This window comes from Grampus griseus (genome assembly GCF_964374135.1).
Source record: "Grampus griseus genome assembly, chromosome: 1".
NCBI classification, from domain to species: Eukaryota; Metazoa; Chordata; class Mammalia; order Artiodactyla; family Delphinidae; genus Grampus; species Grampus griseus.
The window spans coordinates 182,156,305-182,280,716 of NC_139017.1; the positions used below are offsets into that span (position 1 = coordinate 182,156,305).

Consider the following 124,412-nt stretch of genomic DNA (forward strand, 5'->3'; position numbering starts at 1 on the left):
CAGCCTGAGCTGGGGTGGGGGGGTCTCAGATTACGGGAGCGCGATTAAGCGGTCGGTCAGCGATTAAGCGGTCTGTCAATGCTTGGATGGCGAGGACTGGACAGTGACTTGGCGGGGAGCCTGACCCTGCTCACACCCAGCGGGGCGGAGTGGGCCGGGGCTTCGTGGTCTGAGGGGCACGTTCACTGCCTGTCTGCACGCGGCAGCCCGTGCGCCCGCAGGCCATGCTCCAAGGCTCTGTGTGCTGGACCCTCCTGAGTCTGCTCCTGGCTCCCAGGCGACCCTAGGCCCTGCCTGCCTTCTTCCTGAAAACCCACGCTGCACCTTCGCAGAGGGCCAAGGGGCCGGGCAGGGCGTGCAAAGACGTGGACCCCGACACGGTCGAGGGCCCCAGTGGCCATCGTGCTGTTTGGAGAGGAGCCCGCGCTCATTCGAGCCCTAGTTGTCCCCATGGAGCCCTGCCCTGGGAAGCTCATGCCCCGGAGCAGACAGACAGACAAGACGGGACCACGACTGAGAGCGAAGGGAGAGGCCGCTGGGAGAGGCCCGCGGAGCGCCACAGAGCTCGGCCCTCTTTGGCGGGAGCGCTCAGAGTCACGTGATGGAGAAGCTCGAACAGAGGCCGAGGCCGTGTCACGGGGTCGGGCGTGCGCGCGCACTGAGCTCCCACCACTTCCCTGTGGCTGGAAGCCCCGTCTCCCACCTGCCTCTGGGCGTCCTCCCCCGTCCACCCCGCAGGGGCGGTGACCCCAGCACCGCTGCCCAGGACAGGGGTGAGGCCTGCGCTTGTGCGGGCGGGCAGCACACTGGCCCCGGGCACAGAGCGGGCGCAGCTCCAGCTGGGGGCGGTGTGCGGGGGAGGCAGCCGGGCCCCACAGGGGGGTGTTTGTCTCTGGAGGCGACCACCCTTCCCCGGGGCCACCGGCCCACTGCCCAGGCACCACAGCACAGAGCCTCAGACGAGGGCATGAACCTCTACGTAAAAGGGCGGGGGTGGGGGGGGGGCGGAGTGATGAGTTGATTTGGCTCCTGAGAGGTGCGTTCGATTGGCCGTGAGACCTGCTTCCCGAGTTGAAACCGGTCACTTCTCCGGCCTGGGGACGGCGGCGTGAGGGAAGCGAAGGGTTCCGGCGACTCGTTCACCTCTGAGGAGCACCACTGACCCCAGCAAACCGACTACGGGGCTCGAGCTGGGAGAAGCTCTGACGTCAGTGTGCTCTACACAGCTGGGGGTGGGGGGCGGCTGCCTGCCCCCCAGGGCTGGCCCCACCCAGACTCAGAGACAATGGCCCAGCTCGGCCAGGACCCTCCCGCTCTGCTCCCCCCCAGGTCACCCTGCCCATCGCGATCACTGAGCATTGCTGCCTCCACCACACAGCAGACGCAGGTGCACACGCCCGCATGCATGCACAGCTGTGCACAGGACCCCTTCCTGGGACCAGGCAGCAAGCCCAGCAGATGCTGCTGCTTGGAGTCCGCACTGGCTCCAGGGATGGTCAGCTAGTGACTCTGGGGCTCCCCAGCCCCTCACAGGACGGCAGCACAGGGCCCCCGCTCTGGCGTGATACCTGCGGCCTCGCCCCCTCTTTGGCCTGGCACGCTGCCTGCAGACGTGAGCCACGTCTTAGGGGACGTCGATAGACCGTCTGCGATGTCAGCCGTGCTGGCACCGAGCTTTCCGGGAACGCAGCCCGAGTGTGGGCCCAGAGGGCTCAGCTCTCTGGGTCTGGGGGCTGGAGGGACGAGGCTGCCCTGCGGCTCCAGGCCTCCCGTGGGGGGCACAGCCACGCCTCTGCCCAACTGCCACCCCCAGCTGGCAGCCGGCCCCTCCTGCAGCCGCGAGCTGTTGCGTTGCCGCTGCTGCCATGCACCCACCAGGGCGCCGCAGTTGTCTGGTGCCCCGGCTGGAGGGGGAGCCGCGGCCAGGCCCCTTCCCTGTCACCTTGTAATGTGAACACAGCGACCGTGTGTTCCAAGTAGCCGTGGAACCTGTTCCCCCAGATCTTGGGGTGTCTGAGCTCTTCAGGGGCCGTTCCCACAGGCCCCACCTGCCAGACGGCCCCTCCCGAGGGCCTGAGGGGCTCCCGCCAACCGGAGTCCGGCCCCAGCTGCTGGGCGGCCTCGGGCCACTCGGAGGGCTGGGCAGGAAAGCAGGAGCCCAGTCACCTTCTGCCAGAGTGAATCGAACCAAAACGCGCCTGTGGCTAATGCTTCTTCCACTAGGAGTAATTCATAGCTGAATAAAACCCCATTAAGATCTCGAACTTTTCCAGGAAAGCAGTCTTCCTGCTCTTTGGCACCGTTCTTCCGCTCGGTCGTGCGTATCGTTTACAAAGCAGGCTTATTATGGGGTGGCAGAGTTGGGGTGTGCAGCGAGTTGGCACTGCCCCCAGGGTGCGGCTGTGCGGGTTCCCAGTGTGATTTTAATTGGCCTTTCTGTTATCAAGGAGCGTGTCGGAACGCTCAGCCCCTCGACCCCGCGAGCCTCCGCTCGCTCGCCTGCACAGTCGGCCCCCCGTGACTCTGCACAAATGCAGTATCTTTGTGTTAAAAAGGTTTCGTGCTAAAAAGTGTGCCCTTTGGAGCCATATTTTCTTTGCATTTTGTATTCGGGCCATTGTCTCCAAACTTCCTGGCTTCTTAAAGTTCAAAGGGCAGCGCCTTCTGCGGAGGTCCCCAGGGGCCTTCGGAGCCTGGTGGGCCGCCGGGCTGTGCGGCAGGGAGACCAGCCCGTCTGAGCCCATGGTTCTCTCCACGGGGACAGTGGCACGGTGACGTGTTCAGTGGAGAGGGCAGCGTGGCCCACTGCTCCGGGGGCGTCTACCGAGGGGTGTGGATCAATGGCCACCCCGTGAGTAGGTGCCCCGGCCTTGCCGCTGGCCCCGTGGGGTCCTCTTGTGGGGTCACGTCTGGGTCTGGCCGTGTCCTTTCTCAAGTGGCCCTGGGCAGTCTCGCGGGAGGTGTGGACCAAGCGGGGCTGGATGGAGTGGAACCTAGAATCCCCTTTTGGGAGAAACATGCTCTGCTGTGGTTTCACGGGGCTCGTGACACGCAGAGGCCCCCGTCAGACCCTGAACCCAAGTGGTCCTGCTTCAAGCAGGGCTCCCAGCCTCGGGGTCTCCCACCCACGGGGCTCTGGGCGTCTGGCCTCCCTGCACAGCCTCCATCCAGCCCCCCACCCTGAGCTCTCTGCTCTGCAGTGTGCGCACAGGTGGCCTGTGGCCTGCAGGGTCCTCTGCTGGCGCCTCACCCTCCCCGTGTTGCCTCCGGGCATGGGGGCTTCTGTTAGACTCCAGGGACTCGGGTCACCAATCAGAACCTTGGTGCCGGGTCCACGGGTGCAGCTGCTCACTCAGAGCTGCGGGTGGACCCTGCTCACCAGGCCAGCTCCCTGGCAGACAGCCACAGCCTCGTCCAGCACACATCAGGTCGCTGACTCAGACGCACGCAATGCACGGCCCGGGTCCGAGCAGTGGGCGGGAGGCCGTGCGGGAACATGCCCCGGGTGCACTGGGCACTGCTGGGCCGTCACCTCAGCTCTGCCGTCCCCCTACCGTGATCAGGTCAGTTCTGAGATGACCCACTTCAAATCACTGTAGCCGGCCCTCAGGACGAGGTTAAGGTCACGGCGTCAGTGATGGTCCCCCAGCCCTGACAGCTGTGCCATCCATGCGCCCCCCACCCCCGCTGGGACACGGTCAGGCCTGAGCAGCTGCACAGCGCATTCAGGATGCGGGATGCAGACCCGTGGCACTCACCGCCCTGACCCCACGACAGATGCGCTCTGCTCTCCCCAGCACAAGCCACAGGGATCGTGATTTTGGGTCCGGAGGGGATGGAAGTGGCCCAGGGATCTTCCTTCACATTGACCATCCAGCTGCAGCGGGACGGTGGGGAAGTTGCCACGAGTCAGTGTCTCCAGGAAGGCGGCCGGGTTATGTATTCTTTTCAGAAGGATAAGCAGCTGTCGGGTTCTGAAGTAGCAAAAACGCAGACAAGATGCCACAGGTGGCTTCTGGCCTCCCAGCTGCGCCCAGGTCACCCCGTTCCCAAGTCCTCGCTGCCGGAGCCTCGGCAGAAAGGGCAGTGGGCGTGCGAGCCCTCCAGCCGGTGGGAGGCCGCTGTGCGGTGCATGTGCGTGTGTGAGCACATGGGCTCTGTGTGTGCATCTGTGTGCATGTGCGTGAGCACACAGGCGGCCCTCCCGGCGGTCACACACTCAGAGTCAGAGGACAGAGGAGGCCACGTGGGCGCCGGGCCAGCCGCTCAGCCTGGCAAGGGGAGGGTTTCTCAAGCTCCTCGTGGGGTGACCAAGGTGGACAGACGCCCATCCGTCTGGGCTGCGTCTAGATGCTCAGTCAGCCCTGCGGCCAAGCAGAGGGACGACCGGGCTTCCCGCCCCATGAGCAGAGAAGACCCAGAGGGACGGGGCGGGACCGCCGGAGACAGGCGTTCCTGCACAGTGGTCCAGCTCGGTTCCACGGCTCCGCGTAGGAAGCATGACGTGCAGCATAAACCGAGTATATTTAGTCACGATTGGCTTTACTTTAACAACTTTATTGCAGCATAATTTACATACCATAAAATTCATCTATGTTCAGTGATTTAATGACTCTTAGCACACTTGCAGGGCTGGGCGACCATTGCTACACCAGTTTCATTTCAGAACATTTCCTCCACCCCAGAAAGACCCCTCATTCCTGCCCTGTTCCCACCCTCCATCCCAGGCACCACAAGTGCCTTTTCCTGGACACTGAGTGTGGATGGAATCTCACCTGTGGTCGCGCTCTGCTCCTCCCTCCCGCCCAGTGCGCGGTGCTGCTCTCCTCTTTGTGGACCACTAGCCTCCCATCCTGCCCGCCCAGCACTTTGCTCACCTGCGTCCGTGGGCGACAGTCCAGTCCTTGGCACTTGGCTGCTGTGAACATTCCTGTGCAGGTTTTTGTGCAAACCTGTTTCATTTCTCTCAGGTATATATTTATGAGTAGAATTGTTGGGTCAGTGGTTGGGTAGGTTCGTGTTTAAATTTTTCAAGCAATGGCCAAACTCTTTTCCAAAGTGGCTGCGCCATTTTACCATCCCGTTAGCAACGTACGAAGGTTCCGATTTCTCCACGTCCTTGCCAGGGCGTAGCCATCCTGAGGATGTCAGGGGGCATCTCCTCATGGATTTTTGTTTTCTTTGTTGTTTTCTTTTGGTTGTTTTTTGGGTTTTTAAAAAATTTTTTGGCCGCACCGCGCGGCATGCAGGATCCTAGTTCCCTGACCAGGGATCAAACCTGCACCCCCTGCAATGAAAGCACAGAGTCTTAACCACTGGACCGCCAGAGAAGTCCCTCCTCATGGTTTTGATTTGCGTTTCCCTAAAACTAACAACGTTGAGCAGCTTCTCATGTGCTCATTGGCCATTTGTACGTCTTCTACAGAGAAATGTTTATTCATATATTTCACCTTTTTTTTTTTTTGGATTGGGTTGCTTGTCTTAGTTTTTAGTTATACAAGTTATGTATTCTGGATACTAGTCCTTTAGCAAATATATATTTGCAGATATTTTCTTTCAGTTTGTGGCTTATCTTTTAATCTTAATGTTGTCTTTTGAAGGGCACAATTTTAAATTTTTTTTTTTTTTTTTGCGGTACGCGGGCCTCTCACTCTTGTGGCCTCTCCCGTTGCGGAGCACAGGCTCCGGACGCGCAGGCTCAGCGGCCATGGCTCACGGGCCCAGCCGCTCCGCGGCATGTGGGATCTTCCCGGTCCGGGGCACGAACCCGCATCCCCTGCATCTGCAGGCGGACTCGCAACCACTGCGCCACCAGGGAAGCCCATACGTTTAAGTGTTGATGAAGTCCCATTTACCTATTTTTTTCTTTTGTTGCTTGTGTTTTTGGTGCCTTATCTAAGAAGACTGCCTAGTCATGAAGACTTATTCCTCTGTTTCCTTCTAAGAATTTTATATTTTTAGCTCTGTTAGGCCTATTATCTGTCTGGAGTTAATCTCTGTATATGTTTGGTAGAATTCAGTGTGAAGCCCATCTGGGCCTGGAGTTTTCTCTGTGAGAGGATCTTTTTGTTTTGTTTTGTTTTACATCTTTACTGGGGTATACTTGCTTTACGATGTGTGTTAGTTTCTGCTGTATAGCAAAGTGAATCAGTTATACATGTACACATGTTCCCATCTCTCTTCCCTCCTGCGTCTCCCTCCCTCCCACCCTCCCTATCCCACCCCTCCAGGCGGGCACAAAGCACGGAGCCGATCTCCCTGTGCTGTGCGGCTGCGTCTGAGGGAGGATATTTAACTGCTAATTCCGTTTCCTTTGGACATAGAGCTGTTCAGTTTATCTATTTCTTCTTGAGTGAGTGTGGTGTTTTGTGTCTTCCAAGGTTTCAGACTTCTTGGCATAAGCTCGTTCATAACACTCCCTTGCTCCCCAGTTAATGAATTGATACCATCTCTCTTGTTCTTAATATTGATTATTGGGGTCTTCTTTCTTTTTTTCCTGACTAGTCTAGTGAGAGGTTATCAGTTTCATTGATAAACAACCAACTTTTGGTTTCATTGATTTCTCTGTTTTCTATTTCATTAATTCCTATTTTGTTTAAATTTATTTTTGGCTGCGTTGGGTCTTCGTTGCTGCGCGCGGGTTTTCTCTAGTTGCAGCGAGTGTGGGCTACTCTCCATTGCGGTGCGCAGGATCCTCATTGCGGTGGCTTCTCTTGCAGAGCGTGGGCTCTAGGCTCACGGGCTTCAGTAGTTGTGGCACGCAGGCTCAGTAGTTGTGGCTTGCAGGCTCTAGAGCACAGGCTCCATAGTCGTGGCACACAGGCTTAGTTGCTCCACGGCATGTGGGATCTTCCTGGACAAGGGCTCGAACCTGTGTCCCCTGCATTGGCAGGTGTATTCTTAACCGCTGCGCCACCAGGGAAGTCCCATTAATTCCTATTTTGATCTCATTATTTCCTTGCTTCTGCTTAGTTTGGGTTTAATTTGCTCTCCTTTTTTAGCTTCCTAAGGTGGAAAGTTTCTGACGTTATTTCAGACCTTTCTTTTCTAATATAAAAGTTCATTGCTAGAAATTTCCCCCTTCACACTGCTTTAGCTGCATCCTACAGATTCTGACATGGTGTGCTTTCATTTTCATTCAATTCAAAATACGTCCTGATTTTCCTTTTGAGTTCTTTTTGGACCCAAGAGTTATTTAGAAGTGTGTTGTTTCATTTCCAAGTGTTTGGGAATTTTCCAGAAATCTTTCTGTTATTGATTCTAACTTAATTCCATGTGGTTAGAGTCATACTTTGTGTGTCTTGAATTCTTTTAAGTTTTTTGAGACTTGTTTTATGGCTCAGAATATGGCTCAGAAGAGTGTGAATTCTGCTTCTGAGTGGAACTGGGTGGCATATTCTATAAATGTCAATCAGGTGAATTTTGTTGACCCTGCTGTCGAGTTTGCTGTATCCTTGCTGATTTTCTGTCTGCTTGTTCCATCAGTTATTGACAGTGGTATGTTGAAATCTCTGATTATACTTGTGTTTTTGTCTATTTCTGCTTTCATTTCTATCAGTTTTAGCTTCATGTATTTTGAAGCTCTATTATTAGAAGCATAAACATTTAGGATTTTTATGTCATTTAATTAACTGACTTCTGCAATCCCAATCTTTATGCTATTGTTTTAGTACATTTTACATCCACGTATCTAATAAACTTTATGATACATTGTTATTATTTTTGTTTAAACAGTCATTTATCTTTTAAAGAGTATTTAACAAACAGAAAAGGAAGTCTCACCTGTTCGTCTCATCTGCTGAGTTACCATTTCTGGTCCTCATTCCTTCCCATGGATCCAGATTTCCATCTGCTACCATTTTCCTTCTGCCCAAAGGACTTAACTTTTAACATTTCTTGTCATATGTGTCTGCTGGTGATGGATTCTCTCAGCTTTCGTACATCTTGATTTTGCTTTCCTTTTTGATAGACATTGTTACCGCATACAGGATTCTGGCTCATCTTCCAGGTGAGCTTTGTGGTGTCACCTTGTCTGCGTTGTTTTCTCTGAGAGATCTGCTTTCATGTCCCTGTACAAATGTCCTTTTGCTCTGGCTGTGTTTCAGGTTTTCTCTTTTTCACTGGTTTGAATAATTTGATTGTGATGCGACATGACGTAGTTGTCTTCGTGGTTCTTGTGCTTGGAATCTGTTGAGCTTCTTGGATCTGTGGGTTTATAATTTTCATCAAATTTGGGAATTTTCCAGCCATTATTTCTTCTGATAATTTTTCTGCCCCCATCTGGGGGACCCAAAGCAGTGGGTAGCCTCTGCTCCCACTTTGGGGACCCCAATTTTCCATGTATCAGGCTGCCCCCCCGTCCATGGATTCTCTTTCCCACCCTCCCTCCCTTCCTTTTTTTCTTTTTTCTCACAGTGTCTCATTCTGGATCATTTCCATAGCTGTGTTTTCAAGTTCATAACTCTTTTTTTCTGCAGTATCTAATCTATTGTTGATCACATCCGGTGTGTTTTTTCATCTCATGGTTTTCACCTCTAGAATCAACTTTGTTCTTTTTTATTTTTATTTATTTATTTATTCATTTTCTTGGCCGTGTGGCACGCAGGATGTTAGTTCCCCCACCAGGGATCGAACCCGCACCCCCCTGCAGTGGAAGCACGGAGTCCTAACCACTGGACCGCCAGGGAAGCCCCACCTTTGTTCTCTTTTATATCTTCTGTGTCTCTACTTAACTTTTGAACACACGAATACAGTTATAATAATAACTTTCAAAAACGTCCTTTTCGGGACTTCCCTGGTGGCGCGGTGGTTAAGAATCTGCCTGCTAATGCAGGGGACATGGGTTCGATCCCTGGTCCGGGAAGATCCCACATGCCGCAGAGCAACTAAGCCCATGTGCCACAACTACTGAGCCTGCGCTCTAGAGCCCACAAGCCACAACTACTGAGCTCACATGCCACAACTACTGAAGCCCACACGCCTAGAGCCCATGCTCCACAACAAGAGAAGCCACCGCAATGAGAAGCCCACGCACCACAACGAAGAGCAGCCCCCGCCTGCCGCAACAGAGAAACCTGCACAGCAACGAAGACGCAACGCAGCCAAAAATAAATAAATTAATTAATTCAAAAAAAACCCAAAAACCTACTTAAAAAAAAAATGATGTCCTTTTCCACTGTGTCAGTTCTGGGTCAGTTTGATTGAGTTTCCTCCTTGTTATGGGCCGTACTTTCCTGCCTTCTCTGCCTGGTAATCTTTGACTGGATGTCGGACCTTGTGAATTTTACCTTGGGGGCTAGAGACGCCTGTGTCCCTGTAAACATTCTTGACCTATGTTCTGGGGCGCAGTTAAGTTGCTTGGAGACAGTTTAATCCTCTCAGATCTTGGTTTTTGGATTTGTTGGGTCTGCAGGGGGCCTCAGTCTAAGACCAGTCACCCCCCCATTACTGAGAATTCTGCTCGACATGCCCTGACTTCTGAGTTCTCCAGCCTGGCTGACAGGACGAGCAGGCCTCCCATCCTGCTGGGGCCTCTCGTTCTCCCCTCACTCATGCTCTGATCTGTGCTGCACTGACCCTGAGGTGCCCCTCTGCTCCGCTCCTGCGTGGGCCTGTCTACCAGCCTCTACCCGACCCGCTCTGTACCAGCCCCGCACGTCCTCTCAGGGCAGGAACTGGGCAACTGTGGAATCCGTCGTGTGTTTCCCATCCTTCGGGAACTGCTGTCCTTGCCTGACGTCCAAGGTCTTGAAAACCACAGTCTCATTCAGTTTCATCTGCTCTTTGGTTGCTCCGAGTGGGAGGGTCCGTGGGTCCCAGTTACGCCCTCTGGACCAGAACCAGAAGCCGATCAAACCACAGTTGTCTCTACACTTGGCTCCTTGTCTCCCCAAGTCCACGACGTGCTGGTGTTTGCCCTGCGTGTCTCCTTTTACGATCTCAGCAACTCGAGGCTGCACAGGGCCCTCCCTGGCGCTGGTCAGCACTCGTTGTTGACCCCGAGCCCCCGAGTGTGTGTGACCTGGCCTGTGCTGGGTGCCTCGGGGATGTAGGCGAGTGGGTGGAGCCCATCCCCCAGGCTGAGGTGGGAGCTGGGTGGCCGTGTGCTCAGTCGGTCGCCCACGGCCCTGAGCCTGTAGCCGGTGAAGCCCTGAGGCCAGCCAGCAAGGAGAGGCCCTCCCAGAGTAGGGACCGGTCAGGGCCAGAGGCACAGAGGTGCCCTGCGGCCCAGAGCTGGACTCAGGTGGGGACTCCCAGGACGGGATGGAGCGGGTAGGCAGAGGGTGGACAGTCGGCTGAGGGCCAAGAGGAGTGGTGGGCCCAGGAAGGTGAGCGGAGGGCGAGGTGCCCGTGCTCTTGGCCCCTGGCAGCGCCCTGCTCCTCCTGGACACTCTGCCGCAGACATTCCTCACGGAGGCCGGAGTGGGGGGCTGGGGGACCCAGGTGCTGCCGCCCCGCCCCTGCAGCCCTCGGCAGCCCCTCTCTCTCCTTCGGGAAGGTGAGGACGGCCGGGTGGTGGAGATCTCCGCCGGCGTCCGATACACGCAGCTCCCAGCCGACTTGGAGGTCAGCTTTTTCAAAGTGGACGATGGTCACAGAGAGACACCCATCCAGACCCCGTTGTGAGTAAGGGTGACCCCGCGCGACACCCATGAGGGTGGGGAGGGGTCCCTCCTCGACTCTGCTCCCCCGAGCCCCTCCCGCACCCTTCCTGCTCCCACCAGGACACTGCGGGCACTGGGGTCACGACGCACTCTGTCTGGCGGAGGGGGAACCAAGGCGCCTTCTGACTGTGGGGTCCGGGCAGGGAGGGGGTTCCAGGCAGAGGGCAGGGAGGCAGGGAGGCCAGGGCTGTGGCGAGACACCCTGCCTGCCCCCCCTTCCTTCCCACCACCCTGGTCTCCGAGCGGCCACCTCAGCCCTTCCTCCTACCTGGACCGGCCCCTGGATCCCCGTGCCCCCGCAGCCAGGTGTCACCCAGCTCCATGTGGAGCGGAGCCCAGCCCTGTCCTTTCCTCCTCAGTGCATCCCCTACCCTCTGTCCGGCCCCAAGTCCAGAGACCTGGAGCCCAGAGCTGCCCTGGGAAGTGCGGATGCCAGCTCCCCACTCCCCGGGGGAGACCCCTGCGACCTGCCCGGTGCGTGGGGTTAACCAAGGGGTCAGCAGTGGGCAGCGCAAGCTCAGGGATGCATGGGGTGACAGCGGTGCCCCCGAACCTGGGCAGGAGGAAGTGTAGTCGATCCCTGAGAACAGGGGACCTGGGAGACACGGGGCGTCCCAGGAAGACAGCCCAGACAGCTCCGAGGGGCGTCACCGTGGCGATGGGTTAAAAGGCAGGCTGGGGGCTGCCAGCCTGGCGTCAGGGCTGCTGGACGTGCTCGCCGTGCAGACCCAGGGCCCCCGGTGGGGGAGGGGCAGGGTGGGCTGGGATGAGTGGTCCGGGCCACTGCACCGCTGTCCTGGCCTGTCCACGTGCACAGCCCTCGTTGCCATGAACGCAGAGTGAAGTCAGTTTGTTCGTCCCCTGTGAGCCTGGCAGCGGGTGAGGCCCCCGGGCCGCTGGTCTCAGGGCTGTTTCTGTTCAGGGCTATCCCTGGAGGGTGGCAAGCCCACCAAGGCCGCTGCCAGCAGGAGGCCTGTGTCGGCCCGGACAGGACACCGCGTAGGAGCCCTCCCCCTGGCCCCCCGGGTCACCCCCGGCTCTGTGGGGACCTTGCGGGCCCGATGGTCACACGTGTTCGCCTGGTTTTCCGACCGACTCCACCCTGCCTGGAGCACAGGGCCGGCAGCACCTCCGTGTGCGCTTGGCTCCAGGTTCTTCGTGGAGATGCGGCTCCGGTGTCGGGCAGAGCCCGCACACCCCAGGCCCGGGCAGGGGAGACCTGGCTCCGTGGAGTGTGGGCCTAGCTGCGCCACGGGTCTTTCTGGAATTACTCCCGGAAGCTGGTGCTGGAGCTCGGGCTGAGTTGGTTTAATCACTGCAGTTCATGCTCAGGGATCGAATCCTCCCGCAAACCCAGGGCTCGCGTCTTCGGGGAGAGTGGGCATGTGAGTTAACAGAGGGCGCGTCCCGGCCGAGCGTCAGCGATCAGCTGCTGGGGGTCCCACCTGGTCCCCAGGGCCCTCGACACTGTGAGGGCTGCCCAGTAACTGGGGCTGGGGTCCCTGACGGGCAGACTCATGCACACTTCGGTTTAGGGCCCTCATGCTCTCCTCAGCCTCTTTTTTTATTGTTAAATAAATTTTTATTTATTTACTCACTTTTGGCTGCTCTGGGTCTCCGTCGCGGTGCGTGGATTTCTCATTGCGGTGGCTTCGCTTGTTGTGGAGCACGGGGTCTAGGCACACAGGCTTCAGTAGTTGTGGCACGCAGGCTCAGTAGTTGTGGCTCACAGGCTCTAGAGCGCAGGCTCCGTAGTTGTGGTGCACGGGCTGAGTTGCTCCGCGGCATGTGGGATCTTCCTGGACCAGGGCTCAAACCCGTGTCCCCTGCATTGGCAGGCAGATTCTTAACCGCTGCGTCACCAGGGAAGTCCCTCTCCTCAGCCTCTTGAAGGGGCCCCCATCCCTCCAGTTAGGATTCCAGCCCTGGGCGCCGCCAGGTGGGTGCGGGGCACAGATTTGCCGTGTCCGGGGCCGAGCCAGACAGGGTGGCCGTGCGGTGCTGAGGTGAGGCACGTCCAGACTGAGCCCCGGGCGCCTCCCTCACGGGGCAGGCGGGGCCAGCCTGGCCAGAGACGCCATCTCTGCTTCCGCCTCAGTTTATGGAAGCAAATCTGGCTGCATTGTCGTCGGGGAATGTGCTTGTATTTCTGTGTAAAAGCCCTCACTGGGCGCCAGGCCCTCCGCTGGGAGGGCTTTCAGAGCCGCTGGGAGGGCTCAGTGCAATGCGGAATGCGAGCCCCGCGTCGCCGAGTGCGGGCCTGCGGGCTGGACTCAGCGCAGCTCAGCACAGGCATTGAGCTGTAGAAAGTGCCCCATAGGGAAGCCGAGGGGCACAGACCCGCTGGGTTCCGGCCGTCACCCTTCTGTGTTCGGCGCCAAGTCGGAGGGCCCTGGGCCCCCGGCAGGAGCATCTGGGGACCGGCCGGAGTCTCCATCATTTTCCAGCTGACCCTCCCTGGGCTTCAGTTTGCTCTTCTGCCAGATGAGGCGGTCACAGCGTCCACCTCCAGGACGGCTGACGGAGCCCCTGCGCCCCACTCCGTCCCCGTCTCGGGTCTGACCCGGAAAGTGCCCCCGAGAAGGGAGAGGGCCCGCCACCCAGAGCTCAGGGAGGTGGGCTCCCTTCTGCTTTTGCTCCTCCTATAGCACTGATGCTTCCCGTCGTGCGAGCGGGTTCACGCAGGACCGTTCCCGGTGAAAGTCTCCCCCCACGGACACAGCTGCAGCAGAGCATCTCCCCCACGATGACACTCGCCCTGCCCCCGAGCCCCTCGGACGTGTTGCGGGGAGCCCAGGTCGGCCCAGGGTGGTGAACACGCTGCGTCTGTCTGTCCTCCGTCTGTCCTGTGGTGCACGCTCCAGCCCTGCCGTGAGGAGGTGAGCGGTCAGCCGCCAGTGAGGAAACGGCTTCAACTCGGGTCCCCGCACCCCGTCAGCAGGAAGGCAGACCCTGGGCTGCAGGCCTGCGGGGCACCCAGTCGGACCTGGGACCCTGGTGGGCAGAGCAAAGCCTCGAAGTGGCCAGAGGGGGACACGGGGCTGCTGGGCTAGGGAGGGAGCAAGCGTTTTTTTTTTTTTTTTTTGCGGTACGCGGGCCTCTCACTCTTGTGGCCTCTCCCGTTGCGGAGCACAGGCTCCGGACACGGACACGCAGGCTCAGCGGCCATGGCTCACGGGCCCAGCCGCTCCGCGGCATGTGGGATCCTCCCGGACCGGGGCACGAACCCGCGTCCCCTGCATCGGCAGGCAGACCCCCAACCACTGCGCCACCAGGGAAGCCCTCTTTCTTCTTTTTTTAATATTTATGTATTTATTCGGCTGCACCGGGTCTTAGTTTTGGCACACAGGGTCTAGTTCTCTGACCAGGGATCGAACCCTGGCCCCCTGTACTGCGAGCACAGTCTTAACCACTGGAACACCAAGGAAGTCCCAAGCCTTTTCTAATTCTAATACAATGGCTTATTCTATGACTATATGGGGACAGATATCTTTTCTTTAAGTTTTATTTATCCCTCATCCTAAAGGAAAGCAGAGTGCGGAGTTCTGGGGCAGGCCCACATGTACCGGGATCAAAAACCAGAGGTCCTTTCCTCATAAGAGTGAACTTCTGTATTCTCAGAACCAGAGAGAGAAACCCGTCCCTCTCACGCTCACCCCGGCACGGCTGTGGCCCTTTCTCCAGCCAGCACGGGGCCTGAGGGGCTCGGGTGGCTGTCTCTGCCTGTGTGCTAACTTGCGCGAGGGCCGTGAGGTGCAGGACGCGGAGGCAGAAGGCGGCCCCTGCTGAGTCCAAGGGCGGGGGCATCGCCGTGGACCCTGGGAAGCCTGGGGAACGCGCCCTCGGGGCACCAGCCTCAGCCAGGATCCCCACGCGGACAGGTCTCGAAGAGACCCAGAGGGTTTCAGATCGAAAGATAATTCAGCACAAGTCCTGAGATAAACTTGGGCCAGAAAATCTCTGAGGTGACAGTTTCTACTGAAGCGAATTACAGGGACCCCCGCGCAGAGGAGTCCAGTGAAACGTCTGGCTTCCCTCTCGGCCCAGAGTCGCGGGCGCTATTGAATGCCTGCCATGACCGACGCGTGCCACAGAGCCAGACACAGGACGGCTCTCGCCGAGGCCTTGTCCCTGGGCCCCTTGCCTCACCGGGCAGCTCCACCGTGGTCGCCCGTCTCTCCAGCTGACTCAGGGCACGGAGCTCACCGCGTGCCTGCTGCGTTTGGCTCCTTCCTGGGCAGACCACACGCTAACAGCAAGGCTTCACTGCTTCTCTCAACACAGCCGTGGCTCCAACTCCATCGACGTTTGCTGCTCACGTAAGTTCAGAGGCAGGGGCGACATCCCTGATTGCCAGGGACTCCCACTTCTGTTTCCTGTTCTGCTACTCTGTGCACCCCCTCGTGGTCCTCGAGGGCTGCACAAGCACCGGGCATCATGCCCCTATTCCAGCTAGCAGGAAGGGGGGAGCATAAGGAGCGAGGGGCCCTTCGCTTCTAAGCAGCTTCCCGGGGGAATCACTCCCACTGCCGCTTACACCTCATTGGCCAGAGCTTGGTTACGTGCCCACACCAGGCCATACGGAGACAAGCAACGCGATTTGCCAGCTCGGACCCGGCTCTGCCATCAGAGGAGGGGAGGGTGGTCACCCAGCCGTCTGCCAAGCGGTTTGGAAGCCCGAGTCAGACACCGTGTCATCACGCTGCACTGCCGGCCCCTGCTGGGCACCAGCTGAGCGGGAAGCAGCCTGCGGGCAAGGATCCTGGCCTCCTGCCACCTCCGTGCCGGTGCCCCCCTCCCGTCTCCTTTTAGGAAGCAGGCCCCGTCCGTGACCCCTGCCCGCCCTGTGACCTCACCCTGCAGCCCCGCGACAGGACTGTGAGGTCGTGATTAACGGGTTTGGTAAAACAGGCTGGTAGCGAAGATGCTGATTCTTTTAGACCGACGGGCGCCGTGAGGGCGTCGCAGCCTCGGGAGCTAATGAGGCCCCCCAGGGGGTGGGCGGCCCGCCAGATGGGGCCGGCTGGCTGGGGCTGAGGGCTGGGGGTCCGGAGCTGCCCCCCGGCCCTGCCCTGCCCTCCTGCCATGGGGTTCACTCACTGACAGGAGGCAGTGCCCCGGGCCCTGAGCCGAGGCCCCGGTGGGTGAAGGCAGAGCTGGGGGCCCGGCCACGGGTCGGGCCAGCGGGACCTGGCACGTGGCGCCTGCAGGCCTGCTCCTAGAGGTAGCGCTGGGTGTGGCAGGTGGGGAGCCGCTGCGAGTGGGGGAGGCCACCCCACCCCCGCCGCTGGAGCACGAAGTCGGGTTCAAACCTCGGAGCAGTTAGGGGTCTCCCGGAGGTTGGAGGTCGGGCTGCCCCAGGACAGGAGGGAGGGAAGGAGGCCCGGAGCAGAAGCATCGCGGCTGAGGCCGACTTGAAGTTAGAGCAGAGCCCGAGTCGTCTTACATTTTGAAGCAATTTTCCAGTTCCAGCCTGTTCTGAGAATCGTGCCGACAGCCCGGGGTGCGTGAACACGGGCCCCAGCAGGCGGCAGCAGCTACAGGCGCCTGGCACCCCGTGCCCCACGCTCCGCCCCCAGACTTTCCTGGACAGAGGGGATGTGGCCTCTCAGTCGCAGGTTCAGAACCTTGGGCGCCTGGAGCCGAGGCCTGTGCACAAAGGACGGGCCCCTAGGAGTCACCCCCACTCAGGGCTCTCAGCCCCCCTCCGCCCGGCCTCACCCAGGCCTCCCGAGCACCTACCCGGGGGCTCGGCCCTCACCCCGCCCCCAGCCCGGGCCAGGTTCTCAAGGACGGCAGGTCGGCATCTTCCCTCCCGCATCTGGTGGGCAATTAAGAAAGTGGACCCTCTAAAAACTTGGCTTCTAATTATACAAATAAGTAGAAGGAGGAGAGAAAATGCCTTCTCTTTCCCAAGGCCTAATGTCAGTAACGTGTAATTCAAACTCTAGTTTATTATTTTGTTGATAGGAAATATCTCAGTTGTTCCATTGTTTTTAACTTTTGAATAGACGATTTGCTTTCCGTTGAGAAGAAAAGAGGATTTCATCGACATGGCTATCGCCTGATATTCTAAACCCTATTTTGGTTAAATTATAGCACCCAGATTTTAGTAACAAAGCACACTGATTTTATATTCAAAAAATTTTTTATATTTAGTCTCTTAACCTTTTGTAATTCCCACCCACAGCTTTAAACGATAGAACCCTTTTATGTTAATTGTTGTCAGTGGGGTGTCTGCCTTGCCCCCCCCCCACCCCGGTAATTTAAACCCATTGAATCCTAATGCAGGTGCTGGTAATTGCGAGTCGGACATTGTCAGCCTGGCTGAGCCTGTAAATTGGATTTGGGAACCTAAAAAAGCCATCGCAGTGAGGGAGAACCTCGGATTGCTTGCTTTTTTTTTTTTAATGCACAAAACCCTCCCAGGAAATGTTTCCAATTGGTCTGAGTGGTTCCTCTTTTTCACTGTTGAACAATGGTCTTGAGTATTCATCAGATGGGCTCTAGGAAGAATCATCATAATTATAAGATGATTTTAAAAATCAAGGTGCCCTTTGCTGCTGATCCAGTCTTGCCAGTAGAGGTGACAGAACGTGTCGCAGAACTTCCGGAAATTTCATTGCCTCTTGGGGTGATAACACGTTTTAATATTGTCTGCGGTTAATTATGGCGGAATAGTATGAAAGATCCGTACTTTTAAAGGAAAATTTGTGCTAAAAACTTCTTGTCTAGGAACCATCCCAGCTAGAGGAAACGTCCCAGAGAAATATAAAAAGATACCGCGTTGCTTCCAGGGCCAACGCCGTGGGTAATGATGGAGGTGAGCTCAGATGTGAGGGGGGATGTCTGCCCGGAACCAAGCGTCAGGAGGGTGAGGGGTCGGGATCCGCAGGACCCCGAGACCACAGCTCCTGGGAGCTGGGGCCTCAGGGGGTGCCCTCCCTGGTGGCTCTCCTGGACACTGGGCCCTCTGGCCCTGTGGTGGCCCTGTGGCCTGGGAGCCCCAGGGAGGAGGAGGGGCCGGTCAGCAGGGTGGTGGGGGCCTGACCCCCAGGGTGGTTCCAGTGGGAGCCCCCGCTGGCTCCTCCTTCCCATGGATGGCTGTGGGTCTGGGGCCGGGCAAGAGGACACCAGCCCCTCCCAGTGTCCCGCGACCCCCAGGGCACAACCAGCGGGAGAGCCCCTGCGCTGCCTCGGATGCCCCACGCCCTTTGGCCCGGCAGCGGATCTCTGGCGCCATTTGGTGGGACCCACAGGGTGGAGAGCAGAGGGAGGTGGGGTGGCACCCAGGCTCCCAGTGCAGCCGAGGTCTGGCATGGCGGCAGATCTGCACCCCCGTGGACGCTCGCACTGGGTGCACACGTGTCCTTAGGGGGGACCGCACGGCGGGCAACCGGCCTGGCCCACCCCCTTCAGCCCCCGTCGTGGCCTCGAGGTGAGGACATCCTGCCGGGCGGGCCAGGTGGGCTCTTTCCCTATGACCTTGGGGGTCCAGGCCATCTGCTGGCTGGGCCCCAGACCCCTTAGAGCCACCAGACCAGCCAGGGACGGTGGCTTATTGATTTTAACTTTACGTTCTGACAGGGGACCAAGAAGCAAACCCGACCAGTGGCTGCTGGCAGCTTCCAGCATCAGTGGGGGCAGCTCCTGCCTCGCCCCGCGCCCGGGACCCCGCGTCAGCCCTTCTGCCGCCCACGTGGGCGCCGCCCATGGGGCTCCCCGTCTTCTGTGGTCAGAGCCTGCGCCTGTCTGCAGCCTTGCCCCAGGGGCTCTCCTGGGCACAGTTTCTGCCCCCGTGTCACCTCACACGTCACCGAGCCTGTGGCCTTCCTGTGTCAGCCCCAACGCTGCCTGCGGGCTTCCGTCCAGGGGGACAGCCCAGGGCACCACGCTGGGGTCACGCTTCCGCAACGGCTGAGGCGCTGGTCGGTGCGGCCACGGCCCGGCTGGCAGGGCACTGGGGTCTCGCCTCTACGGGTCAGGAGCAGCTCTAGCCTGGAGACTGTTGAGGGCGGGAGGCGAGTCAGGCCCCCTGACTTGTCCAGGGTCCCTGGGCGAGGGGCCAGGACCCGGCCACCGTCAGGAAGCTCGTGCCGAAGGCACCGGGGAGGGGCTTGCTTGGGGGTCGCTGCTGTCCTGGAGGCCTGGCCTGGGGCCCCCACGGGCGGGGCAGAGTCAGGACAGCGTGATGCGGAGGAGGGGGCTGGACTGGCAGGGCGCCACCAGGAGGGGTCGCCCCGGGCCTGAGGGGCTACACTCGTGGGCCTGTGAATGCGCGTGTGAGTGCAGACCCCAGGTGAGCGTCTGCACACGGGTGTGAGTGTGCGTGTGCACCAGAGCGTGGAGGGCCTGTGCACGGGTGAGAGTGTTTCCCGTGTGGCTGAGTCCTGTGTGCGAATGAGGCCGTGTGAGTTGTGTGCACGCTCGTGTGTGTGCAAGTGTGTGCTCGCACCGCCCCGTCAGGGCCTGGTTCCCGGAGAGCAGTGCGGGGAAGAGGGCGCGTCACGCGGCCTCCCCGGATCCCGCCCCCCGGCCCACCTGCTCCCAGGTGCCTGGCAGCTGGAGCCCCCGCAAGCCGTTTCTCGAAGCCTCAGAATCAGCACGTTTTCTTTTTAAAGGCAGTTTTCAGCTGTGTTCCCTCCTTCCCGCCGGGCCTCGGGCCTCATGCCAGCCCTGCCCTGTGCGGTGTGACCTGGGCCGTGCCCCGCACGCCAGCCACAAGCTCCGCAGCCGGACAGTGTCCTAGACACAGTGACAAATACCCCTCCACCCTTTCCTGGAAGAACAGAAGCACATGAGTGCTTTGTTGTTGAGAAGCGCAAGCCCCCAGCCTGAGGCTGACCCCGTCCCCTCCAGAAGACAAGCTCCCGCCCCTGGAGACCCCGGACCTCCAGGGCCCAGCGAGGGCCCCGCGCCGCAGTCCAGGCCTCCTCTGCCTGCTGACCGCCCCCTGCAGGGGCCCTCACATTGGAAGGCAACCGCCGGCTGCCCCACTTCAGGCCACTTCATGGCCCCTGCGGCCTCTAACCAGGGCTGTCCGAGACCCCCAGGATGGATGTCGTCAAAGTGGCAGCTTTAGAAACTGCAACTTCCCAGCGAGTGAAAGGACACATCACCGCAGGAGAGACCTTGGACGCAGCGTCCTCGGGCCCCTCCCCACCCCCACTCCTCCACCCAGGACGAGGCCGCTGCTTAGTGAAGCAACGTGCAGGAGACAGAGCACACGGGGAGCACAGGGGCCGCCGGCTGCTTTCCAATCTCTGGCCAAGGACTGCGGGGACAGACGGGGACCCGTGGCTTAGTGGGCACCTCCAGGGGCCCCCGTGTGGGTGGCCGGCAGCTCACCTCGCCCTGCAGGGCTGGAGCCCCAGCGTAGCTCCCCCGGGCCCGTGGGGCCTGCCCAGCCTTGCTCTGCCAAGCTGCGTGCAAAAGGCTCGGCTGGGGGAGCCTCGTGGAGGCGGGGAGTGGGTGGGGGTGTCAGAAACAGGCTCGGAGAGAACCCCAGATTCGTTCCCCAGCCCTGCTGGCTTGCCAGCTGAAACATGGCCCCTCGTGTTCCTCAGAGTGCTAGCAGGCCGGTCTGAAACCAGCAGCGTGCCCTCAAGGGGGCAGGACACCCCAGTGCAACGTCTCTGAAAAGGGGGAGTTTTCAGCCGAGCTTCGATGCGTACAGAGTGTGCAGCTCCTTTCAGAGGGAAACACGACTGGCAGCAGGAACGTGGCAGACAGGAAGCTCAGGCTGTAGGAACGTGCATCCTGTCCCTCTGAGCGTCCAGTGGGGACGATGGCTTTGCTTCACAAAAGGACGGGCAACACCAGGGTCGGGCTTCCCCTCAGTAGCCGGTGCCGTGGCCCCAGAGGCAGGATCTGCTGAGCTCAGCCTGGGGTGGCTGCCGGGGCCCGGGACCTCGGTCTGCCGGGGGTCCTGATCCACAGCCGCCCACCACAGGGACTGGAGATTCCAAATGCCCACCATGCCCATCCCTCCCAGGCCAGGCCAGGCCAGGTCACGGTCCCCTTGCTCGCCTGGAAATTCTCAAGTTTGAAAATCTCTTAATAAAAAAAAAAGCAAAGCCTCGCCCCCGGGTGGGTAAGAGGGTCCAGTTACAGATGAGGCACTATGTTCCCCACACGGTGAATTTCTGCTTCTGGGGCTGATTCTCAGGCACGTGTCTCCACCCCAGGTGCAGGCAGCCTGGACAGACGAGGCTGAGGTGGAGGAGGGTGCCCTTGCAGGGGCTCCTGAGGGACCTGCGGGTCCAGCCCTGGGATCTCTTCAAAGACAAGATCCGTGCACCTGCCTCCACCACAGTGGTACCTGCAGAGCAGCAGGGCCCCTTGGCTGGAGCTGGCTGTCCTCAGTTTCCCCCTCCATAAATAGGGAGACAATGACTCCTCCTCTAGGGTGAGGTGAGGGTTCAATGTGTGTTAACCACATGGGAAGAGCTTATCTAAGGATCTGGCCCCTGGAGGGTGTAGAGTCACCATAATGTGGCTGTGAGTACAATCCTGGTGGTGACATCAGTGATGGTGATGATGATGGTGATGGTGTTGTTAGTGATGGTGGGGACAGTGGTGATGATGATGATGGTGGTGATGGTGAGAATGATGGTGGTGACAGTGATGATGATGATGGTGATGATGGTGGTGATGGTGATGATGGTGAGGATGGTGATGATGATGGTGATGGTGGTGATGGTGATGGTGGTGATGATGGTGATGATGGTGACGGTGATGATGGTGACGGTGGTGATGGTGATGATGGTGTGACGGTGATGATGGTGATGGTGGTGGTGGTGATGGTGGTGATGGTGGTGATGATGGTGGTGGTGATGATGATGGTGATGATGGTGATGATGGTGATGATGGTGACGGTGATGATGGTGATGATGGTGATGATGATGGTGGTGATGGAGGTGATGATGATGATGGTGATGATGGTGATGGTGATGATGGTGATGATGGTGATGGTGGTGGTGGTGATGGTGATGATGCTGGTGATGGTGGTGATGGTGATGATGGTGATGGTGATGGTGGTGATGGTGATGGTGATGATGGTGATGATGAGGATGGTGATGATGATGGTGATGATGGTGATGGTGATGATGGTGATGGTGATGATGGTGACGGTGGTGATGGTGATGATGGTGTGACAGTGATGATGGTGATGGTGATGATGGTGATGGTGATGATGATGGTGTTGATGGTGATGGTGATGATGGTGATGATGATGGTGATGATGGTGATGGTGATGGTGATGATGGTGATGGTGATGATGGTGATGGTGATGCTGGTGATGGTGATGGTGATGATGATGATGGTGATGATGATGGTGATGATGATGATGGTGATGATGGTGATGGTGATGGTGGTGATGATGGTGATGGTGGTGATGATGATGATGGTGATGGTGATGATGGTGATGATGGTGATGATGATAATGATGGTGATGGTGGTGATGATGATGATGGTGATGGGGATGATGGTGGTAGTCAGGGTGGTGAGGACAATACAGCAGGCAGACCTGGTCCTAAGGACACCTAAGGACTGAGGCCATAAGAGCCAGGAGGGACTGTCCAGGAGAAGCAGGCTTCAATCCTTGGGATGTCAGCAGCCAAACAAGCCATGGAATGAGGCCCAGGAGGAGTGTGTTTGGGGATGGAGGAGCCAGTGGAGGTGGGCAGCAGGAAAGCTGGAGAGAAGCACAGGCAGATGGGGCCCTGGGAGGTGGGGAGGAGCCAGGAGGAGATGGAAGAGGCCCCTGAGTCTGGCGCAGGTTGGGAGGGACTCTTGTGTGGCAGCGTGGATGAAAGGGGGAATGGGAACTGGGCAGGAAGGTGGGTGTGAGGGCCCTGAGCCCCTGGGGGCAGAGGCAGCATGAAGGGCTGGAGCAGGGAAGCCGGGGCATCACTCGGCTGCAGACCTAGCACTCGCTTCCTGTGTTCTTTCTCGAGGAGCCTGGCTTCATTTTTCTGTAACAGAAACAATCCCCACTTGGTGTAGGATGCTCGCAGCCGGATCTTAGATGGGTTGAGCTGTCCAGAGGGTGCCAGGTGGGGTGAGAAGGCAGGACTCCTGGAGGATGTCCGGCCACGCCTGGGGGACAGTAGCCCGTCCACTCTGGTCCCTGCGGGCTCCAAACGGACCCACCTGCAGGGTTTTGAACAGGCAGCCGTGGCCTTTCTTACCTCCTCCTGGCCTGGACCATCTCCTGGTACCAAATGGTTCACGGGCGCCAGACTTGATTCCCGGCTCCAGGGTCAGGAGGGCAGGAGTGGGAGGGTCAAGGGGTCCTTGCTCTGCCTCTGGTCACCTGTGGGGCTCAGGGTGCACTCGGGTCTCCCAGCCACACCGCTCACCCCATCGGCCAATAGGATAGGCTGACCCGTTAGATGTCAGCAGCTCGGAGCTGCACTTAGCCCGCTGCAGGCGTTTCTGTCACTCTCATCTCCCTGGGCAGGACACACGCATCCACTGCTGAGGGGAGCCCCTGCCCATGGGGTCCGCTGCGTGGGAAGTGCCGCTGGGACAGCTCCGCAGGACGCGGACGGCAGAACGAGTGTAGGGGGAGCCCGTCCAGACATGCAGAGCACGCCTTCTGGCTGGTTCGTCAAATGCATGTGGAGGAGCCCCAGACAGGATCCAGTGAGGGGGGAGGGGCACCTCCTCTTTTTCCTCCCGTCTCCAGCCTCCAGGAACCGTGGCAGGGCTGGGGAGCCGTCCCTCAGAGGTTTTTGCCAGACGTTAGGAAGCCCTCCGAGGCAGACACCACCAACGGGACCAAGGCCTGGTCCGTGAGGGGTGGTTCCGTCTGGGGTGCACGGGCAGTGGCCCTGGGGCTGGAGACCTCCCTGGGCAGGGGAGTGTGAGAGTCGGGACATGTGCGCACGTGTGCCTGTGTGTGCACACGCGTGCCACGTGGGGAGACAGCATCGGGGACTCTGGACAGAGGTCTGCAGGCCTGGTGGCAGGGGAGCCCAGTACAGATGCCCCCATGCCCTCTCTGCCCGTGCCCGGCTGATGAGACCCTCCAGGCCAGACCCCAGGCCACAGCAGAGCTGTGTGTACCCACTGGACAAACGGGGGTCGGGGGGCTGGCACGCAGCCCAGAGGGGGCCCTCGCCAGGGGCCTGGGCGGCTGGAGAAGGGGCCCGAGGGTGCCCGCCTGGCCGTGCACAGCCCTAAAGGATGCCTCCCCCGACCCCCGGTCATCGAGACCCAGGGCCCACGTGTCCTCCCTGCATGGCCTCCCTGCTTCACTGGCTGCCCCGGTGCTCGTGTGTCCCTGTGTCTGCAACCCGCCAGCCCCTCGCTGATGGAGGCTGCCCTGAAGGCTTGCGCGGTGTGTCTAGTCACCAGCAGACAGGACGGCTTGTCCGCTTCGGCCTGATAACCTCTTAGGGGTCTGAGTGTCGCAAACGGAGGAAACGTCCGGCCTAGAGCCGGCTCTCCCCCGGGGAACAGCCGGGCCTGCACGAGGTCTCTGCGCCTCTCGCCTCTGCGTCCTACACAGGTGATTAGGGAGTCTAATTGAGTTGGCTGTAAAAAGATAATTAATTGGCATTTCCCTCCCGGAGAGGTCAAGCTGCCTGATCTCCCTGGCCGGCAGTGACCTTTATCTTGCTGATAAAGCCATAATTGTTGTAATTAAAATCGACACAAAGGCTTCAGAAGTCACTCCCCAGATCTGGAGTCTCGCATCTGCTCACAGGGCCGCCTGGCTGGGGAGGACCCAGCAACGCGCCAGGAGCAGCGCCAAGGGCCCTGGAGGCCGAGGTGGGACCCCTCCCCCCAGGAACACTGTCCCCTTTGGAGCATAAGGGGGTGAGGGCGTTTCTTCCTCTTATGTGGCATCCTCAGGGCCCACGGAGTCCGTGCAAACTCGGCCAGGAGAACGGCTGGCTGACCTGTCCCCAGGGAGGCTCTGCAGGCTTGGACATCACACAGCAGAGCCAACAGAAGCTGAGTGACCCAGTGGACGGGCCAGGAAGCCACCATCCAGCCAATTCAGAGGAGGTGGCAGGGAGCATGTCCGAGACGGGGGTCAGCGAGCGGGGCTGAGCGGGGCCCGGCCGGACTGTGCTCTGGGGGCAGCTGGGGCAGCGGCCTGGCTCCATGGAGAGCAGGTCGAAGGGTGAGGAGGACCCTGGAGTCCCACCAAGGGCAGAGCTGGCAGCAGCCGGGCAGTGCTGGGGCCCGCGAGGTCGTGGTGGGCACGGAGAGCATGGTGGTTCAGAGTCGAAAGTATTTGCGGCAGAGCTGGCGTCGCTGGGGCTGCTGAGAGCAGACGAGGCGCGGAGAGGGTGCGGGGTGGGGGCACGGAGGCTGCTCCGGCTTCTGGCTCAAGCGCCTGGAGTGGTTGCCCATCCCCAGAAGGCGGTTCCCCCTGAGCAGATGAGGCCGGCGAGTGCAGGCGGCAGGAAGTGGCCTGGTGTCCAGCACGGGCAGCACGTGTTTGTGGGGATGGGCACCCCTCAGTCTCCTGTGTCCAGGATCCAATTCCAAAGGCTGCCCCGCCGCCTGCCCCTCCTTCCCTGTGGGGCCGTCCACTGGGGTCAGATGCACTTCGCAGCCCCCAGTCCCAGGCCAGGGTCCAAATGCACCTGAATCTGGGAAGATTCCCTCCCAGGACTGCAGACACAGCTGCCTCTGGGGTTTCAGCCATTTCGTGCCGGGTCTCGGAGCACCCTGCTCTTCTGTCCCTGGACGGCGCACGGCGCGTCCCGGGGGTCGGGAATGCCCGCCCTCGTGGCCGAGATGGAGGCGGTCCTGAGCCGCCATCGGGTTCACCATGCCCTCTCCCCGCCTTGTCCACCCCGTTGGTTTCCGAGACCTGGGCTCCGAGGCTGCCTGTGATGGTCGGGAGGACGGGCCTCTTCCAACAGCCCAGAGCCGGGGGGCGGCAGCTCAGGCTGGGTGTGGACCGGCCCCCAGCCCACCCCCCGGCCCCCGGCCCCCAGCCCCTGGCAGTGGCGTCTTGCGGGCCCAGGTCTGAGGTTACTTCTCCGGGAGGGACGGCGGCCCCGGCCAGCCCAGCTCCGCCTGGCGCCACTAGCACGGTCACCTTGTCAGAGCACAGCGCAGGGTCTCTATTGTCCAGAGGTGTTGATAAAAGAGGCAGGAGAAGTCAGCCCCTCGTGAAGTCACGTGGAAGCCGGTGGTGCGTTAAGAAATGGAAACAGTGCCGTCAGCAGCACAGTTCCTGTCGTTGCCCAGGACGTAAATAGTGTGAGGGCAGCAGAAACTGCTGAGGAGAGGACGTTAGCAGAGAACGTCCTTGTGGAGGGAGACTTTCCTTTTTATAATGTACCATAATGATGAGGTGAAGACGCCTCCGGGAGAAATAATTCCCCACCTGTAATTTGGAAATTCTTCTGGGACCCGTCTCCACCTCTCCCTGCAGAAGCTGGGGCTCCGGGGAAGGCGCGTTAATGCCTGCAGCCCCGGGACCCCATCCCGAGCATATGGATGAGAAACACCCCTCCACTCACCCGGAGGCCCCCCCACCAAGGGGGGCCGATGAGGGGTCCACCCTGCAGACTCCGCTGGCAGGAGCGTCCAGCCACCTCCCTGAGGCTCCTCCCCACTGGTGTGCATGGACAGAGGGTGGGCAGCAGAGTCCTGAGTCCAGCCCCCATAGGACAGCGGGCCTGATGGGCCTGTTTTGGGGACGGTCCTGGGGTGACCCTGCACCAACGCCACATCGCAGAGTCCCCTGGAAGCTCAGCTGTCGGCCTCTGTGCAGAAAAGGCCGAGTGCGGAGGTGCGGGGCTGGGGCTGCACCCCTGTCTGTGAGCCGCCGGAGCATGGGGGCGGGCCTGCTAGGGGAAACGCTCCCTGTCGCCCTCGCCCCTTGGGGCCCCAGGCGGAGGAGGGATGGAGGAAGCCGGGGGGAGCAGCAGTCCGGGGGGCACCCGCTGCAGGACAGGCAGGCCGAGCCCAGCTCGCTGACACTCCCCAGCACAGGAGGGCTCCAGGGTCTCCTGGGGGGGCGGCTGCAGCCCCACCCATGCCCCTCGCCGTCACGGGTGCAGTCTGACGTCACCCGCACTGGGCAGCCGTCAGCAAGCAGGAATGTCCTCTGGCCACACTGTTCAGAAGCGGGCGCTGGGCTCTGCCTGGCCAAGCACGAGGCCTCTGGCCTGTGGCCTGCCCAGTCCTGCCCCAGGCAGCCCGGGCCTCAGCCAGCAGGGGCCTCGCGACAGGAGACCCTCCCAGCCCCAGAGCACAGCCTGCCAGGCCTGGTAGCGGACCCCAGATGAAGGGGCGTCAAAGGGCTGTGGCCCCCAAAGCGTACCAGCCACGGAGCCTGCTCTGTCTCACTGGACCCGGCCTGGCCCTGCCTAGGGAGGGCCGCGTGGCCCCACGCCGGGCAGTAGGGCCAGGCCCCCAGGGCCCACGTGGCCACCGTGGCCCGACCACCGCAGCCACACAAGTCACGCTTCAAACTTTTGCTTTGTGGCACTTAAAAGGCCTTTTCGTTCTTCATTTTTCTGGAAAAGCTCTTTCCCCTCTGCTGGGGGACACAAGCCCCGCTGCCCTGAGGACCGCCGGCGAGCAGGGAGAAGCTGCACCCCGCTCTCCGGCGTCCGCCGCGGGCCCCCTCCCCCCGGGTACCACCCCATCCTGTTCCTGGACAGCCTCCGCGAGGCGAGGCGGGAGAGCCCCACGTGGCTCAGACACTGCGGCCAGCGCGGGGGGGCCCTCGGAGCCCCACCCGCTCCTTCTATAAGGCGGGCAGCAGGCCCTGAGGCCTGGGCTGCAGGAGAACGACGCCCACAGTGCGGGCCCCGCCAGGAGACAGCAGGTAGGAGAGGCTGACCCCACTCACGGGCGCCTGGGGGCTCGGTCTGGCCTCCCCGTCAGCTGGGCCACAGGCAGGGCCTCGCCGGCGTGTGCATTCGGGGACGGGGGGCCCTTCTCCACCCGCCTGCCCGGTGTCCCCAGGCCTGGGCATGGAGGCCGCGAGCGAGACCTCTGTCTGCCCTGGAATCACACATGCTTCCGTGGCCTGGGGCGAGGGGAGCCCGGGGCCTGGGCCAGGACGGCGATGTCCCTGCAGCACCGAAGGCCTCGCCTGGGATGGGGCAGTGGGGGTGGAGCAGAGCGGTCACAGGGGACACCTTCCTCACGGGGCCTGCGGGCCGCTCCAGCCAGTGGACAGAGGCCGGGGGCCACTGGGCGGGGAGCCAGGCCTCAGGCGGGCGGGCGCTTCGTCTCCCCACGTCCCCCCCCGCCCCGCACAGCCGCTCAGGCCGCCACACGCCCATCCTACGGGCCCAGAGACCGCGGTGCGCCCAGGCTAGTTGGGGTTTCTGTCTGACACAGTGGGCAGGGCTGTGTGGGGAGGCGAGGGGACACCCTCTGCTCTTCCTTCTCAGACACACGCTCCCTGCAGCGCTGACCCTGCCCCGCAGGCGGGAGGCTGGATTCCAGAGGAACTTCCTGGGAGCCCCTCACCCGCCCCCGCCAAGCCAAACAGACCAGCTCCAGAGGCTCGGGTGGGACTGACCCTCAGCCCCGCTCCAGACCCGAGTGCCTGGGAGTCCTGAGCACGGGGCGGCCCTCCACGGAGCCGCCAGCGCCCCGCCACCTGGGGTCCCCTTCACGGGTGGAACCTATGAGCTGTGGCCACGCGGAGCCCAGCCGGGCTGGCAACTGGGCCGTGAGACCCGGAGAATCCAATCACCGCTCCTGAAAGATAGGAGCCCTCCTTCCCGAGACAGGCAGCCGGGCCCTGGGTGGGCGGGGAGGGAGGACATGGCCCCTGAGGGGCCGGGGAGGGGTGCCAGGCCCTCCGAGACACTCGCCTGCCCCCAAGGCCCGGCCTCTGACCCGAGCGTGAGGCTTGCCAGCCACGGGAGCCAAGGTCGGAGGGCCGTGGAAGCCTCTCGCCGCCAGCCCGCGGCACACGTTGAAACAGCCACACAAGAGCAGAGGCCTGTGGGCACAGACGCAGCCACAAAACTCTAGGAAAAGGAGAAACGCAGGACAGATGGGCAGGGGGTCCGCAGCGCCGCCCTGAGATGCTGCAGCCGCCGACGCTCCCAGCGATCGGCTTGCTCATCCGTGACGCCAGCGGGAGGGGGACGGGCCGGGACACCTGGAGGCTGGCACGGGGTCGGCAGGCGGACAGGCCTTTGATCCCACTCGCCAGGGGGGAGCGGGGGTGCGCCGTTTCCAGCAGAAGGGGCCATCCTTCTGTGTCGTTCTGAGTCACGGTTTGTGAATTAGATATGAAGCTCACTGACGACCGGAGAAGCACAGACTCAAAACAGAGCAAAACAAACAGGCAAGACCCTGCGAGACACGGGGCCCACGGTGCCCAGCGTTGCGATCTCGGGAACACGCGTGCGAGCCAAAGGCTGAAACACCCCAGGAATAACCCACATAACTGTGCACACACCCAGACGCTCAGGGCAGAACTGCTGCTTGATTTGGTAACTGTGGCAACCCGGCAGCTGAGGTTGATGTGGAAACGTCTGATTTCAGCAAAAGAAGCTTCTCACCGTCCAATTCTTCTGAGAAGACGGGGGAGCAGCCACCTCCTCCCGCAGGCCGGCCCTGCTGAGGGCTTTCCAAGCTCTTGAAATGACATGTCCTCTGCTAGCGTGGGTACCACCCCAGGAGGGCACGTCTGCGTCTTATACTGCTCCGTGCCCACGTGTTGGCCCGAGTGTGAGGCCTGGCCCATTCTCCCTGGGGAGCCCCATCTGAGCTCGTTCTCCGAATATAGAAACCCCGGAGAGATATTTTTAATCCTGAATTCTCCCACAGCTCCTGGGCCACCCCCTCAGCCGGGCCAGCTGTGGAGGGGCAGGGCCCCGTATGCAGAGCTCCCCACGGGGCCTGGAGCTGCCGCGGTTAAGGACACGTGCCAGTGTGGACAGGCAAACCCCGACCTGGCCCCAGCGCCCCGGCCCGAGCCCACCTGCCTGGCCTGCATCCACCTCCCAGGCCCCGGGGCCAGTTCCTGCAGCCGTGAGGTCCTTTCCTCCCACAGATCCCAACACTCCCACTGCCCAGATGCCCTGTGCTGACGGGCATTGGCCTCAAGGCTTCCTCCAGGGCCCCAGCTCTGTGCCCCCGAGTCCCCGACCTGCTCTGGGTCTGTGTGGTCCCCGGCCCCATACAGGGAAGAGGCGGGGACCGGCCGGAGGTCCCCAGCACCTCCTGCTCTGCGTTATGGGGCGCGGGCCGTCCTGGTCCCGCCCACCACAACTTCCTCGCGCTTGTTCAAGCGTCAGTGCCCTGTGCCAGCCTCCACACCTGCCTCTGGACCCAAAAGCCCACCTTTGGGACTTCTAAGAAACCCATCCTCTCCAGCAGCCGGCTCTGGCAAGTCAGAAGCACCTGGGCCTCCGGGTTTGCACTGAGAATTCCCGCAGAGCCGTGGACATTCGGTTCCCGCTGGGCCCACTGTCCCCACCCCTGCCAGGAGGCACAGCGTTTGCACAGGGCTCCCCGCTACACGACCGGGGCAAAGTGACACCTCCTCCTGACGCCTTTCGAGGCCCCACCCGGCGGCCAGGTCCCAGGCTGGGGCTCTGGCTTGTGAATGACAGACCCACAGGGGCCGGGGGTGGGGGGAGAAGGGGCACGTGGGCCTCTGCAGCCGGCGGGGCCTCCTGAGTCCTTAGTGCCTCCTGCCCCGAACGGTCTCACCAGCAACACACGGCGGTTCCCTCCCCCACGGTCGGCTGGGGGACCCCTCTTTCTGTAATGGGCAGCTAGCCTGCAGGGCCTGACCCAGACGCCAAGACGGAGTGCAGGGCCAGTCGGGTCTCCCGCTGGCCCCCCACCCCCCCGGGCTGGCTCAGGCAAACGCAGAGGCCACAGGGCCGTCCCCGTCCAGCAAAGCCAAGCCCGTCCTGTGTCACCATCCGCATTTCCGCATTTGTTTCTTGACAGTCTGCCTCCCAGCCCTGGGGGCGGGGGGAGGGCTGGGGGGGGGGGCAGAAGGAGGCAAAGCCTGGGAGAGGCCAGCATGGGGGCCGCCCGCGGGTCTCACCCTGTGGCAACCCCGGGGGGCACAGACCATCGGTCACTCCTGGTACAGCCCAAGGCTGCCGAGGCCCTGCCAGGGCCACCCCAGACGAGGCTCTCCCGGCTCGCTCTTCCCCCCGGCAGCAAACCCCAGAGTCGCCGTACCCCCCCGCCGGGGTGGTTGCTCTCTCAGACGTGTCCGTCACTCTTGCTAAAGACGCAGATATTGACAGAAGCTGACTGCAAACCGCCACAACTGTCTCCTGCTTGTTCCGAATCTCGGGCCAACTGGCAAACACCTGCCTGCAGACGAGGTTCCTTGAGGTACCCACAGTCTTCACGGGAGCGAGACGGCGTACGTGGATGCCCGGCGGGTGCAGCCCAGCCCTCGCCCTCCCCTCTGGTTGGCAAGCGCGCAGCAGGCAACGCTGGAAACCCTTTCCGTTTCCCCCAAAACCCCGTCCACGGGGCCCTGAGTTTGGGGCCATCCGACACCTGGCCGTGACCGTGGAGCCTCCAGGCTGGCCTGTAGGCTTTGGCCTTGAGGTGTCGGACCCCAAGGTCCAGGAAGGGTGGAAGGAGCCGCTGAATTCAGGTGGCCGCCACCCCCCAACCCAGGGTGACCCAGGAGGAGACCAAGGGTAGGCCGGCGCTGCTCAGCTTCCGGGGCCCGCGGAAGTGGTCCAGGCGGCCGACTGTGGGGCTGGGCCCAGGGCGAGCTGACCTTGCGGCCCCAGGGCCACTTGACCCTCAGAGCAGCCCCGGCCATGCCCACAGCCCGCATGGCCCCCCACTCAGCCACCACCTGCCTGCCCTCCTGCCCCAGGGCCCCTGCGTGTCCTCCCCTGGTAACCCCTCAGAGCCGCAGGACACCTCACGTCGTCACTTGCTAGCTGCACCCATCGTCACCATCTAGAGGGTTCCAACAGTAGCCGGGGTTGCAAGGGTGCCTCTCCATCCCCACGAGGGCTGGGTGACGCGGGCCCTGCAGCCTCAGAGCCGAGCGGGTCTTTATTTCACGTAACACAGGGGCAAGTTCAAGGGGAACCACCTGCTGTTTGTCACAATGTTCAGGTTTAATTAAATTACCTTTGTGCCCCCTAAAGTAAGCCTTTCCGTGGAGGGAAGGGGTCCCGCTGGGGCAGACCGGCACCCTCGGCCTGGGGGTCACGGCCTCCCCAGAGCCTAGCCGGCAGCCCACCAGGCCCCGGCCCCGCCGCAGACACGCTCTGACCATTTGCTCCTGGAGGTGCACGCCCGCCCAGGGAAGGGGCGCCCAGCCCACCGGGGCCCCTCACCACACAGACCCCGCCCTGTGGAGGGAGCAGGCAGGGTTCCGGCCTGGAAGGGCCCTGCGTGTGGACGACAAGGGAGGGCCCGAGTCCTGGGGGCCGTACAGGGGGTGTGGCCGCCTTGAACTCCCCTTCCCCTGGGAATGAATGGCCTGCGTCCACGGGGCTCTGGCTCTTTCCGGCCATCGCATACGTGGCTTCTTTGCGTCTCAGAGTCTGGTTGCTGCCCCACCACGGTCAGGGGAGCCTGCCCTGGTCCCCAGTCCCCGCAGTGCCAGACCAGGGGAGACGGCGTGCGGACAGGGTGGCCCCTCCCTGCGGCCCCAGGACCCAGGGAGGCTGGAGGGCGGCCCTGTGCCGTGCTGCTTCCCGGGAGAGCGTGGTCTCCACCGCAGGCCTCGCTGCATTCCTGCGGAGACATTCCTGGCGTATTACGGAATTTCACAGCATGACACAGAGCCCTGTCAGTTCCTGAATGATGTGAGACTGTGTCAGCTGCACAAGACATTCTCCATTTCAGAACCGTGGCCGTGAGCCTGCCCGGCCACACGGGAGAATTCCACCGAATTGGGGAGCACGTGGCTCTGGTTGCATCTTCCCCAGAAATCCTGGATGCCGGCTCTGTGACAGGAAGACGCGCCCGCAGCCCCATCAGCCTGGTGGCTGCACTTGACCTTGCCCAAAACTGCTCAGCGGAGGACCAGCCGGAGCCTGACACACAGCGAGCGACACGCCCTGCTCGCTCAGAGAAAAACGGGCTTCATTAAGGCTTCCGTGATTAGTCATTTAATCAGTCATTAGGCCAACGCAGATGGAGACAATTTTCTACTTGAATAGACAGTTGAAGCCCGCGGTCCAAGAGCCCCCCACCTCCGCAGAGGGTCGCGGTGACCGCCGAGCCCCTAAGACAGGCTCGCGTCCTCCCTGAGCCTGCATCCTGGGCTCCCCTCCGCCCGCCGGCCCCCCGCCTCTGCCGAGTCCAGGACAGCCCTGGACTGGACTGGAGGGAGGTGGGGCGCAGTCCAGGAACCACCGGGGTCAGCAGTTCCTGTCTCGAGCGCTGGTCCCCGCACCCTGAATGTGCTGGGCCCAGTCAGGCAGGCCCGGCTTGGTGAGGCCACAGTAGGCAGACAAGAGGGAAGCACACCTGCAGCCGCAGGGCAGGGACGGGGCCCCCTCGGCCCCCGTGATGGAGTAAACGGGCAACTCCACGGCCACAGGCCAGGGGCTGCCTGCCTCTCCCGGGACCCCAGGCCTCCCACCGTACCCTCTGGCCTTTGGGGGCCAATTCTGGGAGCCCTCCCCCGACTCCGTGTCCTACATGGGGCTCAGCCCAGGGGCCCACAGGCAGATGCTTTAGAACTGAATCTCGAATGACCCGAAGGCTCCCCACGTGAGGACCGAGGCAAAGCCCACGGGCCCTCTGCCTTCCCGGCCCTCGGCAGGGAGCTCCTCAGGGTGGGCATTCATGGAGAACAAGAGAAACGGAAGGTTCTTTACTTCTTTAGAGACTTTCAAAGACTGAGAAGTGAGCCCGTCTTGTCCGCAGGAATAACAAGCCAGAGCAGGTGTGGGCCAGGCGGGAACAGCTGGCCGGGAAGCGCGGCTCTGGCACCCTGACCGCTCCGCCCCACAGCAGAGCGGGATGCTTCCCCCCTGACGCAGGGCTGGAAGAATCACCCCGACGGCAGATGCGGAGGCTGGAGGCCCGACAGAGCCCTTAACCCTTCACACGCCGACCCCCAGGGCACCACCCACGATCCCCCGGCCGAGGGACCCCCTCAGCAGGCACCCCCAAACACAAAACACCCTGCAGGCTTTCCAGGGCCTGGAGCTGACTGCCCAGCGGTGCCGTGCGGGGCACAGGAGGCTCTGGGAGAGGAGCCGCCCGGAGGCCCGCGCCAACCTGGGGCTGTTGCTCCAGAGCCCATGGCACTGCGTGAGACCCCCCGTCTCTCGGGGTCCTAGGGAGGCAGCGACAGTTCCCGGCTAGGCCCACGTCAGGGCCAGCCGCAGTGCTGCAACGAGCTGACTTTTAATTTTGGAACTTTCGTATGGGCTCTCCGCGGGGGCCAGAGAAGCCCCGGGGCCCACGCCCCACATGAGCAGCAGGTTGGGGGAGCCTGGGCGGGCTTCTCTGCAGGCTGCAGACCCTCAGGGCGACAGTTTTCCCGAACTGGGGCCTTGACTGGGCCCTGTCAGCCGGCACATCCCACGAGTGCTGGCGTGACGCTCCCGCCCACCCCCAGGATCCTGGGCCTCGACCCAGACTGCCCGGGGCTGTCCCCTGACCAGGCCGCGGGAAGGGGTCCCCACGCTCTCGCAGCGGGTCAGCCTCAAAGACTGGTCCCCATGCCCAGATAGGCCTCGGGGGATCCACACCCCACGCCACACTCCACAGACTGGAAAACAGATGGCCTCAAGGGTCAGGCGCAGGTCTGACCGCGCCCAGAGCCCGCACCCCAGCCCGTCCCCGGCGGGTCTGTGGGTGGACAGGGCCGGCTCACGTGGGCTGCTGGAGACGCCGGGCCCAGTAGGGAACCGGTCTCTCCAGAGCGTGAGCCCCTTTCTCCCGTGGTCACTGGGCACCTGGCCAGCGGCTCCCAATGCCCAGCGCCTCCTGCAGCCAGCTGCCTGCAGAAGAGCCGGCTGTGTGCAGGCGCTCTGCTCGCCGGGGTCTGGCCGACCAGCCTCAAGCTTCTCATCCAATCACGGCCCTTTTCTCACCTCTGCCCATTGGCTCTCCTGACCTGGGCCACGTGGAAAAGCAGTGAGAAGCCACGGGCCACGGAGCTCAGCTGTAGCCCCACACCCAGCCTAGGCTCCGTGGGCGTCGCCTTGGCAACAGCTCCGCTCAGGATCAGACGTGCTCCCGGTAATTTCAGCAGAGAAAGTCCAGGGCAGATTCCTAGGGCCTTTGTGACCCCAGTGCAGTGCTGCGACGCACCAGCTCTGGCAGGACACTCTCAGGGCCTCCGGAAAGGAGAGGCACAGCCGTGGGACCACCTGTGCCAAGAGGACAGCCAACGGACTGGCGGGTCCCTTGGGTAGCTGAGTGCCCGACAGGGACCCTCGCAGGAGGCCCAGCTGGACCACGTGTCCCACTGGAACAGGCAGAGGGTGAGGCCCCTGGGCCTCGTGGAGGACTCGGGGGGACCCACCAGGGAAGCTTCACTGCAGGCTTCGTGTCACAGGGACACATCTGTCAGGTCAAGACGCCTGACAAAGGCCCTGGACGGACAGCCCCACGCAGCAGGAGCTCGAGGTCGCCCTCCCCCTGAGGAGCCCCACCCTTCAGGCAGGGTCACTGGAAGACACGTTGGTGCTGTCTGGGCACCAGGCCTCGGTTTGGTCTGTAAATGCAGAAACGGACTTCTGCTTCCAGCCAAGATGGAATGCAAGGGGCTGGATTTGCCCTCCCGCAAGTAAGTAAGACACTGGACAAGATCCAGGACACAGTCCTCGAGACATTGTACATCTGATGTCGAGGAATGGGGAACCGTGACGCTGAACCGTCGGGGTGAGCCCTCGGGGTGAGCCATGGGGGTGAACCATCGGGGTGAGCCCTCGGGTCCCCCAGCGCGCTGCCTCCGGGGTCTCCAGCTGTGGCGCAGGCAGGGGACCCAGGCGGGCTCAGGGATGCCCCGGCGGGGAGACACGGAGCTGGGAGGCCCGGAAAGCCAAGGCGGCAAGAGTTCGCAGCACAGAGAGGAGAGAGCCCCAGAGTCTGCAGAGCACGGATCAGCCCGTGCGTGTGAGGATCGTGCCAGAGGCCAGGAGAGACCCACCAAGAAGGTTAAAGGGAGTCGGGTCCAGAGCTCACACGGGCTGTGAAAAGTGCGGGCTCGTTCCAACAGCCGGGCCAGAAGACCTCCAAATTCACGGGGCGTTGGTACTCACAAGGGTCCTACCTTAAACCCCACCGAATGAACCTGAAAAGCAAGACCCAAGAGGATGGCACTGTTTCTAAGTAACGTAACAGCACCAAGGATATTTACAAGAATACAAAAGTATCCGGCAGCCAAGAAGGTAAAACCCACAATGTCTAGCTTCTCATCGAAGATTACCGGGCACACAGAGAATGCAGGAAAGCAGAACCCGTAACGAGGAGAAAAATCAGTCCATCAGAACTGACCCTGGACGACACAAGTGGAAGAATTCATGGGCACGTACACTGGACCGGTGACAACTGATGGAACATGGAAGGTTGAGAAGACTGAATCAAACGTCTGGAGATTGAAACTGCGATGTCTGACAGAGGGGTAATGGCCACGCAGCGGGCGAGTGGGCTTGAAGACACGGCCATTCCAGATGAAACCCAAAGCAAGACAACACCGGACACGGTAAGCAGATCTTGCTTATTAAACCCTGAGACGACTTCAAGAGGCCAAACGCGTACACAGAATCGGAGCTTCCAAAGCGATAGGCAAGGAGGGGATGGAAAACATATTTGAAGAAATTATGGCCAAAATGTTTTCAAATCTGGGCTTCCCTGGTGGCACAGTGGTTGAGAGTCCGCCTGCCGATGAAGGGGACACGGGTTCGTGCCCCGGTCCGGGAGGATCCCACGTGCCGCGGAGCGGCTGGGCCCGTGAGCCACGGCCGCTGAGCCTGCGCGTCCGGAGCCTGTGCTCCGCAACGGGAGAGGCCACAACAGTGAGACGCCCGCGTATGGCAAAAAAAACAAAAACAAACAAACAAACAAAATGTTTTCAAATTTGATGACAACTACGAACCCACAGATCTCAGACACTCAAGAACCCTGAGCACGAGAAACATGAAGGCAAGGACACCAGCCACAGACAGAAGGAAGGTCTTGGATGGGGGACTGCAGGACCTCGGGTGCACTCGGCCCCTCCCACATCCTGCCCCATCCCCATCCCCCCCTAACCTGGGTCTCAGGTCTCCCCACTGACCCCCGCACGCTTTCCCACTGACCTGGAGTCCAGGTGGATTCCGAGAGGAAGTCCGTTAGCATCCCAGCTCTGAGCCCTCCTGATTCCAGCGCTGTGCACACAGTGGGCGCCCCGTCAGCGTTTCTGGGCTCAGACAGAACCTCCACCTCACACACCGCCCGGGCTGCAGCTGCACCGGTCTCCACCGGGCCAGCCCCCGAGCCCTCGGGTCTACCAGAACCGTCAGCTAATCCGCTGGCTCCCTCCCGGCTCTGCCTCTGTTTTCTCGAAGCCCTGAGGGCTCTGTAAAAACTCTCAGGGTTCTTGTAACCCCGTTTATTTCTCTTAAAGCTGGCAGCCTGACAGGCTCTGGTTATTCTTAGAGCTGAATACCCGCACTTCAGAATCTTTAACGCGGCTCCTGGGTCCGAGCCAAGGCCCATTTCCCCCACTAGAAACGAAGGAATTTAAAATCTTTTGTCTTTAATTTTTTATCACCCAAACCACGCTTGAGGTGTGGAAGCTTGGCAAGGGGTCAGAACCTGGTGGGTCACCAAGCCTGTGCCAGGCGCCCCCATGCTCTGATGACAGGAAACCACCAGCCACAGAGGGCAGGGGTGGGGGGAGCCCGCCCACTCCCCTAAGTCCCTCTGGGGGGTAAGTCAGGGCAAAGCCCAGCCTGTGGCACCTGGGACTCTGTAGCTCCAGCAGCCCAAGGATTCAGGGTTGCCGTCCACACGGCACCGGCTCCCTTGTCCCCGAGGATGCGTGGACGAGGCTGGGCAGAAACGGAGGGTGCAGTCAGGGCTCAGCTGGGGCACAGTGCCCTGCCCTTGCCTGGAGGTGAAGCCCAGGTGGTCCTCCTGGGCAGGTGACCCTCCCCTGCGGGCAGGCAGGGTGAGCCCGTCACTCACTGCAGAGCAGAAGCCCGCATGGTTGAGCCGGAAACGTTGGACTGGGCCCCGGGGCTGAACAGCTGGGCCCCTGGGAGCCCCGCGACCTCCTGTCTTCACCCGCTGCCTTTTCTCTCCTGCCTCACGAGGGGACACCCAGCGCCCATGGCCCCAGACCCCCTGAGTCCCAGCTGCCACTTGTCACTTCTCGCTGGGAAATAAACGCAGCTCCTGTGTCCTCCCCAAACAGACTCCGCATCTCCGTGAGGCCTCAGTGCAGCTCTGACGCCCACTTTTCAGAGCAGCCCCTGGATTCTACAGGGCAGCGCCCGCAGTGGGGCTGGGACTGGGTTTGTCTGGCTCCAGCTCTGGCTCCATCTGTCTGTGGGCACGTTTGGGATCGGACGGCAAGGTTCGGGGGCTGAGGGCCGGAGACCCAGGTCCCAGGGCTCGCAGGGACCCCCCTCCAGGTGCAGGCAGAGCGGAGAGGGGCTGGCGCACACTCCCCCTCAAAGGCAGCAATGCGCCTGGGAGGGCAGGATGGTCACACGAGGGCGGGCCTGAGGCTTCCGCTGTCCTCAGGCCCGGATGCGGGGGACCCGGGCAGTGCCTTCAAGGGCCTTTTCCTCTTCTCCCCGCAGGCCTGACAGGGTGGTCACGGCACAGCTGGCAGCAGCGGCCTTCCCAGGTAGGCGGGCAGCGGCGGACACGGCCAGGTGGGGCGTCTCCGGCTGTCACTCCACGATCCGAATGAGTCATTTGTGTCGACCTCCAAACGCCTCATCAGGAAGGGCAGCTCCCAGGGCTCCGGATGGGCCTCGGGTTGCACGAGGGTGCCCCCAACAAGGGTCTCTGGGCCCCCCCAAGGCCGCACCAAGAGGGGCCTGGGCAGGTGGAGGGGCAACCGGCCGAGGGTCCTCACCAAGCCCCTCCCAAGGCTCAGTCCCTTGCAAGGACTGGGCGTGCCAGCAGGGCGCCTCCCTGTCCCCTCGGCCAAGGCGAAAGTCCCTGGGTCCGTCTGGGGTCCTGGTCAGAAGGCAGGCAGGCCTCCGGGTGTGGCCCGCCCGACCCCTCGTGCAGCTGGGAGTGTTGGCGAGCCCTGCTGGTGGCCTCAGCCGGAAAGGCCCCCGTGCACGGGCAGCGCTGGGGCTCCAGGCAGTGCCCCCGCCTGGCTCTCTGAGCTGGCACTGGCCGTCCTAACAACAGCTACACACTCCTGCCAACTGGCCAACAGGACCAGCCCCGAGGTCACCCCCAACAGGACCCCAGAACCCTCGCGTGCGCCCGAGGAGGAGGTGGCGAGCCTAGGCAGAGAGCGTGCCCCCGTGTACCAGCTGGGAGAAGCCAGCAGGGGACCGAATGGACTGCCAGGCTGTGAGGGGCAAAGCCAGGTGGACGGTCGAGTCTCTGAGATGTGGGTCAAGCCAGGCCAGGCTCGGCCGGGCGCCGGGCCCACGGTGGGACCACGTGGCGGTTGGGCTGGGCCTTGGGTGGTTTCCGAGGCCGGCAAGGGGGCCCCTGGCCAGGCCCTCTCCCATCTGCTGGGAGAAGGGCCTCAGGAACAAGGTCAGATGAGGGCTGGGGCCCGGCTCTGCGGCCGCTGCCCACTGAGCTCTCGCCGGCTCCCCCGCCGGCGCCCTTGGCTGCGGCTGGTGTGGCTGCGTGTTCCCGGGAACACCTAGAAACCGGGCTGCTTGGAAACACTGCGGCGTTGCCATGCGCCGTTTTCCTCCAGGCCGGCCAGGGAGGCCCGGTGCCCGGCTGCGGAATGTGGGCCCCCTCCCAGCGGCCCAAGCCGGCCCCCAGGACCCCCAGAACCGTGGCTTCTTCTGAAGGAACTGACTCAAGGTCAAGCAAATTCCTGCCAGCCCCAGAGGCCCTTTCTCGTCCCGCCCCAGGAACGCGGGGCGTCCGCGGCCCCCAGGCTGGCCCGAGCCGGAGGGCAGAGCGCAGCCAGGGAGGTGGCCTGTTTTCCACCCCGGGTGCTGGAATGTTCCCTGACGGTGGGAGCCGACTCCCGCGCCCCCCTCAGCTGCGGCCGCATTCCTGGTGGGAGCCCCGGCCAGCCCTGCGAGCTTTTTCCACGCTCTGGTGCCAGCACTGGCGGGCTAGGGCGGGAGAGGACGGTTTCCATGGCAACCTCACTTTCTGTTATTTCTTATTTTCTTTTTTATGGTTTCTCCAACTTTGAAGCTCTCCAGACAGTTTACAGACTGCAAGGAAGAAAAGTGTTTCCTTCTCTCCCATGTCCCCCAGCGGGCAGCAATCCCACCCCCAGAGCCGCCCCTTCCCACAAGACAAGCCAGACAGCCGTGTCTTCAGAGGCTAATTATTTTTAAAAGCATCCTAGAGGAAGTGAATTATTTTTCTTCTAAAAAGATAGGAAAGTATTTTCAGAAGAACCCCTGCCCTCAGCCACGCAGCCCCATCGGCGGGGTGGGGAGGCCCTGAGCCCGGCCCACCTTGCAGAGCTGGCATGTGTCCTCAGGTCCGGCCCCAGCTCTGCCCCAGGACACGGGGTGGGAGGTGACTTCCCTCACCCCAAATGCACTTATTCACCTGCGTTGCACACCCAGCTCCCCAGGAGAAGGGCCTGGAGCCCTGGGCAGGGTACTGAGGCGGGGTCCCTGGGTGGGGGTTGGGGGGTGCGGGGGATCTGAGGGCGGCGGCAGCCTGGTCCAAGTGCCCGCCTCTCGCAGGGGGTGTGTCGTCATGATCCGTGACGTGGCCACCCCTCCGTTCCCGGGCCACACGCTGCCCGCTGCCTTCGAACACCTTCGGGTCTCGGCGCAGGGCTCGGGCCAGCAGCCCCACGCCCCTGGAGGCGGCCCTGCAGCGCCGAGCTAGGGGGCTGCCCAGGGAACCCACCACTGGCTTTAATAGAACGCGCAACACCGACTTCCGACGGGGGGCTCCTCCCCCGACCCCCGGACACACGTGGCGGCTCATCTGGGCGTCCCAAGGCGGGGCGGCCGGTGCCCTTCTCGGCTGGCACGTCTGCACCATCCGCGCTCTCCCCGGGGTGAGCCCAGGCCTGGCGGTCCCAGTCCCCTGGCCACAGAGCCCTGCAGCAAAGCCGGCCCGGCAGACCCCTCGCCCAGCACCGCCCGGAGGCCGGCCGGCCAGCGCCTGCCTCCCCGCCGTCCCTGCCCTGGAGGGTGGCTCCGGGGCCCCGCTGGCAGCCTGAGGGTCAGGACGGCTCCCAAACGAGAATCAAGAGGCCGTAGGCAGGTGATCGGTTTTCCAGAAACCAGAGGCCGTGTCTGCAGGGACCGCTTGTCAGATTTCACAGCTGCCTCTGAAATGCACCCCCAACCAATCAGCCAGGTCTGGGGCTCGGGGGATAGAGCAGGGGACACGCCGGGAGGCCTGGGGGCAGCCGGACGAGCAGCCACGTGGAGGAGCCGGCGGAGGGGCCCGCACCTGCCAACCTCCTACTCGGGGTGCGACCACACTCCAGACCCCGGATCCAAAGCCTCCGCCCAGGGCCCCCAGATCTCCCCACATCCACACAGGGCTGGGCTCACCCCCTGCCTCGAAGCCCACGACCTCCTCCTCTCCCTGGCCACCTGCTGCCCTCGCAGAGTGGGAGGAAGGGGGAGGGGACGCCCAGAGCCCTCAGCCGCTCCCTCACCGGCACAGTCACCCCTGGACCCGAGTGGACGGGCCCCTGAGCCCCCAGCCATGAGGATGAAGCTGCTGCTTCCCATCCGAAACGCCCTGCTGACCCCCCGCCCCTCATCCCGCACCCATTTTCCTCCTACGCTCGCCATCTGCACCCCCCCGTCCCCGTGAGCACCCCACCCCCACTTCAGCGCTCAGAGCAGGGCCACCTGCCCCAAGGGGCTCCAGGCACCAGACGTGGCCCTGGCAAGGGCCCCCATCCCCTTGACTCAGCCCTGGGGCCTGGGGCTTGGGCCGCCCCCCCACCTCCCGGGGAGCTCGCTGTCTCCTGGTCTCCCCTGGCTTCAGCAGCGGTGGTGCGGCAGCCCCCTCGGGCGTCCAGGGCACCGTAGACCTGACGTGCCCCACACCCGCTCCTCCTGCTGGGCTGACAGCTACGCAGTCTTCTGTCGTTAAGGCCCAAATCCTCCACGTCCGCCTTTGTTCTCTCTTGCTCTGTGGTCCACGCCCCCACCTCAACCCCAGCAATCCTGCAGGTCTTCAAGGTGCATCCCCAGCTGACCCCATCTCACTCCACCCAGCACTCGCCCTGCCCCGACGTCTCTCCTCCACCAGGTGACCCCACGGCTCGCTGCTCCTTCAGCTAAGCTGGGCATGCTTCTGCCTCAGGGCCTTTGCACTCGCTCTTTACCTCCTCACGAGGCCTTCCCCACCCCAGCTCCAGCAACACGGGCCTCCAGCTCCCTGCTTCCTCTTCCGTCTTCTGCATGTGTCACGGGCTAGGACGCCGTGCGTTTCACAAACGAATCTCCCAGAGGGTGGGCATTTCTTCAGTTCTGTACACCAGCACACCTCGGCACCTGGAGCAGCATGTGGCCTACACAAGGCACCCAGCGGGTATTTGTAAGGAATGGGTGAATGCGGAGAACCCAGTTGGTGCAGCCGCTACTCCAAGCCGGGCAGCGTGCAGGCACTGGAGACAAACAGGCAGAGGAGGTGTGCAGAGCAGGGCTTTGGTGGGGGGATAGCTGGAAGGACAGACGGACGGATGGTGGGTGGGTAGGTGGACAGACTGATGGAAGTATGAATAAACAGAGGGATGGATAGATGGATGGTGGGTGGGTGGATGGGGATGGATGTAATGAGGGATGGAGGAAGCAGAGGTCCACGTGTCTTTAGGACGTAGGTCGATGTGGAATAATTATGTTCTAACGTGAAAGGCAGGAGGAGGTTAACGACCAAAACCAATCCAGAGCACGAGAGCCCTGCACCCTTCCTGCTTTTCTCTCAGTAGGTTTCCTACCCAATTTCCCTCAACACACCTGCCCCAATACACGGTCGACAGCTGGCAGATGGGGCAGCGGGGTGGAGCTGATCCCCTGCAGGACGGGGGAGCTGAGCCCCGGCCCCAGGCGACCCTCCACCTCTGCTCGGTCCGGCTCCCAGGGCAGGGGGAGCGGCTGGGCCGTGAGCCCCGCCAAGGGCCAGCTTCAGCATGAGGAACAGAGAGGAATGACAGCCAGTGAGGGAAAGGGGGTTCCAGGACCTCCACGATGAGGGAGCTGATGGAGTTCTGAGCCCGAGACGTGGGGTGGCACCTGGGGAGCCTGGAGCAAGCGGCATCTGTCAGCCTCCTTCTGGTTCGACGAGCTCCAGGAGCCACAGACGCTGCCAGCCTGGTCTAGCAGGGCCTCCGCCTCTGAATGTCTGTCAGGAGAGGACAGGCTGCAGGTGTCCCAGCAGTGAGTTCCCAGAAGGGGCCCGTCCTCGGGAACCCCTGACTCCTGCATCATGCCTGGGCTCCTGGGGGCTCTACCCCACCCAAAGTGGTGGAGGCGGACAGAGGGGGTGCAGGACAGCACCCCCTCCGGAGGCTGTGGCAGGTGAGCTGCAGGGGGCGGTGTCCACACGGGGCTGCGTGAATCCCGGGGGCAGAGCCCTGGCCAGGACCCCATGCCCTTGAAAATCCCCTAAGACAGCTTCCTCCAGGCCCCGTCATCCACCGGCTCCACCCCAAGACTCGGCAAGTCGCTCTGCAGCTCCTTCTTTGCTTAAAGATAAAACCACACTTCTGTCAAAAGAAAAACAATGAAAATGATGTTTCAATTTAAAAAACAAAAATGCTGGAAACAGAAGGAGCTGCTGTGTTTCCCACATGCCCGGGTCAGGAGGCATCTTCTGGGGTTGAATTCCAAATCAGAATCACGATTTTCAGTCCCCAAACCCAGGGCAGCAAGTCCAAGGTCGCCGCCCCGCAAGGACGATGCGGGCCTCCCGGGACGTGGGGCGGGGGCTGCCCACCGTGGGTGCCCCCGCAGACTTGGAGCGAAGCTGGCTGTTCAGTCGGCAGCCTCTGCAAACACAGGGCCCACGAAACCTCCTACTTTCCGAAGGCCCGAGGGCAGGGGCTGCTTGGAACCCAGGAGGTGGGGTGGGGGCAGGACGGTCCCAGGTGAAAGGCGCTGTCCCCTGCCCCTCCCCTCGTGCCCACCCGCTGCCAGGAGTCCTGGGTGGGGGGCAGGCACCGCTCCTGGCCGCGCGCCTGAGCCACGGCCCCAGGGACCCACCAGGACTTCAGCTGAAGGTCAGGGGGTGCTGGGGGGGGTTCAGACACCAGAGGCACCGCCCCCAGCCCGTTAGGACCCCCAGTCCTCACACTGTGTCCCACAGACAAATCTGTAGAAAATCTGAATTCTCAACAAAAAAAAAAAAAAAAAAGAGGGAGGGTCAGCAGAAGCCAGAGGTGCTGGCCCGGCCATTACACCAGCTCTGGAGAAGGAGCTGGGAGGGAAGAGGGGGTCCTGGGAGGGGCAGCATCCAGCCTGGACCACGAAAGGCCAGAGCGGCAAGGCGGCCGCAGGCAGGGCCCTACCGGCAGACGGTGCCCCCCAGGCAGGCGGGGGCTCCGGCGGGCCTGCCTCTCGGGGGCGGCTATGCGTCTGCCTCTGGCCTGGAGAGCCCCCCGCCTGGGGCCTTCTCCTCAGAGGCAGGCAGGCCTCTTGGGAGTCTCCCAGGAGAGCAGCACCAGTGGGCCAGGTGGGGCCTCCAAGCCACCCTCCTCCACACCGGGGTGGGGCGGGCAGATGGACAGAGGCTGATGGGGGGCTGCCTTGAGGCTGCCTTACACCCCAGGAGGCTACACGGGCTCCAGCAGGCTCTGGGAGGGGGCTCCTTTCTCCCCCGGGCCTCGGCGCCCCCGGTGGACCCTCCTCCTGCCTCTGACTTCTGGGGCTGGGGACTGACTCCAGATGGTCCACTCACGGAAGGGCCATTTACCGAGTGACAGCCACGCGCCTGAGTCCTGGCAACTTCGTTCCCCGACTGGAGTCTGAGCCAGAGACAAGGGACGCACACAGAGATGGGAAGAGCCGGGAGAGCTGGGGGCGCCTGCCCTCTGCCCAGCCCACTTCCCAGCAGGGCCTCGGCAGGCACAGCCCCTCAGAGCACTCCAGGCCGCTCCCCCCAGCCTCCCCTCCTGCTGGCCGGCGGGTCGCCCAGGATGCCCCCGGCGGAGGCCTCCCTTCTCCGCAGCCCGGGCAGGCCGCCTGGTCTCGGTGCCAGTCGGGTGGCAAGGCCAGCTGTGCAGAGCACCCCCCCGCCACCCCCAGGGAGGGCTTCCTGGAGGGCGCAGGGGGGCCAGCCTGCCAGCCAGGCTCCGGGGCAGCCTGGCCCGCTCGGTGAGCTCACTGCTAGCCCGAGGTGCCCTGGGAGCCCTCGGTCCTGGCGGAGTCGGCGAGGGTCTCCAGGCCTGTTTCAGCACCACCAGGGCACACAGACAGCTGCCCGCGGCGCCCCCCTTCCTGCCCCCTCCCTTCAGGGCAGGGACAGCCACTGAGGGCCAGCCCGGGGCCTCTCTGATGGAAAAGCCGGGCTGGGGTGGGCACAGGGGACCTTGGGAGGCAGGTGGGGAGCGGCTGCCGCGGGCCCCCCTCCTCAGGCCCGGGACCGCCTCTGGCCCTCAGCAAGCCTGGGGGCGTCCCGGGAGCAAGCAAGCCAGGCGGTGACCCACACTGGCCACAGCTGCCCCAGCCCGGGCTCCTCTTGGCGCGAGGCCCTGGGTCTTGAGGCGCGGGCGGGCGCCCCACTGCCACAGCCGGGGACGTTCTCCGATGGAGACTATAAATAGGACTGTCATGGGGACACCAGATGTGCGGGCTCAGCCGGCAGGCCAGCCCTCCCGCCCCACACGGTCCCTGAGCGGGACTGCTCCCCCGAACACGGACACCCGTCCTCCTGGTAACCCTCCCGTCCACAGGGGCTCAGAGCACTGTCAGCCGCCCCCGACCCTGCCCCCTGGACACCCGGCAACAGGAACCAGAACAGCTCCCTCCCACAGATGCGGCTCCAGAGCCCAGTGGGTGGGACCACCTGGGGAGGGGCCCGGGAGGAGTGCTGTCCACCCCCCGCACCCCCAAGCCCTCAACACTCCTTGGCCCTCCACGCAGCACAGATGCCAGCCTGGCCGCGTCAGCCACCGGGGGCCTCTGCACCAGATCGAGGCCGGGCTGGCCCTCCAGGGGTTCTCATCCTGTGGGCTAATCCTTGGTGAGCCCCTCTCGAGGACCCCACTAGAAAAGAGGGCAAACGTGGAGCAGAGATGAAGGGGAGCCTTCAGGCAGATGCCTGGGTCAGGGCTGGGGGTGCACCTGGAGCACCACAAAGGCCCCGATCTGGAAAGAACCTGCTGGCCAGCGGGTGCACTGGAGAGCTGGCCAGTGGACAGTCCAGACCTGCTGTGAGCTGGTGGGGGTGGGGGGGTGGGGAGGTGAGGTCCCAGAGGCAAGGCAGGGCCTGGGGAGGGGGCCCCAAGTACCAGCCAGTGCCAGGGAGAAGAAGGGTGTGTAGACGAGGGGGTTATCATCCTGATGACAGTGAGGGCTGGGGACAGAGGAGGCGAGGCCTAGAGAAGACAGGGACAGAGAGAGAGGCGGGGAGAGCACTTCTACAGGGGAGCAGGTCATGCGAAGCCGTCTCTGGTCACATCCTTCAAGGCCCATCCCACCTCCCACCCTGGGGGCTGGGGTGCCCTGAGGCTTCCCCACCCCCACCCCACCCCCAGCAGTGACTAGACTCAAGTCTGCGCCTGCATGGAGGGCAGTGGGGAGGGACGGGGCCCAAGGCCTCCAGGGAGCCCGCGCAGGGTTCTCACAGGGATGCTTTTCCACATCGGTGGGAACGCGCTGCCCAAAGTTCGAGGGGTCTTAAAGGATCCGTTTTGCTTCGGATCTGGCATAAAAGGCAGGCGGCCCCCCAAAGATAAGGACACCCAAGCAGGCTGAGCGGAAACCTCCTGGGGAGGGCGGGCTCGTGTGCCGACCCCGGAGCAAGCCCCTCCCCGCGCTCGGCCCGAAGGTGCAGTTCCCGCCTCCGCCGCCGGGGGTCGCGCCGACACCCCGGCCCCCCTAGGCCGCGCGGCGCTCGGATGCGTGGACACGTCAGCGCCCGCCCGCCCCTGCAGGGGAGACGCTCGGAGCGCGTGGGGAGCCCCTATCTTACCCCGGAGCGAGGGCGCGGGGGCTCCAGCCCAACGTGCCCCCAAGGCCCCTCCCCCCACAGGGTACACCTCTGTCTCCCCCCCATCCCGCCTCTCCCCAGCGCGCAGGGCGGGAGGGGGGGCACTTCCTGCCGCCCGCTCCCTCCTTCCCGAGCGCGCGCCACCCCCGGGCCCCGGGCCCGAGTGCCCGGGCTGCGGCGTGTGGGTTGCCCCGGCCCGCTCCGCCCCCACCCCCACCCCGGGCCTGAACCTGATCCCGCCCCTCGCGGTGGGTGGAGGGGTCGACCTCGCGGCGGCGGGGCAACGCGCGGCCCCACCCCCGCGCCCGGCGCAGGCGTGGAGAGGAGGGGCCTAGGCGGGGGCGGGCCGCCCCGTCGTAACCCCGTCTCCGACCCCGCCCCACGGCCGGAAGCGCCGCCGTGCCCACCCCCGTCGGAATCGGAGGCGGACAGAGCCCCGCGCCCCCCGCCGGGAAGGGGGAGGGGAAGTGAAACCGAGCGGCGGGGCCCGGGGGCCGCGTCGGGGTTTCTGTAGACGCGTAATCGGAAACTGAGGCCACGGGGCGGGGGCGCGGCAGCTGCGCGGCCATTCCCGACCCCGGCCGCCTGCGTTCCCGCCGCCCCGGCTCTGCTGGGGAAGCCCCCTCGACTGCGGAGATGGGGCGCAGCAGCCTCCCCTCTCCAGCCTCGCTGAATCTCAGGAGGCAGCTCCGGGGAAGGAAGTGGGGGGATCTGCCCTGTCCCGACTGGATCAGGGCCTTCCTGGGCAGGGCGTAACCCACCGCCCCTGTCCCCGCAGCCCGCCCCCCAGGCTCCTAGCACCGCCCACGAGGGGCGCACACCCTCCGGGTGACTCACTCCGGCGGAGACACCTACTCGCTGCCTGATTCACTGGGTGCCGGGCCCCACACGGACACCCCGTGCTGGGGGTGCATCTCGGGTTCGCGCTCTGCACCCCCATAGGCACGTTTGCTGGGCGTCCGAGACCCGCGTGACTTGGGAGAGGCCTCCTGGGGTGGCGCGCAGCCTTGGCCCAGCAGGGCGTGGCCCCCGACCACGGAGTCTGCACCCCTAGACTCCGGACCGGGAACCCGGAGCCGCATGCAAAGCAGGCGGCAAAGGGGCTTAGGTTCACCCCAAAAGGGCCTACCACAGGCCTCCGCACCCAGCCCGCGCGCCAACGCCTCCCCCCACCCCAGCCCGGCTTCCGGCCAAGCCGGAAGGAGCAGGAATTTGGAATGTTGGGAACTAGCATTATAATTCTCCAGGGGCTTCTCCGCCCCCGCCCTTCCCCCCAGGGTGGGCGGGGCAAGGGGAGGAGCCTAGTCTGCCTCCGACAAGGCGGGGTGGTACCTCCAGGGCCGGGGTCCACCCTGGCGTCTGGCCGAGACGCGGTCTCGCGGGTGCCGCGTAAACCGGGGCTGGGGGAAGGCCCGGGCACCCGGCCCAGCGCCAACCTCAGGCACGGGGGCGCAGGAAGGCGGGGGCGAGGCCCGTGTCCTGGCAGGGGTGCCTGCAGGGAGGCCGCACTGGGCGGAGGAGCCCCGACCAGCTGGGCCTCCCAACACCGGGCGTGTTGGAGCAGCCGCTGCCTTCCCGCCGGGGAAGCAGTTGTGGGGAACGGCAGACGCCCCAGTGACGCGGCCAGTGACACCTGCCTGGCTGCGCCGGCTGCAGCCCTCTGGACGCAACACCACCCTTCCCCGGCCCGGCCTTGGCAGGGAACCTCCTCCACAAACCACCAGAGCCTTTTCTGGGACTGTTTTTTCTTAGAAACAGGAAGTTGGGGTGTGGGCCACACGTCCCCCAGGTCAAGGCCCCGCCGAGGGCAGAGCAGGGTGGGGGTTTGGACTCATGGGAACTCGCCATCCTGCCCGGCTCTTGCAGCCCTCTGGCGCCCGATGGAACCCCAGGTGTACGCAGAACAGAGGAGAGGGGAGGGAAACAGGATGACCCGGCCTGGCTGCCTGGGCTCTGCTGCCCACTCGGCGCCAGCCGCAGCACTGGGTCACTTGGGCCTCTCGGTGGCGCTTCCACGAGTCCGGCCCCGGGCGTGTAGAGCAGGCGCACCGGTGCTCTCCTCCCGGCCCCAGCCCCGCAGCCGCTCGCCCGAGCAGAACCTGCCCCCCAAGGCCAGGAGACCCCTGCCCCAGACGAGGTGCCGCAGCCGTCCTGGGCCTGAGGACCTGGGTCTCTGACCCCAGCCCTGGTGGCTCAGCCCCTTCCTCTTCTCCAGCGGAGCTCCTGGGCCCTGTGTCCTGCTCACTGGGCAGGGTGGGGGGGTCTTCTCCACCGCTGCCCCGTGTCTGACGCTTTCTCGTGCTCACAGGTGAGCATCTGTCCGGTGGTCCCACTGCCAGCCGCTCTGGCTGGGAGCCCCGCGGAGGGCACCGTGAGCACAGCCCTGGATGCCTGACGCAGCGCGCCCAGCCTGGCCGTGCACTAGGCCCGGCCAGGGTCACCAGCTGGCCCCGCCCCACCCGCCCGGCCAGAACAGGGAGGTTTGGTTTTGGAGGGTTTCAGGATGCAGGGCTTCCTTCCAGGCAGGCCCCCACCCGCACCCTCGCCGTGGGCCTGGGGACCCCAGGGCCGCAGAGGATGGAGCCCAGGAAGGCCTGTGGGGTGGGCCCTGATGCAAGTCGGTGCGCACTTGCCGCCCAGCGGCACCTGCTTCTCCTGACTCGGTGGAGGGACCAGAGGGTTCTGAGCGTGGGGGAGGGGTGGGGGGAGGAAACCTGAGGGGCTGAGGAGGGGGAGGGTGGGCACCCCGACACCAAGCGCGCGCTGCCAGGGCTCTCCCTACACGCCAGGTTGTAGACCGCAGAGCCGCGCCCACGGCCTGCCTGGGTGCAGGGGGTACCCGATGCCACCTGCCTCTCTGGGGCTGCAGGGGGCACCGGTGACGGGGCGCTGCCAGGTATCTGCCTCCCCTCTCTGCTTGGGTTTTGCAGGACTCAGGTGGCCTTGGACATGAGTGCTGTGATGGGGGCCTTGCAGAGAAGGCAACCTCAGGCTCCCTCCCACACAAGGTGCCCTATCCCTGGAGGTTTCCGGAACAGGCCTCCACGGCAGCAGGAGTGACCTGGGAGAGAGCTTGGGCCGAGCTTCCTGCCTGCAGGGGCTGCCAGGCCGGGCACAGAGCAGGAAGGCCCGACCCCAGCCCGGCCGGACACCTGCCTGTCACAGGACGCTCCACGACAAGCCAGGTTGGGCTGACTCCACCTGCCTGCCCACCCCCCTGCTGTGCGGCCACCTGCTCCAGGGCTAGGAGCCCCAGCGGCCCTGGCCTCTGGCACAGGCCTGGGCACAGATGGCCCTGCAGGCGCACGTCCTCAATCCTTGGGGGCAGGGGCCGGCAGGCATCCAGGTCCCCAAAGTTCTGTCCCCGTACCCTTCCCAGGGTCGCCCGTCAGTGGGTGGGCAGACAGGAGGGTGCAGGGCTGCTGCCCCCCAGAGCACAGCGGGTTTCTGTGGGGAGGGGTCCAGGGTCACTTCCGAGGCCCTGGTTTCACATTCTGCTGACAGCCCCACCCTTTCCTGAGGGCACACAGACTTTCCTGGGGGATGAGCCAGCGTCCCTGTTCCCTAGGGGATTCCACCTCCCTGCGGGCAGAGGGGGGACTACCCAGGTCACCCAGAGTGCGGCCAGGGCTCCTGGCCAGCCCCGGTGGGCCACCAGCTGCCCAGCGGCCTGGTGAGCACAGTGTGGGAAGGAGGCCTCAGGGGTCTCGTGAACCGCCCTAATCTTAGACCGGCTCGTGGAGCCCTCCCACAGTTCTCTTCCTGGCCAGCAAGAAGGGGTGACCCTGCGACAGGACAGGCAGAGACGAGGGGGCAGGGGCAGGTTGGGGTCTGGGGCCAGGTGGGCCAGGGAGGCGGCTGCTGGCCACAGCTGCGCTCTGCTGGAGGTGTGGGTGGGGTGGAAGCTGGGTGGGGGCCACACCGAGGGCCAGGGGCTCGGGGAAGGGAGGATGGGCTGTGCCAGCTGTTGCTGTAAAGGGCAGGCGGCTTCCTCTTTCCACAAGGGCGCGCCTGGCATCCGCCTCCCCGGATAAGGGCCCAGCGCTCGGCCTGCGGTTGGCCCCTTTGACCACAGGACGCTGGGTAGGGGCTGGGGGGGCCAGACTGTGGCTCTGGGACCGGCAGACTAGAGGGGTGAGGACCCCAAGACACAGGCAGGCACAGCTGAGAGCCCAGGGGGCCGGGGTGGGGCCCGCAGCTGCCAGTGACGGAGCAGAAGTGAAAGCCGGGGGGTGGGAGCCACAGGGCAGGGACAGAAGCTGGGGAGCCGAGGAGGTTCTCAGGAGCACCCCGCCCTGGGCTCACGTCACCCCAGGCCTCGGGGGGACTTGGGAACTGGCTCCAACGTGGGCGGGGGGCCCGCCGAGAGCTGCCAGTGCAGGGACACTTTCTCCAGCCCAGGGCCCTGGGCAAAGGCCAGGCTGGGGGATGGCCCCGTGGGTCCCTACAGAGGCCCTTGCTGGTGTGACAGTCCCGAGCCTGGGGACTCAGAGGTGGGGGGTGGGGGGTGGGGCATAGGGCTGCCAGGAATTCCCGAGGAGGGGTCCCTCCCTCCCCGAGGGTCTGATCTCCTCTCTCTGAGCCCTCGGGGTGCCCTGACCCCTTCAGCATGGGCTCGGGAAGGGGGTTCTGAGCTCAGACGGCTCCCATCCTGTCTTCTCTGGGCCGGGGGTGCCCAGAGCCCTTTAATGCCATCAGGTCCCACCCAGAGGTGAACCCAGAGGGAAGCCCAGGGCAGCGCAGGAAGACGGCTGAGCCCGGAGCCCCCGGGAGCTGCCACCGGCCCAGCTCCAGGCCCCCGACGGGCTGAGCACCACGCTGGCCGTGAGGACACCCCCAGACTGCACACCCACTGCACTCCCCCAGCCCCAGAGGGCCCCCAGTCTCCCTCGGGAACACCTCCCCCCACCCATTTCCCTGGCCGTCAGGACCATGGGTGTTACGTGGACCGCCCGAGCGGGGAGCCGGGGTAGAGCCAGGGGCCGAGGGGCTGGGCGCTGGCGGTCAGAGATGCTCTGGGGGAGGGTGAGGAGAGGCCGTCGCCAGGCGGAGCCCAGAATGAGGCCTCACGTCAGCTCTGGGGACAAGTGCAGACTGTGAAGCACATGGCGCCCACTCAGTGGTGACAGTGCCCCGCAGGGGCGGCAGATCTGGACACCGGACATCACCCCCAGTCACACCACCCAACCCTGCTGGGCTCAGTGGAGGTCGTGAGGACGACGTCCGTGTCCAGCATTGGGAGTGGCAGGGCCTCAGCTGCCCTCAACTGGCGTCCATGCCTGCAGGACCCCCGACGGGCCGCAGCGGACGGCTGACCACTCAGGAGACCCCAGAAGATAGTGCTGCGCGGCACCCTGGATGTCCAGGCAGAGGCAGCGGTCAGGTGGACGAGGGACCGCACGGCCCAGTAACGTGGACACAGTGTCTGGCCACCGGCCTTTCTCCCTCTCTCCTCCCCGCTCCGGGTGCGTGGGCCAGGAGCGCTCCCTGGGGGCCGTGCCTGCCTCATCTCTTGCAGGGCAGTGCCCCAGGGTCCAGCCCTGCCCGGGGAAGGGGGCCCTCAGATTCTGACTGATGGCCCTACAGCTCAGTGGAAGGCCACTCCTGAGAGGGACAGGAGTCAAGCCCAGGTGACACCTGCAGCGAGGGGGGCAGAGGGCATCGGGCCCAGGGCCCCAGGCAGCGCTCTCGGGTCCAATGCGCGGGCGGGAGGGGCGGGGCTACAGCTTAGGGCCCCGCCCACCTCCCTTCCCCTGACCTGTCCCCGCCCCTAGGTGGCACCCCATGACCCTGGACCTCGGGGCTGCTTTCTCCTGGGCCCAGCTGTCCCCGCCCCAGCCTGGCCTGGGCGGAGTGGGCTTCTGCTTCCACACTGCAGCCCTTCGTGTCCCCCCTCCCTGGGGGCTCCAGGGGAGCACTTCTGGGCCCAGGTCTGGGGGGCTTCCCAAGGCTGGGGGGAGGAGTAGGGACCCGGGAGCCCTCCCAGGCTGCGGTGCGTTTTCTCCAGGTGACCTGGGAGGCCCCACGGCCTGGGCTGGGAGGCCGGACCTGGGTGGCCAAAGGAAGCCTTAGTGAGGTGGCACTCTGGGGCCCAGAACCGGGGGCGCGGCGGTCCTGGGGAAGCCCCTAGGTAGTCGGACAGGCGGGTGGTGGCCCTCTGCTCATCTTTCAGGGCAGCACATTGGGGTCTGCGGTTCTGATGCCACCTGGCCCCCTCCCCGTTAAAGACATGGGGCAACTCTGCAGGGAGCTGGCCGTCTACCCCGGGGTGGGGGGGGCAGGCCTCCAGGCCCCATGGGGGACAGGCCAGGAAGGGCCCCCAGCCGACGCCCACAGTACAAGGAGGAGCCGCAGCTTGGCGTGACCTGGAGGGAGAGGGATGGAGGGCGCCCCAGCTGGGAGCTGCCCGCTTGTGCCCCGTGTCCACTTGGGTTCAGTGGAGACTGAAAGGCCCCAGGGTCTGATCGACCGGAAGACAGGCGCCCCTTCCTGGGCTCAGGCCTAGATGGTGGCTGGAGAGGAGGGGTTCTGGGGTGGCCAGGCGAGCGAGCCCTTTATCTTACGATGTCATCTGTTTGGGGAGGGGCGCCAAAGGACTAACGGGTACACAGAGAAATAGAGAAATATGCCAAGCTGTTTTTTTCTTTTTAAATCAGGCATTTATAAACAAGAAAGCATACATTAATTACATAAAAATAGTTTTCGAATAGTGAGTAAGTCATCATATTGTCATTAGCAGCAGCAAAGGAGAGAAGGGGACGGTGATGCAGACGCTCCTGGCGGGTACGAGGGTGGAGCTGTGGTTTTTTTCCTTAATTGAAAAAAAAAGTGTCATTTGTGACTCCTGACTTAAAGCAAGAACAAGATGGCCTCCCCGAGCCTGGTGGGCGCGGCGGGCGGTGTCGCCCAGAAAACCGGCTCGAGCCGGTGGGCATGTTCTGCCTCAGGTAGAAATAACCCAGAAAACAAGACAGCTACCAGGTAAGAAGAGAGATCCGGCAAAGGACCTACCACGTTTACGTATGATACACGAGTATCAGAGGAAAAAGTATTTACATGGTCGCTTTGTACATCGGCGAGTTCTGTACGAAAAGCAAGATATCATGTGAGTGAGTTAGCTGCTCCATAGATATGAATGTTATTGCTGTTGTTTTTTCCCTTCGTTAAAAGTCTTCTTTCAGCATAGAAATAATGAGTGATTAAACTGAATACACGATCATTTCGATAATGGGTATTACACACGGGGAGAGTCAACAGCCTACGGGAGAGTGCCTCTTCAGCAAAGAAACTCCAACTGCAGCCGCACGGCAGGAGCCCGGGGACCCTGCCCCCGAGGACAAGCGTGGACAGCCCCATGGCCGGCCTCGCCCAGGGACCGCCAACGGCGCTGGCAGGCCAAGGGACCTCGGGGCGGGCCTGAGTCCACCACCCCACCTCCAGCTCTTCCCGACATCTGGGGACCAAGCCGGACAGTGGCGGCGTAGACCCGATGGCCGAGACGTGCGGGTGACCGGAGGGGACAGAGCGCGGGCAAGGAGGCGCAGCGGCCCCCACTCGCAACTTGGAAAAATGTATCTCCCTCTGGAGCCTAAAAACTCAGAAAGTAAACGGAGCAAAGCAGGTGGCCTCGGGCGGGTCCCGGGGGCCCTGCGGTCTCACTACGGATTTTCAGACTTGGCAACAGAGCACAGCCGCACAGAAGCACACTGACACACGCTTCACGCTTTGCTCCAACTACATCATTTACTTTCCCTTGAAGAAATGACCGCAAAAACACAACTCTGGAAAAACAAAGCTAAACACAGCATTCTGAGTGTTGCGTGACACAACCGACCCTCTACACGACACGGTAATAATGCCCATCGGTGGATATACGTATGGCAGAGGTTTTAAATTCCATGCATACAGATTTAATAACTGCAAAGAAAAACAGAAGCAAAAAAATTAAAAAACAAAAAAGAAACAAAAAACAAACAACAACAACCAAACAAACGCTGCATATACACGATGTCCCTTTTGCATTGCACTTTAGAAGGGAGGCCGGCAGCACCCGGCCCCCACCCAGTAAACCAAGGGCAAAACCCCACCGACGATGCCGTCACCCGGTCTCCGCTCCACTCGGCGGTTGCGGCACCACCCCCGGCCACGCTCGCAGCTGCCGGGGTGCTGGAACGGAGTCGGGCAGAGGGTTCTAGTAAGATCTCTCCATGTAAATAAATACCATGATTTTAGGACGGGCAGCCACCTCGTCTACTGGGAAATCATTTTTCAAGCTTGGGCATAAGAAACCTTACACAATTCGCATACAGTTGAGAGTAAACGAGATTATTTGGAATAAATGCAAGTAACTCATTGTGATAGTGGCAGATTCAATAGCTACTGAAGACATATTTTGGGGGTAAAAAGACAAGTCAGGGTTTGCTGTACAAGATGCTGGAAGGCACAGAACTACCCCCCGAAGTTCAGTTTTTGCATTTTCGTTTTCGTGTGATTCCCTTGTTCAACCAAGCACCAGAGGGGTTTCTAAACACTTGAGCACTTAGGATGTGAATGCTCTATAAATCGGTTTGCAGTATTTGAAAGTAAAAACCTCAGTTAACTGGGGAATAAAAAGAGAAGGGAAGATTTTTGACAAAGTGCAGTTCTAAATATACGTTTAAATGAACGAACAAACAAGAAGTGAAATAATGCTGTGTTTTGTTCCAATGCTGCAGCCTCAGTCCCCAAACAGAAGGAGCAACGTTTGCCGAATTGAGAGGGTTGCCTGGTCGAGGGCGCGTGTGCCCAGCCAGCGCGGACCCATCTCCCGTCGCCTCCAAGCACACCTGCGGACACACCTGTGGAAGGCGGGCCGGAGCGGCGGGCGGGTAAGGCGGCAGTGTTCCAGCTCATCGTGCCTGCGCGGTGCTCTCCGTGCCCTTCCCGGTGGCAGCACAGGAGACGGGGTTCCTTGTGGCTGAAAAAATAGACTCTGGAGAAAAACCCTTTGTGTTGTCACGCGGCCGCGGGCGCGGGATGAGCTGTGATGGCTTCGAGGGGCAGGGCGGCTGCCACCCTGGCTCCCTTGCGGGTCCTCAGGTGGCGTCACGTGTGGGTGGGGCTTTTAAAAGTTAGTCATTAAAAAACATGTTGATTTCTTTGAATATCAAGTCTCCTTATGGGTTTTAAATAGCTTATCACAAAAGTGTAAATGTTAGAACGATCCGGCAAGCGGAGCGCCAGCTGCAGCTACCGAGCTGGCCTCGACGCCGGCTGCAGGTGGGGACCGGCGTGCTTGCTTGACCTTGGCCAGTAGAAAATTTTGCAGTGGATTCCAAAAGTATGTGGTTCCAAACACTTGCTTGGTTCTAGGCACAGTAAGACGTTGTGCTATATGGACCGGGGCTGGGGGGGCCGGGGTGGGGGGTGGGGAGCGGCCCCGCCGGCACGGAGCCCCCAGCCCCGCCGCCCACCTGCCCGCCCGCCCGCCCACCCTGCGGCGTCCGCCCCGCGCAGCAGACAGTGGGTCCGGCTAGGGCTCCAGCTCGGCCGTGCTCTCGCCGCCCGTGGCCTCAGAGCGGGGCCGTGGCCACAGCTGCTCCTGCAGCCCCTTCACCACCTTCTCCAGGTGCTCCCGGGCCTCCCGCTCCCGCAGGAGGTCAGCCCGCAGCTGCTCGCGATCGGCCTCCGCGTGCTGCAGCTTCACCTGCAGGTCCTCGATCTGGAAGGGGACGCCCCGCGTTAGCCGGGCCCGCTCCCCACCTGGCCGCCGCCCCGGCCCCGGCCTGACCCTCCGGCCCATCACAGGCTCGCCCCGCCCGCCGCCCACTGGACCCGGGCTGGTGAGCCTGGCAGGGCCTGGGGGAGCTTCCCGGGCAACACCAACCCTGCCCGCGGAGACCCCGAGTTGGGGAACTACCCGAGCCCCGAGTGCGGAGGCCTCGGGGCACCTCTCAGCCTCCTGGGCCCCGGCCCGGGCCCCGGAGATGGCCGTGAGACGGGACCCCGTCTCCCGACCCCAGGCCAGGCAGGGTGGCCAACTGGGACAGGCTGAGACTTTTTAACAGTGCGTGAGGGTGAGGGTGCGGGTATGGGTGCGGCCCTCCCCCCAGGACAGGAGGTGAGGAGAGCCTGGGGCCAGGACACCCCCGTGGAAGGAGGACTCCAAAGCCCAGCAGGGCCAGGTCGGCCTGCAGGCTCCCCACGCCCGGGGCGGCCCCGCGAGGAGGGGAGGGACCCTGAGATGCTGATGGACGGTGCACGTGTCCTCCCCGGCCGGACAGCCCACATACCTGGGCCGAGTACTTGGCCCGCAGGCGGCCGGCCTCACAGCCCTTGTCGCACACGCGCGCCTGCCGCGCCTGCTCCAGTTCCCGCTTCAGGCGGAGCCGCGCCTCGTTGGCCTCCTTCATCTTCTTCTCATTCTCAGCCCGGAGCCGCTCGATCTCCTTCCGAAGGCTGCGCTTGGCCTCCGTGGCCTCCCGCAGCTTCTCCTTCTTGGCCACGCGCAGGAACTCCAGCTCCTGGGGCGAGGGCGCCGGCTCAGGGGCGCCCTCACGCCAGGCCTCTCCGGCCCCGGCCCTCCGGTGCCCACCGTGCACAGCCCGGGGGGAGTCCCTGCGGCCGGGGGAGGGGGCTCCCCCAGGCACGGTGCCATCTGGGGGCCCCGGGGACCCTACGCAGCCAGAAGGAGAGGCGGCGGCCCTTTTCGGGGTCTCAGCCCCGGCCCCCAACACGCTCATGAAGATGCATGTGGGGAGCCACACCTCCAACCAGAACCAGGGAACTGGTGCGGGTTTCTGAGAGAGTGGTGGAAATGGGGCTCTCGGGGCTGGCAGGGCTGTGCTGTGCTGGGGCCACGTGTCAGACGCCGGCTGAGGTGTGAATGCAGCTGAGCCCTGGGGTGACAGCCCCGCCCCCCACAAGGTGGCGCACAAGGCGACCAGGGGGCCGATGGCACAACCGCAGGGCCTCCAGCCCCCGCCGGGAAAGGAAGCAGTCCCGGGTGGAGCGGCCCGGAACCGGCGCGCAAGGGGCCGGCGGGGCAGCGCCCGCTCCTTCCCCGCACACTCGTGCCCCCGCCGGCCCCCGCCCGCCCCACCTGGTGGAGGCTGCGCTTGGCCTGCAGCGCGGCGCTCAGCTTCTCCTCCTGCTTCACGCGCATCTTCACCACCTCGTGCAGGAACTTCTCTTTGGCTTCCTTGGTGTCCAGGCCGCCCTCCAGGGCCTGCCGCAGATGCTCCAGCTCGGCCTCCAGCCCGCTGCTCGGGGCGTCGGCGGGGGCCGCGGCATCGGGGGCGCCGGGCGCCGCAGGCAGGGCGAGCAGGCCCGGGGAGCTCAGGTCCTTGGCGGAGCCGGATGAGGTAAAGGACGGGGAGGACAGCGAGGACAGCGAGGAGGTGACTGCAAGGCAGGCGGCGGGGGCGCGGGTCAGCAGGGGCCGCCCCCGGAAGAACGGGCGGGCGCCCCCGCCGCCCCAGGGCAGGTTTGCGGCCGCACTCACACTCCTCTCTTCCCTCCACCTCCACCTCGGCCTCCGAGTCCTTCTCCTCCTCGGGGGCAGGCCCGGGTGCCGGCGTCTCCGGGGCTCCAGGGGTGTCCACTGTCAGCTTCCGCTTCCGAGGCTGGACGCAGCTGGTGACGGGCTCGGGGGCCCGGGAGACGACCGTGGCGCAGGGCGGGCTGCTCGCCACCTTGTGCTGGGCTGGCGGTGCTAGGGCCACGTTGGGGGCCACGCCCGTCTCAAAACTCTTGTAGGAGTAAAAGCTGCAGGGGTGTGGCGGGCATCGGGGCCTCGGCATCTGCCCCTCGCAGCCCCTCGCCCCGCCCCTGTGCCCCTGCACGTCTCCGCACCTCCGCTGCACACCACCCCCCATCGCGGCCCCGGCTCCCATGGACCGTGCAAGGGAGCAGACACTACAGCCCGGGGCCCTGGGGGAGCTGCAACACGGCGACCAGCCACCATACGTGGGACAGGCCACAGCCAACGTAGAGCGCGCGGCCAACTCCAGACGCCACAGAAAATCCTAGCGTCCCCCCCCACCCCCCATGCCATCAAAGAACCAGCACTTCTGCAGCTGCCTCAACCGGGGGGCTGGGGATCTGACACACAGCCTCCAGACCATGTGCCCGTCGAGCTCAGTGATGATTAAAGCGGGAACCTGCTTCCCCGACTGGTTCGGGGCCCCACAGCAGGGTCAGGCTGAGCTGGGACGCAGACATGCCCATCAGAGTTGGCGGGTACTCACCTGTCTCGAATCAGGGCTGGGAGGTGTGGGGAGAGCTCTTTGTCACTCGCAGAAACCGCAGGGGACCAGGGTCGGAAGGCAGAGAGGCGCTGGCGAGGGTGGATGCAGCCCAGGCTCTGTCGGGAGAGAGGCGCCGTCAGAGGCTGGGCCCCAGGCCGCCCCGCGCGCCCGCCCCGCACGCCCGGGCCACACGGCACCTTGCTGGAGGAGCCGGCCAGAGTCCGCAGCCAGCCAGACTGCTTGTCCTTCTCGGAGGGTGTGGGGTGCTGGGAGGGGGCGTCGTCTGCTTTTCTTACGGAGGCCGGGGGCTCGGAGACCTGTGAGCAACACAGAAGTTCCCGTTGGCAGGTTGCGAGGGGTCCCCCAGGGCCCAGTCTCAGACGCAGCTGAGTACGAGTCGTGTCCAGGGACGCGTACACCCTGCCCGACTCATCACCCAGGGCAGGCCCGGCCCCACAGCAGTGCTGCACACACGCCCACCGGGCACTGGTGCAAGACAGCAGGAGGGACCCCTGCCCCTACCCTCAGGCCACCGCCGGTCTGGAAGAGGCAGCCCGGCAGGCAGGCTCGCTGGCCGAGTATAGGGCCCTGTCGGCACCACGCAGAGCTTTCCAGGGGCGCCACGCAGCACCCCCAGAGTTCTGGACTTCACCACATGGGGCCTGGGGCAGCTGCACGCTAGGCTGGCAGGGCAGCCCTGGGCCGTGCCCCCTCCCCGCCTGAAAGAACATTCCCAAAATGAACTGTGTTCAGTTTGGCAAGGAAGCCCCCTCGACTTTCCCAAGTCTTGCTGTCAGGGAAGGAAGCTTGGGACAGCGACCCCGGGCCCAGCAGCCGAGCGTTGTGTCTGCTGGATGCTGTGGCCCAAGTGGCCTCCTGGGCTGGTGTCAAACTTCCCCCCAGTCTGCTGGCACCAGAGTCCTGAGGACACAGGGTCCCTCCCCAAGAAAACAGAACAGTCTTTGGAGGACGGACGGTGCCTCCCCCACCCCGCCCCGGCCGGAGCCTGGGCGTATCCGGGAGGCCACTGAGGGCGAGGGGCTGGGGGACAGTGCCCATCACCCCCAGGCCAGACCTCAAGAGGGGTGGGGTGGATGGGGGAGGGGCTCCTTCTGCCCCAGGGGGCACTTGGAGAAAATACTGAACCCCAGAACTGACCCGAGGGTCAGCAGAGCCATCACCACAGAACTCAAGAGACAGGGGGCCAGGCTGGGCCAGGCCCCCCAGGGTGAAGGAGCCGGCACACGTGGGTGTGTGCGCAGGGAGCCAGGCTCCCTAACTCTGCTCCAGGCAACGTGTAGCCCTCGGGCCCCAGACCTGTGGGTCGGTCCCCGCACAGGGCAGCTGTCCCAACTAACAGCCTGCCCACCCAGCCCCAGGAGACGGTTCGGGGGTCCCACAGACAGCAGGGACCGTCTGCTCAGACCTGAAAACACTCAGGAAAGAGAGACCCACTTGGTGCTGCTTTTCAGGGGAAAGGAGTCGTGGTGATGCCTAGACCGGGCGACACCCACAAGGGTGGGGTTTCCTGTCTGAGCCCAGTTCTCAAGGGAGAGAAGCCACAGCGGCCCCGCCGGCTCCTCCGATTCCGAGAAACCTCAGGGAGCCTCGTGGCGGGTGTCAGATGAGCCGCGCGGCAGAGGCGGCTTCCCACTTCGGAGAAGGGCCGGAGCCTCCTGCCCCCGCCTCACCCCGAGCCCTGGTCCACCCAGGACGCGGGGAGGCAACTCGGGAAGCCGAGCAGCCCGAGACTCCGGACCCCGGTGCGCCCTCCAGGAAGCGCAGCCGACCGGTTACGAAAACGAGGAAGCAGCGGAAGAGGGGCTTGTGGAGCGAGGCTGGGCGGGCACGGGGCTGCCAGGGCCCCGAGGGAGTGCGGCCTCCTCAAAGCCCTGGGAAGGACGGGCCAGCGACAGCAGGCAGTCGGGGACAGAGCTGTGCGCGGCCATGGCCGCACGTCCCCCCGTGTGAGGAGGTGAGCCTGTGGCCTCCGGCTCCTGACCCCGCTGGGCGCCTCGAAGCCCAGGACGCTCCCCGGCAGTGGGGCTGGGCGCCCATGGCCACTTCCCCACAAACGAGGACCCGGGTGGGAGCACGTGCCCCGTGCACATGCCCCAGCGCGGGGGGTGGGGGTGCTGCCTGCCTGAGAAGCCTGTAGGGACAGCGCCAAGACGTGGGTCCCAGGAGACACCCCACCGCCACAGGGTGCCGCCACGCAGGACTGCTCAGCGGCCATGCGCGTCCGTCACCACGGAGGACAGGACACGCGTCTGCCCGTAGGGCGCTCCCCACTGTGGGGTCTGTGTGTCACCCAGAGACCTGTGTACGTCTGCAAGGACTTGGGGGTACGATTTGGGAGTGCTGTCACTCCTGTGACTTTCATGCCCGGCCAGGCCAGGAGCGTCAGCCAAGTCAGAGGCACAAACCGTGGGGCCCGCTGGATATGGGTGGAGTGGCGTGTGGACGGCTGCTGGGGCTGTGGCCACCGCCAGGGACCAGTGCAACAGCAGCAGGCAGCCCGGGCCGGGGGGCTTCCAGCGTCCCCCACCTCGTGCCCCCACGGGCCATACTTAGTGCCTGAGCCCCAAAGGCCCTGCAGGCCAGCCCAGCCAGGCAAACCTGGGGGGCTCCTCCCTGCAGGCAGCAGGCCCTGGACCCACTGGCGGAGCAGCCTACGCCCTGTGCTAAGGCCCAGAGGTGGGGAAGGGGCGGAAGGAGGGCTTTGGGCCATCGAAGACGAAGCTCACCCTGGGTTTCTGAGTCCCCACCCCCGGTGCTGCACTGAGAGCCCCAGGGCCTGGCAGCACGGGGGCCTGGACGCTGGGCCCTGGCCTGCACATCTGGGGACCTCAGGAGCCCCCGGATGCTGGCAGTCCCCACCCCATGGGCCTGCCCTGCCGGGCCGCGCTCTGTTTCTTATGCCCTACACCTTGGACATCTTAAAACAGAAAGCGACAACGTACGTGGGGGAGGAAAGAACGGAGCAAGAACGTTCCAGATGCAGCTCGTGGCACCGGGCTGAGGCCTGAGCGCACGGCGTGATGTCCGCACACACAGAGCGCTGGGGCATACCACCCCCCACGTTCCCAGCTCTGGGGCGACCCTAGCAGTACAGAAGGGCGGATCCCACTAACCGCAATGCAGAGCCGGGGACCAGCAGGGCACAGAGCCGCCCAGCGCTAACCTGCACGGGACACAGCAAGAGAAGCCCAGCAGCAAGGGCAGGACCAGCCCCAAAGGGCCCGGGGCTCAGAGAGGAAGGCTCAGACTCAGGCCTCGAACACAGACACGCAGGCAGGGCTGAGGGAGATGCCGCCTGAACACGGCGCAGCGGGGCTGCCCGGGCTGGGCCCAGCATGGAGCACGTGGGAGTGCATGCCACCCAGGCGGCTGCCCGGCTGGAGCAAGCGGCCACTCAGTCACCTCCCTGCTCAGGTCCACGACTGCATCCGTGAGCCCTTGTGGGATGTGCAGGTGACAGGGCTCCACCCGCCCAGACAGGCGCCGCGCTGCCCTGAGATCCGCCACCTGCATGGAGGCAGGCGTCTGTCCAGGGCGCCCCGGGCCGTCAGGATGAGGGGCCTCCCTGCACCCCCAGGGGGCACACACACCTGCTCAGGGTCGTGCACATGCGAAGCTCAGCTGTGCAGGCCACGCACTGGCAGCCAGAGGAGAGCGGTAACCACCCCCCTCCCCGGGCTGGATCGGGCTGTTTTCTCGCAGCACAGAGGCGGCCCCTCTGGCCTCGGGGCCTAAGGCCAGGATGCCCGCTGCCCTGGGCGCTCTGCAGGGCTGAGGGCGGCTGGTCCCCACACGCCCTCTGGTCCAACAGCACTAGACAATGTGTCTGGGGGGCCAGGTGGGCGCGTCCACCCAGTGAGACCTGCGCCGCTGGCCAAGGAGCACGGCCTGGACAGAAGACCTGCCCCACGGAGGAAACGACACTTGGCTCCCCCAACTCTTTGCTGGGGGCGGGAGTTCTGCCACCTCGGGGACCAGGCCCAGATGAGGGTCCGGCCAGGCACTGTGCTCGGCCAGGAGGCGACACGCACTGTCCAGCCGCCAGACCCTGGTCGTCAACTTGTTAGAAGGACATCAGCCTCGGTGTCACCCCCTGCCCCCCGGACCCCAGGCTGACCCAGCCCAGCCAGCAGATACAGGAAGAGCGCCAGCCTCTCCCCGGAGGCAGCGAGCAGCCCCCACAGATCAACACGAGGGGCCACGTCCCCACCTCTCGGCTGTGAGCGCACACCTTCCAGGTGAGCGGGAAGCCCCACGGGAAGCTCGCACAGAGCTGGGGGTGTCCTCCAGAGGCACGTGCCCTGCTGTGCAACACACCTGCCTGCACCCCCTATATCATCCCCTCCCCACCCACCCCCCCTCCACCTCTTCACCAGGCGGCGGCGAGTGTGCTGGGAGAGCAGCCAGCCTCAGAGCCGACCTGCAGGCAGCGGCTCCCCTTTGCCAGCTCACAGTCCGACAGATTCTGCACCAAAGGCCCAGGCAGGCTGTGCTAGGGGCCGCGAGAGCGCCTCACCCACCGTCCAAGGCGGCTCTCACTTCAGGGATTTCAGGGAAGGGCTTTGGGACGCGCCGGGAGGACCGGGTGGGCGTGGGGAGAGTAACTGCTGCCGGTCCCGTGCAGAAGGCAGAAGCGGAGGGGCGAGACCACTGGCCGCCAACCTGCAACACCAACTGCTCCAGGAAGCTGTAACGATGGTCCAGAGCCCGCGGCACCTCCCCCCAGGCCAGTGGGGAGGGGGGGGCGGCGGGGGAGCAGCAGGATCACCCAAACGCCCAGGAGACCGAGATCGGGAGAGAGCCGCCGCGGCGAGGCCCCGCCCACGGGCCACCGGTCAGGACGAAGGCGGCCGAGCGCAGCCCGGCCTGGGCGTCAGGGGCTGCTGGACCTGCGCTGCCACCGTTATGAGCTCATTTTCCACACGGCTGGAAAGCGGGTCCTTGAAAGGACACAAGCCAAACCTCCCCTCTGCTCCTCACGTCCTCACCGGGCTCTCGGGGCTCTCGGGGTGAGGGCGGCCAGGGGAGGGCCCTCCCGGCTCCCTAAGGCCGAGACTGTTTCTGTGCAGCTCCCCTACGATAAACTGCTTCCTCAAACCATCTCAGAGAAAACCTGAAGGTGAAGCGTCTGGAGGAACCATGAGGGCTCCGACGGTGTGAGCCCCACCCCCAGTGAGCCGCTTAGATGACACCAAAGCACAAGGAACCAAAGATGAAACAGCGGAGGGGGAATTCAGCAGCCTCAGACATTTGTGCTTCAAAGGACGCCATCGAGAAGGCGAGAAGACAGCACGCACAACGGAAAAAAACCTCTGCAATCACCTCTGATAAGGGACCTGGATCCAGAACACATGAGAACGGAAACTCGAGACAAAAACAAGCCATCTCCAGGGCGAAGGCCCTGGACAGGCATTGCTCCCAAGGCGGCACACACACGGCCAGCAAGCGCAAGCACGCGAAGACATGCTCAGTGTCACTGACCATCAGGGAAACGCACCTCACACCCGTCAGGACGGCGACGATCACAACCAGGAAGCAAGTGTCGTGAGGATTCAGGGAAATCGGGAGCCTGCGCGCCGCTGGCAGGGATGTGACCCGGGGCAGCTGCCAGGAAAGCTGGTGTACAACCACCCTGTGACCCCCAGTAAACACCCGAGAGGACTAGAAAGAGGGACTCACACCTGGTACCAGAATCTAGACCAAGTGCACGGGAATACCTGTCACCTCGTACGCCTGCAGGTGAACCTACAACCACCTCAAAAAAAACGTAGAATTTAAAAAAACACCGTGAGGTGCCCCTTCACACTCACTAGGACGGCTGTAATTGTTGAAAGGATGGACGCTACAAAGCGTCGGTGAGAGGGGGCTTCCCTGGTGGTGCAGTGGTCGAGAGTCCGCCTGCCGATGCAGGGGACGCGGGTTCGTGCCCCGGTCCGGGAAGATCCCACATGCCGCGGAGCGGCTGGGCCCGTGAGCCGTGGCCGCTAAGCCTGCGCGTCCGGAGCCTGTGCTCCGCAACGGGAGAGGCCACAACAGTGAGAGGCCCGCGTACCGCAAAAAAAAAAAAAAAAAAAAAAAAAAAAGCGGCGGTGAGGATGTGGAGAAACCGGAACACTGTGTGCTGCTGGGGGAGGAACAGAGCTGCCGTCGCCGTGGAACAGTGTACAGAACTGCCGTACAGTCCAGCAACTCCACTCCTGGGCCTGTACTCAAGATTACTGAAAACACACCCGCAAAAGCATCAGACACGAGTACTCAAAGCAGCATCATTCGTAACAGCCAAATGTCCGTCAGTGGGTGAATGAAAAAACAAAACGTGGTCCCGTCCATCCACACACCGAGTATCGCTCGGCCTTGACGAGGAGTGAGGCACAGACACGCGACACGGTGGAGCCGTGAGGACACAGCACCTGGTGAGAGGAGCAGACGTGAGAGGCCACATGGTCCCATTCCCGTGAAACGTCCAGAACGGGAAATTCCGCAGACAGGAAGTGCATCGGTGGGTGCTGGGTGATGGGGGGCCCACGGGGCACGGGTTTCTTTCAGGGTGATGGAAACGTCCTAAAATTAGACGACGGTGATGGGTGGCATATACTAAAACTCACTGGGTCATACTCTTAGAAAGGGCGCATTTTCTGGCACGCGAATTACATCTCAACAAAACTATTACTAAAAATATCTATTAGAAAAATAAGAGGAACTGTTGGTTGAAAAACCCAACCATTGAGGATCGAGGGTTCCTGACTGAGGAGCCCGGGGAGCCGCTCAAGGTCCATGGCACCGAGACGGCGTCAGGGGTCAGGCAAGGTCCCGGCGGGGCTGACATCCACTGGGCACCTGGCCGGGCAGCCAGGGCATGTCCAGGGTGACAACGTGGCCCTGGCCAGGGTCCCATGGCGGGTGGGTGTGGGGCTGCACACAAATGCAGAGGCTCGACATGGAGGGCGGCCCCGAGGTCCTGAGGCCCACCCCGGCCCCCGCCTCCCAAACCCTGTGGCCTGGCGTCCTGGCAGTGGGCGCCCCGGAAGCCCCACCCCAGCTGGCTCTCTCAAGCCTGGTGCCACTTCACAGGTAGGGCCAGAGGGCGCTGCTCAGGCCACCACCTCACACAGCAGGGGGCAGGAGAACCTTCAGCGCGCTGGCCGGCATCCACCCGCTCCCCCCACCAGCACCCGCCCTCTGGCCCTCCCCGCTCTGTGCCCCGACCCTCAGCAGCTGAAGACCTAGGTCCCCTGGCAAGACATGGGCACGTGGGCACGCCCAGGTCGGCACCCAGGGGCAGCACCCTCTGGGGGATCAACTCGGCATCACCTGTGGCCCCATCACCATCTTACAAGCCACTCGGAAGGCAAAGCAGTCCCCCCACCCCGGCCCCCAACCTCAGGGGCCTTCCACCCGCAAGAACGAGCCTGCACCCCCCAGACTGAGGCCTCAGAAAAGCGGTGAGAGACGTTCTTACAAATGTACAAATCGGCAAAAACGTGTCTAAGGGAGCATTTTTTAAAAGTTACAGACGGCATACGAAAACCACGTTTAAAAAAAAAAACATAGCAATCTTACAAAAAAAAGAAAAGAAAAAGTCTAGGAATCTTAATACAACACATCTATTTCTAACTGAATCTTAACACGGAATTCCACTCCTAACTGATATTTCTGAATTAGAAAGTCACTGCTGGTCTGGAGTTGAGGCAGCACTGAGGGTCTGTCACCCGGATTCTAGGTGAGGAGCAAGAAACACACTGGAAGCATTCCTGAGACTTCCAAGCCCCAGGACAGGACCCAAAGTGATTTGTCCCCCAGAGCAGGGACAGGTGAGTGTAAATGACCGCAGCCCGGCGGGGGTCCCGGGGAGACCCCCGTGGGGCAGGGGCCGGCCAGGGAGCCTGGGGTCTCTCCGTGACATTCAGAGCGCCCCACGGTCCAGCTGCTCCTTCTGCAATTTTCCTGTCATTTAGCGGATCAGCAGAAAAACAGCCAGGACCACAGACAGAGATGAAAAGTTCCTGCTGGGCAGCATGGGGCCTTCAAAGCAACCCACCCCACCTCTCTGAACCCCGGTGGAGGTGGAGCTGTCACAGCCGTCAGGCTGGGATTCCCGGAGATCGGTGGGGGCAGCAGCCTCCAGCCCCGCTTCTCAGCCCTGGAACCCCGGTCCGCACACTCTGACACCGGAGAAGACAAGCGAGCGTCCCCGTGGCAGTGTGGAGCTGAGCCCAGGAGGACACGCCCACGTCACGTGCTGGCCCAGGAGGCCCACCACGACCAACAAGGGCCTGGGGCCCCCGCCCACCACGCAGGGGAAAGTTCCTCAAGAACCCATAACCATGGACCTGCACGGACCCCTAAGAGGGGCAGACACCCACAGACCCTACACATGAGGAGCACAGGGTGGGAACACCCAAAGAGACGCAGCCGGAGCGGAGCAGACACAGAGAGAAGCTGTGCATGTGGGTGGGCACCAGCGCCGGGCAGGCACATGGCACCCCGCAGAGCGACCCCCCCCCCCCCGCTCTGCTGGACTCTCCCGCCCGGGGTGAGCCTGTTGCCCACAGGGACCGCAGCAGCTCGAGGGGCGGGCAGTCAGCCCCGCTCCTGCAGCCACGTGGACCCACCGCCAAGACCGGGGCCAGCCCTGCTGGGCCCCTGAACCCCTGCCCGGGGTGGGCGCAGCAGGGAATCGCAGGCTCCTTCCTGCAGGGATGCCCGCCTCGCCTCAGAGGGAGGCCGCAGAGGAGAGAGTGTGGCTCCCCGGGGCGATGGTGGGGCTCCGGGCCACCGTATCCCACCTAGGCTTTGTGACAAAGTCCTGCCAACAGCACCCACGTCTCCTACAGCGCAGCTCTCAGCCCCCACGCTTGGGACCACTACCTCTAAATCAGCCCAAGGGCTGCGTCATGGACGGTCCTGCAGATTTCACAGTTCTAGAAACTGCAGAGCTATTTTTGTAAGTACCATTAATATTTTCCACGTGATAATTCATGTTTCATATTATGCTTAAATTAACCTATTTTCTGATTACTGTGGTACAGAGGAAGCGGATTAACTTTGCAAGACAACCCCAAACCCCAAAATGAAGTGAAAATAGCAGTTTTACAGATTTGCTTTGATTTTTTTTAAACTTAAATGGGTCACCTTTTCTGTTATTTCCACACCGTCGACAAGAATAAGTTAAGACTTTTCTAAGGAAACAGTCGCTGCCCCTCCCCTGGGAACCAGACCTCAGCGGCTCTCAATGGAGGGGTCCGCATTCCCTCCGCAAGGAGGGACCTTTGGCCTGGCTCCCAGAGGGAGGTCCTCCCACCCACCCCCCACCAACCCTCCTGTGGAGGAGAATGCAGGGAGGGGACGGGAGGGGCGGGGCAGGGCTCTGGGAAGGGGTGTCCCTGAAGACCCTGGACATCAGCCCCGACACGGGGAGGCCTCCGGTGGCCCTACAGTCCTCGCCACGTCACGGACCCGCCACCAGCCCTGCTGCACAAGGCCTCCCACACCCCTGCAAAACCTCCCTTTTAGCATCAGAAAATCAGGGGAAGTCCCCCGCTGGACCAGGCAGGGTGGAACGGAACCTTTTCTTTTCCTTAGCGGTCACTGGAAAGTAACTGTTAAAAGGACTTTACAAAAAAAACCCCAAACACCAGAACCCCAGGAACAATGAAGCTGTTCTGGGGCTCATTCTACTCTTAGGACAATGTCCTTGAGGGGTGGTGAGGGACAGCGTCTTTCCCAGCGCCCTGACCGGCCGGGGGGGTGGGGGGGGGGGCATAGTGGTCGCCAGGCCTCCAGGCCTCCAGGCAGAGAGGGAGGAGGGCCAACAGGCCTCGCCATCCAGAACAAGAGAGAAAGCCAGCAGGCAACACAGGGCACTGGGGCCGCCCTTCTGGAGGGTGACTAAGAACCAGCCTGAGAGGAAGAGGACAGTTTACGGGGCAGCGGGAGGGGCGGGGCTGGACACCACCATGCCCCATGTGGCCCTCACCCCACCAAGGCCCCTCGGGAAGGTCGGCCTCACCCTCGACCCCCACCAAGCCTCTGACGCAGGAACCACCAGGACGCATGGGCGCTGTCCCCAGACAAGGGCCCTGATGCAGCAGCGGGTACACGGGCCGGGCAGCAGCTCTGCCGGGTCACCAGCCGCCCCGCCGCCCCTACCTTCTCCTGTTCTGCCCCCCGCCCCACGTCCGTGCCCAGATGCCAGCCTGTCCCTGGCCCCTCTGCTCACACCCACAACTGCCGCCAGGGGTTCCGTGGGCGCCTCACCACACCCACGGCGTCTCCCTCACCGCCCCTGGGGACACAGCCCCCGTGCCTTGCGGGCCCCAGGTCCCCTCCACTGGCCTCCTCCTCCGAGCTGCACGCCATGCCGGGTGGGGGCCAGGGCCACCCTCTGCTGCTTAAACCTCCAGGGCACCCCCCCACACGCCCCTGGACTCACAGCTGACACCTGCCGTGCTCGGACCAGGACAAGATCGGGGCACACGCGAGCGGACGGGCGTGTAGGGGCGTGTAGCCTGCACACACGCATAACACGGCACTCTCGTGTGTGATCTGTCACCTGCTCCAGGTGAGAGCCTCAGAGAGAAGCCCGGGCCCGGGGCAGCCGGGAGTCAGCGGGGACCTGGCAGGCCTTTCACTGAGCAGAGCCCTAGACCTGGCAGGCTGGTGGGGTGGCTCCCAGGTGGCCCTGGGACAGGCCCTGGGGAGAGAGCCCCCAGCCCCGCCTGGTCCCATCAGTCAGGGCACCGATGCGGACGCTGGCCGGGGGCGCTGAGCCAGGATCAGAGGCTGCCGGGACACAGCAGCCTCCCACGTCCTTCCAGTGAAGGGCCTTCCGCTCCTCCAAACGCCGACGTGATGCCGGCCGAGGGTCTCCTGAGGTCTCGGGACCCTAGGCCTCGGCTGCGAGCGGAGGGGGCGGCAGATGGCGGAGCACCTGGGGGCCCAGGGCAGCTGAGGCCCTGGGCTGCTCAGTGTCCCACCCTGGAGGACACACTACAGGAGGCCGAGGCGGGAACGCGTCCCCAGACTTGGCTCCGCCATCTCACCCGCCCCCCACTCCCGCGGGAGGAGCCGCCGGGCCTGGGGCTGGGAGCCCGAGACCCCAGGTCTCTGTGCACAGAAAGTCTGCTTGCCACGCGCCAGGCCCTGTCGCGAGCTACGCATCCCAGCTCGCCTGAGCGGGAGCCTCGGGGGTGGGTGCGTGAGCCAGGACGGAAGGAGGACCGGGAACCTGGGGGCCGGGGTCCTGGAGAAGGTGACACAGGTGCTGCGGGCTGGTCAGTTCTGTGGAGGGACTCGAAGGCCCAGGAGCTCCATGCCCAGAAGAAAGGCCCGGATCCCGGCCACCATCAGCGTCCCGAGGGCACTGCCATGACACCCACGGGTCAACCACAGACCAACCTCAGAGTTGACTTCACTGACACACAGACACGACGCCAGTAAAGAGGCCCAGCCCCAGGCGAGGGCACGTGATGGACCCCGAGCGCCCCCAACCCGTGCATCCTGAGAGGCAGGAGGGCATCGGTGCTGCTCTCAGCACTCCGCCCACCAGACCCAAATTCCAGTGCTGACTGCGCCGGATGGGGGGCTTCCAAAGAGGCAGCCGGCGGGGAGAGACGAGGACTCTCTGCTCTCAAACGACCCCTCCCCCTGGCTGGCACCCAGCTCCCTGGGCCCCGGGAGGCCCTCGGAGGACGAGGTCCACCGCCCACACGCCCCATCCCACTTAGGGGAGCCCCGTGCTCAGTCCACGGGAGCAGACCCTCCCAGCAGCCCACCTCGCAGGGACCACAGAGCCTGAACCACCCTCGGGGGTAGAGGAGGCCGCTCACGACGTTCTTGGGGTCCAAACTGCCCATGTCAGGAGCTCCCCGTTTCTCTCCACATCAGGATTTTTCCTGTCCAGGGAGCACTGTCCCCGTCTTCAGAATCTAAGTAAAAACATCCCCAAGATGTACCCACCCAAAGGGGACAGGCGGCCAATCTCTGCACAGCATGGGGGTCTCCCGGCCCTCCAGAGCCTGACACCAACTCCCACACACCCCCGGGGGCAGGAGGAGGGCCGGGAAGGGGGTCCTAGGAGGCCCCTCCCACGAGGGCTTTTTAACCTGAAGGTAAGACACCAGGGCTGGCTTTGCAGGCACACGACCGCACACTGGGGTCAAGGCTCTGCTGGGGTCACCTCTTCACCTTCGATCAAATGTTATTTTGTAAATGAAATCCAACGGGACAGGGGTGTGTGCAGAGCCAGAGAGATGGCGTGTGACCCCCAACGGGCCAGGGCTTCCCTTCAGACAGAGGGGGCCATCCGCCTCCCACCCCAGCCCAGGAGGCCGTCCTGGCCTCTCGGTACCCACGCTAGAGTCAGAGACGCGGCCAGAACGGGAGCTGGGGACCCGGGTTCTCGTCTCTCCCGCCTTCCACACCTCAGAGGGAGGCAGAGGCAGCTGGGGGTGGGGGGCAGCGCCGTCAGCCAGACAAGGACGAAACACACACGCAGGCTGCAGCGACCCTGCACACACCTCAGACGCTCTCATCTTTGCATTTAAAAGTGGCATCACACGACGGCAGGAGAAACAGTAAAACTCAGGGTGATAGCTTAAATTTTTAATTTTTTCTTTATCGGAAATGGCATTAAAAAACAATAACCCCCCCCCGACTGCGACAAGTTGAGAGACCTCAAAAGAGAGATGAAGTGTAGGCATTTCAGGCCCTTTCCTCCTGCTTCCCAGACAGAAGCCGGGTTACGAAGCCAGCCCAGACCCTCAACGCGCTCGGTCACCGTGGACCCGCAAGGTGCCCAGCTGCACAGGCTCAGCAGCGGCCACTCGCCGTCCTTGGGGACGCAAAGGGCTGCCCACAGAAGCCGGCCCTGCGGTCCAGTGTCACCCACGTGGAGCCCCAGGGCGCGTGTGAGCGCCACCCGGAGCTGAGCCTCGGCTCACGCCAGAGCGAGGGAACTTGGAAACCACTCTCTAACCCGTTAAGGATAAGATCCTCCAAAAGAAGACTTTTAAGCCCATTTGTCAACACCTCCCAAGTGCACACGGAGCTGGTGATGGCGGGGAAGACAAATTCACTGGGGAGGCTGCCGTGAGCTGCCGCCCAGCTCCCCACAGCTCCGCGAAAACCACCATGCATCTGAACCAGAGCTCAAGGCAGCACACAGGCTGCCCACTGGGGTCCAAACACACTTCAAAGCCAAAGGGTTTTCTGTGCTCCCAATTCTAATTACAGGAAAAGGTCGCTTCTTTTTATCGTTGGGGGTGCATCTGTCCAGGAAGCACACACGTGGGCCCCTAAACTCCCCTGTCCACACCAGCCACTGACGGGAATGTGATAGAGATGGAGCCGCAGGACCGTGCGTGGAGCGCCCACCCCGCCCTCCAGCCACGGGGGCCACAGCAGAACCCCGGGTGGGTGCGGCCGGGTGGGCAGGTGACCCAGAGGAGGGTGGCTGAAAGCCCATCTGCCTCCACCTCTCCTCCTCCAGGTGCAGGCCTCCTGGGGGGGAAGGGAAGGGAGCCCGACCCAGGGCGCTCTCGCAGCGGCACTGGCAACGGCTCCCCGGTCAGCTGGAGACCTTGGGTTCCCCTGGAGGGGCTCTCAGGAGGGGCGCAGCAGCAGGGGGAGGCAGCCTGGCCCCTCACCCAGACCTGCAAGCAGCCCCGAGAGAAATCAGGGTGACCCGGGGCCAAAAGGAGGCTGCGGCGAGCCAGGCGTGGGCGGCAGGACCAGCGGGCGGCGCAGGCCGAAGGCAAGACACACCGGACCTGGCCACCGCCGCGGCACCGCTGGGCCAGACCCCGTGCAGCCTCCTCCGCCAGCAGGCGGGGTCCCAGGGGAGCTGCCCTCCACTCCTCAGCAACCTAAAGATCCTCCCCAGGCAGGTCCCCTCCCCCAGGCACTGCGCGTGCCGACAGCCGACAAGGCCCAGCCCCGCTCTTGCAGGCACCCCGGCCTCAGCGGGCAGCTGGAGGGACGGCACTTTCGCCCGCTTCCCCGCCAGGAAGTAGCCCCGGCCGGCCCCGCCCACGCCGCCGGTCTGTTCGGCTTCCTCAGCGCCTGCACCTCCTCCCTCCCTTCCTCTCCCCCTCCCGGCAGCCGCCCTGCTTGTTTTCTCGCCATAGAAACCGACACAACACTGAGCCCAGCGCTTGAGCCGGCGCGGGTGGACGGTGGCGCTGCCCGGCCGCGGGGCTACTCAGAGCTGGCGCGGTGGCCGCCTCTGCTTCCAGGCGGAGGCACCGCGGCCGGCAAGGGGCCAGCGAAGTCACCGCTGGTGTATCCCCGGTGAGTCCCCAAGCCCAGGCTGAAAGACAGCTGCTCGTTGGTCCCAAAGACGTGACCCTGGAGACACAGAGCCGAGAGTCCACGGGCCTGTCGCCAGCACTGACCAGGGCACAAGGCGGCAGGGCCACCAGAGTGGGTTCCTAGTAAAATGAACACACGGCGTGAAGCGCACCGCGTCACCCTCACACTCGGATGAGGGTCTCCAAGGGGGCCCAGCCCCTCCCGTCTGAGGCTCATCCCTGCCAGTGGGGTGGGCTGGGGTGGGGAGGGGGACGAGGGTGACCAGCACCGGGGAGGAGGCTATGCGGGCCACACTGGGCCCAGGAGAGCCAGGACGCGGGCAACGGGTGAGCGGGGGACGCGGCTGAAGAATCCACACCAGTTTTTCATCTGAAAAATGGGGCGACACAGGCTCTGCTACCTCAGAGCAGAGGACATGGCGTTTCTCGAACGTCTAGCCCTAACACGTCTCGCCTACAGCAGGAACCACGCCGGTCACATGACAGCCCCGTAGCTGCAGAATCCCCACCACTGGTGAGCCGGGCAACGGGCCCTGAGACCCCTGAAGCTCCCCTCCGGCGGAGCATCCCAGGACACCCCCCCATCAAGAGGCAGGTGGGGGCAGGGCCTGGCAGGGGCAGGAGGCCAGGGGCCCAGGCACCAAGGCTCTCCCAGTGCTGCCAGGCCAGACTCTGGGTGACATGGCTGCACCAGGGGACCTGCCCAGCCCAGGACCTGACCCCACCCCCACCCCCACCCATACCAGCCCCCGGGCCCCCTTCTCTCACTGCACAAAGCCAAGGACCCCACAGGGAAGGGAAGGGTGTCTCAGCAGCCATGGGGGAGGGAGCAGAGACAGGGGCTTCCTGTGCCTTCTCCTTGGGGGGAGGAGGGCTGGGGCCACCATTACAATCAGCGGCCGGCCCCTCGCCCCAGGTCTGGGCCTGCTCTGCCCACTGTGGCCAAGGCCACAGCAGGGACCGGAGCCCACGGCCCACCCGCGCTCTCTCTGACCCTCACTGAGACCCTAAGACCCGAGTTCACATGATCTAATAGGAAGACTGGGGTCTCCGGTTTCATTTTTTAATACCCACACTATAGCCTGTGTTCGCTGCTGTTTTCTAGGCCAGGTGTACATTCTTAAAAGGTGCACGTGTGAGGTGTCAGGTGACACGGCCTCCTCTCTGCAGGCCAGGAGACTGGGTGTCATGTCGGGGTTGTTCAGGGGTTCAATCACATGCGGTTACAGCAGGCCGGGCTCTGGCAGTGACATTGGGAACACCGGGCCCTCCCTCTGCAATGGTGACCCAGGCGGCCTCCTGGAGAAGGGGCCGCCATCTGCCCACACAGGAACGGGTTCCACCCCAATGGCTAACGTGTCTCCTAAACGCTAATGACACAGATGGCGGGAGAGGGGGTGTCACCACTGAATCTGCTTTTTGAAAGATCCCACTTGAAACAACTAAAGGAGAAACACCTCACTTCTCTCAAGGAGCCCGCCGACCTCCGGCCTCGGTCTCCCCCTAGCAGGGTGTGCACATGGGGCCAGAGTGAGGCAGACAGCGCCTCTATCTGCAGGGCTGGGGCGTGGGGTGGCCTTGGCCGGGGACAGCTTTCCACGTCCGTGACCCTCCCCCAGCCCCCTGCACTTGCAGCTGGAGCAGTCCTTAGAGGGAAGGAGGCATTTCCTGTGCCCCCCCCCCCAATTTCCCGACATTCTTGGCAAGCCCAGAGGAGAGGAGGTGACAAGGACGGGAAGGGGCTTGGAAGTGGCGGGGCGGGAGGACGCGGCGCCCGGAGAAGGCCGGCGGGCAGGAAGGGGCTCTCCATCAGGGCATCCCCCGTGGGGTGTCCGCCAGGCCTGCAGCACCCACAGGGACGCAGGGGGCCAGGGACCCGGGCCTTCAGGACACGGAGATGCCCGGCGGCTGGGAGTTGGGGTGACTGTCCAGTCCTTGGCCACTAAGCCCCAGAAGTGCTCTGCGGCCCCACCTGGCATTCAGCCGCCCCTGCTGGACTGGGAGGGAAAGCCCTGCACTGCTCACCGGCGCAGCCTGGGGCCTCCAGACACCAGGCCCATGACAACTGGGCCAGAAACGCCAGCGCTGCGTGCGGGGCCAGAGCGACCGGAGCCCAGGAGCCCAGGAGCCCAGGAGCCGGGGCGGCTGCTTCTCCCACAGGCTGTGGAAACGCCCTCCCCACACGCCCAGCAGGACAGGACTTCAGAGTCTAAGGCTGCAGTCAAGGGCTAAGGGAGGGACCCGGATGGGGGAGCGGTGCCCCCGGGGCCAAGTCACAAGGACCAGCGTGGGGTCACCCTGGGGTCCACACACGCCATGCAGCCCTGTGGGTGCACGGAAGCCCAGGGGATCCACGGCCGTCCCAAGGCCCTGGGTGTCTCGGGGACACAAGGTGTCGGAGCTTCCTGGGGGTTGAGGCAATGGCTGGGATGGAGACCCTGGGCCCGCAGTCCCGCATGCTGGGAGCTCTGGAGTCTGGCCAGCACCGGCCCTCCAGCAGGTGGTCTCTTCCTCCTGCAGGGTTAGGGACGCTTCTGGCCGGAACAAGGAAGCCCGGACGCTCGGGGTCCCCACCCAAGGCCAGGACTGATCTCCACAGACGCCCTGGGGCTCAGTGGCGCTCCTGGCCTTCCGCCCAACCCTGGCAGCAGGCACAGGAAAGGGCAAAGCCCTGCAGGTCCGCATGGGACCCGGCTGCGCACCTATCAGAAATGAGAACGCCACGGTGGTGGCTGACAGCCCGGGCCTCAGGGCCGCGTGCCCGCTAACCGTGCACAGCCCCGACAGACACCCCATCTGTATTCAGCCTCGGAGCAGCCCCATCTCCCCGCAACATTCCAGGACCCACGGAGAGGCCTCTGTCTTCAGAACAGGAAGGTCAGGCCCCTGCTCTAAGGGGCTGAGGGAGAGGGACACGTGAGGACCACGTGATTCTGCCTGGGGAGTGAGTGACCAGGTGGGGACTTCCCCACTGGGAGTCGTCTTCAAAGCAAGTTTAGGAATCTGCATGTTGCAAGAATGGCCCCAGAAAAGCCGCTCGTCTGGCCCCAGGGCCCATCTTAGCTGCTGCCCCACACGGCCTCCCAGCAAGGACAGAGGAGGTGAGGCTGGGGCCAGGCCTGAGCCCACGTGGCCAGACCTGCAGCCAGCACGCCCTGCTCAGCTGAAAGGACTCTCTGCAACGACGCGAGGCCACGTGACTCCATCCGGCCCAGGGTGCCGGCCTCTCCTGTGCATGGATGTGAAGGCTCGGCCTGAGCAGCCACTTTGGGCCAGGAGGCAGCAAGCAAGAGTGACTCAGAGCCAGCGAGGACGGGGCTCCTGCCTCCAGGCTGCACTCGCCACGGGGGGTGTGCGGCTGTGTGTCCTCTGCACGCTGGCCAGGCCCCACCCCGGCTGGGGGCGACCACGAAGCAGGGCTGCCAAGGGTGGAGCGAGCCCTTGCTGACCTGCACCCAGAAAGCAAAAAGTCACAAGCCTCAAGTTTTGTTTGGAAGGTTTACAGTAAACAGCACAAGCTCTCTGTCAATCACCAAACCAAAGCTTGAGTTGTTCTTGACTTCACTTCCTCAGACAAGGCATCTAATCAGAAAATCTAGTTGACCCTACCTTTAAATCAGTCTTTCTTTTTAAACAGAACGAGCGTCCGCGGTCAGCCAGAGACCTTCCCCCAGAGCCAGGCTTGGCAGTTGTGAACACCCACTTCCTCGCCCCCCGGGCGGAGCCCGGCTGCGTCAACAGCCCCACACCCGCCCTTGCCGGGAGCAGCCGGAGGCCAGGACACGCACACAACACTCACTGCAAACGCACACGTGGACACAGGGGCCCAAGAACCCCCCACGTTTTGGAACAAAAGGCAAACACCTCAAGGCTAGGGGTTCTGCATACATCAGGACCGAGGCACTGGGGAGGCTGTTCACCTTTCCCAGGGAGAAGCCACAGCGCTAACGAGGGAGCGTCACCGGAGAGCAGCCAACCCTCCGACAGGCGAGGCTGTAGCATCGAGGGGGGAGCACAACCCCAGGGGTGGGCCAGGGGGACCCCGGGAAGCACAGGGACGCTGAGGGCCCACCCTTCGTGCCCAGCGGGGGGAGCAGCAGAGCCAGGCAGGCCGACCTCCGCCCGGGGGCCCAGCGCCCAGGCAGCTCCTCTCACCGCAGGGCCTCACCCTTCTTTTGGAGACAAATACTGAGCACCAAGAAAATAACTTCTGAGCGTAGAAAGTGACCTGAGAGCTCGAAGAACGGGTCCTGGTGCCCCTGGGGGTGTGCCCTGCCCACCGCCCCCAGAGAGGCAGACGCAGGGCCAGGACCACCTCCCTCCAGGATGCTGGGCGGCGTGGACTGGAACCGGGCCGGCTGCGGGCACAGCGGGCGAAGGAGGCTCGAGCCGCAGCAACGCCGACACCAGTTCTTCCACACACAGCAATCTCCACCCCGGAGGGTAAAGGCCAGAGAGCAAAGGCACGCATGACCCCAGCGTCTCCGCAGCAGAGAAGAGGCCCCAGTCCCCCACGCCTGGGCAGCAAGGGCTGAGACTGTGATCGGGGCTCTCCCACCCGGCCAGACCCCTCTAGAGGCCCCTCAGCTGCCGGCAAACACTGAAGGATGCGGTAGAGTGCTCGTGGAAAAACCAAAGCCCCGGAGAGTGGGAGGCCCCGGGTGGGAGGGACCTTGAAGGACCAGTGGGCAAAGGACAGCAAAGCCCAGACACGACCGCGGCGCCTGTCCCCGGAAGAGCAGAGAGGCCGCAGACGCCGCCCCGTGCTGGCCACAGGGAGCGACGACAGATGATGGGGGGGGTGCGCATCTGCAGTCCCTGTCACCGCCGCTGTCCTCCCGGGACCAGCACGGGGCTGGCACAGCGTCCACCTCGCCGTCCCTCGCGCCCCAGGCCCCAACCTGACTCCCGCTTCTAGAAACAGTGCGGGGACGCACGTGGACAGGGTGTGGACGTGGAGCCCCAGGCAGGCCTGAGCGTGTGGAGGGTGCCGTCCACCGAAGCGCGGGGAAGACGCACAGGATTCACAGCACAAGTGTTCTGGAAAGTCACAGAAGGAACCAGAACAACGTGTGAGGGAGGTTCCCCCAAATACGTGAGCCCTTCCAGCCTGTGAACCACTCACCTACTCCCAGTGACACAGAAAACGGAAGGACAGAGCTGGGAGCCGGGCGGGGCAGCGGGAGGGGAGGAGGGGAGAGGGCCCCGCGCCACGCCCATCTCCAGAGCCACCTGCCCCTGCAGCTCCAGCTCCTGCAGCCCTGTCGTTGGAGCCTGAGTGGCCTGGCACACTCTGGGCCACTGGCCGCAGGCACGGGCAGCAGCAACATAACCCGTGTTTCCCTGGACCTAAGAGCCGGGCTCCTGCCGCCTGCCGCCCTCGGGAAGGAGCACATCTGAGGCCGGCTACAAGCAGAGCACCTCAGAGCCTCGAGAGGGACGGCTTTGTTTAAAAAGGTACCAGGGTCATCCTGGGAGCAGAAACACCTCACCTGCTCCAGGGTCCAGAGAAGCAGGGCCGGTGCGGGCCAGAGGAGGTGGGGGGGAATGAGGTCCCAACACTGCAGACAGACACAAGCCAGGGCAGCGACAGGGAGACTCGGGTTTGGGGCAACACAGACAACACCAAGGACGATGTGGACGAGACGGCAGCGCCGAAGGGTCAGCAAACAGGGACACCGACTCGTCGACCCCCGTCATTGCCAGGAAGGTCCCGAAGGCCCTCCCCACGCCGGGCCGGCCACCAACAGGGGGCTCCTGGTGCGGCCTCCCACCGGGGCTTCCCACCTCACTTTGCTTTAGCAGGTGGTGTCGTCCCAACCAGTCCTGGTTTCTCTTTGTCCTAAACCGAGACGTGTGTGTGTGTGTATGTGTGTGCGCGCGCGCGCGCGCTTTAACACCATTTTTCAGCTACTGAAACATGTCACCTCAGGGCTGCAATTCAGACCTTTCAGCCTGTTTCATCCCCTGAAAGGCCGTGTCAAGCCCCAGCCCTGCCCGTCTGTGCGGAGGGCGAGGGGTCGTGAGAACACACGACGTGGCGTAAAGATCAGGGCAGTGACCTTTCGACCCAGCCTCTCTGCAGGGCCCAGGCCTGCCGCGCCAGTGAGGGGCCGGGGGCGGGGCGTCTCTCCCCAGGCCCCTCGGCCAGGCTGGCCCTGCACCTGCCCACAGGGGCCAGTGCCCCCTGGGGAAAAGGAAACGAGCAAAGAGGGCGGACACATCCTCCCTGTCCTGAGGATGCTGCCTGTTTTGGGGATCAGGTTCCCTTTCCAAGAAGCCACTTCTGTCAACTGGGTAACTCTTCCCCGGGCATCATCCTCTCAGGCCATCTGCACAAAGGTCATCAGCACCTCCTGGCCTTCAGCAGTGGTCCGGATGGGAGGAGGGGGCACCCCAGGGGCCCCCCAAGTCCCCGTGAGTCGGGCAGCCACACAGGAGACCCTCAGGGACGAGGGCCGAATCTCAGCCCTGGAGGTCCTGCGGGGGCGGAGAGGGGTCTGGGTGCTGGCAGGCCCAGACAGACAAAGGCTTCCGTGGGGCGGGGGCAGCTCGGCATAAAGGAGCGTTTGGGTCGGCGCAGGGCAGCATCGAGCCTTTGTGCCGAGGGTCCCGCTGCTGCAAGTCCCCGGCTGGCCCTTCATCCCCGGTGGGAACTGGGCGACAGGACGCCGGACAGGGCCCTCCTAATTAAGCTCCAAAGGGACGAGCCGCACCGCCCCCGGCGTGGCCGTCGGGCAGAAGCCACAGCACCTTCGGGGGCAGGTGCCCTCCACCTGGGGCTGCCGGGGCAGCCTGAGGGCCTGACCACAGGCGAGGGCGCATCCCGGGGTGCCCATGCTCCCGCCACCCACGGTGAACCGTGCCAGTCCCTGGGATGCCACAGGCGGGACCGCGTCCGTCTGTCTGGAGCCCAGCCCCGCCCCGCGAGGAACAGGCCGGTTTGCTGAATCCAGGGCCCTTTGCTGAATCCAGGGCCCGGGAGGAAAGCACGCAGTGGCTCCGCCCCACCCCCAGCTCCCTCTGGGGCTGGTGGCCTGAACTTTTCACCCTCGGCACAGACACCAGGAAAGGAGGGCGCAGGGGTGTCTGCCCGCGGGCGGGGGAGGGGAGGGCGGCCAACACCCACCGCCCCCCTCCAGAAACGTGTATGGCCCCTTTTACAATGGCCAGATGGCGGCCCAGGGCCTGCAGGCCTCCTCACCCTCTGTGACCGCCTGACCTCTCGTTAACAGGGACAGAACTGGGACCTGCGGCCACACCCCCACACCCTGGAGGGGCCGGCGAAGGTCACCAGGGCTGCGTCCATCCCCCGGCCTCGCGAGGTGAGCCAATGCCTACACCTCTCAGACGCTCCTGTGTGAGAACCAAAGAGGACCCAACCCGCCAGTGGGGATGGGGCAGAAGCGGTGGAGGGATCGCGGCACAGGACACCGCAGGCGCTGCCCAGAACCTGCCCGACGGTGCAGGGCACGGCCACGACGAGCAGGGGACACGCGGGGATGGCTGAGACTCTGGGCGCAGAGACCGACCCGCACGCCCCATCCCCCCCAACACGCGTCACGACGACAGGCCGGGAGAAGCAGGGACCTGCCGGCCACGGCCATCGACCAGGCTGCACCCGGGGCCAGGCTCCATCAGCAAGTGACCCCGGTCTCTCCTAGGCTTTGACAGCAGCGCATCGTCACACCCCGAGACCAGACACTACCGAGGCTCGCCGTCCCTAAGGACCAGCCAGAGCCACCGCACGACGCAGCGCACAGCCCGCCCGCCTGCCCGCCTGCTGACCTCCCTCCAGGTCATCGCCTGTCCCCGTGAGGCCTATCGTCCTAAACTGCCACGCCGGGCGTGATGAGCAGAGCCAGAGGAAGAAAGACCCGCTAGGACGCGGCCCCGCCGCTCTGCGGCCTCCGCAGAACCTGCTGGCAGCGCCTCTCACAGGACGTGCTGCCCAGGGGTACACGACGGACGTCACGGCAGGACGTGCTGCCCAGGGGTACACGACGGACGTCACAGCAGGTCCCAGACAGGGCCGCGAGGAGCCAGGTGTGGGCTCGTCCAGAATCCCCAGCAGCATGGCCACACCGAGGGCCCAGCGTGGCAGGGACGCCTGAGCCAGAGCCCAGTGGGTCCCGAGTGGCGGGTGGACCCCCAGTACCACTGAACGTAGGCTGGCACCCCACAAGCGCCCGGGGACCTGGCCAGGCGACCCGCAGCTTCCTCAGCAGGAGCGCCAGGCCTCACCACACCGTGCGCGCCCACTGCCCCTCAGCCCCTTTGCTCTGCAGCCCTCCACCAGCAAGTCAGGTCAGTCACCCCCTCGGCCAGGGAAAGGACTGTGCTCTAACGCCGGGCAGGGAAACTCTGCCGCACCGCCAGAAACCAAATCAAATATGGTTCCGGACAGTCCTCTGGAGTGACTCAGAGGCCCGCGGTGACGACCGGGCCGGAGGACACCGGGCAGGGGTCTGGGCCGGCCCTGCCCGCCTTCCCCGTCACCCAGCATTCACAGCCTCCTGGCCCGTCGCTGCCCTGTGGTCAGCTCGGCACCACTGGGGGGGCCAGACGAGGCCCTGTGCCCCGGATGCAACTTCCCAGGCGGCCATGTGCCCCCGAGGGCCCCTCCCGACTCAGGCAGCCAAGCCGTGGCCGGCACCTCCTCCGCCCCACGTGCTGGCACTCCGCCCCGTGGCTCAGCCACCGCAACCCCCGGCAGGAGCCCGGCCCCTCGCCCAACACCCGCGTGTGCTTACTCGAGGCTACGCCTGTCCAGAAGCTGGGACGGAGGAATCGGGGTGAGGGGCACACACGGGGGCATCTGCCAGCCGCCAGAAAGGCCCAGAACAACAGCAAAGACAACGTGGATCAGCTCCCCGGGGCTGAGGTCCTGCCACGCGACTAGTTCCCTGAGCTGGAGCCCTGCGTCCGGGAGGCCGCCAGTCCAGGGCTGGGGCCAGTCAGGCACCCCTGGGGCAGGGGCTTCCAGGGTGAGTGACGCCCACCGAGGGGCTCCCCGCCCGGCGCCCAGGCCTGTTCCACGGCAGCCCTATCCCCCTGACTCCAGGGCTCGGGCCACCCGGCCACTCAGGAAGATCTCCGGCCACCTGGTGAAACCGTTCTGATGCAGCTCCGGGCAGACACCGGGGTGGCACTGCAACCTGTGACCAGGGACGATCTGGAAGTAGGAGGCCCACGGCCCCACCTGTGCCCTGGTGCCCAGGCTCACCGTGGCACAGACGTGCGCGCCCCTCCTGGGCGGGACCACAGCACAGCCCTGACCTGCTGGGCCCTGAGCTCCTCCTCACAGTGTCTAGGAGAATGCAGCCCCACCCTCGGCCTGGCCGAGCCCCAAAGCCACTGACCATACCTCCAGACCTAAAGGAAGGCTCTAGGCGGATGTGGTATTTAAGCGTGAGGACACGAGGGCGTACAGGCCACTGTCACCACTCTGCTACACCCCGACGGCATAACTGATGTGCCACCTCCTCACTCTGAAAGGCATCACACTGCCTGGAAATTTCTGAAAAGCAAAACACACAACTCTGTCCCTGCTCAACCTGAAATGAGTGGCACCTGGTAATCCCCCTTCCCCGACAGCCGAGTCCTCAACTCGGAGCACTGTCCGTTCTCGCAGGTGCCACGAAGAGCGCGTGGACACAAGCCCATTCTCGCAGGTGCCACGTAGAGCGCGTGGACACCAAGCCTGTCGCTAGACTGGTTAAGCGCTGGCTCGACGCAGCTGCTACTCTGAATAGTCAAAATCACAGCACTTTGTTCATAATCAATTCTGACTAAAATTGAAAAGGCAGTAATGAAGATGTTAACAAAAACGAATTTAATGTAGCCAAGATTACTGCAAAAAGGAAAACATATCTGCTCACGACTGCCGTGCCAGTCAGCACAACGCAGAGGTGTTTTTGAAGCCTTCCACCTCGGGGTCTGACTCGCTCACCTTCCTTCCTAGGGCCGACAGCACCCCTGGGGTCTGCCACTCAAGTCTCCAGCTATTTTTGCTTTTCATGGGATTCCAGCAGCGCAGAGCACCCCCCACACGCCCCCGTGCAGAGAAGCCTCCCCAGATGTCTGCATCCCGCAAGATGACAGCAATTTTTTAACTTTTGATCTCGTTTTTCTAATGTTGTTTATGAAAAGAGTGCCTGATTAGACAAGCTGGAAGCCGATTTGGGGGCAGTAACCACACCGCGGGGAGAGGACCCGCCTGCAGCCCAGATGGCGTCACAGGGACCGATCACCCCCTCCCCCAGCCAGTTAAAACCCAGACAAGATCCAGGAGACGACCGCCCTCAAGGCACTGGACATAGTGGCCAAGGACAGTGACCCCCCCCCACAGATGCGGAAGCTCTCGGCCACCCAGCTCACTGCCTTGAGCTCTCAGATGGCAGCGCCCAGGGCACCCCGAGTTGAGGAGACAGAGCTGATGGTCCAGAGGGGCCAGTGCGGCTGGAGTGCCCAGGACATATCCACAGGGTGTGGGCAGGGTGGGCAGAGCGCAGGCTGGCACACGCGTGTGAGGACGCTGCCAGAGGCCGGGAAAGACCCAGCAAGAGGACTCAAGGGAATGGCGCCCGGGGCCCACGCGGGGCTGGGAGCAGCCCCCGCTCCACCCAAGAGGCTGGAGCACCCGAGTCCTTGCAGTCCTGGCTACTCAGGATGGTTTTGCCACAGTGTGGGGGATAATTACCCCTAGAAGGAGCATTCCTCTGGACCCACCCAAGAAATCGTAAAAGCAAGACCTGTGAGGGTCAGACTGTCTGCAAGTAACCTAACTGTGCCCCAGGACAAAGCTTGAGAAGATTTACAGGAATTCAGAACGTTCAGCATCAAACCGTGTACAGCCCAGGAAGCAGGGGGACACGAAGCACAGTGCAGTCACAAACCCACTGAAACGGACCAAAACCTGGAATTCACGTAGAACGTTAAAACCATTACTAAGGCCAGACTCTACGTGCTCAAGAAGTTAAACAGAGACACGGAAGGTCTGTGAAGTCACACGTCCGCAAGAGGAAGACGACGCTGGATGGGCTGGCAGAGCGTATGTGCAGCGCAGATGCTTGTGACAGACTGATCACAATGGAACAGAGAGAAAGAACCCAAGAGAAGGGGAAGAGCATCTGGGGGGGGGCAACTTCAAACGGTGAATCAACAGGTAACTGGAGCTCCCGCACGAGGCACGGGGAGCAGGAAAAGCCTTCAGAACACCAGCCAAAAACTCTCCAAACTTGAAAAACACTGTGAACTCCAAAAGCTCAATAACCCCAAACACACGCAATCTAAAGAAAGCCACAGGGCTTCCCTGGTGGCGCAGCAGTTAAGAGTCCGCCTGCCAACGCAGGGGACACGGGTTCGAGCCCTGGTCCAGGAAGATCCCACAGGCCGCAGAGCAACTAAATCCGTGCGCCACAGCTACTGAGTCTGCGCTCTAGAGCCCGCGAGCCACAACTACTGAGACCGCGTGCCACAACTACTGAATCTCACGTGCCTAGAGCCCGGGCTCTGCAGCAAGAGAAGCCACCGCAATGAGAAGCCCGCGCGCCGCAACGAAGAGTAGCGCCCACTCGCCCCAACTAGAGAAAGCCCGCATGCAGCAACGAAGACCCAACGCGGCCTAAAATAAATAAATAAAATAAAAATAAATAAATTCTTAAAAATAAAAATAAAGAAAGCTACAGGGACTTCCCTGGTGGCGCAGTGGATAAGACTCCACACTCCCAATGCAGGGGGTCTGGGTTTGATCCCTGGTCAGGGAACTAGATCCCACATGCATGCTGCAACTAAGAGTTCGCCTGCCACAACTAATGAGCCCACGTGCCATAACTAAGGAGCTGGTGAGCCACAACTAAGGAGCCCATGAGCTGCAACTAAGGAGACCGCCTGCCACAACTAAGGTGCCTGCCTGCCGCAACTAAGACCTGGTGCAACCAAATAAATTAATTAGTTAATTTAAAAAAAATTTTTTAAAAAACATAAAGGAAGCTACAGCAAAGTACGTCAAAATCAAGATGCTCAAAACCAGTGATAAAATGAAAATCAGAAAGAGGAACAAAGGACCACATCAGATCAGCATCTTTAAAGTGCTGAAAGGAAAAAAAAAACTATCAACCTGGAATTCTATACCCACTGCAAATACCTTTCAAAAACAAAGGGGAAGTAAATACGCTTTGACACCAAAAAACTCACCACCAGTGGACCGATACTAATAAGGAATATTAAAGGACATGCTTCAGGCAGAAGAAAAACAACACCAGATGGAAACCTGTAGCTTTACAAAAGAATAAGCAGTGCTAGAAACGATTACTACATAAGTAAATGCATCAATTTCTCTCTTTTTATTTAAGCGCCTTTAAAAAGCAATTGTTTAGGGGCTTCCCTGGTGACGCAGTAGTTAAGAAACTGCCTGCCAATGCACGGGACACAGGTTCGGGCCCTGGTCCAGGAAGATCCCACATGCCGCGGAGCAACTAAGCCCGTGTGCCACAGCTACTGAGCCTGGGCTCTAGAGCCCGCGAGCCACCACTACTGAGCCCGTGAGCCACAACTACGGAAACCCACATGCCTAGACTGTGCTCCGCAATGAGAAACCACTGCCATGAGAAGCCCGCACACTGTAACGAAGAGTAGCCCCCGCTCACCTCAACTAGTGAAAGCCCGCGCAGCAGCGAAGACCCAACGCAGCCGAAAAGAAATAAAAGAAAGGGATTTATTACAAAAAGAAATTGTTTAATCATAAGCTGTAATGACGTACTGCAGGGATTATGACACGTGTAAAAGTGCAGTGCGTGAAACAAAAAGCCAGGAGCGGAACGATGGGCAGGCTGCAGGGAAGTTCTCGCGCTGCAGGTGCTGTGCTGGGTGCCGCTGAACGGTGACAGGTCCAAGGTGACGAGGATAAAGGCTGAAGCCCCGGGCAGATCCTTAAAATCCCAAAATGAGCACAGCAAAGGAGGCAACAAGGAAATACTATGGAATCATAAACAGTATTTGATTAAACCAAAGGAATGCAGAAACCCACAAAAAATGAAACAAATAGATGGAAAAACAGAAAACGAACAAGATGAAAGACTCAAACCTGATCCTGTCAATAATGAAAGTAAACCTCAGTGGGTTGAACACCCTCAACTAAAAGGCAGAGATTGTAAGACTGGATAAGAAAGCCATATGCAGCCTACTAGAAACACATTTCAAACGTAAAGATAGGTTAAAGCAAAGGCGTGGGAAGGGAGACGCAAATTCACAGGAGTAAAAAAAGTAAACAAAAGCTGAAACGACTACATTAACATCAGGCAAAGTATGTTTCAGGGCAAAGAGTATTCACCAGGGACGAGGGAAATTTCATAACTGATAAAAAGGGTCAAGTGATCTTTAAAAAAAATCATAAACACGGATGCCCCTAATAACAAAGCTACAACATACGTGAAGCCCAAACCCGACCTGACTGCAGAGACGGATCTACAGTCACGATAGAAAATCCCAGTCCGCTTCTCGCAATGACAGAGACCAGGACACAGAGGACCAGCCAGGACGGCAGCTGTGAACAAGGCTGCCAACACTGGACCTGAGGGTTCGGAGCAGCCCCCAGCTCAGCTCCCCCAACGTGCACAGAGGGTTTACCGAGATGGACCGTACTCTGGGCTGGAACCAGCCTCGGTACCTTCAAAAGGAGCCACGTCACACAGGTGGGTGCTCTTACCAGGTGGGATTCGATGCGCAATCAGTAACAGAAAGACCTCTGGAGAATTCCCAAATGTTTGGAAACTAATTCACTTCTAAATAAACCGTGCATCAAAGAGAAAATCAAATGGTAATTAAAGTTTTAAAGTGAATGGAAATGGAAACAATGCACCAGGATATGTGCAATACCCCTGATTGCAGGGAAGATTTCTCAGCTAAAACATCAAAAGCCCCGTCCAAAAGAATCAACTGGTACACTGGAGTTGATCAAAATGTTAAAATTCTACTCTTGAGACGAAAAAAAGGAAGAAAAAAGAAAGCCACACTATGAAGAAAAAAGAAAGCCACAGACAGGGAGAAAGCTTTGCAAAGCATAAACGTGAAAAGGGACTTGCACTCGGAATACATAAAGAACTCTCAAAATTCACCAATAAGACAACAACTCCACTGAAATAACCAACAAATCTTGAACAGACACTTCACCATAGAAGACACACAGACGGCAAATAAGCCCACAAAAAGATGCCCAACGTCATTAGGGAAACGCAAATTAAAACCACAATGAGATACCCCTCCACACCTGTTAGAAGGGCTGAAACGAGAGCAACCACAGCAAGTGCTGGCGGGGATGCTGGCGGGAATGCTGGCGGGGATGCTGGCGGGGATGCTGGCAGGGATGCTGGCGGGGATGGGGAGTGGTGTGGGTGCTCTGGACCAGCTCGGCGTTTCTAGAAGGGCAAACCTGCACACAAATACACGACCCAGCCATTCACACCTAGGTGTCTACACTGTGAACGTCCCGGCACAACTTGTAAAGGAACGTTCCCGGCAGCTTTATAAGTAACGGCCAGGAACTGGAAAGGATCCCGAGCGTCCGCAGGTGAGGGAAGAAACAAACTGCGGCAAATCCGTACAATGGAGCAAAAACAAACAAAAAACCCAACTACCGACACGACCACACAGAAGAATCGCGAGACAATTATGCTGAGTGGAAGAAACCAGACCGAAAAAGAGGCAAATCCATCTAGAGTGAAGGAAGCTGCTCGGTGCTGCCCGGGGTGCGGATGGGGGGACAGGCCGGAGGGACCGCCAAGGGGCACGGGACACTTCGCGGTAAGGGACGGTTTCTTCACCTTGACTGGAGCAATGGTTTCCCGTGTGTACACATTTGTCAACGTTATCAAACTGCACGTTTTAAATATGCAGAGCTTATCGTGTTAATTATACCTTTAAAAAGCTGCCTTTAAAAAACTGTACAGCAATTATCCCAACTGGAGCTTTTACATTCCAGGACTCATTTGTTCCACGGCTTGAGACAATCCCCAGAGGTCAACGACAAGTGTAACTGAGCAGCAGAGGCCACCATTTCGTCTGCGGTCGATCCCAAGCACGTCCTTTTCCATCCCCAAAAGACTCGCAGAACTGCTGTGGCCATGCATTCAAGTCATTTCTTTGTCCAGATCAGGAACCTGCAAGCACTTCCTATAAAGGACACACCGTATTTTTGGTTTTTTGTTTTGTTTTTTTTTTTGGCTTTTTGGGGCCTGCGTTCTCACTCCAGCTGCTCCAGGCTCCCACAAAAGCAGCCACAGGCCAAGTGGATGCCACGGGCAAGGCCGTGAGCAGATACAGCTTTATTTACATAGACGAGTGGGCTCTGGCCTCAGCCCAGGGCTTCTCCCAGGGGGGCCCAGGGGCAGCGTCACCTGGGAACTTGTAAGAAATGCAAATTCTCAGGGCCCACCTCAGATCTAGGAATCTGAAACTCCGGGGGTGGGACTCACAAGCTAGTCACTGAAGAATTCTGAAGCCCAAGCTCTAGAACCACTGGTCTGGAAAACCGGCAAGAACGATGGACTGAACCAGAGGCAAGAGTGAGCACTAACAGAAAGCTGCAGCCCACACTCCGCAGGAGGCCCTGGGCCTTGGGTGGCCGGTGATGAAACGTGTCTGCTGACTTCGCCACAGGAGAAGATCTCAAAAAAGGAGAAAGGAAAGCGAGACGTGTCCTGACAAACCTCTATTACTGAACAGCTCCTGCTGGTTCTTTTCACTTCTTGACAAGGAGTTTTCAACCCACTTTTAAAAGGCAATTCCAAAATTGTCTTGGTTCACATTCTCCCTTGACTGCCTCCACTCGACACTCGGGGATGATTAAACCTCAGAACGAGGGGTCTGAGTCATTCCTCCAAACATCAGTCAAGACCACACTCAGCCGGAGACGCTGAATGCAAGACCTTCAAGGGCGGTGAACCCTGTGTAGACACGTGTGCACACACATGCACACACACACTAGCAAGAAACAAAACACTGCGAGAAAACAAACACTGGTTATCCGAGGGTTGCTCTGGTTAAGTCACAGATCACTGGCAGTACCGCATCGTCCTTTTTAAAGCAGCTCTTTATGCTCTTCCTTCCCGAATGCTTAAAATGCCAAAACCTTTTGCAAATTCAGTGAAACTCATCAAGAAGATGGAATAATTAAAATGCGGAACGAAAGAAAACCAGTTTCAAGATGGAAGAACAAAGACGCTTCAACTCCGCCCTCCTCTCAAAACCCGCCAAAGCCCCCACCCTCCAGCGAAGGAGCACCTGCGCGGGCGGGAGGAGGCTGGGCCGGCAGCGGCGGCCAAGGGCCACGGGCCACGTGGACAAGCGCGGGGTGCGAAGACGCCAGCGACCACGGCGGGCAGAGAGGACGTTTCTCGGGAGCAACATCAGGGGCTCATCTGCAAGTGTGTCCGCGGGACAGTTTGGCGGACCCTGAGTGCCCAGCCATGCCACCCCACCGCTGCCCATCATGCTTCCCCACGACGTGAGCAGACGACGAAGAACCACCAGCGTGGGGAAAGCCGAGGCCCCAAAACCAAAGGGTTTCGAAGGAAACCGCCGTTAACATTCCTGGGGATAACAGACAAGATACTGCATCCATGAAACGAGAACAGGCGAGCGCTTTCACAAAAGAAACGAAGAACAGAAAAAGACATATTAAAAATTAAAATCACAAAACCCAAAAGTCGACAGGCAAAAAAAAAAGTATTAGATGAGAAAGTGGAAGAAATCCCCAGAAATGACACGGAGAGAGGCCGACGTCCAGCCGGAAGGTGCTCCAGAGGACAGGAGAGCAACGGACCAACAGCCGGGACTCGCCACTAGGAACCTGCAACCGGGCAGACGGCCCGCGCCAGGCCTGCCACAGTCACCTGCCTGATGCCGGGCTCAGAGGGAAGAGGTAGGGCACACGCCAGGTCCGGCACCTCAGTCTCAAGGAGGGGGACAGCACCTCACAGGGGAGCAGGAAACAATGACCAAGCCCAGGACACAGAACGGACAGGAAGTGAGGTCAGGACGCAGGAGCTACTGCAGACAGGAAGTGAGGTCAGGATACAAGACCCAGAGCAGACAGGAAGTGAGATCAGGACGCAGGACCCAGAGCAGACAGGAAGTGAGATCAGGACGCAGGACCCAGAGCAGACAGGAAGTGAGGTCAGGACGCGGGACCCAGAGCAGACAGGAAGTGAGGTCAGGATGCAGAACCCAGAGCAGACAGGAAGTGAGGTCAGGACGCAGAACAGGACGTGAGATCAGGATGCAGGACGCAGAGCAGACAGGACGTGAGATCAGGACGCGGGACCCAGAGCAGACAGGAAGTGAAGTCAGGACTCAGGACCCAGAGCAGACAGGAAGTGAGGTCAGGATGCAGAACCCAGAGCAGACAGGAAGTGAGGTCAGGACGCGGGACGCAGAACAGACAGGACATGAGATCAGGACGCAGGACGTAGAGCAGACAGGAAGTGAGATCAGGACGCGGGACCCAGAGCAGACAGGAAGTGAGATCAGGACGCGGGACCCAGAGCAGACAGGAAGTGAGATCAGGACTCAGGACCCAGAGCAGACAGGAAGTGAGGTCAGGATGCAGGACCTAGAGCAGACAGAAAATGAGGTCCGAACACATCCGCTGGCTCAGGGTAAACACGTCCCACAGTCACAACAGTCAGCACGAAGGGTGGATTTATCCAGACCTGAGATGCAACGGCATGGGCAGGCCTGGACGGGTGGCAGGCACAGGTGACTGAGAAACACAGGTCAACAGAGGATAAGCCGTGAACCAAAGGAAGCCCCTGCCCAAAGCCAAGTGGAGAGTATAGGACAGGGTCACTGGGTTTGTGCCTTCGGCTCTTTAGCCATGACCCCAAGTGACAGTAAAGGTAAGAGGATGCCCACATCGTGATAAGAACTAACATCAAACCCTCAAACCCCAGAAAGACGGAGAAGTGACGTCCGCGTACCTGGGGAGCAGGGGCACAAGCCCGCATCTTCCACCACATTACAAAGTGGGCCTTGCTGGGCAGCATGTGGCTAAAGGTCACCTGTGCCCCGCAGCGGGAACGGGCATCTGGAGGAAAAAGAGCCCCCACGGCCGTGTCCACCCACGACATCCCGATCCTGCCTGCGAAGGCCGAGCCACAGCCAGCGTCAGCCGGCCTGGACCTTGAGGACGTCGGAAGCAAACAGAAGATCCCGACTCAGCTGCCCCACCCAGGGCGGCAGTGACAACCAGAAGTGCACACAGGACTGTCCGGCAGCCAGAGGGTGCGCGTCAGCACGTCTACGCTGAGCACCAAGGAAATCAAAATGGACAACAGGCAGACAAAGACCCCGAGCTTTCCACGTGGCGGCTCCTGGGGGAGGCAGCCCCGCTTCAGGGCTACTCAAGGGACAGGGAGCAAGGAGAAGGACCCCCGGCGGGTGGGGCTTCCCAGCCCCCTGTGTGCTCCAGGATGGGCTGGAGGGCCTGGGCCAGCTAGCTCCTTCCGTCAGCACCAATCCTGGAGACAACTCCATCCATCGCTGGGCCCACAGCCTGATGCTGCCTCGTCTAAGGGCAGAGGGGCCGGCAAGGGGCCGGGGGGAGGGACACAGGCCCGCCGGCCAGCACTCCGAGCAGGTGCATCACGCTGGTCGATGGCCCAGGCTATACGGCGGACCTTCCCGACACTTCAGAATCAACAGCTCAAGATAAACAAGAAGCTCCCACGTGGAGCAGAAAGTCTCGGAAGAACTTTCGAGAGAGGTCCCCCTGGACCCACCTAGAGACCACCTAGCAATGCACCTGGGGCACCTGAAACAACGCAGCACAGCTCAGGACGGCGCCAGGCCCGGCAGCGCACACACACTACAGGACCGCAGCCCACAGAGGACTGGCTGCCTCCACTTGTGGCACCTGCGGCCCTTCCCTGACTGCAGAGCGGGGGGACCAGCGAGCGCAGTCACCTCCTGTGGCAAGGGCAAGCTGCGCGGCCAGGCAGTCGCGGCGGGGCATGCACGGGGCCCGGACGGTTCCCCCCCGTCACAGCAAGCCCTGACGTGGATCAGCGGGGCGGGCGTGAGGCTTCCAGGAGAACGGAGCACCTCCCGCCCCGGCAGCGAGCGCTCCGCCCGCAGGGTCCACCTCTGCCCACGACGGACAGGCGCCACCAGCGCTAAGCCCGGCCAAGGCCTTTGCCGACGGGTCGCCCCCGCCCCTCACACCCCTCACGCCACCTGGCAGCTGTGGCGCTCCTTCCCACTCTGGCTGGGCTCCCCGGGGCCACATGCCCTCCAGCATCCAAATGAGGGCACCTTGGTTCCCTGTGCGCCACACAGAATCCGACACCCAGGCGGGGCGCGGAAGGGGCCTCAACTAACGACACCAGGGCCTTGAGCAGCAGAAAGCACTGGTGCGGCCCGGCCAACGGCACCACGCTGCTCAGGCACACGCCATCCCCCTGGGCCCGGCGGCCAGCGGGACGCACAGCAGGGCCACCTGCTCCTGCTCTCACGCGGCCCATTTCTGCCTCCGCCTCTGCCTCACCGTCGGGCTTGGAGCGTGTGGCTTGTTTACTGAGAAACGCACACGTGTGGGAACGCGTCCCCAGGGATAAAAGCGAGGCCCCTGGCGGGACAAGATGTGAATGCAGGAGGGCTTGAGGGAATTGAGGTTCACAGGCTGTCTCCTCAAATCGCCGTCTGAGGACAGAGCCGCGATGGGTCCTTCTCCCCTCACCGGAGGCCCGGCCCCAGGGATACACAAAGGATACGTCAAGAGCAAGCACACACACTGACTCGGGGGCCTCACGGGGGAACGCGAGGGCCCCGGCCCCGGGACGCCCACGCTGGCTGACTGCGGGGGCCGGAAAGGGTGGCAGGGCTCGGCCCATACCCACGCGCTGCAGGTCGGGACGGGCGAGGCTGTGCGCCACGGTGCACGGTGCCCCACGGCACAGCCAAAGCAACTTGCACCAAGTCGGACCCTGAACATCCATTCCAGTCAGGCCCTCCTTGTTCTCCTGTGAGGCTCAGTACTTACAACCTTCTGCTGATAGGCTGGACCCACTGGAAGGCTCTTCTGGCAGAGCTGGGCATCGGCCCGACACTGGCCTCAACCAAGGACCCTGTCCCGAGCTCGGAGGGGCTGTGGGAACACGGGCCTCATCCTCTCTGGAGGCACGCGGACCATGCCGGAAAGCCGGGGGCAAGGTGCCCGTGGCCAGGGGCCAGGCGTGTCTTTAAGCTCCGTCTTCTTTTTGGGCACAAAGCACTGACGTGCCTGCCCTTGGATTAACATTCTGGCAACTCTCTGTGGTCAGGAGCTCACACGGACGGAGGCCCTCGGCAGGTACAAAGCACTGTAGCCCTAAGGGACCCTGCAAACTGCTCCCTGGGAGGCTGTATCCCCAGCACAGGGCCTGGAACCTGGGGGCCTCCCCAGCCGCACAGCCACGGGGCACCTGTCTGGAGCCTGGCCGCCCCTACACAGCCCAGAAGAGCTTCAGAACGTCGGGCCACGCCACGGGCGCGAGCTCATCCTCGATCAGCCACTACTGCTCTCAAAACACTCTCATCCTTCTTAGGGTAGCTAAAATGAGTCAACCCCCTTTTTTTTAATCTTACAGGGCTTTCAGAGATTTGAGGTAGGATAAAGGTTTGCTTTCCAAATGGGGAAGAAAGGGACGTTTTTCAATTCTCTCCATCCCACCTCAAACCGAAGTGACGGGCACCTGGAGGCCGCGCTGCGCACCAGGCGCCCTGCCCTCCTGACCCCACTCGCCCAGAGAAGGACACAGATCCAGGCGCAGGAACGAGAGGACGTTCTGGGCAGGGAAGAGTGTGAGCGAGCCCAGCGCACGGCGCACCTGGGCACAGCCCAGGGTGGAGTGGACACAGGCACAGAGACGGCCTGTGGGCTCAGGGACAGTGAAATGTCAACAGACGCAGCCCCATGGGAGGCCCCCGAGACACGAGCCACTGGGGAGGAAGCGGCTGGGTTCCATCCATGACCCCTAACAATGAGAAATGGAAGACGGCCCTACGTTCACGTGCAGAAAGATCATCTGCCGTTAGCAGTCACCTTACCGCTGCCCGACGTGAGGCAACCCCTACCGAGACTGGTACCCACCCCCCCGGGCTCTGGCTTGGGGGCAGGCGCGTCCACATCAAGGGGCCGCATCTCAGACTAAACCACCTGGTGACCCGGCTCCCTGTAAGGGAGCCGTCAGGAGAGGATGGGCCACACGCTGCCATGAGGTGTGGGGCATGGCGGTGGGGGGTGGGAGAAAAGCCATCAGGAGGGACCGAGTCCCGGTAGGTGGCCAAAAGAGGGACAGTTTAGGCATCAGATAATGGCAGAACGATTGGGACACTGAAATGGGCTGAATTTGGTGACACCAAGCAGCAGGAGGGGGAGGGAGGGCAGAGCTCCGTGAGAAGCAGACCGGCCACTGTCGCGGGTCAGGCAGCATCGCAGAGGGACAATGAACCCACCAGGAGAAAGTTCACGGGGACAGGATGCTGGCAGGGTCTAAAGTCTGCCCACAGATTACTTATTAACCATGGAGGGAAAAGGCAGACCCCACTCACGACAGTGATCAAAAGCTGCCATCCCCAAGGGGAGGCAGACTCTGAGCCTCCTGCAGCTTCACGATCCCGCCCCAAACGCCACCTGACACCGACCAGGAGACACGCCAAGGCACCCCGGCTGGAGATCCACAGGACGGCTCCCGCCCTCCAAATGCAGCGTCAGGCAGGACCAAAGGTGGGGAGGAACTCAGGAGACGGCCCGGAAGAGACGGCCCAGGGCGCATCCTGGCGGGTCCCCGGCAGAAGCAAACCACTGTGAAAGGGCCGAGAGAGATGACGGGCTCAGGGCGGGGCAGCAGCTGGGCCCCCCGGTGGTCACACACCCAAGGACCACAGTGACGGACACTCCCTCCAGCATAGCAGGTGTGAACCTTGGTGAACCTGCTCTCAAAGCTTCACTGCAGGTTTGAAGATTTCTTAAAAAGTCCCAAACCAAGGAGACGCAGCAGGTTTACCAACGGCAGCAGCAGCCACGCCACTGAATGAGGACACGGGATCGCGCACCAAGAACGGGCCCGGCGCTCTGGGGACGCCCAGCTCGCGCAGGGCAGTGACCGCCTGCGATATTTAGGCCGCGCTGAGTGATTTTTCTAAGACGGACCCAAAGGCGTCGTCAGAAATCAAACAGCATGAAAAACCTAACTCTCAAAATTCCAGATTTCCTGAACAGTAACAAACATGGTTATAAAAACAAATGTCAAATTCCAGTTCAACTCTCTGGTACAATGATCCAGCATCCAGCACATGAGGACCTGGACCAACAAGGAGCAGGGGAATGGCGACGCCCACACCCCACACCCCCGGCCCCTCCGAGACCCAAGCCCCTGGCTCCTGCCGACAGGAGATGTCGGCCCGTGACCCCGCCCCACGGGCTCCTCCCTCCCAAGCCCCCAGCCCAACAGCAGCAGGACAGGGAAGGAACCTCCCTAAGCGGGTACACACTCCCTTGCTTCCACCGGAGAGGACCGCTGCTGGCTTGTTTACCCAAATCACCACTCGAAGAATCACCCAAAGTTGTCCCACTCGAAATCCCATCCCATGAGCCTTGCTCTGAAACAGAATGCAGGTCTTCCCTCCCGCCATGGGGCCACGTGAAGGTTGAACTCGGCAGAGAAGGGACTCCCGCAGCCCGTCACCGGGCACCACCTGCTGGCATGGCTGAGGTGGGCGGCTGAGCTGGCCCACACACGCCCGGCCTGCACACAGCCCAGGGGCCCCCAGGACACGGGTGGCTCCCAGCCTCCCAACAGGACCACACGCAGGGGCCCAGGCCAAACGCACCACTACCCCCCCCACCTCGGACCCCACCCCCTGGCAGTGGGCTGAGAACTTGCAAGTCCATCGGGGTGGCCAGCATGGGGCACACTGACCACAGACTGCACAGGCCCCGGTCCACCCATGAGCCCGCTGCTGGCACAGAGAGCTGTGGCCGCCTGGCTCACCGTGTGCTCTGCCCACAGCACCTGCTGGCGCCCGCCCCACTGGCCCGGCTAGCTGCAGGGAGGCCACCGTGCCAGCCCGCTATGCCCACACATGGCCCCAGCTGGGCTCCTGGGACGGCTTGTCGGGCCCGCTGCCTCCTGTCAGATGCCCCGGCTTCGGAAACAGAAAAGGGTTGGGGCAGCCGGAAGCTCACACACGGTGCTGGGCCTTCATCGTGACCGACGCAGGGGTGGGCACCCCACCACCCCACTTCGCAGGTGGGGACACCGAGGCCCGAGGAAGTAACGGGGCCTCAGATCCGAGGGAGAGACTGGCCAGGCCAGGACCTGGGCCCGGGAAGCAAGTGTTTTTCGGTTCTTTGTTGTTTCTGGTTTTGTTTTTGGTAAAGAGCCAATGTTTTATTTTTTTAATTCTTCGCCGCAGCACACAGCTTGTGGGACCTTAGTTCCCCGCCCAGGGATGATACCCGGGCCCTTGGCAGTGAGAGTGCAGAGTCCTGACCACTGGACCGCCAGGGAAGTCCCAGGAGTCAGGTTTTAAGAATCCAGGCCCCTAACCACTAAGCTAAACTGCCTCTCTAAGTTTCAAGAAACTTCTACTTGACTAGAAATACCAAAAAATTATACTTACTACTACTTGCACAGAGAAGATGGGGGCGGGGGGAAAGGTTAAAATCAGATCCAAAGACAGTGACTTCTGCTTCACTGTGGGCAGCGGAGAGGCCAGGGAGAGCCCGCTGAGAGATTTCCAAGTCCTTCTTTACTTTAACCCAAGCACAAAGAGCCAGCCTCGCTGCGGTCACTGCAGGCCACGCCCAGGCTCCCACCACCGGGTCTTCCCTTTGAGTCCAGCCAGTGGCGTCACCCCACCCAGTGGGCAGACCGGGCGGTATCTGCAAAACAACAATCAAGGACCCTCCTTTTGAGAGCCAACGGCGGGCCGCACAGCCCCACTACCCTGTCTCTCATCCGCAGTCAACAGCTAAGACAAAGCTGGACGGAAGAGCAGACGGTGACCTCGGCCCCCCAGGTCCAAGCCTGCGCCCGCCCCCTGCAGGAGGCCAAGATGGGGGTGTCTGGAAAGCAAACACTGGGGATGGTCCGGGTCATCAGCTCAGGCAGTGCAGCCCCGGGGCTGGGGTGCGGGCAGCGGGGCACGGCCGCCCCGGCCAAGGCCACCACCCAGGCCCCAGGAGCCACCCCATGACCTCAAGGCCCTTCGGGGCTCCAGGGAAGGGATGCCACCCCCACCCCCACCCTCACCACCCACACCTCCACAAGGTGGCGGAGCACAACAGCGAGTGGCCCACCCGGAGGACCTATGTCTCCCGGGCCCCCTGTTACCGTGGCCTCCTGAAACCAATGCCAAACTAGTGGAAATCACGGCTGGGGGCCGGTCTGGGCCCAGGGCCACGAGAGGGGCACGAGCGCCAGCCACGCGGAAAGCGGTGTCCGAAGGTAGAGGGAGGACACCAAGGGGCCAGCGGTCCTGGGCTTGGGCTCCTGGGCCTCCCAACTGTCCTGGAGCCGAGCCAGGTGGGGCTGCAGGTCCGCATGCTGGCCCCCGAGCTCGGCGTCGGCCGCCCAGCTGCCCAGGAGCAGCTCTGACCTTCCTCCCAGTCTCCCGGGAAAAGTCAGCGTCCGGCCAGCGGGCACTCCTGCCCCGAGCTGCCCCCAAGCTGTCCAGGGCAGGGGTGGGTGTCCGCCTGCTCTGGGTCCAGCGCGCCACCCACATCTGGTGACACGCTTAAAAGGTGGAGACGCGGTTCTCTGTGTGGGGAGAAGCATCAGTTTCAGAGAGTCCATCACTTCCTCTTACCAGAACTTTCTCCAGAAACTGGGGCAGGAGGCAGACTTCACAGAGAGAAGACAGCCTCACGCCAGGCTCGCCGGGCCGCCCCTCGGAGCCTGACACGCTCCTGCCCTGCCCTTCCCCACCCCGGGCCGAGGCCCGGCCATCTGTCCAGAGCCTGGCCCCGACCAGGGCACACGCGTAGCAGCCCTCGCAGAGGCCTCCCCAGGACTAGAAGACGGCCCGCGCGTGGTGGGCAGAGCCACCCCCGGCCCCTGCAGGCTCCCTCCCAGCCCCCACGAGCCGGGCACAGCGCGGACGCCCCATCACGGACGACGTCTGCATCCAGGTCCGCCCGCCACGCTCCACCGTGAGACTTGCCGGCAGCCCCTCCTCCAGCAGGTCACTACCCCTCCCACTGTGCCCGGCTGCACCAGAGTCTCTGAGGCACGTGGGGTCTCCTTGTACAAAGATGGGTGTCCAGCCACAGTGACAACAGAGGGGTGACTGAAGCAGCCGACAAAGCATCAGACTCCAGAAAAGGCAGAGCGCTCCTGCAGCTGAACAAGGCCAGACAAAACAGCCCGGTTCAAAAAGGGCAAAGGACTCGAACAGACCTCTCTCCAAAGAAGACACACGCACGGCCAACAGGCTCACGACAAGATGCTCAGCATCACTGATCATCGGGGAGCGCGAGTCACAGCACAGCGAGACACCACCTCACACCCGTGGCCGCCATCAAAAAACAGAAACCAGTGTCGGCGAGGATATGGGGAACCCGGGACGCAGGTGCACCACTGCTGTGGAAGGCAGTATGGAGGGCCCTCAAAAAGCAGACACAGAATTGCCGTGTGACCAGCCATTCCACACGTGAGAACGTGCCCGACAGAACTGAAGGAAGGCTAAACCCACTCACAACAGCACAATTCAGCGTGGCTAAAACATGGAAGCAACCCAGGTGTCCATTGTCTGACGACAGATAAACAAAATGTGGTCCGTCCATCCAGCGGAGTATTATTCTGCCTCACAGAGGGAGGAGATTCTGACACCTGCTCAACGTGGATGGACCCTGAGAACACGATGTCGAGTGAAATAAACCAGACATAAAAGGACAAATTCTGTGTGATCCCGCTTCTGTGAGGTCCCTGGAGGAGTCACACTCACAGAGACAGAAAGTAGGAGGGTGGGGCCCGGGGCTGGGGGAGGGGTGGGCAGTGAGTGTCTCATGGGGGCAGTGTGTCAGTTTGGGAAGATGAGAAAGTTCTGGAGATGATGGTGGTGATGTTTGCACAACAGTGTAAACGTGCTTTAATGCCACTGAGCTGTGCACTTAAAAAAAAAAATGGGAAATTTTATGGTACATATATTTCACCCCACACACCAAAAAACCACGTATAAGAAGAATTACAGAAAAAAATACTAAAAATAACAAAATGGCCGACTCCATTAGCAAAAAAGGAATCGAGAGCTATTCACCTCTCACATTAACAAAGCTATTCTGAATGACGGTAACCTAACGTTGTGAGAAGGTAGGAACGTGGGCGTGTAACTGGCACACCGTTTAGAGAAAGAATTCTGGTAACAAAATCTAGAGCCCTTGAAAAGGGCCTACACCCTGCGGGGGTCAGAGCCTCCTGAGAGATGCCCAGGACTGTGCACGCAGATTTAAGCACACAGTCACCCCACGCGACCAAAGATGCCAGAGAAGTACAGAGACACATCGTGTGCGTGAATAATTAAATGAAAGAAACAGGCCAGGGAGCTCGCTCTGAGCCACCAAATCTCCTACGAGAAACTCACCGGAAGTCCCAGGCGTCTGAGGAGATGCACTTGCGGTGACACTGATCTGAGCCACCTCAGGACCCAGGCCCTCCCCTCCCCTCCCCGCAGGGGCCGGTCAGCCAGTACAACCATTTCAGAAAACAGCTCAGCATGACCTCTGACCCAGCACAGCCCGTGCTCCAGACACACGTGCACACGCTTGCACCAAGGACGCTCCACACTCCTGTTCGCAGGCACTCCCAAGTCCATCGACACAAGAGTGGGGACAGGCTGGTGTGCGCCCAGCAACCAGGCCAGCAGACCGCGCGACAAGACCCAGGGGGAGCCAGCAGCCTCGCTGGACACAGGTCCAGACACGGGGACGTTCAGGATGGTGTCCGGGGGGGGGGGGGCAGGAAGCAGCTGGCAGGTGTGCATGACTTTCCGTGCTACCACGCGCGGTTGTGCTGAGGTTTCTGCGAGGGATCCGTGGTAAGATGCTCCCTGAAGCCTCACTTGTAATAACAAAAACGTGGCCCAACCCTCGGATGCAGAATAAACGCCAGGACCCTCAATACCACAGATTACTCGCAAAAATGCTACGTGGCTGTAAACACGCACAGACGTGCACAGAGATACGTGCACACAGGGGCGTGTGCCCAAGGGAGGGCTGTCACCCACTCGCAACGGCGGCCGCGGATCCTACAAGGCCCCCGCAGGGGACTGTGTCTGAGACGGCGGGGATCCAAACACAGGCCGGGGACCGGCTGGCACTAAGACATTCTCGACGATTTTGTCAGACGCGCTAATGGCAGAGTGGTGGTGATTTTCTCCAATTCTGTATCTGTTAGACGGATCTTGAAACACTTAAACATGAAGTGAGATAATGCCTGGGGTCTGCTTTTAAAGAGGAGGAAGGAGGGCTTCCCTGGTGGCGCAGTGGTTGAGAGTCCGCCTGCCGATGCAGGGGACGCGGGTTCGTGCCCCGGTCCGGGAAGATCCCACATGCCGCGGAGCGGCTGGGCCCATGAGCCATGGCCGCTGAGCCTGCGCGTCCGGAGCCTGTGCTCCGCAACGGGAGAGGCCACAACAGTGAGAGGCCGGCGTACCGCCAAAAAAAAACAAAACAAAAACAAATAAAAAGGAGGAAGGAGCTAGATGAAAAGAAACGAGTAACACGATGGCACGTGTGGAACCGGGTGTGTGGCTGCGTGAACTGACCTCCCGACTTCGGGGCACTCTTGAATCTCCCAGTTTATAAGTCACAGACATGTCACCATGGCACTGAGAGACAAGCGCTGGTCCCTTCAGGCGGTGGGCTCTGCTGGGCAGGATTCTGTTCCACTCACCCCATAGCAGCAAAGGCACAGGCCCAGGCGGCTCTGGAGCGTCTGCGACTCTCGCGAGCCCCAGGCACGGCCTGCGCCCCCATCCCTCTGCTCGCTTACAGCCGCCGCGGGGCCACGCTGCAGGGCTGCCTTGTGGAGTCCCGGCCACACTCCTCAGTCCCGGGGACCCCAGGGCCTCTGGCACGGGGACGCATGAGAGAAATCGCAACACAAGTGTAAGTGTTTAACAGAACGTTTAAAAGCCTAATTACGTACGTGATGCGTGAGAGGCCTCCAGCTCAGGTAGTTAAATCCCGAGGGGCACTAAAAACCACGGGAGACCCCCCCAAGTGACTCAAGACCACCTCAACAGCAGCAACAGGAAAATGAAAGCACGTTCTCCCCAAACAGGAGACTCCAACCTCCCCTGCAGGACACCCGCCCCGCGGCAGAGACTGGACACAGGGCCGGCCTCGGGCCGCACTGTCGGCTCGGTGGGGGGCGGCAGGAGTGGAGGCCTTCTTCCTTGCCATGGGGAAGGAGCGTGATTCGGAATCCCCGGGCCCTCACGGCAGACAGGGATGCCGGGGACCCAGCCCGCAGGGGTGCCAGCGCCGGGCAGGGCAGGGGCCGCGTTCTCGGTCCTCTGCAGTCGCACGCGTCGGCACACGGCCCAGCCCCAGCTCCACTGCAGGTGGCCGGACCCCGGCTGGGAGGAGGGTCCTGAGCGTCCCCCACCAGGGAGCCCAGGACCCCGCACGGCCGCTCAGGCCACGTGGAGCACAGCTTACCTCCTGGAGTGACGCGGGGCCAGCCCAGGGCCCACCTTGGTCTCACAGCCTAAAGAGCTTTATAAATGCAGAAAAGACCCACTAGGGTCAGGCAAGCTAGGCGACACTTATTACATACAAGGATGTTAAAAAAAAATCACAGTTTTGATAGTTCTGCAAAAAAAAACTTAGCAAATTTACAACAAAACTGTCAAGTAATTAAGGCTAGGCACTTCACACATGAACTTAAACTGCTAATTAAAATCCCCTCGCTTAATTGACTACATTTGCATATCATTCAACTTGGGAGTATAATTTTTTTAACGGTTTGGGCAACGTGGTTCGAACGCCAGGAAGCGGGAGGCGGCAGGTGAGGGGAGCCAGCAGCCCCAGGCGAGACCAGGGAGGGCAGGGCTGGGACCCCCGAGGCTTCACGCCAGGCCTGGGGTCCCCACCCCAGGTGCAGAAGGAAGTCAAGGCCAGCAGAGACCCCCGCCCCCAAGGCTCCCCCTTGCAGCCCAGCACCTCTACCTTGCCTTGACCTCCGGCGGGGAGGGGCCAGGGGATTCCAGAACTACCCATGGGACACATGCACCTGCCCCTCCTCCAGGGGCAGCACAGCGGCCCCCCGCCCCATCTGCCCCAACTCCGCCAGGGGCTCACGGAGCACCAGCCCACGGTTCCAGAGACACACCCGCCCCACAGGGGGCAACGTCTTGGAGTCAGACAACCACACCCGCCCACACCCGCCTCCCAGCCCAGCCTCACTCGCGGCGGCTGGAACACGAAGCACCGGGGCGCCGAGGCCCCACCGTCTCTAGGGCCCGGCCCGCGCCCAGCGGGTCCACATGAAGACTGTGCACCTTGCCGTCCACGGCTGGACCCGTGGGTCCCCGTGTGAGGCACCCCAGCCGCACGCAGGGTGAGAGGGGCTCTGCAGGGCCAACGGTCCGCCCCTCTTGTTCCAAGGGTGGAAGGGCAGCAGTGAGTTGACCCAAGAGGAGAACGCCGGGCAAACAGGAACGCGTCCACCAGGACGGGCCAGAGGAACCGTGAGCACGGCCGCGACCCCGGAGAGCGAGGAGGTCGGGTGTGAAGGCAGCACACGCGGCCACTGGCCAGCTCGCCTGTCACTGCCGCTGCCACGTGGATGCCTCGCCCACCCACCGGGCCTGAGCCACGAACCAGGGCCACGGCAACATGAAAGAACCCTGAGGTGTCAGAGAACAGACGTGGACCCAGAAAGCAGGCCACTCACAGGCCCAGTCACAGCCCCACAGGCCGTCCAGATACCCCCAGCCTCAGAGCCAGGTGGGCTGCCGGCCTCCCCAGGGCTGTTGGCAGTGGGTGTGGCTGGGACGGCCCATGATGTGGAGGTGGGCTCCCATGCTGGGGTGGTTTCCTGCACACGAAGCGGGACAGACCCTCGGCCCTCCCGGAACACGCTACGTGGCGCAGGAGAGGCACGGGGGCGCCCCTGCCCAGCTGGGAAGAGTGGGGTGCGGAGAAGACCGTGCCGCCAGGCCCAGGTTTTGGGCAGGTCCCCAGGCACCAATCACAACCACCTGGCTCCTGTGACGACGTGGCCAACAGCTCCTCGGGGGCTGAGGGAGGCCAGCGCGGGCACACAGGACCACCTGACACCCAGTGGCTGACCCCAAAATGCATCCATCGCCCCCACCTACAGTCCTGACATTCAACCCAGTTCCACGCTGCTGGCCACATCGCGGGGAGCCTACTTTCAACAAGAGATGTTCCTTTCGAAGTAGCCCACCAGCATCCCAGCGGAAGACACGTCGGGGCCGACGCCACACGAGACCTGTCCAGGGAGAGCGTCCCTCGAACCCCCCACGCAGACCCAAGCAAATGTGGAGCAGGGCGAGGACGCCCGACGCCTACAGGACAGCTCTGTCCACTCCCGGGAGAGCTCCCCGCTCTCTCCTTCTCTAGCCAGCCGCAGCCAAGCTGCCAGTAAACCTCGACGATTAGCGATTTCATGCCTCTATGAGTCATTCAACGAGTATTTATTCCAGGCCCGGAACTGGGGACCCAGCCGAGACCAACACCCCCCCATGAAGCCGACAACACAACCACAAACACACAACCCCAGAGCCGGCCGCAACAAGGGCTCCCCGGAGAGCCCAGACCGCGGGGCAGGCCTGACCGCTGCGGGCTGCGCGGCCCACAGAGCCACGCCAACTTCCTGAATTATCTGTAGCTGCAAAATCAAGAAGTCGCAGTGTTCTTTGAGGCTTTCTAAATCAAAAATGTAAAATCAGAGGAGACGCAAACGCCAAATACCCGACAGCGTCCTGTCTGCTCCCCCGGCCGTCCCACTGCACTGAAGCAGGGGCTTCTGGAAGCCAGCCCTGCGTTCACAGACGGCAGCATCAGAGCTGTGCTCTGCTCCCCCCCTGCCCTGAGGCTGCATGGGGGCCCGGGCCACGCTGGCACAGGTCACACCGTGGACACACATGCAGCCCAAGGCCCCGCCCGCCCCACTCCACTCACACGGACACACGGACACCGTTCGCAGTGCTAACCCAACTCCGACCAAAACCAGCTTCAGACCCCACCGCGTGGGCCCCACACTCCCGGAAACGACTTCCCGTCCCTTCTCTGAGGCTCGGATCGGCCCTCATTAACCCACGGATGCGTGTGGCCCAGAGCCCCCGCCCCGCGATCTCAGGGCCCAGCCCCCCTGGACTCGCCCCATCGCCCCATGACCAGTGGGCAGGAGGGAAGGAAGGGCCCTTGGAGGAATGGAGCCTTCTCCCTCTCCCGCAGCTCTCACAGATCTTAAGGAAATAATTCAGCCTCTGTATTTTAACTCAAAACAAAGAAACTTCTAAAAAACATTTCAGTTGAAACTTGCATAATTCTTCCAGTGGAGAAATCCTCCCCAACTTTCGCAATCCTTAGAAAGAGACACATTATTGCTGCTTGTGTAACAGTCTCCGGGCCACAGAGAGTCCGGCCGCCGGCCACGGACACCTCCCGCCAGACAGCCGGGGCGCAGGGCCCGGAAGCACCGCCTCCCCCAGGCCCTCCCGGCGCCCGGCGGTCACCCTCCCCAGACTTCCTCGTGGGCCTCGCCTGGCATCTCAGACAGACGGTACCCAGACGCGCTGCAACGAAGCGTGGGAGCCACTGGCCCTACTCTCGAAGCCCCGCGCCGACTGAGGGGTCCCGGGGGGCAGGAGGGTCGGAGGCGAGGGCCACTCAAGGACCCTGCTGCCCCCAGAGAGACGAGGGCCCCGCCCAGCTCCAAGGAGACGTCCTGGACATCGGCAGGATGGCTGAAGACGGGCAGAGGTGGCCCGCTCACTGCACAGAGACTGAGGGCCAGCCCCCCACGCCTTCCCTCCCTCACACACGGCTGACCACAGGGCTCAGGGCAGCAACCAGAGGCTCCTCAAGCTGCTGTTTCCCTTCTGACAAGGCCCCGGCCTCACTCTGGGGCCTTCGCGCTGAGGACCAGACGGACCCGCAGACCCTGTCCTCCTGCACAAGGGGCGGGGCCCGTCCAGGAGCCTGGCCTCGCATCATCGCCCGATGGCACCCCGCCTTCTCAGCTGAGCGTCCAAGGCCAGGGAATCACCATGGAGCCCCATGAAAACCTCGAGCAAAACAAGTGGACAAAGGGACAGCCGAGGGACTTCCCCGGCAGCCCAGGGGCTAAGATACCCGCTCCCAATGCAGGCGGCCCAGGTTCGATCCCTGGTTGGGGAACTAGCTCCCGCACGCATGCCGCAACTAAGACCCGGCGCGGCCAAGAAAAACAGATAGATAAACAGATAGATACACAGGTAGAGAAATAAATATCTTAGAGAAAAAACAGGACAGCCAAACCTCACATCTAGGGCCAAACCTGACGGCATCCGGTGAGCACAGCCCCCCCATGAGAGAGGGAGTGCCGGGAAAGGCATGCTGGCCAGAGTCCCTTCCAGCCTGTCGCACGCTCCTGACTCCATGCCCTCCCGTGGCCATTTCGGCTTGAACGCACAACACGCAGCCCGCTTAGAGGCCCAGATCTCCCTCCACCACAGCCACAGCCGATCCGCAACACACACCAAGAGACTCAACGCTCCTCCACGCCAACAGCCCGGCCGGGTCTCTACTTTGAGGAAGCACTGCTCTCTGACTAGAGAGCCGTCATCAGGTGACGCAGGGAAACCGTTCCAGCGCTAGGAATTCAGACAGACTGCACCGTGGACGCTCACACCACACACCACGGCGACCATCAGCCCACGAGCCCCTGGTGTGCAGGCAATTCTACAAACAAGACTCCTGCGAGGACTCAGCGTCTGAAGGACAGGGGCCAGCGAGCGACACCATCCCCGGTCTCCGGTCTGAGAAGCGGGACCCTCCGAAGGCACAGCAGTTCCCAGGAGCCCGTTTCTTAACCACACAAGGAACGGCCAGGCTCCAGCCCTGGGGAGACAGCACACCCCCACCCCGCCGCCTGCTCGGCCCGCGAGGAGCCCTCCCGCGGAACGAGGGGTGCGTCCCAGGCAGCAGCCAGGCTGGCAGCACCAACGTCCCGCCATGACTGATAGCAGCCGTACCGTTAAAACACCAGTCCAGTTTGGTTCAAACGCCATCAGATAAGGGACAGAGCCGACTGGGCAGAAGAAAAGGGGAGGGGGCCGTGGGAAGGCTCTGAGGCCCCCATCTCCTCGCCACACGTTCCCAGCAGCAAAAGGACACGTCCTCGCCCCGCCTATGACCTCATCACTTAAACACCCCCCAAAAAACACTGCCAATGGCCGCTACTTACTACAGTCCCCCTTTCACAAGTGAGGAAACTGAGGCAAACTTGCTCAAGGTCAGGCAGCTAGTGAGGAACGGAGCAAGGGACAGGGCGAGGACATGGGAGCAGCCCCGTGGGGCTCCACGTTCAGACCCGCCCAGCGCGGGACACCAAGGACAGCAGCCGGGGCCCCGGCAGCCCCAACAGCCGTGGGACGGCCGAGAGCACATCCTTGGGGCCCCCGTGGCGTGGGGGGCATCACTGAGAAGGGCCCCGGCTGGCACACATGGACGCGCCACCTTCAAGGGTTTCCAGCTCAGGCTGGAGCCCCGCCCCCCCACTCGGTCCCACGCTGGGATCGCCGCCCCACCGCAGTCAGGCCGCAGGCACGGCAGGGCAAGAGAAGGCCACTGGGCACCAGGACCCCACGAGAGCCCCTGGCCTCCGCCCACTGCTGACGGCAGAGGACCCGGCGACCCCTAGGCCCCCACAAAGAGTGCTGCCAGCACACTCTGTTCCTCTCTGCCCTCAGCCTTGGGAGACCAACAACATTAAACTAAACTACGAGAAAAGTGAAGAAATCAAAACACAACCCGTGAATAATCTGTCGAGCAGGGAGTGGGAGGGGTGAACAGAGGCGGGCAGGGCGCCGGGAGGGGGTCTTCCCAGGCAGCTTCTTCCAGAACAAGCAGGGTCTGGGCAGCCATGGGTCCCCCTGATCCTGAGGCTCAGACCCCCCCTTCTCACGGGTGGGGTGTCCCTGGCATGTAGACAGGCTGTGCTGGCGACTTCTGGAAAGAACCACGCACCCCAGAATTCCCAACCGCACAGTCACAGAGAGAAGGCAGTGAGCACAGTCCCGGGAACAGGATAGGCGGCGAGGCCGGCGGGAGGAGTGCCCCCCGAGGTACAGGAGTGGCAGGAAGGCACAGGAGCGTGTGAGCGGCCAGCCAGCCACACGGCCGAGGCCCGGAAGGAGGGACACCGGACCGCCGGTCCATACCACCACTGCGAGGATAGGCCGCGCTGACACTTCGGCCTGGGGACCCCAACAACCACTTACAGCGACCACATCTTCGTCATCACGGGGGAGATTTTTTTAACGGGTGAATGAGCTTTCTGAGCGGCGCTGGGGGGAGCACAGAAGGAGAAAGGGTGGTGCTGACCATCTGTTGAAATCACCAGGCACGAAAGCCCCCTCTGACCTCTTCTCTGGGACTGTGGCTCAGGGGACGGTCCTGCCTTCTCACCTGGCAGTCCCTGGGTCCACAAGCTGAGCCTACAGACACCCATGTCCAGAAGAGCGGAGCCTGCTGCAAGAGGGCTGAGGCCCGGGTCTGCAGCTGCAACAAAGAGCCCACCCCAGGAAGACAGCCACAAACATACACGACCCAGATTCGGACACAGACACAGACACACACCCTGTGAGACAAGCCCCTCTGCGTTCCACCCCGGGGTAAGCGACCCACCATGGGCTTCCCCTGTCGGCCAGAACCCAGCACCACCTTGCACACGGGGCTCCCTCGGGCCACGATGGCTGTCAAGGGGGCAGGCACCCCAAACAGAAAGGCCCCCAGTGTGCAGGGAGCGCCCACCATGCCACCCAGAGCCAGCTCCCAGTCTAAAACGAAGGGCCCGGCCAGCCGGCCGTTCCCAACAGCATACTCCCCCACCAGCGCTGCCCACTCAGACTGTCCCTCCCGCCCAATCCCAGCCCCATAGTCTGCAGACAGCTGCCACCTGGGCGCCAGCCTAGCCAAGGGCAGAAACACCACAAATCCACAAACGCACACGGTGGCCCCTCTGAGCGCAGGCGACAGGCCCTCACTTCCCCTCCCCTCCTCCGCTCCCTGAGACTCTGACACTCCGCTGGAGGGGCGCCCAGAGAAAACCGGGCGGGAGCATCTATTCACAGATTTGGAAAAAAAAAAGTTTGATGCAATAGCTGAATTAATTAGGCCTCCCAAGAATAGCTGAGCCAATGCAGCATTCTGTGTGTGCAATTTAATAAGCCTGGATATTTAAAAGAAAAGTTACAAATACTCGGGGAGAGGGGGGAGATGTCACAGACAGTTAGCGTGGACCCCACTGAATGGTTTCGGCGTCGAGTGGCCCGGGAGCTGCCAGGCTGGATCACACAGATCCTCCGTCTGGCAAACAACAGGGACTAGGCCAGCGGCCCTTCCCCGCGGCGCCCTTCAGCGTTTCAGAGAGAAGGAGAGAAGGAAACGTGCACATCCAAAACAAATCGCAGGCCGGCGGCTACCCTGACACTCGGGGCCCCGGGTGCCCGCTGACCAGTCCCCGAGCCCAGTGCCAAGGGGCCCTCGCCCCCGCACGGGGGACTCTGGGATTCACTCCCTGGCAGGCCAGGGCAGACACACAGAGCTGGAGTCGCCGAGTCTCGGCCCCCTGCCACCACGGCCCGAACACCTGGCTTCGGTTTAGTGTGTCTCCCAAACCTTCAAGGCACAAACAGGCCCTGCCCGGCCAAGTTGTCTGCTAGGACACAGGGGCAGGCGCCCCTCCGTGTGCCAGCCCGGGAGCGTTAGGGCCAGGGCGGGTCCCTTCCGCCAACTCGGCCTGGACACCTCCTTGGGCCCCAGGAAGGCCTGGGCTCCCGGCTCCAGCCTGGACGCGGCCGGTATCAAACTTCCCGGGACTCAGGGCAGAAGAGTCCGAGGTCTGAAGCCTGCCCCTGCCGGCCCAGCTGGGCACCGGCTATGGGCCTCAGGAAGGCTTCACCCACCCTGGCCAGCCCTCGAGGCCCCCAACCAGGCAAGCGGCTTGTCCTAGGAGTCGGACGGGAGGACCTTCCTCCCAGATACATGGCCATCTACGGGGACGCCAGCGCCACCCCAAATTTCCTTAAAACCAAACCAAACCCTGAGACGTGTAGGGGAGGCAGAGCCCCTGACCCAGGAGGAACCCCCACCCTCTCCGCAGCCCGCCCTCCTACTCACTCCCCGGGCCCGGCCGTGGCGCGGGACACTCACCCGGGGCACCCGCCGCTTGTACTTGTTGCCGTAGTCGAACTTCTCCTTGACGTCGTCCAGACAGCGGCCGAGGCGCGCCTGCTCCTCCTTGCCCGTGTAGTCCTGGCTGAGCAGGATGTAGGCCCGCCAGTTAGCCGAGTCGAAGCCCCAGTGGCAGGTCCGGTTCTCCAGGGCCTTGTGCGAGTGCACCACGAACTTGTGCGGTGGGTACATGAGGCGGCAGTCGAGGCACTGGATGCAGGCGGCGCTCGGGCTGTTGTAGAGCTCGGGCACCAGCAGCCCCTTGCACTTGCCGAAGCACTCGTGGTACACGCGCACGCTGCGCTCGCTGAGCTCCAGGCCCAGCGCCAGGCTGGCCGCCAGCTCCTTCTTGCAGGGCGGCGGGTAGGCGCCGCCGTACAGCAGCGCGTTGCACAGGCGCTCAGCGTCCGTCTTGGTGATGAGCCCGCACGAGGGCGCCGAGAAGGGCAGGATGCCCATGACTTTGAGGATCTCCAGCTGGTCGGCCGTGCAGCGCGAGCAGTAGATGTGCAGCTCGTCGCACACCGAGTTGATCTGCTGCAGCGAGAAGTCGCGCAGCACCGAGTTGAGGATCTGCGGCAGACAGAGGCGCTTCTCGCCGCCCACCACGAAGCACGAGATGGTCTCGCCCTCCAGCACGGTCTCGCAGCGCTCTGTGGAGCGGTCGGACGGCATGAAGAAGGGCCCGGGCAGGACGGGCGGCGGCGGCTGGATGGCGGGCAGGTGCAGCACCGGCGGCGGCTCGGCAGCCGCGGGCACCGGCGCCGGCACCGCAGCCGCGCCCGCCTCCTTGGAGCTCTCCTTCTTGTAGGCCTCCTGCGCCCAGCGCGCCGAGAAGGCGGCCGGGCCGCCCAGCGAGCTCATGGAGCTCAGGTGGAACTGCTCCAGCGTCTTCTGCAGCCCCGGGTGCGGCTGGAAGCCGCCGCGGCCGCCCGCCGCCGCCTCCATGGTGCGCTCCGGCTCCCCAGGCCGCTCCCGCTCCCGCGCGCCCGGGCCCCCGCGGCCCCCGCCGCTGCCCCGCGCGCCCCGGCGGCGCCCCCGGCCCCGGCCCCGGCCTCCCCCCGCCGCCGGCTCCCGGCCGATCACGGCCGCGGCCTCGGCCTCGCCCGGCGGAGCGAAGGGGAAGGCGGGCGGGGCGAAGGGGTCCCGCCGCTGGAGCCCGCCGCCGCCCGGGCCCGGCGCCACATCCACGCGCCCCGCGCCGCGCCCGCCGCCGCCGCCGCCGCCGCCGCCCGGGCCCCCCGCGCGCCCCCCGCGCGCCCCCCGGGCCCTAGGCGCGGGGCATGCCCCAGCGCGCGCCGCCAACGCCAACGCCAACGCTCGCGGGCCCGGGGCTCGCGGGGGGCGCGCGGGCAGGTGCCGGCGCCGCGAGGCGCGAATCGCCGCGGCGACCGAGGCCGAGGGGCCCGGGAGGAGCGGGGGCGCGGGCGCGGGGCCCGCCGGGCCGTCCTCGCGCGGCGCGCCGCCGCCGCCGCCCCGCTCCTCCCACCGCGCGGCGCCCGCCCGGCTCGTCCCGGCGGCGCTGGCCGGCCGCGTCGCGCCCGCCGCCGGCCTCCCGGCCCGGCCCGCGCCCACCCCGCCGCCCGCGCCCGGCTCCGCGGCCTGCCCGCCCGCCCGCGCGCGCGCGCGCGGCTTCCGGGACGGCGGAGCGCCTGTGGGGCGGCCTCAGACCGCGGCGGCGGCGGCGGCGCGGGGCTCGGCGTACATCCTCCCGGCGGCTCGCTCCAGCTCGGACTGAGCGCCGGGCGCTGAGCTCACGCCGCCGCCCCGCCCCGCGCCCCGCCCCGCCCCGCGCCGCCGCCCCGCCCCGCGCGTCGTCTGGGGCCGCGCGCCCGCCTCAGCCGAGCGCCGGCCAGGAATGCGCCCGCCCCCCGGTCCGGCTCTTCCAGGAACGCGCGCTCCCCCCGCCCGCGCTCGGCGCTCCGCCGCACTCGGCCGTGCTTGGGCCCGCCCGCCGGCCCGGGACTCGGGCCCGCTCGGCTGTGCTCGGGCACGCCCGGCCGCTACTCGGCTCCGCTCGCCTCCGCTCGGCCCCGCCCGTCCGGGACTCAGCCCCGTTCGGCTCCGTTCGGGCCCGCCCGCCGGAAGGCCACTCGGCGGGGGCGGTGGCGGCGGCTGCGCCCCGGGTCCCCCATCCGGTGGCGGCAGCTTCCTGCGAGGCTGCGAAGGCGCCCGGCCCGCCGCCGCATCGCCGCCAGAGCGATGACCACTCCCCGCATCGCCGTCAGAAACCCACACAAGGTCCCCACTACAACCGCAAACCAGCTGAGTGGCGGACGGGACGGGGCGGCACACCCTCCACCGCCCACCTCCCAGCCCCCGGGGTCCCCACATAGGTGACGGGGACGCCAGGCCAGACGATCCACGTCCCACATAGGACAGGGACACCGAGCAGCACGATGTGGGTTACTACACACGTTGGGATTACAGCACCCTGGAGACCCCACACGGGACACAGACATCATGCAGCCTGTTCTGGGGACCCCCAAGCGATGCAGGCGCGACACAACACCCCCAAGGGATGACTGGCCGCAGGGCCGGCCACCCCATGACCCTGCAAGGTGGTCCCCCCACACAGCCAGCGGCTGGGCCTCCCACCAGTTCCAGGGCAGGGCTTGCATCCAGGTCGCCGCCAGGCCCAGGCCCAGGCCCAGGGTGGGTCTGCAGGAACCTGGCTCCTTCCTGCCCCCGGCAAGCTGGCACGACCCTTACCCTATAGCCCCCGGGCCCAGAGAGCCATTTATACATCTGCAGGGCGCCCAGGGCATGGCCAGTGGGAGACCCCACTGTCTGTCGTGGCTCTATCACGAGGGAGAGACAAACCAGACAAACCAGAAAGTGCGGGGTGGGACAAGAACGGGGCCTGAAGTTGGACAGGCTGGCCGGGCGGCCCCCAGAGGAATCAGCATCCGGCAGAGGCCTGGGGGGTGGGGACTTGAGATCAGGGGGACGATTCTGGTGGTGCTCAAGCCAAGGGCAGAAGGACAGTCCAGCCAAGCTGGGCAGTGGCATCTTTTCCTCCACAGGACAAGGGCACCCAAGCTGTCCTGGGCACTGGGGGACACGTGGGGGGGGCACAGTGCTAGGCAGAGGCGAGAGGGCCATGCTCACTTCAGCCTGTGTGACCTTCAGCTTGTTACCTATTGCTCCTGCCTCCCCAGTGGAAGCTGGAACTGGCCCCAAACCAGCACTCCCCAGGGTTGTGTCTGCCCCCGGGGGGGCCGACCCGGTGTCTCTGCCGGCCTCTGTCGCCCCTCAGGCACGGGCAGATGTCTGGAGATGCAGCTAGGATGCGCAGTGACCCCACACATGCATGGCTCCAGAGTCTCAAGGGAGGCCTGAGATTCAGGGTGCAGTGCTGCACGTCTGAAGGCCTGACCGCGCCCCGCCAGGGACGTGAACCCTCTCCCACCCTCGCCTGCGCCCTGGGGGCTGTGTCTTCCACTCTTCACTCCAGTGCCCCCAATGCGAGCTTTTTCTACGGGTGCTGGCACAGGAAAACTAGGAAAGGGGTCCTTACAAAACAAAAAAAAGGGACTTCTTTGCTTTCGGAGGCTGTTTTCTTGGTCCCATTTGGACCAAAAAAATTTCTGTTGTACCTGAGTCCGTTCCTTCCACGTGGCTTTGACTCCCATACAGTCAGGCAACCTGTAGTTGACAGGAGATGTTGGAGCACCAGAGGGCTGGCCAGGGAGGGTTTCCAGCCAAACGCCCAATTCCTCCTCGTTCGGCGAAGTGGGCACTCCCGGGAGAGCCCCGAGCCTGAGGCCCCCTGGACAGGTAGTGCCTGCCTCCCAGTGTCCCCCCACCCCGCCCACCCCCTGTCCTCTGGCTTTGCAGGGCTCCAGGAAGGGGTCTTGGGAAGGGGCCAGGTGGAAGGACCAACACTCCCAGAGATTCAGAACCCAGATTGAAGCCGAAGTGGGTGGGTGTAGGGTGGGGGACAGGTGAGGGGTGAAGGGCCCTGAGATTCAGGGAGGGCCTGGACTGGTCGCTAAAACTTCTCTGCCTCGGTGGACCTTGAGGTCTCCTTCCCCGAAAGATGTTGGAGTTTCTGGAGCAGCTGAAGCCGTCCTACCCCCCGAGGGCCAGGACGGCTGTACCTAGAGAGAGTCAGCCAGGCCCTGTCTTCTCCACGAGCCCAGGTGGGGGCCCCCAGTGTCTGGCCTTCCTCCTTTCAACTCATTGCAGCAGCTGCCCTGGCCAGTGGCCTGCTCCCCCCACTGACCCCTGCCACAGGCCACACACCACACTGTGAGGTGGAGGGTCCAGGCCACGGGCACAGGCACGTTGGGGGGCAGGGGCAGGAGCCTGCTGCACCAGGCCCGCCCAGCTCACTCTCCAGCCCTTGCCGCACTGACGGGTATGGGCAGCTGGTCGTGTGCGTGTTCACTTGCGAGATAAATACACATTTCCCGTGGGCACAAGCCAGGCTCTGGGACCAGTGGCGAGGGAGACCAAGTTCTGCCCCGTGTGCTTCCGTGTCCTGGGGCCAAGGAGGCCAAGGATCGGCAAACTGCTCGTAAAGGATCAAGATTATTGAGGACCTGGGGGTGGGCTTTGCAGCCAGCAGCACCCCGAGACCTGAGAGAAGAGGGTGCTGGCAGTGATGAGCTGCCCCTGACCTCAGGGGCAGCTCAGAGGCCCAGCTGGGGAAGCGGACCGGGAGGCTCAGATCAGCAGGTCCTGACGGCGACCCCCACAGACAGCTCTGCCCTCCTTGGTCCCACCTGTTCCCTCCTCCCTGCTCCATGGGAAGAAAACACCTGGTCTCAGACAAGCACAAACTACCATCGTCAGGAAAGTGCTGAGATACTGTTTTAAAACTTGAAGTTTGAAAAAAAAAATTACTCAAGTAACATGAGCTTGATAAAAATTTAGAAAAGACTTTTATGTTATTTTGAGTTCCACCAAAAGCAGACCCTGAGACAAAGATTTGAGTGAAAATATGTGTTTGGGAGGTGTTTCCAGGACATACAAATCAGGGTGGGAGGAAGGGAGGGAGGGAAGGAAGGCAGGACACCCGAGTGTGTTACCAGCCTGTCACCCCAGGCTCCTGGAACTGGATCCTGGGGTGCAGAGCCATCCCCGGGGGCCGTCCTGATTGAGGTCAGAGCCCAAGGAGGGGAGGGGACATCCACTGGAGCAGGGAGATTGATCACACATGGGATTGAGCAAATAAGGAAACAAATTACTGGAGACACTTCAGGTCTCTCGCTGTTAGAGATGGGAATTAAAAAATGGAACGGTATGAGGATATCTGTAGCTGATGTAGTGAATGTACGGCTGATTCACTCTGTTGTAATGCAGAGACTAACACACCATTGTGAAGCAATTATACGCCAATAAAGATGTTAAAAAAAAAACAAAACAAAAAATGGAAAGAGATAAATGCAGTGAGAGGCCCTTAGAGGAATGACACCCCAACAGCAGCAGGCACCCCGAGAACCTGTGTCTTGGCTTCTAAATGCCATCTTCCACTCAAAGGAAGCAGGGTCCTTTGGAGAAATGGCTAGTCGTAGGGCTTGGGCAGAGAGAGTACAGGACGAGGCCGGAACATCTTACTGTGTGGGGAAGTAGGAGAGCCCAGAGCATAACAGGGACACACTGAAAGCCGCGTAGCTGGCTCGAAGGGCCCCCAACGGCAAGTCGGAGACCATCATGATGGCCGTGGATTATAACCGTGAAGTAAAGTATTAGACCACAGGGCCATGCGTATTTAAATATTTATTAAAATAAAATGTATTCATAACTGGAAAGTTTGATGAGAAATGGGCTATTTGCATGGTTTTACAGCTCTTCCCCACAAGGCTCCCGTCAACTGCGAAAGGAAGAACAGTGAGTTCCCGGGGGACCCTGTCAAGTACCACCCAAACCGAGCCATCCGTGGACACCAGCGGTCATCAGATCAGTCGTAACCCTGCACCACCTGACAGGGTGGGATGCTTGCTCACGTCTGTGACTCTCCTGCCAAAGAGGCATAACCTGCACCTGGCCGTGACGAAACCTCCGACACCCACACAGAGGGACTTTGTACAGAAAGATGGGCCTGGAACCTTCAAAGGTGTCAGGCTCATGACAGTCAGGGAAAGGCTGAGGAATATTCCAGACTGATGGAGACGAAAGATACGACGGCTCAGGGCAACATGTGGTCCCTGGCTGGATCTCATTACTAGAAACAGTGTTATTGGAGGGACCAGAAAGCCTCGGATGTGGCCCGAGGCTCAGAGGGCAGCAGCCCTACCTGGGACTTGGTGCTGTGGGGTGTGATGGATAGAGCCCCATGTCAGCAATTCACTCTCCAATGGTTTGTGGGGCGTGAGGGGTGGTGTTCCTGTACCATTCTGGCAACTTCTACCTTCTCTCTAAGCTTGAGATTGTTAGAAACACAAAGTTTATCTTTAAGAATGTCATGGGGAGGAGGCATGGATTCTTTGTGCGGCCTCCTGAGCCTGAGCTGCCAGCGGAGCGGGCTCCGGCCTGGGGCCGCTGAAAGCCCTGCCGCTGGGCAAGGCAGGCCAGGCCTGGGGGGTACAAGCAGAACCCCGTGAGTGTCTGCTGCAACTCCGGCCAAGATGGCGGAGGAGCTGGACCCCCTTCCTGGTCCAACACGGGCACAAGCCAGGGAATACAGGTCGCTCCTTAAATGTACAAATGTGAAAATTCAGAAGGGAGGGAGCTCCGCAGAGCTGGAGACAAGGCGGAAGGCAAGGCCCCGGGGTGAGCGGGGCGGAGACCATGCAGCCTACACGGGGCTTGGAGTTGGCCTCACGCCACTGAGGTCAGGGAGTTAAGGCCACGGTGGGAAGGAGTTGAGGCCACAGGCCATTTCTCAAACGGGAGCTGGAGCCAGGCTCCCGCCATGACCATCCAGGCTGAGAAGGGGCTGTCTGGTCCATGAAGGGGACGTAGAGACTCTGCCCAGCAGCCTGGAGGAGGAGCCCAGAAAGCAACCAGCCCAGAATAGGACAAGAGGGCAGGGGGTGACAGGGAAACGAGGATCTGGTGGAATATAGGATGTATCTGACTAGGTTCAAAACTGGAGAGCCTCCTGGATGAGGTAGGAGATATTAGCTGTAGGAACAAACTCAGCAGATGAAAAAGAAAGCAAAGCAAATATTAACTCCAGGAAAGACAAAGAGAAAACCTCAGCAGAGTTCACCACTTGGCCTAGCCGTGAACAGTGTTGACACGGTTATAATAGTGTAAACAACTCAGGTCATTTAGGAAGAGAAAAGAGAAAGTCAGGTGAGGGCAGAGGTGCTGGGCCATCGCTGCTCCGTCTCACAATGTCCAAAACCCGTAAACGAAGAAAGAAGCAGCAAGAGAGCACAATTTAGAAAAACGGAGAAAAATGAGACAAGAAACGGCTGAAAGAATTGGGAGAGGCTGAGGCCAGGCCACTGGACCCAGGGGCGGACGGAGATGGCTTAGTGACCACCAGACTCGTCCAAAGAGTCTTAACCCTTTGGATTCTTTTTGTTCCTTTCATCTATGTATCTTTCTTTGGTAAGAATTAAAACGAACAAATCATAACTCTAAACTAAAAATAAGTAACAACAAAAAGACGCACTCACATTCTGCCCCCCCCAAATGCCACAGTTTGGGACATTAAAGAGCACACTTTGAGTAAGTCATCAGTTAAAGAAGGAATAAAATGGGAATCACAAAAAGTTTATTTTGCCGCACTGCACGGCATGTGGGATCTTAGTTCCTGGATCAGGGATCGAACCCGTGGCCCTGCAGTGGAAGTGCAGAGTCTTAACAGCTGGACTGCCAGGGAAGTCCCAAGAAGTTGTTGTTTTTTTTTTCCGGTACGTGGGCCTCTCACTGCTGTGGCCTCTCCCGTTGCGGAGCACAGGCTCCGGACGCGCAGGCTCAGCGGCCATGGCTCACGGGCCCAGCCGCTCCGCGGCATGTGGGATCCTCCCGGGCCGGGGCACGAACCCGCGTCCCCTGCATCGGCAGGCGGACTCTCAACCACTGCGCCACCAGGGAAGCCCCCAAAAAGTTTTAAACTGAATGATGACGGAGCGCCGCCAATCATCGGCGCAGCCAGCGAGGCGCTCAGACATCTATGGTCTTCAGTTTCTACATCAGAGACAAGAAAGTGGTTTTTGCCAAGCGAGGGAACTACAAATATTTTTAATTTCTTCCTCGTGCTGACCTGCATTTGCTAGTTTTCCAAAGAATCTGCTTCAGTCTTGTTGACCTTCCCTGTTGTTTCCCCTGGACCATTCTGTCTGGGAGGGACCCCCTTCCCTCATGGAACCTTCTGTGGGGTCAGCCTCGTGGCCCATATAAGGACTACTCATCCAGGGGCCAAGGGTGTGTGTGTGCCTCTCCTGAGGTGGTTGGGGACCAAGGCCTGGGCCGGGTCACACGTGGCTCCTGCACCCAGCACTCAGCCCAGACCTGCCTCGTGGGGGTCAGCTGAGCTGGTGCTTGGGGAGCTGAGCAGAGGACGTGGCCATGGTGCGTGGGAGTCGCCACTGGCCATGAGGGTGGGCTGGCTGCCTCACCCAGGGCCCCCAAGTCCTGCCCATCTCCCACTGCGGGCAGCAGCCCCAAAGTCCTGCCCCTGTCCAGGAGCTGCCCTTGTCTTCCTGGAGAGAAGGGAAGAGTGGGCCCCTTTCCTGTGCCAACCAGAGCCACCCAGATGCCCACCCCATGGTCCCGAGGCACTGCCAGACCCCCGCCCGCCCCGACACAGCAGGCCCAGCCTCAGCCGCGGACTAAGCCCTGTGGGGCAACATTGAGGCCGCCTGGCCTCTGGGGGCCCGAGCAGGGCAGTGGGCAGTCCCAGGAGCCAGGCGGTTGCTCAGGCCCACGTCTAGGCCCTGACCCCAGGCCGGGGAGACAAGGCTGGCTCTGGAGCCCCTGCCCCTGGGGGGAGGTAGACCCCGCCCGGCCCTACTCAGTACAAGCCCTGGAGGCCCAGAAGCACCAGGAAGAAAGAGTAGGAATGAGGGAGGGACTCGTAGGCTGCCGCCACCTCCAGCCACCACCGCCCCCCCACACCCCCTACCCCCCCACCCCCCTCCCCCCGCCACGGGCTCCAAGCCCCTGCCTCTGGGGACACGTCCTCAGCCTGGAGGGCGTGCTGTGGCACCTGCCCTGCGACCCGCCCCCGCCCGCAGGACCCTGGCCCCGAAGCGTCCTGTGCTGCTCCGGACAGAACGTGCCCCTTGCTGGCCACAACCCGCCGATCATAGGGTGGCCCTGGGCCCCGGGACGAGGGGCGGGGCTGCCGAGCCGGGTGTGAGGGGGAGCTGGGCCCTGGGCCCCGGGATGAGGGGCAGGGCTGCCGAGCCGGGTGTGAGGGGGAGCTGGGCCCCTTCGGGGACCCCCTAACGTGCCCTTGCCCAGCAGACGCTGCTGAGAGGCGCCAGCTGGGCACAAGGGACAGGATGGGGGCGGAAAGGCAGGTCCTCGCCTGCAGGAAGGTCCCACCAGCACCTTCCAAAGACGTCCTCCGGGGGCCCAAGCTGCCGGTAATGACAGTAGGACCTCTTCGGGGCCCAGGGCCCATGAGACACACTCACGTGCACAGGTGGCTCTGAGGGCACGGGGTCACCATCCCGTGTCACGGCAGGGCACACCAAGGCCGGGGTGGCCCGGGACCTGCCCAGCGCGCCGTGCGGTAAGGATGTGGGAGCCTGGGTGAGACCCAGCCGCCCGCAGCAGGGTGTGGGCAGGTGGCTGTGATGAGCCGTCGGGGTGGGGGGCCGGGAACAGGTGAGGGCTCTGAGGGCCAGACCCCAGAGACCTCAGTGGAGAGGTGGAGCAACAAGGGAGCCTGCCTTTGGAACACGCCCACTCGACCTCCCAGCAGCCCGGTGACCCTGAGATCCAGAGGGACCCCCACGTGCTGCTCCGCCCCACCGGGGATGTTCGCCCCTACAGCACCAGGACAGGCCCCATCCCCCTGTCCTGGGCCCACGGCCTCCCCAAACACACTCTCTAGGAGCAGGGTGTGCCCCGCCCTGAGCCCCTGCCCAGGCCCTGGGGTCTGCCTCCTTTTGCCTGGGACCTGTCGCTTCCCCATCAGGGACCCCAGGCAGTGAGTGGTGGGCAGACTCTCAGTAAATCTTGGTGGACGGTCTGAGGGAGGTCTCTTGACACGAGGCACCTCACGCCAGGCCCAGCCACCGGCGCAGGGGCACGTATCCCCGGGCCGGGTGCCGTGGGAGCCGCTCCTATGGCCGAGGGGCACCACACATGGCCGCTGCAGCCGCCCTGAGCCCCTTCCCCTCTCTGGGCCTGAGGCTGCGTCTCCAGGAGACAGAGGATAGCTGGGCTGGCTCTGGGCTTTCGGCCTGTCGCACAGGAGGTCGGGGGTCGCTGCACACCCCAGAGGGGAGGGGGCACGAAGGGGCGGCGGCCCAGGCCTCTGGCAGGGAAGAAAGGATGGAGAGGCCGTCCTCAGAGCAGTGTCCGCCCCGGGTGAACGTCACGGGAAGGGGAGAGGGAAGGAGGACAGAGGGCAGCTGGTGCCCACCCCTCCAAGGCCCCCCACGCGGCTTCCCAGAGAGACTTGGGGGCTCAGGAGGAGTAGGGTGGGTCTCGGCCTACGGACCCCAGGCCCGTCCACGGCACCCGGGCCCTGCTCCCTCCCTGGCCCCTGCCGCCCCAGGAGACCCCAGGCCCAGCCTCTGCAGTCCCCTCCTGCTGCACAGGCCCTGGGCCCCTCTCTCCTCGTAAAACGTCGGAGCCGTGCTCCGTTCCAGAGCAGGCCCCTCCCGCCCTCCTGCCGTCACTCCTGGCAGGCGCTGCAGTGAGCTCACTCATTACATAAGGCATCCGAGCTATTTCTTGGGGGACTGAGCTCCCCCTACACGGGGCTCCATTCCCCCCTTCCCTCTCCAACCCTCAGCCATCACCAGCCAAGGGCATCTGGGCATGAGAGGCAAAACCCCCAGGCTCCCAGGGCGCCCCCCCCGACCCTGCGCGGGCAGGGGGCTCCCCCCACCCCGCAGAACAAGGGTGGGAGAGAAGAGAGGGCAGCTCCTTCCAGATTCCCTGGGAGGACTGTGGGCAGAGACGCAGCCCCACCCCCAGCCTCAGGCGTGAGGGGGAGGAAGGAAGGGATTTCCCCAGGGCACGAGGGTTCTGCCATCACCAGTCACTGTCCCAGGGATGGGGATGGGCTTGCCTCCCTCTGGGTCTGGGGCACCTGGGTCATCCGTGGGCCCCGATCCCAGCAACATGTCCGCCAGGACTTGCGTCTCCAGAGGAGCTGCAGCATTTCCTTAGGTCAGGACAGAGGATGCCTGGCTAAGTGCCACTGGAGGCCCCAGCAGGACAGCCCTGTTTTCCAGAGGGGGGCACCGGCCCAGGAGCCCCTTGAGGCTGCAAGGGTCCTCCCAGGGGCAGAAGGGCCCGGGGACCTCAGACCTCCTGCCTCATTTCTGTGGCCGGGTACCACGCGGACGCAGTGGGCCCCCAGAGGACACAGCTGAAGGGGTGTCCAGACAGCGTGTGCTGGGCATTTCAGAGGGCGGAGCCGGCTCCTGGCCTGGAGAGGAGCAAGACAGGCCCCCTCGTTGCCTGGAAGGAAGCTCCGGGAGGGGCGGCCGTGGGGCCGGGCCCATCGCGAGCTTCTCCCACGGGATGCCCCTTTCCCGCTCCTCTGGGCCCGGCGGCCAAGCTTGGGGCCCTGAGCTGTCCGCCCCTCGAGGCCGCTCGGTGGCCCGCGCTCGGGCCCCGCCTCGGGGGAAAGTGGCCCCGGCGCCGCCTCCCGCCAGCCCCGCCCGGAGGAAGCGGACTCCAGACGCCCCCGCCGGGAGTCCGGCGTGCACCACGCCCTGCTTGGGGACAAAGCTCCCGGCGGGCGGGCAGAAGGGACCCTGGGGACCGCGGGCCGGCGGGTGGCGGCCAAGCCGGAAGCCCCGCGGCCCCTCCCCCGGCTCCCAGCCCCCGGCCTCTGTCCTCCTCGAGAAACGGAGAACGAACGAGACCGTGTTTTCCTTTCTTTTCAGAGACTCGCGTTCTTGGAACTTACACCCTCTTGGGTTTGCTATTTTTACCCACCCTGAGCCTTCCGGTCTCCATGGCGACGCCTCCAAACAGCAGATTCCAGGCGGCAATGACGTCACCTTTCCCTTTCCTGCCGCCCAGGCCTCCCGCCGCTGCCGCCACGCGGGGCCGCCCGGCTGAGCCCCCGTGGGCCCCGCCGCCTCCCCGTGCCCGCTGCCCGCTGGCCAGGCCCTTCCCCGGGCCCCTCCGCCCCGGGCTCCCTGCCACGCCGCTGCCCTGTGGGAGCTGCCTCGGCCCCGGTGGCCCCTGTGTGGCCCCTGTGGTGACCGTGCTGGGGCCGTGCCGGCAGCAGGAGCGCTGGAGGCCCTGTGGCCTGGTCTCTTAAGTGCCAGCTGCCCGTGGGTGCTGGTCCCCTGGGTGAGGCTGTCACACTGCCCGGCCCCGGGGCTACTGCCCTCCCGGCTGTGTGGCCCACGGGCCTCAGGCTCCACACCTTGGTCCTGGTCTGGCTGCAGGACTGGGGGGCCTTGGTCCCTCCTCCTGGGCTGAGGTGTCCTGCAGTTGGTCACCAGGCTGTGTCTCTATCTGGGCTACACTTTACCCAGCTGTCCCTTCAGTGCCCAGCCTGAGGGCTGCCCTCAGCCCAGACCGAGGGTAGGGACACTCAGGACTGCAGGTCCACACCGCTCCTGGGCACTTGCTCTGTCGTGGACCCAGAGGCTTGCCGAAACGGCTGAGAAGTCTTGGCCGGGCCTCGCAGGATGGGCAAGTTCAGCGTGGAGAGCCCCGCGTCCCTGCCACGGTCAGAAGAAGGAGTTCTTCCTCCGGCGGAGGAGTCCCAAAGAGCCAGGCCCCCCAGCCCCTGGGCCTGCAGAGGCTACCTTGCCTGGTGGGATGCCGGGGTCCCCTCCCCTAAGCAGGGCCTCTGCCTCCCCATTGCCCCACAGGGCCTGGGACGGATGGTATGAACCCCAGCCCCAGCCAGAAAGCAGACACTGGGTCTGGGGCCGAGGAGAAGGGGAGCAGGCAGGGCTGCGGGGGCGTCGTGGGGGGTCAGAGCCACTGGCACGGGCCAGGCCGAGAGTTGGGGCCACACTCTGCGCCGCCAGCACCCAGAAGGGCAAAGAAGACACTTCGATAGCTCATTAGCTGCCATCCCTGCTCCCAGAAACAACATCGCAGGAAGGTGGTTTCAAGGCTCACATTCCTGCCCTCCTGGCTGCATTTCAGGTACGAAGTCCCAACTCGCCTCTGTCTGACACAGGCAGGCACACTCACAGGTCTGGACAGGAGGCAGGCCGGTGGGCGGCCCCGTCTCCAGAGCCCCACACAGACATGTTCACGAAAAGTTGTCCAGAGCACTTTCCTGGGGCCCACAGGTGGGCCTTTCCACTGCTCCCCCAGGAGTCTCTCCACCCTGAGGCTGTGTCCTCAGGCCTGGAGGAGGCCCTGAGAGAGAGGGCCCAGGCTGGAGCAGACCCGGGCCCTAAGCGGAGGTGGCTCGGGCAGGGATGCACATGTGGCCTGTCCAGTTAAGCACCTACCCCAACAAGCTCCGTCTGGACCAGAGACACAGGGTCTGGGAGCTGTGGGACAGTGAGGGGCAGGGGGCAGGCTTCACACTGAGGGGCGTGAAGGTGAAGGATGGAAGACCTGTGGCCCCAGAACGGGTCAGGTGGCCGCCCCGCCGTTACCGCAGGTACCGCGCGGGACTCTGTGTGCCTCTGTCCTTCCACCCTTCTCCCTTGGATTTTTTTTTTAATATTTTATTTTATTTTAATTTTTTTTGGCCGCGCTGCATGGTTTCTGGGATCTCAGATCCCAGATCAGGGATTGAACCCGGGCCACAGCGGTGAGAGCCGCAATCCTAACCACGAGGCCACCAGGGAACTCCTCCCTCGGGGCTTTTATGTAAGGCTCAGACTCCTGGGACAGCCACTGCCCCGCCCTTGCCTTTGCACCCTTTGGACCCCCGCACAGGGGGCCCTGGTCTGAGCTCTGGTCAGCCAGACGCATCCTGCCCAGGCTAGGACCCAAGTGCAGGCCGGGGGCTCAGGCCCTGAGGGGCAGTGAGTGCTTATGGGTGAGATCCCATGCCAGGCGTGACTGTGAAATTGATTTCTTCCACCAGGTTTATCAAGGGCCAAACTGTGACAAGCAGAAAAGAATTCCTGTTCTCAAGTGCTTACAGTTTCATGGGAGACAATGAAAAATTAAATTTCCATATGTTCTATGTTAGTCGGGAGTATATGCTCTTAAGAATAGACCAGGGTGTGGTCCAGTGGGTAAGGCTTTGTGCTCCCAATGCAGGGGGGCCAGGTTTGATTCCTGGTCGGGGAACAAGATTCCGCATGCACGCCGCAACTAAGAGTCCATGTGCCGCAACTAAGAGTTCGTGTGCCGCAACTAAGAGCCCATGTGCCGCAACTAAGAGTCCGTGTGCCGCAACTTAGAGTCCGTGTGCTGCAACTAGGAGTCCGCATGCCACAACTAAAGAGATCACGTGTGCCGCAACTAAGACCTGGCGCAGCAAAAAATAAATAAATAAATAAAG

General features: G+C 62.6%; 1 protein-coding gene across 1 annotated transcript; it reads right to left on the reverse strand.

Annotated features, from left to right (window-relative positions):
* Positions 1–56,382: 56,382 nt before the first annotated feature.
* On the reverse strand, positions 56,383–110,827 carry SKI (SKI proto-oncogene; the record flags this gene model as incomplete). Its single annotated transcript, XM_082667106.1, has 7 exons — positions 56,383–56,571; positions 57,143–57,373; positions 57,952–58,253; positions 58,354–58,616; positions 59,099–59,214; positions 59,296–59,415; positions 109,859–110,827. 7 exons carry the CDS (start codon positions 110,825–110,827, stop codon positions 56,383–56,385), a joined length of 2,190 nt encoding a protein of 729 aa, XP_082523232.1.
* Between the last annotated feature and the right edge of the window lie 13,585 nt (positions 110,828–124,412).